The following is a 134,107-nucleotide window of genomic DNA, read 5'->3' as shown; positions in this document are numbered from 1 at the left end:
AGTAAAATCAACGAGAATAGATTTCTTAATTATTGGTCGTCGTATCACGGATTTAGTATTCGCGATCGCAACGCTCGAGTATGCCCTCTAGTGGGAGCCTGTAAATATCAGACATTAATTTATCACGTTTTCATTTAGTTCCATCAAAATCATTGGCAGAATCAGACGCCATTTTCTTCGTTTCTAATAAAAATAAAAATTTCCCGAAAGAAAAGCCGAATAACTTGAAAAAACTCTCCAGAATACTGGGATTTCTTTCAGACGCAGAACGCGCCGAATATTTGAAGAAAAATTTCTCAATAATTTTCAACTTCTATTATTAACAAACTTGCAACTGATAACTTCCAATTTCGCTATCGCAAACTGTTACAGACGTGTGTATTAAGGTAAAATGCATTTCTTCTGTCTTCAATTCATTACATATTAAAGTGAAGTCAACATTGCTTTCGTCGTTCCAATAAATAAATGTGAATTCAGATCGTACAGAACTGTAATAGTTATAGAATATTCTTCTTCGTTATAGAATAGTATATATTTCTATATTCATATAATTTGGAAAACAACAATAAAAAATTATCCAAATTACTTGAAATAGTGCTATTTGTGCTGATTCTTAATTAATTTTTATCGTTTCCTTGGTAAGTATTTTTTAGTTTTTAAAGAATAATTTCAACTAGAATTCAACTATTCTGTTATGAATCAGGTAAGTGTTATGATTTTTATAATAAAAAATTTGCTTGCAAATATTTTTTTTTTCTCATTTGATAATAGTTCTCTACAGAATGCTTTTTTACGTCTGATTAAGGACTATAAGAATAAAAAGAGAAACAATTCGCGATCGCAACGCTCGAGTACGCCGTCTAGCGGGAGCCTGTAAATATCGGACATTAATTTATCACGTTTTCATTTAGTTCCATCAAAGTCATTGACTGAATCAGACGCCATTTTTAGCAGCAAATAAGAAACAAAATTTCCCTAAGGAAAAGGCCGAAGAACTTGAAAAAAATCTCCAGAATATTAGTAAATCTTTCAGGAACAGAACACGCCAAACATTTGAAGAAAAATTCCTCAATAATTTTTAATTTCTATTATCAACAAACTTGCAACTGATGACTTCCGATTTCGGATACTGTTACAGATGTGTGTATTAAGGTAAAATGCATTTCTTCTGTCTTCAATTCATTACGAATTAAAGTGAAGTCAACATTGCTTTCGTCATTCCAGTGAATAAATATGAATTCAGAACATACAGAATTGTAATAGTTATAGCATATTCTTCTTCGTTATAGAATAGTATATATTTCTGTATCCATATAATTCGGAAAACAACAATAAAAAATTATCCAAGTTACTTGAAATAGTGCCATTTGTGCTGATTCTTAATTAATTTAAATCGTTTTCTTGGTAAGTTTTTTTTAATTTTGAAAGAATAAGTTCAACTAGAATTCAGCTATTCTGTTTTTAGCTACATATTCAAATTCATATCAATTATAAAATTTTGCTGTGTAGCAAGGGCGCCGGCAGGGGGGTGCAAGGAGGTGCACCTGCACCCCCCTGACTTTTTTTAAGCAATTAGAGATACAGAAAAACAATTATGTTATAAGATTTGTTTATTAAAAATACTTTTATTCAAAAACAAATAATTAAGTAATTATTGATACATAACAATTAAAAAATTGCTTAATCAAACAGGAATTGTAATCGTCTTGTTTGCTGATCAAATCTGTTTATAACTTTTTCAATGAATTCTGAGTCTTCTTTGATTCTTTTCTTATGCGCAAACTTGGCAGAGATCTAAGCTATATTTTTAAATTTCATTTCTTAAAATATAAATAACATTATATTTTCTATTAGTTATTTTGTTTAAGAAAGGTGTATAATACAAACTGACTTCTCACAACTGTAAAACTTCATCATCACAATAAATACCAATTTTAAGCGTGCACAAACACGTTAGTATACGAAACTACTGTTTGTAGTAATTTGTGTTTCAATGCCAGTGCCATCAATACAGTTTCTCGTGGCAAAATTTGCAAGTACAAGAAATTCGTACTTTCTGTTAAATTATCTTGTTAACAATGAAGAAATGTATCTTGGAAAAATAACAGATGAAAGTATATGTAATAACAAAACGAAATGTAATAAAAAATCATTTTAAAAAGAAATTGGAGGGGGGGGGGTAGTTTGTTAGAGGGTTGCACCCCCTTTTATATTATTCTGCCGGCGCCCTTGCTGTGTAGTATGTTATCTAAAAGTAATGAAGGTATAAACTATGTATCTATTATTTGAGAATAAAGTTTTCAAACAAGGAACTTATCATTTTGGAATTCTCCGGGAATCATAAATCAGGTAAGTGCAATGATTTTTACAATAAAAAAATTGCTTGCAAATATTTTTTTTTCATTTGATGATGGTTCTCTACAGAATGGTTTTTTACGTCTGACTAAGAACTATAAGAATAATAAAAAAAGAAACAATATGAAAGTTTTTATTTCAATGTTAAGAATTCTTAAAATCGTTTTTTTTATCCTAAGAATTCTTTATTTTCCGTTTTTTAGTTTATAATTTTTCGATAAAAATTGTTCTCAAAATACTTTTTTTGAAAAATTAAATGTTATAACATTATGTGTTTATGTATACTTCTTGTATATTCCAAAGTTTGAAATAATATGATTCAGAAAAGTATCGAATAAAAATTCAGTACTAACGTATTAACGTCACCGCCGCTACAGATTTGGCGATTTTTAAGTGCCGCCAATCTACACTTAAAATTTTTGCGACAATTCATAAAATAAAACACTGTATTTAAAATCAAAATAGTTCATCGGATTTCGGTGGAAAATGAGCCGATATAGAGTTTAGCATAGATTGAAAACAATCATATCGCCGAACTCTGATGAATAAGATTCCAAATGAAATAACATTTCTAAAACGTACGTTTACCAAGATAAAGTTTTATGTTGTGGGAATTGGTACATTTTCGTTTTTTCGGTAAAATATTTCCCTCCTGAAAAAATAAAATTGCATCTTGTTTTGTTTTTGGCAAATCCCAAGATTCGTAGCACTAAAAATGGCGAAAAAAAAGAATTGTTTTTTTTTTGTTTTGTTTCGTCAGCATTCTTTATTTTACGTTTCTTAGTTTCTAAATAATGATTTTTATTGAAACTTGAAATTTTTTGATAAAAATTGTTGTCAAAAAACGTTGTTTACAAAATTAAATTTCATAAAATTATGAGACTTATGTATACTTTTTGTTCATTTCAATTTTTAAAGTAATATGATTCTTAAAACTATAGAATGTAAAGTTTAAATGGGCCTTTCATGTTATATCATTAAATTTAGTAAAACTATTTCTCGGGCATTAGGTTTTAACTCTTATAAGAATATACATATTTTTTTCTGTTAATGTACAAATATTTTTCCGATGTGTTTTGGATGTTCCTTTTTGACCGATTTGTTTTCGGTTGTACAAGAAAGAAGATCAAGCATTTTTCTTTTTTAAATTTAATAAGCCACATTAAAGAAGGAACGTTGCAATGCTACACGCTACATTAACGACGTCTCCAGAGTAACTGAATGACGGTTCATATAGAAATCGCAGGTATGCGTCTCATACAACAACGCCCCCTGTAGTTCGTTGCGATCGCGAATATGGAAGTTTTTTTATTTCAATATGAGGAATTTTTAAAATCGTTTTTTTTTTGTCCTAAGAGTTCTTTATTTTAACGTTTTTTTAGTTTATAATTTTTTGATAAAAAATTTTTCTCAAAATACTTGTTTTGAAAAATTAAATGGTATAACATTATGTGTTTATGTATACTTCTTGTATATTCCAATGTTTGAAGTAATATGATTCAGAAAAGTATGGAATTAAAATTTGGTACTTACGTAATAACGCCACCGCAACTACAGATTTGGCGGTTTTTAAGTGCCACCAATCTACACCAAACTTTTTGCGACAAATCATGAAATAAAACAGTTTATTTAAAATCAAAGTAGTTTATCGGATTTCGGTGGACAATGGGCAAAATATTTCGCTCCTGAAAAAATAAAATTGCATTTTGTTCTATTTTTGGCAAATCCCAAAGACGCATTTTCGTAGCACTAAAAATGGTAACAGAAATCGAAAAACAAATCATTTTGGAATTCTTCTGATTTATAAAGCAGATAAGTGTTAATTTTTATGAAGTAAAAAATTTTACTTTTAAGTTTTTTTTTCTTATTTGATGATAGTTTTCTATAGAATGGTTTTCTGCGCCCGATTATGAATCAAAAAAGAAAAAACATGAAAGTTGTTTTTTTTAATGTAAGGAATTTTCAGAATTGGATTTTCCTTTTTTGCTTTGTATCGTAAGCATTCTTTATTTTACGTTTTTTAGTTTCTAAACAATGATTTTTATTGAAACTTGAAATTTTTTGATAAAAATTGTTGTAAACAAAACCTTTTTTACTAAATTAAATTTCATAAAATTATGAAGCTTATGTATACTTTTTGTTCATTTTAATTTTTGAACAAATATGATTCCTAAAATTATGGAATGTAAAGTTTAAATAAGCCTTTCATTTTATATCATTAGATTCAGAAAAACTATTTTTCGGGCATTAGGATTCAATTCTTATAAGAATATACATATTTTTTTCTGTCTATGTGCAAATATTTTTCCGATGTGTTTTGGATGTTCCTTCTCTAAACAAAAGAGATACCATTTTGTTTTCGTTTGCATGAGAAAGGATATTAAATATTTTTCTTTTATAAATTTAATTAGCCACGATAAAGAAAGAACGTTGTGTTGTAAATATTAGCAAAATAAAGGTGACAGCTATTTTAAATAGTATTTAATATGAACTTAGAAATAAAAAGAAAAGAACGATTAGAAAAAAAATAAACTCAGAATAAGAAAAAGAAGTTGCCAGATTCCGAAAGTGCAACTCTACAAGATAAACAAAAATATAGCGTGAGGCTCGCTGATAGCATGCTCGATTTATAACACGTTGCAATGATACACGCTACGTTAAACACGTCTCAAGAGAAAATGAATGACTGTTCATATAGAAATCGCAGGTATTAATCTCATACAACAACGCCCCCGATAGTTCGTTGCGATCGCGAATACTTTTTTGACTTTTATTATTTTTATGCTAGTGAGAACCAAAGCAATATGGAAATGAATGAGGGAAAACTGGATCCTACCACGTGATTTTCAAGCCAATAAAACTGTAGCGTTAAATGTTTAACGCAACTTTGTTGGAAGTCGCATAAGAAGTATAACTTCAATAGGGTGAAAACAGTAAAATTATAAATTATTTACAATGGATCTCTGAATATTCACAAAACCTAGCTGTGTAGATATTTCATTGATTTTTCTTTTCACATCATTTTGTGTACTAATGACTTGCTCTTTTTTGCCTTATTTAAGAAATATCTCAAACAAATATGAACAGTTAATTAATATTTCTGGCTGAATGATTTTTTGAAAGTAAGTAAAAAACAATTGAAAGTAAGGAAAAGCAATGATAAAATTAAAAATTATTTACAAAACTTCCTTATACACAACATTTTTTATCAATTTCTTTTTCACATTATTCGTTTTCACTTAAACGTCTTGACTCTTCAACGTTTCTTCGCCGCGCATTTCGCTGTCTCGTATTGATAGCACTACGATTATTTTCTCGGTAATTTTGTGCTGCTAAATTATGTTCAGCCCTATGTTGATATCACCTAAGATATTCATGGCGATCCATTTTTTATAAAAGATATAAGTCGTTTAATATGAACTCTGTTCAATATATTTCACCCATTCGCGATCGCAACGAACTATAGGGGGCGTTGTTGTATGAGACTAATACCTGTGATTTCAATATGAACAGACATTCAGTTACTCTAGAGACGTCGTTAATGTAGTACGTAGCCTTGCAACGTTCCTTCTTTATCGTGGCTAATTAAATTTAAAAAAGAAAAATGTTTAATATCCTAAAAAACGGAAAATAAAGAATTCCTAGGATAAAAAAAACGATTTTAAGAATTCTTTACATTGAAATCAAAACTTTCATATATAAAAACTTTCATATTCTTTTTTTTTATTATTCTTATAGTTCTTAATCAGACGTAAAAAACCATTCTGTAGAGAACCATCATCAAATGAAAAAAAAAAATATTTGCACGCAAATTTTTTATTGTAAAAATCATTGCACTTACCTGATTTATAATTCCCGGAGAATTCCAAAATGATAAGTTCCTTGTTTGAAAACTTTATTCTCAAATAATAGATACATAGTTTATCCCTTCATTACTTTTAGATAACATACTACACAGCAAAATTTTATAATTGATATGAATTTAAATATGTAGCTAAAAACAGAATAGCTGAATTCTTGTTGAACTTATTCTTTCAAAACTAAAAAATACTTACCAAGAAAACGTTTAAAATTAATTAAGAATCAGCACAAATGGCACTATTTCAAGTAACTTGGATAACTTTTTATTGTTGTTTTCCGAATTATATGGATACAGAAATATATACTATTCTATAACGAAGAAGAGTATGCTGTAACTATTACAATTCTGTATATTCTGAATTCATATTTATTCACTGGAATGACGAAAGCAATGTTGACTTCACTTTAATTCGTAATGAATTGAAGACAGAAGAAATGCATTTTACCTTAATACACACATCTGTAACAGTATCCGAAATCGGAAGTCATCAGTTACAAGTTTGTTGATAATAGAAATTAAAAATTATTGAGGAATTTTCTTCAAATATTTGGTGTGCTCTGTTCCTGAAAGATTTACCAATATTCTGGAGATTTTTTTCAAGTTCTTCGGCCTTTTCCTGAGGGAAATTTTGTTTCTTATTTGCTGCTAAAAAATGGCGTCTGATTCAGTCAATGATTTTGATGGAACTAAATGAAAACGTGATAAATTAATGTCTGATATTTACAGGCTCCCGCTAGACGGCGTACTCGAGCGTTGCGATCGCGAATTCAAAATAAAAATCGCAACAAGATTTAGCTAGCAAGTTTAGTTGTAACATTTCTGCAGACAGCATTATTAAAAATTATTACCTTTTCACACACACGTGTTCTCAATTTTGATTGCTGTTTTGCGCGTTACTAACAAAAAAGTCTTCTGTGATTGGCTATGTATTATCAATCCACTCTGTTCTTGTATTATATATATATATATATATATATATATATATATATATATATATATATATATATATATATATATATATATATATATATATATATATATAATACAAGAACAGAATATATATTTCAACTGTCATCATTTTTGTTGTGTAGATACTGAGAAAGGTCCTTGTTTATAGAAGCAAAACTACAGTATCAGAAACGTTTAATCCCGTCCTGCTCCCTGGAGGGGGAGTAATTTTATTGATCAACAAAGTACAAAATCAATTCCCAGTTTGAATAACAAAGGGAAGATGAGTATTTACAATGAGGAACATAAAGGGTGACTTGAATTCAAGATGTAGATAGCAAATCAGAAGAAAAGTTAACCCAAAAAAACATGGTATTCTGGACATAAGATGAAGGGTGCAAAACAGATGAAAAGATGACTCCATCAACAAAGTATCGAAAAATGTAAAAATGCAAAAAAATGTAAAAGGCAGATGTTTGATCAGATGAAAAGTTAACTCGGTGTACAAGGTCATTAATTTTATCAGATGGAGAGCTGACCCTGGAGGCAAGACAGCGCTAAAGTGGCTTTCGATTATTCGTTCTATGCCCTTTTGCATAGCTGGTATCCTCTAGTGCTTTTTGAGAGAGCTATAGGTCAGGTTTGCTGGAAAATTTGCTTTTCTTATGTTATCAAATAGAGGGCAGTGAATCAGTATATGCTCCAGGTCATCTGCAGTTATTGCAGGTTGCAGTTATTGCATAAGGGAGATATATTGTGAAATTTGGATTGGTGTGTACCCTGTGTGCCCTGGTTTGTGATAAATTGATTCAAGTAGAAATTTCCATAAATTTTACGGTAATTTATCTTCGGGATTAGAGGGTAGGCATGGTTTTGATCATCATCCCACATATTTTGCCAAAGATTTATATTTCGTTTGAACACCCTATTGGAAAAAATTCGCAAAACCAGTATCAAAAACCAGTAACAATGATACCAGTAACAATGATACTGATCTTTTTGGTTTCTGACAAAACTTCAATATATCCATTTCTTTATTTGTGCTTCATTGATGCTAATTTTTGCTTTATTTATCCCTTCTGAACATTCATTCAATAAACTGCGGAGTGGTATTTTTCCGTTGCATGAGATTTTTTAACAGATACTTTAGCATTTCTATTTCAAATCTATTCTCTCTCCAAGTCACAGATTTTTTTTTAAATTATATTTTTAGTCTATATACAACTTTAAAAACGTTGTATAAAACAGAGAGTTGCATAAATGCTGCGTCATACGCAGCCAGATGAGCTTCCCGATAATTATATAAGTAATAATATAAATTATTTTTACCGGAAAGTAATGTCATTTCCATGCTATTGATATTTGTTTTCAAGATTTTATTTTTAATCAATTAAGTATTCACCCTCGTTAGTAACAACCTTTTAATGCTGGATCGAAAATGAAACGAAATGGATTTAAAAAAATGAATTGGTTTTTAAGACTAACGAATATTTTATGCGTGGAAAGGACACTACTTCCTGGTCCACCTAATATAATAATATATATAATAATCCTGATCATATGCCCTAACTCCCCAATAGTTCGTCACAACATTTGCGCAAATCCCTGCTATAAGGAGTTGAATTAGGGCGACCCAGGCAAATATGCCCATACACCGAAGAATTTGATGTCTCGCCGTTACGAAAGAACCCGCAAAGTATTTGAGGTCAAGCAGAAGGTGGACTCTCAGGCACAAGGCCCCGAGTCGCTCTCGAAAAGGAGCACCACAAGTCGCGCAGGATGGCAAAGGAGGCAAGGAAGGGAAACACGCTGAGCGATGAGGCCGGGTAAAATCCCTGCTATAAATAAAAATTTTTTAACTTGTACATTTCGACTAAAAAATGCATTTTCAAAAACAAATTTGTTGTTTTAGAAGCAATTCTAATTTCGGATTTGAAATCCCGCATGCGTATCAGGAAAGGTCAAGTATTTGTATAGATGCAACAAAAAATTTCTTTCCCTGTGTTATAGTTGATTCTTACTGCACTATCTGTTCTAAAGCAACGTTGGTCCACCTAATATGGTGTCCCTGAAAGAGTGACCAACAAATCTGTCCTTCAAATACACGTTTTGACGAAAGGTCATTCTCCAGTCGGGAATTGGAAAAAAATTAATAAAATTGATTCTTCACTTTGATGTCTCTGTGTATTTTTTTTAAATTTATACCTTAATTTCTTAATATAAAAGTAAATTATTCTTACATATTTCCCTGTCTTCAAATAATTTGTGTACGACAAGGTTTTCGAGACTTAAGTAGATTAATGCTTTATTTTGAAAAAAAAATCTACTTGAAATAAAAAGTAAATACAACATTAGTTGTCGTAGAATTGATAGAAAATATTCATCTTTTACAACTTTATTGCAAAGATATACATTGTTGTATAATACTACCTTGAGCATATGAATTCTTTCTCATCTTGTTTTGAATTGTGGAAAGAAATTTGACTTTCAAGCTACACATTGATATAAGACTGGTGATATAAGACCATACATTCCTAAAGACTTTCGTTGGAGTATTTTTCAGACTTTTCATGGCTTATCTCATCCCGAAGGAAGAGTAACTTTAGACCTCACCAGGAAGAGATTCGTATGGAAATCCATGGCCAAAAACATGAAGTTTTGATGCAAGACTTGCCTCACATGCCAAGAATCTAAAGTTGGACGTCACACGAAATTTCCTCTAGGAGAATATGGACTTCCTAGTGCCAGATTTTCGCATGTTCATATAGACATCGTGGGTCCTCTACCACCGTCAAGAGATTACGGGTACATACTTATTGACCGTTTTTCTAGGTGACCTGAGGCATTTCCAATGCAAAATCAGACAGCTGACACAGTTGCAGAAACGTTCTTTACTGGTTGTATAGCTAAATTCCAGAGAATGGATAGCGTTCAGAGGTTGGATAGCGTTCCAGAGAATGTCACAACTGATCAAGGTCGTCAGTTCGAATCCGAACTTTTTTCTTCGTTGACTAAGTTTATAGGAAACACAGAAAAGCAGGACAGTAGCTTACAATACAGAGTGTAATGGAACTATCGGAAAGTTTCATAGAAGCTTGAAAAATGAAATTAAATGCCACCTGACTGAGCTCTGGATGGAAGTTTTACCAACACTGTCACTCATTCTACAATTGGTTAAATTGGTTAAATTCTACAACAGTGTCAACAGTTCGAAATCGTGGTGTCACTCGTCCATCTTCATCAGTAAAGTTCTGCACACTTGTAGCCACGTTTTTGCCAGAATAGACAGTGACCGACGTCCTTTGGAACAGCCCTATGAAGACCCATTTAAAGTAATTTCACGAATTAACAAACTTTTTGTTTTAGATCTTAAAGGAGAGAAATCTAGTGTTTCTACTGGCAGATTAAAACCAGCCTATTTTCCGATCTGATGAAGTTGCAAACTCTACCAATCAGTCTCTCATGGTAAAGCCAGAAGTAGCTACTAGGCCAGGAAGGAAAGTTAGAATTGTCCTGCCATTCCGAGCCTAAACGTCTTACAGACTGGAAGGGGAGTACTGTAGAGTTAATTAGATTGAAGGGAATACCGAACCTGAAATCTGTCATCGAGCACATCCTGATTTTTTTCTGCTCTCGGAAATTAGCTGTAACCGTCTGCAAGATACAGATGTCATTTTTGTTATCGCCCACTTTTCCCAGCATATATAAACTCTGTAAAACCACAAAGTATTTACCACTACTACTAATCGATTGGCCGAGTGTGGATGGCTCTAGGATTTTAAGAAGGTGAAAGTTTGGCCCACGAATTCACATGATTCATTGCTGTGTCGAGAAAAATTGATTTGCAATTATGTCTGATATTCACTAATTTCGATTTGAGATGCTGCAAATTAAGTAAACGTTTCTGCCTGCAATTGAGTTTTCAATTCCTGTTTCCCTACCGTTTGAGTTGACAGTTCAATCACTCTTTGAGCTACAATGGCTACATATCATCATCACGGACGTGGCTGAAAGTGGTTGACCGAAAGGCCCGTGCGGCGATACTTCAGTGAGCTGACGACGCATGGATTTCGCCACCAACATGTTTAAAAAGCTACAACAACAGGAAGGAGCAACTAGAGCAATATATTTCCAACACTCAAAAGAGTCTGAAAATTGCCATGGAGATTGGGGAAAAACCACCACTCATCGCGGAGCTTGTGCTTGCTGCCCTGAAGAAGGAAATGAAAGACCTGCTTCCTGAGGACATAATTAAGTTACCAGTGCATCCCACACCAGAGTCAAATAAGCCTGAAATGCCGACTACTCCATGACACAGCCATGGAAATTAACGATAAAGGCCAACAATAGGAACAGACGCTGGAAGTGTCGACCTCTGACCCAGAAAGCATTATCAAAACTATCGCAGAACCTCCTGCAAAAAAAGGAAAAGGAAGAGGAGAAAACAAATTAATGTAAAAAAAAACTGATGATAATTATTCATTTACGACTACTAATAGCTGCTCTTCATCACCACTAGATACCGTCACTTTCTTACAACTATCTGAAACCAAAGCAGATTCCGACGTATCTCCACCCAAGGAGGATTCCAATGAAGCTGCAGTCCCACTCACAACTCCAGTAAAAGTGCTACCAATCAAGTATATATAAGATCTAATCCGTGAACTTCCAGTTGGTTTCTATACAGGTTATATCTCCCATGTATTGGGAAATTAGACATCGAAACACAAAACGTAATACAGTTTAAGAGAAGAGTGGACGAGGCACCTTCTACATGTATGAAATGCTCCGCCAAACATCGATCATACGAGTGCCACAAGGATATCCACACACCGTCTAAGTGTTGCTACTGTGGAGAAACCCACATTGCTAACTACACGGGGTACAAATCCCGTACCTGCAGGAGGGGCCCTCATGCCATTCCATCCACAACAACTGGACTAGCTCACAGATTGGTAACAATAGTAAAAGAACTACAAGAACTCTTAAAAAATGAAGAAGTGCTCCGAGTATTGCAGAAGATCAAGGGGGAGACCACTCTTGTACAGTAACATTTCATTGCCTAAATTTGGACTTTTCATTATAAATCAGACCTCTAATTCGTATTACCATTACTACACTGCTTAATATAACAAATATAGAAAATAATTCAGTTCAATAAAATTAAAGTTGTTTACACTAGATGGCGTCACTAAGGTTTGGCAAAATTTCTGAAATATATTCCTGATTATACATTACGACTTATGTTTATATTTTTATCAACATGTTCAATTTTATTAAATGCTCAATATCAATTTCACTATTCATATATCTATGACAATTAATGTATATTTCTCTAATCAAGTTTGTTTATAATGACGAATGTATATTTCTCCAATTATGGTTGTATATAATGACTAATGTATTTCTCTAATCATGTTTGTATATAATGACTAATGTATATTGCTCCAATCATGCTTGTATATAATGACTAAATTCAAATTGATTGTAATTTTTAAAACTATAAGATGTTTTTAATTTATCAAGCAAAGAGCTTGACCTCTAGAATTAGCTACCACAATGTTGCTAAACAAAATGTCTTTAATCCAACTGTATATATATTTTCATGATGTATGGGATAGGGGCCGCTGCGTGGACCAGGTGCCCAGTTTTTCGTAAATAAGGAAAGAAAGACTACTACTACTCAGTGTGTTATACACTTTAGTATTTTAATTTATTTTAAGTTAGTCACTTAGTTTTGTGACTGTATCTTTTTCCGGAAAATAAGTCTTTTATTTTAATCTTCTGATTTTTATCATGTCGTCTTTTTTCTCCGCAAATGTGAGAACGTCTAACCGTACAATACGTTTTAAAATAGGCATAAAATGAAGGATTTGATCAATTCTTAGAACTCCGATGGATCTCAATTCTTTTTAGCAATAAAGTTGTTCGGTTGATGCCTTGATTCATTCATCGAAAATTGCAGATTTGTGCATCATTAGATTTTTTTAAATTTAATTTTATTACAGTTTAAACTGATAAAAGTAATGCTAAAATAACTCTTTTAATGAGAATTGCTCAAAAAAAAGAACTCGATAAAATAAAAAAAATAATAAGAAACTCCAGACAATTGATTTGCTACCTTTCAAACACTGCTGATTGCAGGATTGTTTGATTTACTATAATTTTGTCAGAAATGAATTAAGAATCTTAAATACTGTAAACTTTGCATCTCAAAATATATTTGGGTGACGTTTTTGCATTTTACATGGTAAGAGTGGACAAAATATCCAAAATCAGTTTGTTTGCGAAAATTAACTAAAGAAAGCAACCATATTTAGAATTATTTTTTATACTTCTTTGACAATTCAGTTAGGTCTAAAGGCATCTCAAACTTATCTGTGAATGATTGATTGCAGTAAATTATCACTCCATTCAAAATACATAAAATATACAGATTAAGAAAATAATATTACAGAACATATAAATTAAGAGGTTTTATTTAACAACTATTTTTACTCATTCTATTTCAAGAAGGAGTCATTCAACTCTCTTTTACGGCAATAAAATTTTGTTACAAAATACTCAAAAACATTTCATACAAATAATTTCTGACTGAAACATTAAAGCAGAAATATGATACCATCAGCATTCATTTTAAGTATCGTTGATGATTCGTGAAATAGTCCAAAAAGTAAACATTCACGAAAGTAAACAATCATAAAAGTAAACATTCCTGATTTTAACTAATCATAATTTACAATCATAAAAGCAAACATTCCTGATTTTAACTAATCATAATTTATGATAATAATACTCGCAAAAAATTTTATTTTAGTGATCATAATAATAATCATAATTTATGTCACTATAACCATTGCTGGCATAATGACAGCAACAGAGAAATATATGAAGTTTCCTACAACTGGTATTCAACTTCTGTTTCAATAATGAATTTAAGGTGACAAATAATTATGATTGTCACCAGTTTAATTAGTTAAAAACTACCATTAATATTCCTTGAGTTTAAAATTTATTATTTAAAAGTGAATGTGGGTAAGTTAGGGAAATAGAATTTTTAAATTAATTGGGAAAAACTTCTATTTAAGAATGAAATGGATTTAATTCGTTTAATTTAAGTCATCCGTTTTAACCATTCAGAGTGACTTCATTGACTCCGTTTTACAGAACTCGCCCATTTCTTAAAAATCCATTCATTTCACTTTTCTCCGTAAAATCTGGATATTGAAAGTAATTGAGTTTCTGAGAAGATAATAGAATAGCTTGATAGTGTTGTATTTTCATAACAGAAATGTATACCTTTAAGTATAAGTTTTACGTATTATTTTATAATTGCTTATTAATATGTCCTATATGAATTAATTTCAAATAAAAGAATGAAATATTACATCCCAAGTAATGAATTGTTTTTAGTCTGATTTAACATAGTTTTTGTTATAAAAGTTAACAAATAAAAGTAAAAGAGTTATTCCGAATGGTATGACAATAATAAAAATGGGTTCCAATTCTTCACATCCAAGAGCAATAGTCGAAAATATGAAAGTAAGTCCCACGATGAACTGACCCTGAAATATCAAAAACAGAAGCCATTTATTACATATTAAAAATAATTAATAAATTGAAATAATTGGTCAATAAAGAATATTTAAAACGTATCAACCTTGAGAAATTTAGGATGAAGATTTTAATCTGTCAGCAAATTAACAATTGCGATGCCATTTTCAGTCAAAAGCTCTAAGTGGTAGTTGCGAAATGATGGCGGACGGTAGAAAGTCATAATTAACTTGTCCTATCTTTTAACGCTGCTTTTGGAAATTCAGTCAGCAAGGGAAATAAAAAAGCCATAGCTAACGCACCTTACACTTGAAGAAATGCGAGGATTTTAAACTACATATGTAATCTTACTGTAAAGAATTATCTGGGCTTTGGAGAGTTATAAAGCTTTTTTTTTTAACTTTTTTTGGGCAACATTTTTCCACTTACATGAAAATTATCAAACTCTCTGCATACTCTGAGTTTATGCAAATTTTTATGAGACCAGGTAATTGGAGTTAGTTCTTAAATATTAAAAAATTAGACCACAAACGCTTTCAGTCAGAAAATGATTAAACTCATAGTATAGAGATAAGGTTGCTTGAAATACCCTGAACACGAATGAAACTCGTCAAGCATAAAGTCAAGCATAAAGTCAAGCATTAAAGTCAAGCATAATTGTGAATTTATAAATTTGAACTCTTTTGCTGGTCGCGAAGTGCTCGCAATTTCGATGAGCGATGACACTAAGTTCTGTTTGTTGCAATTAAGAAAAATGTATAGTCATCAGACATAGAACCCCAGATTTAATTTCATTACTTCTAGTCGAAATTTCTTTGATCTATAAATTTGGCGATATTATGGCGATAAATGATGCTTGTAACGGTCAGGAAACGATTGACACAGTTAGTTTCATCCAGCAGAGTGCACCAGTTAAAATACGAGCGTTCCACCTAATCATTTTGTGGTCTAAATTTTTATGGGTGATAATAAGTGTTTATCTGTATTAGGAACATCAGATTTGAGTGATCGAAACTTTAATTGCAAGATTTCATTGTTACACACCCGAAAGAGAGTTCATAAAAACGTATTTCAATCAAAAGTGGTTTTTAATGACCCACTTTCAATTAATATTTTGTAATTTAACTTTGAAAGTGTTTTCAAAAAGCATGTTATTTTAATAATCTATCCATATTGCAGATTACGATAATATAATTCATCTCATATTTTCATACTAACTTTCACATGCATATCTAAACAACACTTAGTAGGGGGACGTTCTAGAAACAAAAAGAATCACATTTGTTCAAAATAATATAGCGCAGAAAAATTTGATGAGAAATGTAAATGAGAGCGTGCATTCACGATCCTTGCTCATTGTACAGATAAATAACGTGGTATGATATTGTTGACTAACATAAAGATCCAGATTTCTTTGGGTGTCAGGAGAATAAAATTAATAAAGGTTTAAAAGGTGTTCTTTAGCAGCAATATATTACTTTACTCTTAGTTTAACGATGTTTACCTTTAATGTTTATTTAAAATCCTTCCTTAATAATTAGTACTAATAATTCTTTTATTATCCTTTCTTTGTATTGCTATTATCACAATTTTGATTTTGATTAATGTTCCTAACGAAAAGCTTTAAACTAAAAACCGTGATGATTTATTAAAATACTACGATACTTCCTCATTGCGCAATATCTTACGATAAATATATTTAAATCGATATCTGAACGAATTAGCTGTTTCACAATTTTTAAACGTTTTTATTTAATCTTTATGTAAAGCTCTGTCCGATCTGGGTATCCAATTAAAATAATAAATGCTAAATTATAAAGCATCAGTTTAGGAATGAGCTCTTCTGGCTTTTTCTGAATCATTTCTTTGACAGGAAACATTCAGCCAGTTTTTTTATAGCAACCAAAAATTAAATACAAATTAATGGATGAAGTTACTACGGTAAACGATCAAATTGATGAAGGAAACTAACTCTGCGACACCAAACCTGTTTTATTGCAAAAAATATCGAATCTTTTAATTGAGTAATTTTAAATTTTCATGGAAAACCAGAGCCCTTTGATCTATACATAAAAAAAACTCTTAAAAATTTTTATATGAGATCTCCCCTTAACTGATTAACAGCTATACTTACAACTTGAAGGAATGTCAAGTATTTCTTCCACCAAAGGAATTTTTTCATATGAGGTCCAAATGCTGCCAGCGTGTAGTAAGAATAAGTACAAACGTGTATAAATGCATTGATTGGCATTCCAAATGCTAAATACAATCCTACACAAAATGAATAAAAAGGTTATTTCATTTAACTTTGTTTTCTTTTTTATGACTGAAATTATTCCATAGTAATTAACCTTTAATATTTTTCACAATGTTCTGTACGCAAAATAAAAAATAGAATGACTTTTGATTGAGTTGTTGGATTTTAACGTACTGAAATTTGGTTTTAATGGTGGAAGACCTTAAATATGCTAATGAATCAGTGCTGATGATATTTTATAAAACGAAATCAGACACGTGCTTTCTATCACTAAACCAAACATTTTTTGTGTTGAATGAACGAGTTTGGATTCCTCAAAACAGGAAGGCCTCATTCCATTACACGACATCTATTAGTTAAGGGGACACTTCAGGTTCAAAATGATTTTTTTTAAATATCAACCAATTTTAATGAAAATTTCATAGATTGTGGAAAAAGCATTTAGAAAGATATTCCCAAAATTTGAAGCAAAAATATTAATTTGTTGAAAGGTTATAATTTTTTTAATAATTTATCCGCAAGTTAAATTACTAAATGTTCCAATATTTCAAAATGTTTCCTGCGCATGAGTTTTTATCGTAACTGTATGAAACTCATTTATATTACAGTTTGAATAAGTATAAATAAAATTGGATATGTTTGAACAACTTAGCACTTAATTTTAAACAAATAAAAAATCAAAATATCATAGTCTTTATATAATTTTTAAAAATTGAAATTTAAATAACAATTTAAAGTAATTTAAAAAATATTCAGTGAGTATTCAGCTTTTATTTATATCACATTGGTTACGGAACATTAGACCAATCATATATATGAGAAAAAAATAAAGATTTATTCAAAACTCATGCGCAAGGAACTTTTCGAAGTTTGAATATTATCGTAAAAAACAACATTGAGAAAAAACAGTTTAACTATAAAAACAGACAGTTTACATAATCTTGTTTACAAATCTTGAAATGCTTATAACTTTGCAAAAAATGAATGAAATTGAAAAATTTTTCTTTTAAATTGTAGCTAGATATAAGTATTATTTTTTGAAACAAAAATTGAAAAAAGTATAATTTGGTCGATTTTTGGGTTTTCCATCGTGAAGTGTCCCCTTAAATCAGGAAGACAGTGGTTGTAAGTTTAGATGTAAATATTACTTTTCGATTTCTCAGTGAAGTTAAATTTTCACATTTTTATTTTTCAGAGACAAATTGAATGATTCTCTCTTCAAGTTCTGGAATTTTTCATTTTAATAAGTAGCTTTGAATGATCCAAAGAATTGCATTTCAGCAATAGTAAATTAAATTTTTTTACTAATAGTAAATTAAATAATAAAACGATAAGTTATTGACATGTCATATATTTCTATACGTTTTTGGATGGACGACTTTCGCAATTGTGTACGAAAGTGTTTTGTTTCGCTTAAAGTTTTCACGACCTAAGTACTGAAATACTTAAATAGAGAATTACGATATCCAAACCTCAACCACATTCCTTACTAAACTGAACCAAATTTTCAAAATTACTGTCACTTCCGTAGTTTGAAGTGTGTTCATTTAAAGAAAGTGCTTTTTAGTGTCTGATGTTGTATCTGTCGTTCGCATTATTGAATCTCTTATTGAAGACCCTTTAAATTGTATGTTCAATTATAATATTAAATCAAAAACAATTAAGGCCTTCCATTTTGTGTTTTAAGTACTACGACAAATAAGGCAGCAATGTATGAGAGCATAATTTGATCGGATGAATGAATTTCGGGAGTTATCAATCTTCTTGATAAGAATAATTGAATTATTGCTTTTAAGTTTCTTAAAATAGAAAGAGTAATACACGTTATATTGTAGTAATAAATTATTTTTGTCCATATTGTAGTTGAGCGAGAAATTTAATTTTTTTGCATTATAGGAAAAATGCAAACGCAAAAATGAAATACAAATAATAATTATATGCAAAAGCAATAAAAACACACAGAGAACGAAAATAATTCGAAAATTCCAATTCCTTTTACTGTGATATTGTCGCTGGTTTTTGCTGTGTTCGTTCTGTTATACAAAGCGGCAGGCCGTACACCAGGTGTCTCCTTAAGGATTCCATTTTTCTTGCCTAATAGAAGGGGATTTTTTTCACGATGGAGTAGCTTACAACCTTTAGAGTTTGAATGGTAGTATAAAAGACGCATACCACAAATAATATTCTCCTTCCTTTTAATTGAAATTTCAAACTTTAATAATGAATGATAATTTTTATACTTTACGCAACGAATATACATGTCCTGCGTACCGCAATAAAGATTTGTGTCCAAACTGTATGTACGCGCTTAACTGGTGCAGCACATTATTTTCGGTTTTAAGGACACCTTTTTGTGATTTTGTCATATTCCAGAAATCGTTCGTCCTATTTAAAAATGTGGATTTGTGTGTCACGAAGCATCCAGGAATCGAAAAATGTACACACAAACAAATGCATAATATTTTAAATACATGAAAAGTGATCCTTACCACGATGTTTTAAATAAATTCCCAACCAACATAAAAAGACGACAGAACCATGATGAAAAACATGTAGGAATGAAATCTGTCGCCATTTTTTCCTCAAAACGAAAAACAACTACGAAATGAATAGAAAATTATAATCAATGATAGAGAAAAATATATATTTGTTGAACATAATTTTTTTAAACAGAATCAAATCAAAATAATAATATAAAGGAAATAATAATAAAAGAACGAATTTAATTTTCTCAAATAAGCTGTTGATGGGTTCAATCTAGCTGTTGAAAGAGAAAAACAGCCCAGAAAAAAAATTACAAAACGGTAAATAAGCTCCACTGTCATAATTTGACATCCCATTCTATACGGGTCGTTCTGTCTTAATTTTAAATGCAATTGAATAATTATTCAGATGAAATTAACCTTTTACTTACGGCTGGTACAGCATATGGACCACATGTGATGGTAAAACATGATACACCGTAAGCAAGGGGTTAAATAGTGTTCTTTAAATTTATGATAATGCGAGGATTACTTAAAAGCTTACGCAATAAAACTTTTTACATCATTGTAACTGCAATAATAATATATGTTATGCTTAAAGTAATGATTGAGAATCTGGTTAATAATAGCTGACGGTTATTAAGATTAACCGAATAATTTCATTGACTATAACATATAGACTACATCAATTAGTCTCTCAGGTGATTAACCTTGTGATAAATCAAAAAACTTATCAGAAGAGGGGAGCTTTTTTTCAATACAATGCAATTTTCAGAAAAAAAGCATTCGTTGGAAAAGCATTATTTGCATGCTATTATCATATCAAAATACAATAAACTAGGAGGCTTCGCCCGCTGCTCGCTGCGCTCGCCAGCATTCGGAACTGCTTTCGCAGTTCATTTCGGATTACTTTGCAATCCGATGCTCGCTTTACTCGCTCATTGGATACGTTCTCAACGTCTAGCTTTTGTATACATTTTTGAACACTGAAGTTCCTAAAACTTTTCACTGTAGAAAATTCTAAACCTGTGCATTTCAATATTACTTTGAAATTGCAAACAGTTCGCCTATTTTTCTTAATCGCACTATTCTAAATTTCAGTTGTTGAGAAAAGTGACTGTTGTAAGTTTTGTTTTAAAGTCTTTCCCACCAAAGGGCTAAAGCCATGTGTTGTAAAACAGTATGAAATAGTACTGAACGCCGGATGTAAGGCATCGGCTTCGATGAAGATAATTTTGTGAGAAATGTTTCGATAATTCGATAAGAATTCACCTGATTAGACATATGATTCTCACTACGTGCTCTTAAGCACCGAAGCCTATCGATTAAAACGCATTAGCGTTTTATATAATATAGATTAGCCATATGGTGCTCACTACGTGCTCTTGCGCGCCGAAGCCTATCAATTAAAAATGAAAACAGTTGCCAACGCGAGAAAAGAAATATCATCGGTTTTATTGATACATACGTATTAGCGTTTTATATAATATAGATAGATAGATGTGATGTTTACGTGTGAAGTATTTGAGTGTTCTAATCATGTAGTTAAAATTTATGGAAGCGTGAAAAGTTTTTTTCCCATGAACTTTGAAAAACCCTTGTAAATTAGTTATTTTTAACGAAAAATACTATTTACGAATTACAAATTAATATTTCATTTCATTAAATTCGAGCACAGCGGCCAAATCGAAACGGTCGTTTAGTTCATTTAATTTTTCATGTGGTGCTCTTTTTCAATAGTTACTTTTTAGTCTGTCTTTTTCGGTCCTTATTTTTCAGTGCTCTTTGTTTTCTTTTCTTTAATTTATTCATTTATTTATTTTGTTTATTATTGCTCAACTCAGCAGAATAAATTTCGAAACATCCATCATACAAATCTCTAAAAAAGTCTCAGAACCAAAGACTAAAAAAACTATTATAACATTTTTCTGATTTTATTTTATATAATGCAGATCTTCTATCCTTTTAAGTGCATAAGCAATATTTTTAACGACTCCTTTGCGAGTACATTTGTTTTTATTAAAGTTAGGTTTCTTTTTATCCAAACCTCAAAATATTGCTCTATTCATAAAATTTGTTTTTGTAATTTTTCAGTACAATCAGAATTTTATACTTGAATCAGTGTACGGAATTAAACACATTTATGCTAAATTTTTGAATAATAGAGGCGAATAATATCACACAAATACATATTCGAAAGTTGCAAATACTTCAGAACAATAAAAGCTCTTTAAAATGGGACAATGTAAAAAAGAGTGTATTTCAAAGGCAAAACGGATGGTCACTACTTACTGGCTTTCCACTACTCTAAGAAAGAAGGATAGGAGTAGTGAAACTCTAAGAATGTTCTACTTGGTGAAAAGTAACCGTTTTTGTTACACATTATCACCAAAATGTATGACTACAATAAGATATGATAGAAATAATATTTATGTTTACGATACGATATAAAACAAGAATCATTAATTCTGTATGCAAATATATATTTTTTGTTAAAATAAAATTAGTTTGCTAATCAAAGATACACACAGCACAGAGAAAATATTAATATGAATTCGAATAATGTAAGCCGTAGGGGACAAAAATTAAATATTATAAAATTATTGAATACAATTAACAGTCAGTTTTTCGAAAATCTTTTTATGTGAGCATAATTGTCTTTCATATATAATGAAAGAAATGCATTTATTTTTTTATAACAGTTTACTTGTTTCTGTGAAATAGTCAGTACCATACGAGGCAAAATCAAACTAGAAGCTTCTCTACTCGATTGTAAACCAGAAATATCGATCATCAGAAGGGTTCACAAACATACGCCAAAACTGGTGGAAAGAACTCAAGAATGGAGTAAATTTATCCGAATTTCGAGTAAAATTTCTCATATATTGTAGTTAAGATTTAACTACACCTTATTAAGTATGTATGAAAATACAATTCGTTATTATTTTAAAATAACACACGTGTTTTAGAGTTTTTTAACACCCTATTTGGATAGGTATTACACCCCAGTGCGTCATATATGTTCAGGTAAAAGAATAGAAACATGATTTAAACATACTCACTGTATCAAGAAAATCAACATATTTACTAAGATAGAACCACCAACCATACTTGAATATGTACTGAAAATAAAATAGAACTTTTTAAACATGCATTATTTAATTAAATTCAGATATTACGTTAATATTAGTAAAAAATATTTTTAAAACGAATTTAACTAAACACAACAGCAAATATACCGATCATTTCACTAAGCTTAGAAAGGGTTCTCAAAATTTACGCACGATTTCAAATAAAGAGAAAACATTTTTTTTTCAATTACAGATTATTTCTGTTTTTACTGAAACATGAGCAAACATGGAATAGGTGTATGTATGGAATCGAGCAAAAGACCTCCGCGACTTTGTTGCTCACTCTTTTATTGAAATTTTGCAATTTTTTTGATTAAATGTTGCTGAATTTCGTTGAAGAAGCAGCCTTGAATCTTCTCCTATTTCAATAGAGTGGATCGCTGACTTACACCTTTTACTACAAATAATCCCGTAAAATAACATCAAAAGGTGTTAAATCACGTGATCTGAGGAATCAATTCTAATCACCGAAACAAGAGAGTACATGTTTTTTTTACATACAAGGATTGTTTTACGGTCTTCCAACAATGAAAATGCTTTGATTTCAATTGCGATGATGTATTTTCACTAACACTGAACTATCAGCTGCCCATTTTCTTATTCTTTTCTTTTTTTTTTTTTTTTTTTGTTGCCAGCAATTAATTTGTTTCAACCATTGCGTAAATTTTGGGACACCCTTCATCTTAAGATTCAAATACCTCAAATACACTGCCTTCATGACATGCCTGTGATTCATTTTTTATATCATTTTCAGCGATATTTTTATAGTTGTTTTTAATGATCTAAGGGCCACTGAACTAACTATTTTCTTTTTATCAGCCTTACCGCACCTAGGAATTTGCATTTAATATATTATTCAATATATTCAAATACTGAGAGATCCAAATGCACTGTTTTTAAGTAACCGCCTTCATTACAGCTGTGTTTCATTTTTTTATTTCCTTTTTCAGTGACATTTTTGTAATTGTTTTTAGTGATCTAAGGGCCAATGCACTAACTATTTTCTTTTTATCAGCCTTGCTGCACCTAAGGATTTGCATTTAATATAGTATTTTTACTCTTATATATTTATACATTTTTTTCCTTATTTTTATATTAATACTTATTTATACTTATTAATATAGTGTTGTACTTTTACTAATTAATCTATAGTCCCGCAGTGGACTGATCGTTAAGACACGGTTCCCAGCAGATCACTGAAGTCAAGCATCACTGGCTGATGTCAGTGTGCGGGTGGGTGACCACTTGGATCTGTCTGCGTAGGAACCGAGGATGTGCGGTATTGATTCTCGTTAAACTGTGCTACCGTAAAGTGCTCGACTTCGCGCGCAGGTCGTCGGCCTACCGAAGCGGGGGTGCCATCCCCTCCGCAGAGGATCAAAATTGTGATGGCATGTCTTCGGATCATCCTCCGGGATGTTTCCCAGACCGTCGCCAATAGCCCATTCTGCAGCTCTAGTGCGACGTAAATTGACAACAACAAATAATTAATACATTAAACTTTCTCGTTGATTTTGTATTAATCGTGAGAACACTGATATCTGATCCAAAGAAAGTCTCAAAACAATATTATTCGGCTCCGTACTTTATTGGATCGATCCATAGTAGACAAGATCCCTAACTACGCAGTGAATGGGCACTTTGTTCATCTTGCCAGATACATAGAAACTTGTTTCGAATGGGTTATCAAAATAAATATTGATATTGTTACCTCAGAAGGTTATACTTGACGTGACAAAACGGACCCAAAAAATAATAATTATTATTATGAAAAACCTGCCTCAGCTGACAATACAAAAATGGTAGCTATCAAAAATGTTTTTTCTTTGAAATAGATTCGGACCCTGATTTAACGAATTCAAAAGGACCGAAAATACTATTTTCTAAATCAGGGATAATTCGTAATATCGAACGGCGAAATTAAAAATAAATTTGACTCAGCGTATGAAATATTCGATCTCTAATAAACAAATCTTACACTTTTTATTCAGGAACTTAAAGTACAACGAATGATTACGCCCTGAGTTATTTGAAATTTTAAAGTATTTCGTGAATTAGGTTTGCTTATTTGCTTGATTTCTTACTTTAAAAAGTTCTTTTTCGGCATCGTGAAAAGAAGAAAATACTCTTGATGCATTAGATAAGTTTTCTCTGTTTCCAAACCGTGCAAAAGCATCAGAAAAAGCAACAATTCTCACTGGAGATTCATAATCATCGACCCACTGTGTTAAGAGTCGCTATTCATTGTTTCCTATACATTTTACTTCAATCACTTCATAAAATTCGTTAAATAATGAAGTTCGGTAAATAGGGGTTCGCTAAACCGGGTCTCGACTGTAGTTCAAAAAAGAATTCTTTGAACCGAAAGAAAATACGTTTCTCACTCATTTTCTGTCTTTCGATAATTTATAAAAAATATTTGAATGTTAACCCAATTACCTTTATGTGATAATCAATATCATAAGAATCTCTAGACCAGCACATCATGTAGAGGCGAGGGTAAACATGTGTTCCAATCTGAAAACAAATGAACCGAATTAATGCAATGAAATAAACAAAAATTCAATTAGAACAACTCCCTTCGCCTTAAAATTTAGTAAGTTAAAAAGAAAATTATATGTTTGGAGCGCTTAAGAGCAGGCACCCGCTCTCAAAACTCACTGGACGTAACTAAACTTGGAAGAAAAAGATTTGAAAAATGAAAGGAAGCGTTGTTAATTGAAAAAAAAAACGACAAATAAATTAAAGCTGAAGCAATGAATGAATAATGAAAACAAAAAATCGCGGTAGGGTAAACCAACCAATGAAGAAACACACCCCAGTTAATGAACACTTGATAAATATTTTTAAAAATTAAGATTTTAAACCTTTTTACTTAGATTGATTGGTAACGGTAGCTTACTACTTAACAATAGGAAGTCATGTAACAATGCATTGGGTTGCCTGATCATATAGTCTTCTCTCTAAAAATTTTTGAATTTGTTAATATCTGTTCAGCACATTGTTTCTATGACAAAATTATAAGGTCATTGTTTGTAGTTATTCGTTTAAAGTGAAATTAATTGCATATAATAGTTCTATTTTTCTCATTGTGAAAAAAAGAATTCGAAATGGGGTTATTAAAGTTACGTTTTATTTATTTTCAGCATCATAGCACTAAGCAAGTACTGGGATTAGGGGATGTTTATTCACTGGATTACCAAACGATGCAAAACCAATGAATGAACAAGTGTTCCTTTACTGGGATTTTTCCAAGTTAATGAAAATTAAAGAAAAAAATTTATTTTCTAATACCTTTAGTCATATTACACACCAAAATTATGTTAAAAATACAAAAAACAACTTCTAACCAGTGAAGGAACAGGCATGTTCCTTCCCTGGGAATAGATTTCCCAATGAATGAACAGTAGGTGTAAAATATGATTTTCCATGGCTCTAAGCTAATTAATGGTTCTGCGATATAGAAGACACCCAAAATTCTGTTAAATGTTGCATGAATAATTCCTAAAATAATTTCATTTCAAAATGCTAATTTAATTGCTAAATTTATGGAAAGAATTATAATCATAATTTATTTGTAATTTATCTTTATAAATGGAGTGGTTAGTTCCATCATACGTTAGACACCTTAATTAACTATGTCTACCAATCGAAAACTAAAATATAATAATCAAAACTTTAAAATATTTCTTTGCTGGCTTTCGTACTAATAATTAGCTAAATTATTATCCTAATGCAGTCCTTAACGTCATGACGGAAACGGGTAGGAAACATCCATTTAAAGACAGCCATCCAGGTGAAACATGGGTGAAGCTTTTTTTAAGTCAACATCCACTGATAACTTAGTACAATGCGAAGATAATTTCAAAAGGCAAAACTCCTTTCTTAAACTGAGAATAATATTCGCGAGTGGCTTAAAGAACCTAAGAGGAATCTTAGGAGGGAAGTAGCCTTACCATCCTTTCAGAATGTGATCGCATCTACAATGCGAACGAAACAGGAAATGAGTACTGCCCTTAAACGGGAAAAATCTTTTGCCCCAAAGTTATAAGGATTTATGTTCTATAATTCCTAGGAATGAAAAGAAAGAATAACAGTCTGGGCCAACATTTCAGCTAGTAGAAAAAATGATCTCCATTGGTAGTTTTTTCTTACTGAAGAATTCCACGAGGTATTACGGAATCAGTTCCAGCTATATATTTCATTGGAAAAAGGGATTAATGAAGTGAAACGATGACAACATTTTACGAATATATTGCAAATGCTTCATTCTACCCATTGGCAAATTGAAAATGCCATCAAATTCCCTATTTTGCTTATTCTGGATAGGCATTAATCTCATATCAATTTGAAACTGAGCAAGTTTTATTTATCAAAACAAATTCCCTGGTTTAGTTTTCAACCTAATTCTGCTAGTGTGTTCCCGTCTTGTGATGTAGACGTATTTCGAGCATTGAAAACTTAAATGAAACTTCCGCTAGACCTTGAAAAAAAGGAGTCGTAAAACAATATGTAGAGTCAATTCTGCACCCATTTTCAATACGCTTTTGAGGCATCAACTGATGAAGTTGAAATGTTTTTATAAAATGTGGTATTTTTCCATTTGATGTTGAAAACGTCGACTTTAACAATGCATGCAAGAGAGACACAATGAACCAATGAGTAAGAAATTTCGATAAACGAGAACTTCGAGTAACGATTCACTATTTCTTCGGAAGTTTGAGAATGAAATATCGCAAGATATGTTGCAAGAAACATTGACGGAAGAGTCTAATCTCCTAAATATCCAATAGTCTTTGCTTTTCCAACTATGGAAGAATTTAATGCAAAAAGAACATTTGGTTAAGACAGACTTTGACACCGAAGCTGAAACAACTAACATTGATAATGAATGTATCTTAAAAACTGATTTTAAGATAAGTCCTGTGGAGGCATTGTTAGTTGCAAAAACAATTTATTCCATTAGTAATCAAAGTCTGAAAATGGTAAGTAGGGGTGAAGACCCACTAGATATATAGGTGAATGACAGATGGATTTTCCTCAAAATTCAAAACACCTTTTTCCCATCAATTATCCAGTGAGAAATTCAAGAAATAGTACTGAAAAATGGAGAAAATTCAAAAATACATTTGCATAGGCCAAATATAAGAATAAAAGAGGAAGATAAAATCAAAATAAAAAGAAATAAATTACCTTTTGCATTAACTTCAAAAAAAGGACAAAAATTTAAAGAGACTGAAAGAGCTGAAAAAAATTTAAAACAAGAAAATAGGATGAAGAGAATAAAAAAATATTTAAAAAGTTTAAAAAAAAGCTTCAAAAAATATGGGGAAAAAGATTTTTTTTAAAAAACGCTATAAAATAATAGTTATAAAATATTATCGGATTACACAATGAATAAACATTCATGATTTAGACTCGACTATTAAAGTGTAAGAAAGAAAATTAAGAAAATTTTTTATTCAGTTATTCAACCCCATTTTACTTTCCATTTCATGACTGAAAAAAAAGCAAAATTTTCCACGTTAACTGTGGTTAGATGTTATAATTCCAAGAAAAAATCCTTGTTCTTAGACATTTGTATGGCCAATGAATTCCTAAAGAGCATCAAAATTCTCAAAATTAAGTGTTCATTCATTGGAAAATTTAGTTTTCATTCACTGGTAAGAACTGTTCCTTCAGTTGATCATCTTACTACTTATTATATGAACCATCATAAGCTTAAAACAATATTATGTAAGTTCTCTAATTTTTTTTTACATAATTCGGCAGTTAATAACAAATATGTCGGCTCTGCCATTTAGCAAAAATCACAAATTTTGAAATTTTTATGATTTTTTTAAAAGCAAGCTAAGCTTAAGTGTTCCTTCACTGGTTAGTTTACCCTAGGTTAGGGATACCACGGCAGCCAAACGAGGCAGATAAGCCAGTCACGGTTTTTTCATGTTTTGTTTTTCGATTGGCAACTGTGCGTTTTCTTTCTTTCTCTTTAAATCTGTTTTGCATTCTTCATTCACATCTGGAGAGTTTTGAAAATGTCCGATTTTTGAGGGCTCGAAAAATGGGGATTTTTTTTAACCTTAATAATTTATTGAAGCTAATGAAGTTTTCAAGTTTACTTTTTAGCTTCAGTTTTTTGAAATTATTCATTTTGGACGAAAATTAGAGATTCAGTTTATCAAATCAGTATAGTGACAAAAATAAAGCTAAAATCTGCTGAGTTACTTTTAAACTTATCATCAGATTTTCACTGACTAAAATTCAATTTTCTTGATATAAGACAACCCTTTAGAAATTTGTTACTGAAAATTAAACACAAAAAACGTACTTTCACTGAAAGTAATAGAGAGTGCGTGAAAAAGAAATCATCTGTTATAATTTGTTCTACGAGAATTCATATTATTCAAATTAAAGTTCTCAAATGAAAATTGTGGCAACTTTCTCAGTTTTTTAAAATAGTATTCAAGGTCTTATGACACTATAGTAATAAGTATTACATTTTATACGAATGTTATCTTTTCACATCAAATTGTGACTTACAAAAAAAAAATTCTGTTCAACAAGAACTGATAGTGAAAGTAAACAAAGCGGCGTTCGATTTGGCGCAATACCGTTATCTGCTTGGAGCCGGAATAATGACAAAAAGCGCCTATCAGTCAAGCAAAAACTCTTATTTCTTAGAGGGTTGTTTGTTTCGCCGTTGTGTCTTTTTGCAGGTGTTTCATGAGCAATATGGAAAATGAAGTGATGAATTTAAATCCTCTTTAAAAACGGCAGAAGAAATCTTTCATAAGTAAAGCTGAGAGGGAAATAATATTGAACATTTATAAAGCAGAAGTGCATTCAAAACCAGATGTTCCAATCATTGATGTGGCTGACCATGCGGCTTCTGCATCGGGAGTTAGCACAGCTTCTGTTAACAGAATTATTAAAGAATATAAAAGGGATCGTATATTTCATTCACCGAAGAGGACTAAATCTTGTAAAACTTTTTTGGATGACATTGACGATTTCGAAAAAAATGCTGTAAGAAGAAGAGTTCATGATTTTTTCCACGGTAACGAAATTCCGACAATAAGCAAAGTTCTCAAAGCTATGAACGATGATTCTGATTTACCAAACTTTAAAAGAACGACATTTTATTCCCCGTCAAAAAAAATTAGGCTTCAAACATCAAAACCGAGGACCCACTCATTGAAAAAGAAGAAATAATTTTGTGGAGGAGAAGATATTTAAGAACAATTAACAGAATGAGATCAGAAGGAAGAAAAAATCATTATATGGATGAGACATGGTTAAATGCTGAAGATAGGCAAGACAAAGGGTGGAATAATACGTCCATTATCTCGTCAAAACAAGCACTTTTATCTGGTCTGTCTACAGGATTAAAATCACCTTCTAGCAAAGGTGAGAGATTTATTATTACGCACATTGGTAGCGATGCAGGATTTTTAAAAGAAGGACTTCTGCTTTTTAAATCGAACAAAAACAAGGATTACCATAAGGATATGAATGCAGCGTGTTTTGAAGAATGGTTCGAGAAAATTCTACCCTTTCTAGAGCTGAACTCTGTCATTGTGATGGACAATGCACCATATCACTTTCGTAAGGAAGAAAAAATTCCTAACACATCATCGATGAAGCAAGTAATTAAAGACTGGCTGAAATCTAAAAACATTATTAGTCATGAAGAAGGTATGCTAAAAACAGAACAACTGGAAATAGTGAAGGCTCATAAGCACAGATTTGACAAATTCGCGGTGGATGATCCTGCTAGACCTAATAATCTAATGATTTTAAGGCTTCACGCTGAATTGAATCCAATTGAGCTGATTTGGGCCCAAATGAAAGGTTCAGTGGCCAAAGAAAACAAAACTTTCAAGTTATTGGAAGTAGAAGGATTGTGCATGAGAAGTTTAAATGAAATTGGAGTTGAAAAGTGGAGATCGTTATCCTTTCAGGCGGTTATCCTTTTGGTAATCCTTTCCAAAGGCGGTTATCCTTTCAGACTCGAAGGTGGCGCTTTGCTCGATTGAATCTATGCATTGCCCTTCCCATTGCGACGTTCTAAAATGTCAGGATGCGATATGTAAATTCCACCAATTTGGTAAAACTGTAGCCCTACAATGGATTCCCGGGCACTGTGATATAGCAGGAAAGGAGAGCGCTCATGTTTTGGCAAAGAGAGGCGCAAGAATTCTCCAGGCTCTTAGCAGCCCAGTCCCCTTTTCAACTTTAAAAAGGATTGTTAGATCAAAAATCAATGGGGATTTCCATGACCAATTATCAGAAAGGGTAAAAACCAAAGTGTGGAGAGATCTTCGACAGAACACCATTCCAGACTGGCCTCGCCACAAAGCGGTGGCTCAATTTCGACTATATACCAGACATGACTGCCTAGCTGCGCACCTGTTTCCTGGCACCTGATCCCTATTGTTATCTATGCAAGAGCCAAGCTGTTTTGGATGACCGCCACATCCTGTGCTGCAGGGCCCCCCACGGGTCGTGGTCTACCGAGCGATATTGGGAAGTAAGAGCGCTCCTGAGGAAATGACTTTTTACTTTCTTGTTCTGTTCCTGTGTTTTCACTTTTTAACATGTCAATTCACCTCTGCAATTTGAAATAAATAAAATTTTTACTTTTTAATGATATAATTAATCGTTATTATCCATGATTAATTCATCGTTAATTCGGTAATTCTTAAAATTTTGTTCTTTTCATTCAAATTTAAATGATACGTAAAATTAAATACTTTTGACACTTCATTCTATTTTCAAAAACCTATTGAATTTGAGGTTTACAGACTGCTTTTCTTTATAGGTTAAGTGGTTATATTTTTCTTAACAAAAGATTTTGTGAGACATATAAAAAAGTCCCATGTTTCTTTTAGTGTAATTATTTTCGTAATACTTCCCTTAGAAAAATAAAGATAACTGTTTAAAAATACAAATAAATTCAGTTCTTTCAAATATATAGTTTAAATCAATCTTTGAAACATAAAACTATTTTAAATATTATTTAACTTTTAATAATTTTTTTTAAAAAAATTGTAATTATGAAAATAAAGAGTATTTTTGTAACATATTTTTTCAATTCTATACGACTTTTACGATGGAATTATAAAAGTTATGTTTTGCATAGATATTTATGCAAAATATAATAAAACTAATTTAATTTAAACTTAAAAAAGAGGAAATACATTAAAACTATTCTCAAAATAAAATTAGGTGTTCACTGAAACAATTGAAAACGTATTTTGATGTAAATATTTTAATTTTGCACTTTCTTATCTAATTTTATGGTATCAAAAATCGAATATTGTTTTCGTTTTTCTATAAAAGCGAATGCTCTGTCGATCAAACGAAATAGCCAATTCAGCGAAGAAACCGTGGCAAATGTTGGCGATCAAACAGCAACCCTTTGTTTACCTCCACTATTAATTCTCTTTGAATAGACTATAAGGGTCATTCTCACAAAAACAGTCATTTTCATGTCCCCAGTATATTTTATGTCTGTTTTACAGCTTACGAAGAAAAAAATTTCAGGGAAAGTGTCCTTCAGAATGCAACCTAACAAAAGAATAAAAATAAAATTATCAATTTTTATTTTTTATTTATTTTAGGTAATTAAAATATACCAATATGTCATTCCCTCTCTTGTCCCCACTGCTGATTTAAGAAAAGAAAAAAATTGTTTCTGAAAAAAAAATCTTTTTTTACAAATTCGTGTTTTTTATTTCAGAATACTGAAATATAGAATTCAGAAAATAAATTTTAAATTTAATTTCTGATAAAAATATTAACACAGCACTATTTTAAACTTTGTCCCCAGTGCTTCGCGTCAATCCCTCACAACAATGTTCTTATCACCTGCAATCTTCTTAGAATAAAAATATTTTAATAAAAACTTCAGAAGTTAACAACTGGCATCATAGAACAAAATTGCAGTATGTTTCCATCTTCAACTTAAAGAAGCTTTGGTGTGGAATAAATTTGAATGAATCAAACCAGGAAAATTTTTTTACATTTGTCATTCCCTCATGTCATTTTTTAGAGTAAAATAAAATACAATTTCATCGAGAAAGTGGATAAATATATGTTGCTTTCTTGCATGAATATAATTGTATGTGATTGACTTCAGAAATTAATTAGGCCTAACTGTTATTTTTAAATTTTATTGAATTCGTCATTCCCTCACTAGTGTATAAAGTGAGGGAATGACGCTGAAGTGAGGGAATGATTCAAGATGAGTATATTATCAAATTATTTTTTGTTCAATCGTACCAGCCAATTTTATTTCCCAAACCTGTAAAAACTATTAAATATATAAGACTAAATTATAATAAATATTAGATATACTTAGTATGTTATCATTTTCAAACTTTACGTAGATGTAACTTAGATAGAAACATGTATTAAGATAAAATATCATTCCCTCACTATTAGTGTCATTCCCTCACTTTTTAAATAGTGAAAATAATTAATTTACTTATTAATTAGTTTGAAAAATGAATTAAAAATTATAAATTAATTTATTAAAATAATTTATTAATTAAATTAATTAATTAATTATTAATTATTATTAATTAATTAATTATAAATTAATTATTTAAAAAATTAATTAATTTAAATCGTAAGTATGATTTATAGAATATATATACTTTTTTTATAATGCCATTACATATTTCTATTAATATAAAAAGTTTCAGAGCCTTTTATTCGCTTTACTTTTTTGGGATTTTATGAACTGAAAAATGACAGTTTTCGTGAGAATGATCCATATAGTATTGTCTCTATTTTATAGTATAGTACTCTATGTAAGTACTTTGCAAGTTTTCGGAATTGCCGTGTTCGATATACTACGTGAATCTCTCGAATTATAGTAAATTCCTGCTTACTTTGTATGTGATGAAAGCATTTATTAGAACGATGCACGCATTGTATGTGATCAATATCTTGTTCAGTTTGAATGGCTTCCGGCCTCTCATGAGTCGGGGACCCACGTATGTCACGAATACCACATAGCCACACACTATGGATATTATAGTGTAGAAGCTCCCAATCCTTTCAAGGTTATCTGGATCTATAGCGTTAAATAAAAAAGACTGTTATTACACTCACTGATACAGACAATGAATTAAAAAATAACTTTTGGTCTAATGATGGGATATTCACGTCCTAGGACTCTGTCGTGATGGTTCGAAAGGGGGTGATCTTTATATGCTAATTAATTAATTGCAAATGATATTTCAAGTTACGAAATCGGGCACAAAAAGTTACTTTCGATAAATAAACATTCGGATATCTGATCCAGAATGTGGGAAATAAGGAGTGCAAGTTTGAACCCCTTAATTTCAATATTTGCTTATTTTGTCATAACTCGAGAAATGCTTAAGCGAGTTGAAAGTTTCTTGTATTCAATTATAAATTAATATATCCAATGATAACTCCCTGCGAAAAGTAACTTTCAATAAATATTACTTTAATAATAGTGAATTAAAACTTTTGAAATGTAATCTATGCAATTTTTTACACATCATTTTAAAGAATGTTATAGTATATGACAAAATTTAGTGAAATCGGTCGAATAGTTCCTGAGAAATCGAATTTTAAAAAAGTTGTGTTTTTAATGTATTTATCCTTCATATATTTACTAAGCAAATAAAGTTCTTATATTATCAAGTTATACATCTATCTGCTTCAGTTTCTTAGAATTATTCACTTAATAATATAGTGTCACAAAATCGATGAAATTTCTTTTCTCGCATTGGCAACGGAAAGCTTAAACAAGCTGAGCTTCAAATTGGGCAGAATAAAATTTAAAAAGTAAACAGTTCCTGATCTATAGTTTTGTTTCAGTTACAAGTTGTGTTTTTCCAACGCAGATCAGCCGAAAATGGGCTGCTCATTGATTCAACCTAAATTTTTCCTTTAATTCTGGAATAGTACATCTATTTTTATCTACTTTGTTACTATACTTATTTTTCATTTTCTCATCCTTTTCATTAGTTTGTGGCGTAACTACCACTACAAAAGTTTAACATCATTCACTAGTATATAAAGCATGCTAACTTGATTCTATCATGAGGTACCTTTTGATAGATGACGGTTGGCATGGCCGAATAACTCCGCCCCCCACACTGGTGACCTTCGGACGTGATTTGCTCACGCAAGTAACGCCCACTTTGCACTCTCTTAAAGGTAACGCCTACTTCGATGGATGGTCCACCTTGCTATTTGTGAATGCATCATTCACCCTCCTGCTCTGTTGCTCAGTCTCGTCTCAAACACACACACAACGTCGGCAAGCATACACTCGACTGCTAAAGGCAACACAGGAGCGACCACGTCTGTGAAGTTAATACACCTCTCACATTCAGCACTCAAAAAATCCGGTGACTCTCTCCCGGTCTTTCACAAAAGTACAGCAACTAGTGAGATCTGTTCATCGAATTATATCCCTGATAAAATTCTGGTGGGGGAGTAGTGTGGCGTAACTACCACTACAAAAGTTTAACATCATTCACTAGTATATAAAGCATGCTAACTTGATTCTATCATGAGGTACCTTTTGATAGATGACGGTTGGCATGATCGATAACTCCGCCCCCCACAAGTTCTTTTACATTTTAAAATTAATGTTGGAATAAGGAACTTAAAAATTTTCTGTTTTCAAACATTAATTGCTTACATTGAAGTTATTTATTTATTTTACATAAGTTAAGTTTAAGAATTTTGAAATGTATCTGTCAATTTAGCAGCCTAATATAGGATTGCTTTTCATAATAAACTATCTTATAACAAACGAAATACCAACTTTGAACAGCCGACCCATTGCTTGGTTTACGTCTTTCAACGTTCCACTCCGTGGCCTTGTGTAGAACCCAACCTACAAGACGAGGTAACTCTCGAACCAAGCACTTGGGAACATCTTGACTTCGCACTGGAAATTTTGATTTAACTAACCCACAATTGTAGAAAACTATAAGAACCTCTTGCGGTTAGTCCATGACAATAGAATTCGAACCTATCTATCACTTGATATGAGAGAGCCGGAAATAGAATTTGCATTCATCAGCCGTCGCTGGGATTCGAACTTGAGTCATCTCTTTGGGAGTTCCTTTATTGATTGACAGACGTGCTTTTTCTGGAGAATGGAAGTCTAAAATAGAAGATAACCTCTGCCGGAGAGGGGGGGGGATAAACTTTCGGAAATCACGTTTAGTATCCCTGAATACATGCTATCAAAATGATTGAGACGTTTATTTTTTAAGTTTTTTGTTGATCTTCCTCACGACATTTGAATGTTTCACACACTGATGGAATACTACAAAAAGTCGCTCACTTGGCACGCAGTGAAAAGAATTCTTAACAATATATTATTTTTTTTTTTTAAATGTGGGGAAATACTTGCCTTCATTGAAGAAAAAATCTTTCAAACCTTGCAAACTGACCATTCTGACGTTGATGGATTATCATAAAAACTTTAATGCTGTAAAAACATTAAGTACAATATATTTATACAATTGAAATATTGAAATTTTAGAACAACAACAAATAAAGCTTTAAAAATAAATTTCCAAAGTTCCAACTTTCAAAAAAATGCTATTTCACCATCGTTTATTAAAATAAAAGATTATGCCGAAACTATAGACTCGTTAATCATGCTGTTTTGAGTACTAATTAACTAAAAAATATCGGTGTGGCTCCACCGTTACTTCATATATATATATATATATATATATATATATATATATATATATATATATATATATATATATATATATATATATATATATATATATATATATATATATATATATATATATATATATATATGTAACATAAAAAGCTTCAATTAATCTTTTTATGTTAGTTTCTTTGCTATAAAACAACTCCTACTTTATTCCTAATTAATTATTCTATTTGAAATACTTTCTCACACTTTTAAAAGCCACATCCTGTTCTTAAATCTATTTTTGGCTCAACTATGCATTTAATTAAGAGCAGGACATTTTTCCCTTTGCTCTTGTGTGGGAAACGTTCGATCTATCTCATAAACCAATAGCAACTACTAAGATTTCCCTCTTTCCCTAAATTAAGACATTTTACGGATTTTACTTTGCAAGATTTTCCCTAACATATAACCAAGGAGCGCAACTTTTCGTGGGCACTTTTACTCATTCTCATGACTGCTCTTGTCTAATAATTAATAAATAAATTTTGTACCCTCCTTCCCGACCTATGACCTGTTTTAATCCTTCCACTCGGCAACGACGTTATAAGTCGCCAGGATTGAACGGTCGGGAAGGGGTACAGTTCGTACGCTACATTAAAGATATTAAATATCTCATTTGAAAATAAATAAATCAACTTCGGAAGAGGGTACATCAAAAATATGGAATAACTTCAAATCATTTTTTCAAATGGACATTTGGTAAATAAGCAGTCAAATTCTTCTTCAACTTATGGCAATAATTAATTCATCCTGTATCTTCATCAAAAAAAAAAAAATAATCTCTTCAATCATCAAACGTTTAGTTTATTATAAATTATACCTACGCACAGTGGAACTAAACGATCATCCGTTTTCCATGTCTATGCTGCATATTTTGTCTACGTTCCTGAGAATACTAGAAAGCTGAGCTTCAATTCCTTCCTTGGACTAAAAAGAAAAACTGCATCGAATTCCTGTTAATTAAAATGTTTTATTGAAACTATCCCTTTGAGAAAGCGTTGATTTTGCCACTCTTAAGTGCTGAGCTGGATCTTATCGTCGATGAATAGTTGTTCTCACACCCACGATGGTCTACTTAAATATTCGACATTCAAAAGAAAAATAAGCTTCAATTTCTCCGTCACTATTGGTGTTAATTTACGATTCATCTTAACGAAGAAACAAATTTTTTCCCTAGCAGCTCACGTCTTTGGTTTTGGAATTGTGTTTACGGAATTTCAACGCATTCCCATCTCTGTTGTGGTTTTCAAAATATCTCGGACTAATTCGAACTTTTTCAGGTATCCTTTGAGTTAAAGTTTTTTACATTTCTCATAAATCAATTTCTTAAATGATTATGATTTTAATTTTTTCCCATATTTGATGTTTCAAAGTGAAACTGCTTTTTATATATTGATAGTATTTACTGTTGAAATTTTTATTTCTTTAAATTTTTATTTTCAGTTAATTGATTTATTTGATTGAAAAGTGTTTCAAGAAATTATTTTCATATTGTTTTATGTGTTACAGCTTCTATGATTTTTTGGTTAGTAGAAATTATATTTTTGTTTTACAGTGTTTAAGGTTAAGATGAAAATGCCATTTAAATTTTTTTTCTTTTCGTAATGCAACTGCAATAATTATTGTAATTCAATTTTAATATATGAATGCAATTTCGGTGTGGAAAAAGTTAAAAGCAAGAAATGTTAAAACTAATACAAATAGTTTGGAAAAATGAATAAAATACTTGTTGTTAGAATTTAAATTGAAGTACAACCAGACATTAATGCTTTAGTCCAACATTGGTAATTAGTTTAAAGCTCTGTTCTAGCTCAGTGATTTCCATAAACAAATCGTTTCTTTATTTCTGAACTTTAATTCCAGCATACAGATAGGAAAATGATCAAACACAAATTGAAAAATTTAGTAACCAAATACACTTCAAAAAAACGTTTAAAATAGAAATGAAAATATTTGAATTTTCTAACACACAATTGTGACAAATTAAATTACTAATTAAGATCTCTGCACAGAAATTACTTTAAAAAATGTCCAAACTAAAATTTTGAAAAAAAAAATATTTATGTCCAAAAAGAAAGATAGAAATGAAAAAAAAAAAAAAAAAAAGGTAATTTGCAAATAAACCAAACTTGCACTTCAGATTAAAAATAAGGAAAATAGCTAGGTCAGTCAAATTTTAAAAACTGATGTACCTTAATACCATATTAAATTTGAAAGCTTGTTTTGGATTTCAATTAGCGATAAATTGTGTTAAACGGGTTGTAATGTAAAATCTGAGAAGACTGATCATCTTTTCTGATTATAAAAGCAATTTGTCTATACATTTTTCCTGAAATCCGGGTTAATAATTGCAATAAAAATACCAAGAAAGAAAATAAAAGTACAAATAAATAAATATAAAGAAAGTAGAAAGAAAAGAAAGTAGAAAGAAAAATAAGAGAGAAAAGGAAAAGAAACAATTCTACAGAAGGCAAATTTTGGACATAAAAAAAAATAAATAAATAAAAAAAATAAAAAATTTCAAATAGCAGAATTGATAATGATCTTGTGTTTTCTAATATTCTTGAGACTAAATATGATAATGGTGCGTAACATTGTCAAAATTATGTTGACAGAATTGTGCAAATCCAAGAAAATTAATAAATTCCTAACTTCAGGTGATTTTGATAAAAAAATTTCAAATATTTTGCTATTAAAGTAATAAATATTAAAGGTAAATAACAAATAAAGTGAAATAAAGCCAATATTGAAATCTTGGACTTCAGAATAACAACCACTGTGTCATTTTTTTTTATTTTATTTTCAAACAAGGTAAACAATACTCAAGTCTAATTCCAGATTGAAATTTTTCTTGTAAAAATGTTTTTTGTGTTTTACATTTTAAATTACACATTTCTAACAAATGTTTATTATTTTTTATCATGACTGAAGAGTTAACTTAAATTGTATTATTATGAAGAATTCTTATAGTGAAAAAGCTGTGTTGTGATCTTTAAACAAAATACTTTTGAAATAGAAAAAGCTGTTAATTCAGAAAAAAAAAACTGTTGAAAATGAAAATTTTAAATTTGCTGATAAAGCTACTACAAGTTTTTAATTGTGTTAAAATTTTTACAATGAGAACATATGTAAATGTTTTATAATTTATATTACTTTTATATATTGTTACCATGACAAATTTGGTTATATTATTTGTACTTCTACCATAGGGAAGATTTTGCAAATAGATAATTTCAAAATTTTTGGTTTGTAACTAAGCACTTTTGGCGAGGGGGGATGTAACATAAAAAGCTTCAATTAATCTTTTTATGTTAGTTTCTTTGCTATAAAACAACTCCTACTTTATTCCTAATTAATTATTCTATTTGAAATACTTTCTCACACTTTTAAAAGCCACATCCTGTTCTTAAATCTATTTTTGGCTCAACTATGCATTTAATTAAGAGCAGGACATTTTTCCCTTTGCTCTTGTGTGGGAAACGTTCGATCTATCTCATAAACCAATAGCAACTACTAAGATTTCCCTCTTTCCCTAAATTAAGACATTTTACGGATTTTACTTTGCAAGATTTTCCCTAACATATAACCAAGGAGCGCAACTTTTCGTGGGCACTTTTACTCATTCTCATGACTGCTCTTGTCTAATAATTAATAAATAAATTTTGTACCCTCCTTCCCGACCTATGACCTGTTTTAATCCTTCCACTCGGCAACGACGTTATAAGTCGCCAGGATTGAACGGTCGGGAAGGGGTACAGTTCGTACGCTACATTAAAGATATTAAATATCTCATTTGAAAATAAATAAATCAACTTCGGAAGAGGGTACATCAAAAATATGGAATAACTTCAAATCATTTTTTCAAATGGACATTTGGTAAATAAGCAGTCAAATTCTTCTTCAACTTATGGCAATAATTAATTCATCCTGTATCTTCATCAAAAAAAAAAAAATAATCTCTTCAATCATCAAACGTTTAGTTTATTATAAATTATACCTACGCACAGTGGAACTAAACGATCATCCGTTTTCCATGTCTATGCTGCATATTTTGTCTACGTTCCTGAGAATACTAGAAAGCTGAGCTTCAATTCCTTCCTTGGACTAAAAAGAAAAACTGCATCGAATTCCTGTTAATTAAAATGTTTTATTGAAACTATCCCTTTGAGAAAGCGTTGATTTTGCCACTCTTAAGTGCTGAGCTGGATCTTATCGTCGATGAATAGTTGTTCTCACACCCACGATGGTCTACTTAAATATTCGACATTCAAAAGAAAAATAAGCTTCAATTTCTCCGTCACTATTGGTGTTAATTTACGATTCATCTTAACGAAGAAACAAATTTTTTCCCTAGCAGCTCACGTCTTTGGTTTTGGAATTGTGTTTACGGAATTTCAACGCATTCCCATCTCTGTTGTGGTTTTCAAAATATCTCGGACTAATTCGAACTTTTTCAGGTATCCTTTGAGTTAAAGTTTTTTACATTTCTCATAAATCAATTTCTTAAATGATTATGATTTTAATTTTTTCCCATATTTGATGTTTCAAAGTGAAACTGCTTTTTATATATTGATAGTATTTACTGTTGAAATTTTTATTTCTTTAAATTTTTATTTTCAGTTAATTGATTTATTTGATTGAAAAGTGTTTCAAGAAATTATTTTCATATTGTTTTATGTGTTACAGCTTCTATGATTTTTTGGTTAGTAGAAATTATATTTTTGTTTTACAGTGTTTAAGGTTAAGATGAAAATGCCATTTAAATTTTTTTTCTTTTCGTAATGCAACTGCAATAATTATTGTAATTCAATTTTAATATATGAATGCAATTTCGGTGTGGAAAAAGTTAAAAGCAAGAAATGTTAAAACTAATACAAATAGTTTGGAAAAATGAATAAAATACTTGTTGTTAGAATTTAAATTGAAGTACAACCAGACATTAATGCTTTAGTCCAACGTTGGTAATTAGTTTAAAGCTCTGTTCTAGCTCAGTGATTTCCATAAACAAATCGTTTCTTTATTTCTGAACTTTAATTCCAGCATACAGATAGGAAAATGATCAAACACAAATTGAAAAATTTAGTAACCAAATACACTTCAAAAAAACGTTTAAAATAGAAATGAAAATATTTGAATTTTCTAACACACAATTGTGACAAATTAAATTACTAATTAAGATCTCTGCACAGAAATTACTTTAAAAAATGTCCAAACTAAAATTTTGAAAAAAAAAATATTTATGTCCAAAAAGAAAGATAGAAATGAAAAAAAAAAAAAAAAAAAAGGTAATTTGCAAATAAACCAAACTTGCACTTCAGATTAAAAATAAGGAAAATAGCTAGGTCAGTCAAATTTTAAAAACTGATGTACCTTAATACCATATTAAATTTGAAAGCTTGTTTTGGATTTCAATTAGCGATAAATTGTGTTAAACGGGTTGTAATGTAAAATCTGAGAAGACTGATCATCTTTTCTGATTATAAAAGCAATTTGTCTATACATTTTTCCTGAAATCCGGGTTAATAATTGCAATAAAAATACCAAGAAAGAAAATAAAAGTACAAATAAATAAATATAAAGAAAGTAGAAAGAAAAGAAAGTAGAAAGAAAAATAAGAGAGAAAAGGAAAAGAAACAATTCTACAGAAGGCAAATTTTGGACATAAAAAAAAAATAAATAAATAAAAAAAATAAAAAATTTCAAATAGCAGAATTGATAATGATCTTGTGTTTTCTAATATTCTTGAGACTAAATATGATAATGGTGCGTAACATTGTCAAAATTATGTTGACAGAATTCTGCAAATCCAAGAAAATTAATAAATTCCTAACTTCAGGTGATTTTGATAAAAAAATTTCAAATATTTTGCTATTAAAGTAATAAATATTAAAGGTAAATAACAAATAAAGTGAAATAAAGCCAATATTGAAATCTTGGACTTCAGAATAACAACCACTGTGTCATTTTTTTTTATTTTATTTTCAAACAAGGTAAACAATACTCAAGTCTAATTCCAGATTGAAATTTTTCTTGTAAAAATGTTTTTTGTGTTTTACATTTTAAATTACACATTTCTAACAAATGTTTATTATTTTTTATCATGACTGAAGAGTTAACTTAAATTGTATTATTATGAAGAATTCTTATAGTGAAAAAGCTGTGTTGTGATCTTTAAACAAAATACTTTTGAAATAGAAAAAGCTGTTAATTCAGAAAAAAAAAACTGTTGAAAATGAAAATTTTAAATTTGCTGATAAAGCTACTACAAGTTTTTAATTGTGTTAAAATTTTTACAATGAGAACATATGTAAATGTTTTATAATTTATATTACTTTTATATATTGTTACCATGACAAATTTGGTTATATTATTTGTACTTCTACCATAGGGAAGATTTTGCAAATAGATAATTTCAAAATTTTTGGTTTGTAACTAAGCACTTTTGGCGAGGGGGGATGTAACATAAAAAGCTTCAATTAATCTTTTTATGTTAGTTTCTTTGCTATAAAACAACTCCTACTTTATTCCTAATTAATTATTCTATTTGAAATACTTTCTCACACTTTTAAAAGCCACATCCTGTTCTTAAATCTATTTTTGGCTCAACTATGCATTTAATTAAGAGCAGGACATTTTTCCCTTTGCTCTTGTGTGGGAAACGTTCGATCTATCTCATAAACCAATAGCAACTACTAAGATTTCCCTCTTTCCCTAAATTAAGACATTTTACGGATTTTACTTTGCAAGATTTTCCCTAACATATAACCAAGGAGCGCAACTTTTCGTGGGCACTTTTACTCATTCTCATGACTGCTCTTGTCTAATAATTAATAAATAAATTTTGTACCCTCCTTCCCGACCTATGACCTGTTTTAATCCTTCCACTCGGCAACGACGTTATATATATATATATATATATATATATATATATATATATATTCAAATCAAAATAAAATAACTAAATTCGTTAATAATGAAATGTTCTTTTTTAAGTAAAAGCATTTAGTTTATCTCAGCGTCAAAAACGGTGGTGATTACTTTACACCAAAGAGGTGTAGTGACACGCCTTACATACCTCTTGGAAATACTCAAAATAAAACTTATAATTACAGTAAGATAAGATACACCGCTGAAGTTTCGTATGTAATACGATATAAAGTAAGAATCATTTATTTAGAAAATACATTAATACACTAATTCTTAAAATTAAATTAGTTTGTAAAAGTCGCGTAGCAGAAAGAGGACATTAAAACGGAGTCTAACTATGTTTAACAGAACTGGAACTCATAGAAATTATACATTATAATATCATTTAAAACAGTTCTCAGAGATTTAAAAATTTAAATATAATTGTCCTGATCATGCAAATAAAAACTTGCATATTTTATGCATTGTTTTCGTTGATCAGCGTATAGAACAGTAACAAACTCTTGCTATCTCGATTGCAAACGAACTACTATCTATATTTTTCTTGGTATTTATTGAAATTGTGATATTCAAAGCTCGTTAACATTGGTGTATTCGGAGGTGGAAAAAAAATCTGTGAAAACGCGAGAGTTTGGTGCAAGATTACAATTCAATTATAAGTATTTAGATTAAATTATACCCTTTTTACATCGAATATCAATTAAGGTGTAAACCCGAAATAAAGTGTTCCTTCCCACAATTGTTTGGGTTATTCAACATCCTATACGAAGCGATGTTACACCAACGTTAAATCAAAATAAATTCCATTACAACCGATTCTGCTTGTGTCATTCTAGCGAAGATTTGTATAGGTTTGTTCTAGTAGTCATTCTTATGACTTATTTTGTTTCAATCACTAAACATTGAGTATTAAAAACACTAAAATTATGACTTTAAAATTCCAAAACATTTAGGTAACATTTTGATGGTTTTTGAAAATAATTTTTGTCAGACATATTCACGACAAATTTAATTTACGAGTTTATTAAAAATATAAATTTCTAATTAATACATCTGAATTACTTTTGATGTTAGGATCGCATTTTAATTTCATTCATATATGCAAAATTTTAATTTTCTATGAATATACCTTATGTTCATCAGTTAGATAAAACGATGTTTTGAGTTGCATAATCAAATACAAAAATGAAATTGAAAACGAATAAATATATTTTGGTTCTTGATCCTGAAAAAAAAAAAAGATTGAGTTGCATAATCAAATACAAAAATGAAATTGAAAACGAATAAATATATTTTGGTTCTTGATCCTGAAAAAAAAAGAAAGATAGATGCCATTCTAAAAATGATTCCACTAGCTCAGTTAGAATGAGAAAGTGATTTACATCACTTATTACCACATTCATGGAACTATTTTAGGCAAAAATGATGGGCAGTTTTAAATTTTTTTCTCACAAAGATTTTCTGTAAAAAATATTTTTCTGAATACATTTTGTTTTATTACTAAATAAAATAATGATCAAAAACCTTTGAATCATAAAGTACAAACCTATTGACATCACTTAAAAATATGTATATAATTTTAATTTTCGAAATTCGAAATCTCAATAAAATTCTCTTTATTAATAAAAAATTGGAAAAAGCACGGAATAACTCAGAATATAACTTATTCAGTCCATTTCGTTACGTTTCACTTTACATAAAACTTTTAAAAATTTATGGAAAAAGAATTTTGGTTTTGAAGAAACTTAAGAAATAAATTAATTTAAATCACTTTCACAAGTAATTTTAGAATGAATACTAATATAAACAATGCTTACCTTTGTAAGTGAAAGGGACACTAAATATTGGGAATGAGAATTATCACCGTGTCATTGAAATGAAGTAGTAATAATGGTTAAAATGATGAAACACGTGATCTTCTCTTCCATAATTACAAAATATTTCGTATTTACATTTCCTCAAGAATATTAGAAGTAAAAGGTTAACGGCATTCGATATTTTTTTCTCTAAGTTCATTATCCTCCCATTAACAACTACTTTTTTCCCTTACAAATACAATCACGAGGAAAAACATTTATATGTTCAAAAAGTTTCAATAATAACAAACTCTATTAACCTTTCAAATGAATATTAATCTAAACACGCGCCGATCACTGCAAACTGTAAAAGAAACTAAGAATGCACTGCAATTAATGGGACAAAATGGCGATACATTTTTCAGTTTGTGTTTTAACCATCCCCAAAACTGAACATTTAATTTATTATTTTATTAAACACGCTTAAGCTGCAAATACATAGAAAACATAAATTTTAATATTTTTACTTAATTAAATCAAATTATCTTTACAAATCGATCTCTTTTTTTTCTTTTCTTTTTTACCTTCTTACACTATTTCCTCCATATATTTCATTGGGCTATATTAATACATTATTTTGTGTTAACTGATGACGAGATCATATCTTTTCGTTCCATATATATATATATATATATATATATATATATATATATATATATATATATATATATATATATATATATATATATATATATATATATATATATATATATATATGTATATATATATATATATATATATGTATATATATATATGTATATATATATATATATATATATATATATATATATATATATATATATATATATATATATATATATATATATATATATATATATATATATATATATATATATATATATATATATATACAAGAGGGCTCCGCCCCCTACTCTCTACCACTCGCCAACCCCCGATAATTGCTACGCCATTGCATTTTTGTTTGCTTCGCGAACAAAATTTAAGTCGTTTTCCTGGAGATTAGCTGGCAATTTGGCTGCACCAACGTCACATAGAGAGAGCATGATAGGATTCTAAAATGTCAGACTTTACTATCGGACATTAGCCGGAGATTAATCTCCGTATCCGCAGCACGTGTGGCAGAGCCTAACTTAAATCATTGTTGATCCGGTAGATTATATTTGAGGGTGATGCCCCTTGATTCTCGCCAAGTTATGATAGCGGTTGATCGATGTTGAAACCCAATCGTGATTCTGATTGGCTTAGATTTTAGCGTTATTTTTAAATGTTCAACGGTATATATAATTTCAGAGGTTCGTTAGTTTCTACGTTGGATACGGGCTGGTAAGGTTACCTTTGCTTCTGGTCAATAAGATCGAAGGTAGGTGGGCAGTCATAAAAAGAGACAATGGAAAAGTATGTCATCGCCAGTCCGGTACGCGAATTGACAAAACATACCGTAGATTATAAACTAGGCGATTGCACGGGGAATTGGCGATAGATTACGCGTAAATGTGGTGGGAGAGCGAAATTACATTAACCTAAACAGTGAAATTCGATATTTTTTTTCTCCTCCTCGACTAGGCATGATGAATAAAAATAACTCATTAATTCATTTTAGTCGAGAATTAAAAAAGAGAATAACCTTTTTATTCTTAGGATCACGTTACAAATAAATTGTATTTATATTTTATTAAGCGCAATAATTTATATTTTATAAAACGATCTGGTCTTTTAATACAACCGATTTAATTTTTTAATTTTTTTTACAAGAATTGTGTTTGTGAAGAAATAAAAATAATTTATAAATGAACCAATCACAAAAAATAACGTTTTTCAAAGAAGTTTCTTTTATATAGAATTTAAAATATTTGTGTTCTCTTTTAGTAACATTTAATACCATGTTTTATTGGAACGCTATTTTGAAGAATTAATTCAATTTAACTTTTATTGTAAGTAAACATGACCTGTTTTAATTTAGTGATTTTCTCTGTTAAATCAATCTTGATAAAAGAATAATGTAAACTTTTTTATGAACATTTTTTTAGAAATTAACAGAGACATATTATTTATTAGAAAAAAAAATGGAGTATTCAAAAATGTTATCACGCTTTAAAGTAAAAATTTCTTGCAAATGAAAAAATCGATATTTTTAAAGTAATTGGAAATTCGCTAGTGAAAAAAGAAATATGTGAAATAATTTCAAGAAGGGAAAATTGTACAAATGAAGGGATTTTTCTTCAATGACCTATATCGCGTTTATTTTATTACTAGAAGCATTTATTATTGAAAAATATTTATTAAATAACTTTTTTTTCAATGGGATGTGATCTTAAACTTCGTGAAAAATTGATTCAATTCCTTAATATATATAAAAGTCTGTAAATACTTCATTTATTATGGAGATCATAGATACCTTGATACTCTTTCAGTATAAGAATAATGAATGCAATTAATAGAAAATGCACAATTTTAAAAATATATTTTTTTTACCTATATTGTGTACAGGTTATTCTGCAATGATCATACGTAGCATAAATTTATAGATTCCAAAATACTGTTATATGAATTAGATAATTAAAAACATAATTAAAAAAATAACAGAATTTAAAAATAACATATTTAAAAAAATTTTCAACCTTTATTAAAAACTTCCTGTTGTCAAGTATTAATAATAATTATAATTTTTAACAACTTTTTTAAACAAAAATTTTTAATTCTCACACTAAATACTATCCTTCATACGAAAATATCCAAAAATTTGTAAAAGAAAAACTATATTTTAAAATTGAGCCATTGGTAACAACAGAGGTCAGATGTATATACTGAATTTAAATAAATTATATATTACAGAACTCACATTTAGGATTTAGATTAATTTATTATCAGTTCATAAGAGTGTTTTTTAAGAAATAAATGTAGTCATTGTTTGATTTATAATTGTAAGTTCTGAGTGTTTAATGTTAAGTTATGTTTCGTTTGAAATAATTTTTGAACTATGCAAAGCAGGGCGACATTCATTTCAACTTAAAATATATCAACTTAATCTTCAATAACTATAGATAAATAAGAAACAAAATTAGATAAAATCTTTAAATGAAATACTTTTAGAAAAATACCTTCTAAATAAGGTTTAAATAAAACGCAATCACTTCGCCTGAGTGATTTTGTAAAGAATTCTAAACTTTTTAATTTTACAAGTTAGGTGAAAAGTAAACATCTTACAATAGTGGTGGAGAATTAAGGAAATTCTAAATTAAATGAACATTAAAACATTGAGTGCAAAAAATTTTCAATTCACTTAAAAGTTCACTGGAAAGTTCCCAAGATATGGTGAAATGCGCAAAAAGTAAAGTTAACACTAAGGGGTCCTAACATTGCATTGCTTTCCTGACCAAACTATTGGGATAATATTTCCAGATTGCGGCAACCCCTATATATTGGGGATCAAAAATCCGAATATCAGCAAAAACAAATTTCTCAAAGTAGGCTCGTTTTAGTGTCTGATTTCCGAACTTAAAATATATTGTCTGCTATAATTAAGCGGCATATTTGAATTCACCCACTCGATCCATTAAGATTGAGTCCTAGAACGCAAACATCTGATCATAATATCAAAAGTTAGTTTTAGATTTTTGTTTACTGCTCGCAGTACACTAAAACGTAATTTTTTTTCTTTTGAAATTTCGATTTTAATGCCATTACTTCGATCTCTTTCGGGTTGTGCTTACTTTATAAATTTAATCTCAACTATATTTTTCTCTTCACTTTTAAACTGTAAAGACTTTTTCTCCATTTGTAAATTATGAAAAAAATTATTAATCTGATTGCGTAAACAGTTAATTCATTAAAATTGGACATTCTCAATTAATTCCTTTCAATAATCATTTATATTATTAATAATTATTATTTACACAAAATTATAATGAGGGAAAGTTTGATTAGAAATTTAAAACTTTTTGCTGCTATAATTAGAGAATTTCTATCGACAAAATTCAAGTAATTTTTTTTCCGGAGCAAAATGCATTTTATTTTAAAGGGAACAATACTGACTTAATATTTATACGATAAAAAGACTCCCTAATCGCTAACACCGATGACATGACAGAAGAAATTTTAAATTTTTTCTTTTCCATAAAAAGTTTAAAACTTAAATTGTTGTTCTTTCATTATAAAGCAATCGTATAATATTCTCGTATCATCTAAAACTTTATAACGAATTTACTTATCTACCGTTTTGCAGTTATAAAATGAAATAATTATTAAATTATACTTGCATTTTAAAATGTAATACTCAATTGTTCAATGAATTTTACAATTATTATTATAAAACTGCGAATAATGAACATTTCAATTAAAATAATTAGTAGAAAATAGCTGCTAAAAATTTTCTTAAACATTTATAAATATTATACATTTATAAATTTCAGCTTTTCGCATTATTGCTAAATAATCTCTACGTCGAAAAATACTTAAAGATTTTCATAATAACAGAAAATTAAATAAAATATAAAAAAAATTGTAAATGGTTATCTAGCAGAACCATTAAATTTAATTAATGAATATAGAATTGGAAACCAAGTCTCTGCTAAACTATAAAAAAATTTTTTTTAATCTTTTAAGTAAACAAACTTTATTATAATAATCATTTCATTATTAAGGATTAAAGGTTATTGTGAAATTATTAATTCGAATTAGTGGATGAGTAGGAAAAGAATTTCACTACTCGAAATACATTTAATGAAAGTTATGAAACTATAGAATATGTAATAATGTGTAATTTTTCCATCTTAGTTCTATTACGACCTTTTAAAAAACGCTAATAAACACAATTTAGTCAACAGATACACACGATTAAGTCGGCGCTACAACAACAAAAAAAAGCTTTATATTTTATTTGATGCAGAAGAATCAAATGAAGACCCGTTAATTGAAATGTCGCACCCATATCTAACTTGTTGAATGTTATGCGATACCGAAAAGAAAACAAAATCATAAGCACACAGCTGTTTGGCGATTTGCGCCAATAGAAATTTTCGCCAACCCTTTGCAATCTACGGTATGTTTTGTCAATTCGCGTCCGGTACCACAGACGCCATTTTCGATTCGTATTTCGCCGAATTTATGTGGAGATGGAGAAAAAGTCCGCAAAAAGAAACAAATCAACCTGAATAACTTTCGTTCTAATAATCGGATTTTCACGAACTAAGTGTCAATCTTAATGGTTCCGGGGGGTGACCTCAGAAATGTTAATTAATTAGTACTGACTATTAATTAAGTTACGAAATCAGACACAAAATCATACTTTCTCTGAATATACATATATTTTTTTTTACATATTTGGAATCTAGACACTTAAATGAGGGGAGGAGCAGACAAAATTTTAAAAAAATTAGTTCGTAACTTGGGTCGCGATGAAGGTTTATATATTTGGCGATAGTTCAGAGAATCACCAAAAAAGTCGTCTGCACAAATGAGTATTTTAAGATTACCCATCGACTAATTCAAAAGTGGAATGCTTAATTTTATTAGGTTGTTAGGCAACCAAGCTCTGATAGTAAAAAAATTGAAACAATGTTTTGTGATTTCTCGGAGAGGTTTAATTAGTTGTTAATAGAAAATATCTCGAAGTTTCTAGGCAATAGACAATTCGTGAGCTAATTTTTGTCCAAAAAGCAAAAAAAAAAATCTTTTTAATCTCCTTTGAAATGAAAATTTGCATCGATTTATAAATTATTTATGATTTTCTAAGTTTTTGGAATTTAAATATATGAATTTTTTATCTGATATTATTTAGATAATGGTGTTTTTGCTAGATTTATTCCAGGATTTCATACTAAAATCAAATTAACGTAACTTATTATAGCTATGTACAAAATTTTCGAGATAATCATTTTCACAGCTTTAATCGAGTCTTCTAGGTACGAAAGTTTGAAGGAAAAAAATGCTTGAAAAATAAAATGTATATTGTATAGTAATTCTAATGCACATTCACAAGGTTTTCTATAATTTACGATATTTCTCTTTCCTATAACTCAAGGAATTTCTGACTGTTTAGTGGCATTTTAAAAACATTGAAATATATTATGTTTAAGAATAAGATGTTGAAATAACATGTTGTATATTGTATGATCCATTGTTTAAAAATTCGTTTCGTTCTGCTAGATATTTAGGTTACATGGTTTTCTTTGGATAAAGGTGATTAGCAAATAGCATCCTCATGTTTCGATACATTCTGAAACTTACGTTCGCAAATTCACCATGAGATGTCACACAGTATATTCTTCAATTACGATAAGTCAAATTTACCACCAAATACTGCTACTATGATTATTTTTGTTTTCTTATATATATCTGATACTTTCTTTCTAAACAGAGCTCGTAAGATCCTTAAGATACTGAAGTGGGGGCACACAAACTTAAAAGATAAAATATTTAATTTCATTAACTCAAAATATCTGGTGCCAAAATTTTAATTTTTAAGTTAAGTATAACTTTTACAATATTGATGCTATTACGTTTTTAAAGACCGCATGAATCCTGTTAGAATATTAAATGCATATGTTTACTTGAACGAGCGTAAAATTCTTATCAAAATAATGATCAAGACTCAAATGTAAAACAGTATAATTGACGATAAAAACTCAACTGGCTTCGAAACATATGAAGAGGGAAGTAAAAGTCGACATGTTTCGAGAGTTCAAATATAATCGCCCATTCTTAAGACTTGTCAGACTTGAATAACTTGTGACTTTTATTATTGGACGCTCAAAACATGTCTATTTTATTATCATCTATTAATTTTCTAAATCAATGAAGTTTTTATATTTTCGATTCAGTTTCTTGGGATTATTCATTTAGTTACACAACATATTAAATTATTTCACTCGATATTAAAATAAATTTTACATAAGTTATAGGCACAGGTTCTTAGATTGAAAAAAATAATAATTCACTACTTTGTAAAAAAATCAATGCAGTACAATTTTTTTTGATGCTACAAGCGTTAACAATTTAATTTAAGGACATAAAAAAATTCCATTGACAATTGAAATTTCAGAAATCGAATGTGAAAATGGAATGTCCCCTAGCACCAGGAATCAAAATTAAATAGTTACAAGGACAACTATTTCAAATAAGTTAGCGTTTCCTTGTTCAAGTTAGCGTTTTGTTCCACTTGAAGTTGTTTGAAAAGGTATTTTTTATCTATCGATTCCAAAGTTTATTCTACATATATTTTAGGGTATACTTTCGGAGTGCTTCGATTGAGTTCATTTTTACACCCGTATTTGCTTAAAATTAGTAAATAATTTGCTTGCAATAAGTCATTCAAACTACATGATTTAATGCATTCATAGTATAATAGTAAACGGGGCTCCATCGCATATCCTTAACCTTAATACCATTAAATAAATGGAATAGGCTTAGATAAATAATAAAAGTTCATTATTTCCTCGTTTTAATTTTCAAGGAATAATATGTTCCGATCAAACAGATTTCATTCTGGAAATGGCGAAATTATTGAGTAAGTCCCTTGAAGCAATATCATTATTTTCCTCTTTTGACGAAATATAGGAAAAATTAGTTTTCATAGTTTCTGTAAAAAGCATGTTAGCCTTCTTGCTACCTTTTTTTTTCCATTCAAATAAGTTCGGAAATTGCGTATTTTATAGCATTTTTTAAAAATCAGATGACTCTAAAATTGGCACGGCTTCGGAATCTTCTTACAAATCTCAATTTTTAGTATTTCCTGCTTAACAAAATAAGGTATTTTCCTGATTCTAAATTATACTACAATAATATCTTGGGAATCGTGCTAAAGTAAAAAATTGAGCAAAATAGTTTAGTATATTATCAGGAAAAAAATCTACTTGGTATCATAAAGAAAGAGTAAAAGATATAATGAAATAATTAGTGTATTACGCGTGGTCAGATAATTAAAAATTCACAACTAAGATGTTAGGACGACATTTTAAATACTGAGATAATTTAAGACGCTTAAAAATTTTGGCTACGTATTCGACAACTTTTTTATGTTCGGTATCTTTATACTCTTTGTAGTAACTTATAAAACATCAACACTATTTTAGATAATCTATGTTGAAGTCACAAGAAGCAAAAAAAAAGAAAAGACAATCAATAATTTATATTCTTTTTTTAACAGAAATAGTATGCTTAGTAAATAATCAGCTGCTTTGCATTAAATAATTTTAGATAGCGTAATGTTTTTAATTTCTTAACAAGGTTTTATTCTTAGCTAGCAGACAATAATTCTTTTTAAAAAAAAACTTGACTGTAATCTAAAAAGGAACTTTACTTTGAAGACCTAAATTAGAGTACTAAAAAAATTGATTAATATATTAATGAAAAAATAATAAACGTTAAAGGGTATAAAGAATGAGATTTTTAAAAATGTTAAAATTTAATTAAATAGTTGGTAAGATAGTTCTGCGATAAACATGCGAAGCACTTCCAGAATTTTCTTTTAAGAATAAGACGGTATAGGGTAAACCAACCCGTGAAGGAACAATTCATAGATACTAGGAGGCTTCGCCCCCTGCTCGCTGGCCCTCGCCAACCCCCGGAACTGCTTTCGTAGCTCATTGGATACGTACTTAACGTCTAGCTTTTGTATACTTTTTTGAACACTGAAGTTCCGAAAACTTTTCACTGCAGAAAATTCTAAACCTGTGCATTTCAATAATAATTTGAAATTGCAAACAGTTCACATATTTTTCTTAATCACACTATTCTAAATTTCAGTTGTTGAGAAAAGTAACCGTTGTAAGTTTTGTTTTAAAGTCTTTCCCACCAGAGGGCTAAAACCATGTGTTGTAAAACAATATGAAATAGTACTGAACGCCGGATGTGAAGCATCGGCTACTATGAAGATAATTTTGAGAGAATTTTTTTGATAATTCGGCGAGAATTCACCCGATTAGCCATATGATGTTCACTGCGTGCTCTTGCGCGCCGAAACCTATCAATTAAAAATGAAAACTGTTGCCAACGCGAGAAAAGAAATATCATCGGTTTTATTGATACATACGTGTTAGCGTTTTATATAATATAGATTTTTTAAAAATATGATTTTAAACGTTTTAATTTAGATTGATTGGTAACAATAGCTTACCACCTAACAATAGGAAGTCATCTAACAATGCATTGATTTATCTGGTCTTAGAGTCTTCTCAGGAAAAAGTTTTGAATTTGTTAGTATCTGTTCAACGCCTTGCTTCTTTGACAAAATTATACGGTCACTGTTTGTAGTTATCCGTTTAAAGTACAATTAATTGCATCTAATAATGCTATTTTTTCCTCATTGTGAAAAGCAGAATTCAAAATATGATTATTGAAGTTACGTTTTATTTATTTTAAGCATCATAACATAAGCAAGTACTGAGATTAGGGGATGTTTATTAACTGGATTACCAAACGATGAAAAACCAAAGAGCAAACAAGTGTCCCTTTACTGGGATTTTTTCAATTGAATGAAAATAAAAGAAAAATTTCAATTTTCTTGTACCTTTTGTCATATTATACATCAAAATTATATTAAAAATGCAAAAAAGGATACCTTAAACGGGAAAAATCTTTGGCCCTAAGCATTATAAAGATTTATATTCTAAAGTACCTAGGAAAGAAAAAGTACCTCCATTGGTAGTTTTTCCTTACTGAAGAATTCTTTGAGATATTACAGAATCAGTCCTTGCTGTATATTTCATTGGAAAAAGCGATTCATGAAATGAAACGATGCCACAGCAACATTTTACAAATACTATTGCAAACGTTTCTATCCATGGCTACTTAAAAATGCTATCAAATTCCCTATTTTGCTTGTTCTGGATAGGTATAAATCTCATATCAATTTGAAACTGAGCAAGTTTTGTTCATCAAAGAACAAATTTTCTGACCTAATTATCTACCAAATTCATGGAAATCTTCCGTTAGATCTTGAAAACAAAAGAATTGTTAAACAATACGGCGAAAAAATTTTACGTCCATTTTTAAATAAGATTTTGAGGCATCAACTGATGAAGTTAAATTGCTTTTATGAAAGGCGATATTTTTCCATTCGATGTAGAAAACGTAGACTGTAACAACTGCATGCAAAACAGACACCAAGAGTTAATGAGCAAGACAGCTTACCAACAAAACACATGATTCGAGAGTAACGATGCGCTATTTCTTCAGAAGCTTGAGAAGGAAATCTCACAATTCATGTTGCAAATTTTTTAAGGAACATTGAGAGAAAAGTTTAATCTCCCAAATATCCAATATCCTGTGCTTTTCTCAATATTGAAGAATTTATTTCAATAGAACATATGGTTAATCAAATTTTGGCACTGAAGCTGATACAACTAACATTGATAATGAAAGTATCTTGAAAACTGATTTTGAGATAAGTCCTCTTGAGGCATTGTTAGTTGCAAAAACAATTGATTCCGTAAGTAAATGGTAAGTACTGCTGAAGACCCACTAGATATAAGTCAATGAGAGATGGATTTTACTCAAACTTCGAAACTCCTTTTTCTCATTTATTATCCAGTAAGGAATTCTAGAAATGGTACTGGAAAATCAAAAGAAATTTCGAAGATACATTTACATTAGCCAAAAATTCGGAAAAAAGAGGAAGGTTAAATCAAAGGAAAACGAAATAAATTACTCATGACGAAGAGAAAAAAATACTCAAAAAGATTTTAAAAAAAGCTTAAAAAATAAGGGGGAAAGAGTAAACAAAAAAGTGATCTAATTATAATAATAATAAAAACATCATTGGATTACACAATGATAAACATTCATTATTTCAACGGACTATTAAACTGTGAGAGAAAAAATTAAAAACATTTTTTTTTTAAAAAATATGTATTCAAACATATTTTCCTTTCCTTTCCATAACTGAAAAAAAAAGTAACATTTTCCACTTTAACTTTGGTTATATGTAGTAATTCCAAAAAAAATCTTGTTTTTAGACATTTGTGTGACCTATGGATTCCTAACGAGCATCAAACATTCTTTAAATTAAGTGTTCATTCACAGGAAAATTTAGTGTTTATTCACTAGCAAGAACTGTTCCTTCACTTGGTTATCTTAATACTTATTATTTAAACCACCAAGAACTTAAAACAATATTATGTAAGTTATCTAAATTTTTATACATAATTTGCATTTAATAACAAATATGTCGACAGCCTCATTTAGCTAAAATTACAAATTTTGAAATTTTTATGATTTTTTTTAAAGGCGAGCTAAGCTTAAGTGTTCCTTCATTGGTCAGTTTACCCTATAAGATATTTGCGATGTTGAGAAATTAGCGATGGTGTGAAAGATGCTTAAAAATGTTGACTACTTATTTTTATTAATATTTATAAAATATATATTCAAGTAATTGATAAATATAATATTCCAAATCCATGCATACGTATGTATATTAATAAAATTGTATCAGTTATTAAAAAACAAAATCAAAAAATAAAGAATAATCACATTAAATAAGCACAATCTGGTGTATAATCATATTCTATCAGATGCTCGCTTTTATAAAACTAGACATTCGTTGAATAAAGTGTTTTTCATTCAAAAGTTTTATTCAAATTTCTTTACTATAATGCAAATAAATTATTAAACGAATAAAAAAGAAACATCGTATTTTATGGTTTGAAAAACATAAAAATAAAAAGATTAGCAAACGATTATTAGCGAAAAAAATAGGAATGAAATTTTACGCTACGCGCGAAGTCAAGTTCCTCCCACGTTTATCACATTTTAATATTAATCGCCCCATTTAATTATTTCTTTATTGTTGCCAAATTACTTTTTTAAAAATAATTAATTTTAATTTTCTCTGCTTCTAATAAGTAAAAACAGTTGAAACTTTAGATTTTTCAATTGAAAAATATGCAGATTAATATGGTATAAAAAAATTCATACCATATAATTCAAACTGATTTAATCCTCAATTTAATTAAATAATAAAAAATAATTAATAGTTATTAACAAATTATTTTTTCATGAAATTATCTTTGGTAAAATGAGTTTTATTAGTGGGTGCAATTTTTTCTGACTTGCTTTATTAGTTTTAAAAATATGACTAAAAACGTAACAAGTGAAATTAACATTAAGGGGTACGAACTTTGGATGGCTCTCCTGACCAAACTATGGGGTCCATATTTCCTAAATTTCGGCTACCCCCTATATTTTGAAGGTTAAGAATCCAAATATGCAAAAAAAATTTTGTTTATTCACAGAAAGTACGTTTTTGTGTCTGATTTCGTAACTTAATTAATAGTTATCACTAATTAATTACCATATTTGAGGTCACCCCCCAGGAACCATTAAGATTGACACTTAGTTCGTCAAAATCTGATGGTTAGAACGAAATTTATTCAGGGTGATATATTTTTATTTTATAGCGGACAGTACACCGATTCTATTCATGATAAATTTAGACAGTATCTAACTGCTATTGGAGAATTCAGTGCACCTAAATCTGAGGCTATTCAAGCTTAACGAAGAAGGGAGTTGTTTTTTTCCTTTTCTTTCTGTGCTTACTCCATTAATTTTTGCTTCGATTCAAAATGCATTTTATTGGGTATATTAATTTTGCTCGTATCGGACTGTACAGTCTGCAAAAAAAAAAAAAAAAAAAAAGATGTCACACTGAATAACTTTCGTTCTAATGATCGAATTTTCACGAACTATGTGTCAATCTTAATGGTTCTTGAGGGTGACCTCAAATATGCTAATTAATTAGTGCTAACTATTAATTAAGTTACGAAATCAGACACAAAAATGTACTTTCTCTGAATAAACATCAATTTTTTATACATATTTGGATTCTTTATCTTCAAAATATAGGGGGTAGCCTCAATCTGGGAAATTTGGTCCCCATAGTTTGATCAGTAAAGCGATTAAAATTTCGGACCACTTAATGTTAATTTCGCTTTTTGCGTTTTCAGTTATATTTTAAAACCTAATGAAGCAATTTTTAAAAAAAATTACACTCACTCATAAAGCTCATTTACCTAAAGATAATTTCATAAAAAAATAATTTTTAATAATCATTCATTATTTTTTATTATTTAATTAAATTGAGGACGAAAAAATTTGAATTAAAAGGTATGGATATTTTTATACCATATTAATCTACGCATTCTTCAATTAAAAAATCCGAAATTTCATCTGCTTTTATTTATTAGAAAATGAGAAAAATTAAAATTAATTATTTCGAAAAAAGTAATTTGGCGACAATGAGGAAATAATTAAATGGGGCGATTAATATTAAAATGTGATGAACTTACGTGGAACTTATCTTAACGCGAGTAGCGTAAAATTTCATTCATATTTTTTTGCTAACAATCGTTTGCTAATCTTCTTATTTTTTTCAAACTTTAAAGTACGATGTTTCTTTTCTAGTTCTCTAAAAATCTCTTTGCGATTTAGTAAGGAAATTTGAATAAAACATTTTATTGAATAAAAAACATTTTATTCAACGAATGTCGATTTTTATATGTATAATCATATTCTAGCATGCTTCTGCTGGAAAATGATTATACAACAGATTGCGCTTATTTAATTTGATTATTTTTTATTTTTTCGTTTTTTTTCTCAATAACTGATACAATTTCAAAAAAAAATACGTATGAATAGATTTGGAATAAAATATTCATCAATTTCTTGAATATATATTTTATATATATTAATAAAAATACGTAGTCAAAATTTTTAAGCATCTCTTACAACATCGCAAATTTCTCAACATCTTACAGGGTAAACTGACCAGTGAAGGAACACTTAAGCTTAGCTTGCCTTTAAAAAAATCGTAAAAATTTCAAAATTTGTAATTTTAGCTAAATGATGGTGTCGACATATTTGTAATTAAATTTAAATTATGAAAAAAAAATTCAGATGACTTACTTTATATTGTTTTAAGCTTTTGGTGTTTTAAATAATAAGTAGTAAGATAATCAAGTGAAGGAACAGTTCTTAGCAGTAAATAAACACTAAATTTTCCAGTGAATGAGCACTTAATTTTGAAAATGTTTGCTGCTCGTTAGGAATCTATAGGCCATACAAATGTCCAAAAACAAGGATTTTTCTTGGAATTATAACATCTAATCGCAGTTAGCGGGGAAAATGTTACTTTTATTCAGTTATGGAATGGAAAGTAAAATATGTTTGAATACATAATTAAAAAATATGTTTTTCAATTTTTTTCTCAGAGTTTAATAGTCCGTTCTAAATTACGAATGTTTATCCTTGTGTAATCCGAAGATGTTTTTATTATTATTATAATTATATTACTTTTTTGTTTACTCTTTCCCCCATATTTTTTGAAGCTTTTCATTTTTTTTTTTTTTTTTGTCTTTTTAAGTATTTTTTTTCTCTTCGTCATATTTTCTGCTTCAACTTTTTTTCCAACTCTTTCAATCTCTTTAAATTTTCGTTCTTTTACTGAACTTAATGCAAAAAAGTAATTTCTTTCTTTTTCTTTTGATTTAACCTTCCTCTTTTTTCCAAATTTTTGGCCAATGTAAATGTATCTTCGAAATTTCTTTTGATTTTCCAGTACCATTTCTAGAAATCCTCACTGGGTAATAAATTAGGAAAACGTGTTTCGAAGTTTGAGTAAAATCCATCTCTCCTTGACATATATAGTAGTACTTTCGCTTTTACAACTAACAATGCCTCATCAGATTCAAAAAATTTTCTATTCAAGCTTTTATTATTATTTTCAGTTGTTATATTTAGTCAGTTAACATAGTTTATTAAAGTGTCTAAGGTATGATGTAATAACTAATCATTACATTTATAAAGATAAATAATAAATTATTATATTAATTCTTTAAATAAATTTAGCAATTAAATTTGCAATTTGAAATGAAATTGCTATAGGAACTATTCATACTACATTTAACTGAATTTTAGGTGTCCTCCATATCGCTGAACTACTAATTATATATGTAAAATCATATTTCACTCATACTGTTCATTCACTGAGAAATCTATTTCCAGTGAAGGAACGTGCCTGTTCCTTCACTGGGAATAGTTTTTTTTGTGCATTTTTAACATAATTTTGATGTTAAATATGATTAAAATTACAAGAAAATTTTAAAAATTTCATTTATTCTCATTAGTTTGAAAAACTCTCAGTAAAGGAACACTTGTTCATTTATTGGGTTTTCATCGTTTGGTAATCCAACTCATAAACACCCCTAATCTCAGTACTTGCTTATGTTATGATTTTTAAAATAAATTAAACGTAACTTCAATAACCATATTTTGATTTCTGTTTTTCACAATGAGGAAAAAAAAACATTATTATATGCAATTGATTGTACTTTAAACGGATAACTACAAACCCTGACCTCTTAATTTTGACAAAGAAACATGGGTTTGAACAGATACTAACAAATTCTAAACTTCTCTAGAGAGGACTCTAAGACCAGGTAACTCAATGCATTGTTAGATGACTTCCTATTATTAGGTAGTAAGCTACGGTCACCTAAATTAAAACTTTTAAAAACTTATTTTTTAAAAATATCGAAGTAATGTTCCTTCACTGGTTGGTTTACCTTATATCGTATTAATCTTAAAAGAAATTTCTGTGTATAAGTGTTTCGCAGAACTATTTTACCAACTATGTAATTAAATTTGAACATTTTTAAAAATTTTATTCTTTTCCCTTTTACGGTTATTATTTCTTTTAATTTATTATTCAATTTTTTAAGTACTTTAATTTAGGTCTTCTTTAAAGTAAAATTCCTTTTTAAGTTATAGTCAAGTTTTTTTTAAAAGAATTATTGTCTGTTAGCTAAGAATAAAACCTTGTTAAGAAATTAAAAACATTCCGCTGTTTAAAATCATTTAATGCAGAACAGCTGATTATTTACTAAGCATACTATTTTTTTTTTTTTGCGCTTCTTGTGACTTTAACATAGATTATCTAAAACAGTGTTGTTGTTTTAGAAGTCACTACAAAGAGTTTAGAGATACCGAATATAAAATGTTGTCGAATACGTAGCCAAAATTTTTAAGCCTCTTTTAATATCTCAGTATTTTAAATGTCGTCCTAACATCTTAGTCGTGAAATTAAATTTTTAATTATCTGACCACGTGGGATTCACTAATTATTTCATTATATCTTTAACTATTTCTTAATGTTACTAAGTAGATTTTTTTCTGATAATATGCTAAACTATTCTATTTAATTTTTTACTTTAGCACGATTCCCTAGATATTATTGTAGTATAATTTATAATCAGGAAAATACCTAATTTTGTTAAGCAGGAAATGCTAAAAATTGTAATTTGTACGAAGATTCCGAAGCAGCGCCATTTTGGAGTCATCTGAATTTTAGAAAATGCTATAAAAAATACGCAATTTCCGAACTTATTTTAATAAAAAAAATAATTAAAAAACGTGGCAAGAAGGCTAACATACTTTTTACAGAAACTGTGAAAACCAATTTCTCATATATTTCGTCAAAAGAGGATAAGAATGATATTGCTCCAAGAGACCTACTCATTAATTTCGCTATTTCCAGAATGAAATTCATTTGATCGAAACATATTATTCCTTGAAAACTAAAATTAGAACAAAATTAACTTTTATTATTTATCTAAGCTTATTCCAAGCTTATTTATTTAATGATAGCCGTATTAAGGTTAAGGATATGCGATGGAAACCCCGTTTACTATTATACTATAAATGCATTATATCATGTAGCTTGAATAATTTATTTTAAGCAAATTATTTAATAATTTTAAGCAAATAAGGGTGTAAAAATAAACTCGATCGAAATACTCCAAAAATATACTCTAAAATATTTGTAGAATAAACTTTGGAAACGATTTATAAAATAACCTTTTCAAACAACTTCAAGTGGAACAAAACGCTAACTTGAACTAGGAAACGCTAACTTGTTTGAAATAGTTGTCCTTGTAACTATTTAATTTCGATTCCTGGTGCTAGGGGACTTTCCATTTACACATTCGACTGCTGAAATTTCAATTGTCAACGGAATTTTTATGTCCTTTTAAAAATCAAATTGTTAACGCTTGCAGCAACAAAACAAATTGTACTGCATTGATCTTTTTACAAAGTAGTGAATTATTATTTTTTTCAATCTAAGAGCCTGTGCCTATAACTTATGTAAAATTTATTTTCATATCGAGTGAAATAATTTAATATGTTGTGTAACTAAATGAATAATCCCAAGAAACTAAATCGAAAATATAAAAACTTCATTGATTTAAAAAATTAATAGATGATAATAAAAATAGATATATTTTGAGCGTCCAATAATAAAAGTCACAAGTTATTCAAGCCTGACAAGTCTTGAGAATGGATGATTATATTTGAATGCTCGAAACTTGTCGACTTTTACCTCCCTCTTCATATGTTTTAACGCCAGTTGAGTTTTTATCCTCAATTATACTGTTTTACATTTGGGTCTTGATCATTATTTTGATAAGGATTTTATACTCGTTAAAGTAAATATATGCATTTTAATATTTTAACAGGATTTATGTGGTCTTTAAAAACGTAATAGCATCAATACTGTAAAAGTTATATTTAACTTAAAAATTTAAATTTTGAGACCGGATATTTTGAGTTAATGAAATCAAATATTTTATCTTTTAAGTTTTTGTGCCTCCATTTCAGTATCTTAAGGATCATACGAGCTCTGTTTAGAAAGAGAGTATCAGATATATATAAGAAAACAAAAATAATCATAGTAGCAGTATTTGGTGGTAAATGTAACTTATCGTAATTGAAGAATATGCTGTGTGACATCTCATGGTGAATTTGCGAATGTAAGTTTCAGAATGTATCGAAACATGAGGATGCTATTTGCTAATCACCTTTATCCAAAGAAAACCATGTAACCTAAATATCTAGCAGAATGAAGCGATTTTTTAAACAATGAATCATACAATATGCAACATGTTATTTCAACATCTTATTCTTAAACATAACATATTTCAATGTTTTTAAAATGCCACTAAACATTCAGAAATTCCTTGAGTTATAGAAGGAAGAAATATCGTAAATTATAGAAAACCTTGTGAATGCGGATTAGAATTACTATACAATCTAAATTTTATTTTTCAAGCACTTTTTTTTTCTTCAAACTTTCTTGCCTAAAAGACTCGATTAAAACTGTAAAAATGATTATCCCGAAAAATTTGTACATAGCTATAATAAGTTACGTTAATTTGATTTTAGTATGAAATCCTTGATTAAATATAGCAAAAACAGTATAATCTAAATAATATCAGATAAAAAGTTCATATATTTAAATTCCCAAAACTTAGAAAATCATAAATAATTTATAAATCGATGCAAATTTTCATTTCAAAGGAGATTAAAATAAGAAATTTTGCTTTTTCGGATAGAAATCAGCATAAAAATTGTCTATTGCCTAGAAACTTCGAGATATTTTTTATTAACAACTAATTAAACCACTCCGAGCAATCACGGAGCATTATTTCAATTTTTTTACAGTCAAAGCTTGGTTGCCTAGCAACCTAATAAAATTAAGTATTCCTCTCTTGAATTAGTCAATGGGTTATTTTAAAATATTCATTTGCGGTGGTGACTTCTTTTGGTGACTTTCTGAACTATCGCCAAGTATCTAAACCTGTATTGCGACCCAATTTGTTTTAAATTTTGTCTACCCCCCTAATTCAAGTGTCTAGATTCCAAATATGTAAAAAAAATTATGTTTATTCAGAGAAAGCGCGTTTTTGTGTCTGAATTCGTAACTTAATTAATAGTTAATTTGAGGTCACCCAGGAACCACTAAGACTTAGTTCGTGAAAATCGGTTCCTTGGGGTATTAATCCGTTTTTCCTTCGAGGAGAATTTCATTCCCCCTTCCTTACCCGTCGAATATCGAAGGCCCTGTTATTATAGTTTAGAAAGCGATTACAAGCTGTTAGCGAAGAATTCTGAATGCTCTGCGTGTGTACGATTCTTTATCGCCTTACGAAATCATTGCCAACAAAACCAATTATTTTTATTTTTTGAATCCGGAATGAAAACTTTAGCAGAAGAGTTCCGATTTCTGTGTGGATGCTAGTTTCTGTTTAGTTAAAGTGATTCTTCGCTTACCTGAACAAGTACCAATCTTCATTTCTATAATTATTTTTTTTTCTTTTCCCTTTACTTCAATCGCTTTATTTTGTTATTCACAGATATATTTTATAACAAAAGAATTCACTAAAATAAAAAGTTTGTTTTTCATTAAAGCTTCATATGTAATTAAAATTAAATAAATTTGTGTCTTAGATTTAATTTGTGTTATAAAATTTTTAGCAAAATAAATTCACCCCATGTTTTAAAATGCTTTAAGACAGGGAAAAAATTATACATCACATTTACCCATTATAGCTTTCTGATTATGTCATTTTAATAAAGATAAGAAGGATATGAAAAGAATAGTGTAATAATGTAATTCCTAGGAGAGGAGAATTTATTAAATAAAAATGAAAAAAAAAATTTGGAATAACATACATTAATAAAAAATTTTATTTTAAATTTATATATATGTGTGTGTCCAATCATAAATTCAGGAGTTTGACAAAATAATTGAGACACTTCGATACTAACACATTTTTTAATATTTGAAAAATAAATACTTAGAGAATCAGTTCATAAATTTAAAAATTATTAAATGGTACGATTTCTCCTACATATCAATGTAGTTTAGCGCTTTTTGAAGTTTGAGGTACCGACAATGAACTACAAATGGAAAAAAATGTTTTTCAACAACTGTGCCAAAAAATGTGACAGTAAATTTGTAACTCATAACTATTATTTTGGATATTATATGCAATAATTGGACAAAACTTCGTACACCTTGGTTAAATATTTATGGAGATGTATGAAAATTTTTATAAAAAAAGAGTTTTTTATTTTTTTTTGCTATAGTTTGAATATTAAAAAAAATTAAACAAAGCGCTTGAATCAATTTCGAACTGATAACGAAATTATTGCTTAAAAATTAAAAAAATAATTAAAACTGCTCCAGATAAGAGTAATTGAAGTAGTTGCTTCATACAGCGCATGTGCGAAAAAAAATTTAAAAAAAAAAATTATCTTAATTTTACAGTGAATCGTATTTGACAACTAATAAGTTAAGTTGAATATCTTAAAAATGAAAAAAGTTTCAAGCAATTTTCTAAGAAGTTTTCTTACGCTTTTGAGAGAAAGTTCAATATTATGAGGTGATTTTCCACAAATTTCATTTTGTACTATTAAACAAGATTTATTAACAAATGATAATACCCTACAAATGATGGTCTGGACAACAAAGTGTGATGGAATTAGGAAATAAAACATGTGAAAGAAAGGATACTTTTATCGGCATAATCTCCAACCGGTGTCATTTATAAATCTTGTTTACTAGTACAAAAGGAAATTTGTGGAAAATCCTTTATTATTTTGAGGTTTCTTTTAAAAAGAAAAAAAAAACTCCTTAGAAAATTCCTTAAGATATTCAAATCGGACTTAAGTTGTTGTCAAATAACATTCACTGCAAAATTAAGAAAATTTTTAAAATTATTTATTTATTTCATTTAGTTATTTTTTTGCGTACATGCGCAGTATAAAAAAACGTTAATTACACGTATTTGGAGCAGTTTTTAACAAAAATTTTTCTAAAATTCTTATGTCAATAATTTTTTAATCAATTTAAAATGGATTCAAACGTTTTTTGTTTTATTTTTTTGAATTTTTTTAAAGTTATTAAAAAAAACGCAAGACAAGAAAATAAGTTTTTTTTTTAAATTTTTTTTTTTACAAAAATGTTCATATTTTCAAAAATATTTTTTAAGCTACGTTTACGAAGTTTAGTTCAATTATTGTATAAAAGAACCAAAATAATAAGTTATAAATTTATTACTACATTTATTTGTCATAGAGGGTTCAAAAGCATTTTTTCCGTTTGTCATTCATTCTCGGTGCCTCAACCCTCAAAGAGCTTTAAATTTCATTGATATGTATAAGAAATCGCAGGATCTAAATTTATTATTTGATTCTCTATGTATTTTCTGAGAAATATCAAAAAATGTGTTAGTATCGAAATCTTTCGATTATTTTAGCAACTCCTGTAGTATTCTTTTAATCAAAATTCCAACATTTATCTTTATTTTGAATGAAAAAATCGAACATTATGATTTTAATAATTTGGAAGTATACTTTTTCAATAATCATTTTGTTTAAAATAATTAAACACTACTGTAGACACGTGAGGGGGCTATTGTGGATAAGTCATAAAAATAATTATTTAATCTATCGTTAATTATTAAAAGTAAATAAAATTAAAATACCATTCAATTTTCAACTTGGTTATTCGATTTATTAATATTCTGTACCACCGCTATATTTTTAATAAGATACAGCGACCGCTGTGTCTATAAATGATAGCAAAGTGATAAATTATAGCATTTTGTCACTTAATTTGAAAATAAACAAAAGAACCAATAATAATTCAGCCAGTCTTTTGTGTTTGAAATAGTAGTTTGAAACAGCCCAGGTGTGGAAATCAAAAAAATTTCTATACAAATTCAGCAAAAGCTGCATTTGAATGGGGGGAAAAATTAAACATTGTTGGCAATTAATAACATATTTTTCCGGAATTTATATAAAAGGAAGCATTTGGATAAGGAAGGATTTTAAATAATTTAGATAATTTTCACAGCAGGTTTAGTTCAATTTTTGGAGCAACAAACCCTAACATCTTTATTTTTGTCAAAAACCTTAATTTAATACAAAGTGATACCTATATTAGAATAAACACTGCCGAGGCTAGTGGACCTCGACAAATAACAAAAAAAGAGCTGTTTATTAACGAAAAAATTGCCGAGTTTAAAAACGGAAAAATAGGATATTTTGATTTTTTAAATGTAGTGTCATATAAAACAAAAACAATTTAAAGAAAAATTTGAACAACAATAGTTCAAATATATTAAAGTTAAAAAAAAATTTTGAAGAAAAATTTGAACAAAAGTAGTTAAAATATATTAAAGTAATAAACGAAGTTTCTATTGATTCTACTTGAATTGAAGCATTTGCCTTAAAAACAAAATAGATATTTTTTTAATAAATATTAATTATTTTAATTTTTTGAAGAAGATAAAGTTTTCACAATTTTTTAATACCATTCTGTGAATCATTTTAAAATCAGTAAATTATTTAATTTCTATAATGCCATTGCTATTTCATATTATAATTGTAACTTGAAAACTTATATATATTTTGTATTTTTTTATATTTTTAAAATATTATTTATTTGTTTTTTGTTTCTCCAAAAAGTAAGAATAGTTATATAAAAAAAACAACTTTGTCAAAATACTCACAAATACGTCAATATGTTTGTTTTCACGTTTTTACTAATATTTGTATATATTATTTGTTTTTACATGTCTGTATTTATTTTGTATATATTTTTGTTATCTCTTCAATCTCTCTTTTTTTTCCTTAATAAATGTTATTTGGATATTATTGAGTATTCATTTTCAAAATTATCAAAGCACTACACATTAGTTTTCAGAATCAGAATTTTCATCAAAAATACCTAACAGTCATTAAATATAATTTTTATTTAATATCACTTAAATTTTTGACTGAAAATAATTTTATTTTCTTATTTATTAATCTAGTTAATTGTCTTAAAATACATTTTACTTGTATACACATTGATTTTAAATTATATTTTTCTCAATTTAAATTTTATATATATATATATATATATATATATATATATATATATATATATATATATATATATAAAATTTAAATTTTCATTTCAATATCTCCACCTACGGATCTATTATTGTACAAATAATATTTTTTTGACTAATTATATTTTAAAATATAAGTACTTTCTAACTTTTGCAATGTTTTCTTTATTTCGAAAATGTTAGATCACATCGAATCAGTCTTTAAATTTACATAGCTAATGTTATGCTTTTTACGAGAACTTTACTAACCAGTTCTTCTTTTCCAGTGCCTTTTTAGTGCATTTCTCCTTCCTCTCTTGTGACTTTTTTATGTTAGTTTTGTGATTCATTTGTGTTAATCAGTATTCAAATTTGACAAGACTGTGCAACAAACAAGACTACTTCGATTAATCCATTTTCACTGACACACGTTACTTTTATAAAACACCGGTGCATAGCCATGAGTTAAAAAGGTAGCAACTGTTTTCAAAATTAGCAGCATATCGAATCAAGTTTTTTTAGTGACTTTACAAAAGTTTCATTTTGAGATAGCAAAAATCCATGCAAAGAATAAAAGATGTAAAGAGAAATATAGGAAATATTTGATTAAATTAAGTAAATAGCTTCTTACTGTTTTAGCGGTTACATGATTTTAAAAAAAAAAGTACCAAGAAAATTTAAGGTTCATAATATGTATTTTTGCTCCATTTTGCTACTTTATTTTGTAGAAAATTGAAAACAAAGGAGAGAGAGAAATTTTTATTTCTCTTATTATTTTTTTCTTTATGTGCATTTGTGAATTTTGGCCACAAAACATATTATTGCCTCAAACTAAACTCATGGACACGAATTTTTCTATAGTCAGAGTACAAATTTACTTTGAGAATAATGACTAAATATTTAAATATGCTATTTCCTTAAAGTTATTATTATTAATATTATTTATTTATTTATTATTATTATTTTTTTTTTTTAAACTTGTATAATATTTTTAAATTGTATATTGTAATTTATATTAAAATCTAATTTGTGACTACGTAAAAAGTTAACAAAAACGTTTGTTTCATTCCAATAAAGTTTCTACCATTTCAAAACTAAATGGTAGAAAACATATAATTTATATTTGGATATAAAATATGGATTTTGCGCATTCATTCAATTCTTGAATTTGTTCTAAATTAAAGTTTAGCTTTCCCAAAAGCGAATTTATAATATTTTGTAATCACAAAATCAATTCTTGTATATTATTTAAAGTTAGAAGTAATTTCTATCTGAGCTCATGTTTCCAAAGTGAATCGTCGGATGAATTCATCAAAATTTTAAAGCAAACATCGCATCATTACTTCGTACAGTTTTGTATTTTAGTATTAAAAGCCTTTTTTTATTTTTGTGCTTTTCATTTCTCAAAATTTTGCTTATTTTACTTAATCTTTTTTTTTTCTAAAAGAACTTGTAATAATTTTCTTCTTTTTTTTTCTTTAACATATCTTTAAGTTAAACGATGTTTATTTAAAAAACAGGACTATTACATTTCATGATTTATCGATCCTTCCTTTCATTTTACACTTAAGCTTACCTGTTGCATTTTAAATTAAATTCAACTAAAATTCACAATTAAAATTTTTACCCTTTTTCGTTACATTTTGGTAGGTACTTATTAAGACATTTTCTTCTTTAAAAATGGTTACAGTCAGAATTGCTGTAGACGGATTGCTATTGTAGCTGCTATTGATACATTCATGATTCATCATATTCATTATTTAAATAAATAATAATAACATTCTGGGAATAATAAAATGTAAAATTAAGTGAAATATTTTTTATTTAATATCGCTTTAAATTAATATTTATTTTTTAAAACTTGCTTCTTTTAAATTTAATACAGTATGACTTACACAAAAATATTTTGCATAATTTATTGGCTAAAAATATTGAGAGTGATTTTATGAAAGTAAAGGCTTTATTTTGGCGTACTTACGCCCGTAAGTAAACTGAACTTCGCCAGTAAGTAAGGTTACAACAAGTATTCAAAACCCCCCCTGCGCTCCACTTCCCTGAAGTATTGTCCAGGTGTGTAAGTGTGGAAGAGGCCGAAGGTCATTATTCATATCATACTTTCCCCCTTTTGCGCAATTTATGTTCGTTCATCATGGCTGCAGCTTCTTAGAGGGGTGGGGGCTGAAATCCAGGTGCATCTAAAAACGGATTAATACCCCAAGACACCGTGAAAATCCGATCATTAGAACGAAATTTATTCAGGGTGATATTTTTTTTATTTTTTTTTTGCGGACTGTACACAAATTCTGTTCATGATAAATTTAGACAGTATCTAACTGCTATTGGAGAATTCAGTGCGCCTAAATCTGAGGCTATTCAAGCTTAACGAAGAAGTGAACTGTTTTTTTTTTTTTTTTTTCCTTTTCTTTCTGTGCTTACTTCATTAATTTTTCCATTGATTCAAAATGCATTTTATTGGGTACATTAATTTTGCTCATATCGGGTTCATTGCAATTTTATAAAGTTTCGGCCGATGTTTTGTTGAAATTCTCCAATGCTTTATTGAAATATCTTTATATTTTGGCAACCATTCCTGTTACCACGTTGTTCCGTTCAAACAAGAATGGCGCCAAACATAAACCGCTAATTTCGCCAAGGGGCATCCTCAAGTATATTTTTACCCTTAACTCAAATCATTGTTGATGTTATAGGATGCCGGACGCTTCCTTTATGGTGCTTCATCCCCCCCCCCCAGTAATTTAAATTTTAACTGAAAATAATTAAAACCTAATGAGAAAATATGGAAAACAAATTAAAACATGTAATATTAATGAGTTGATGCTGAGTAATATTTCAAAAGTGAAATTCATTGCAAGTAATTGCCCAATTAACTTCAATACTGTCAACTGACAAAATATTTTAGTTTCAATCAGACAAAAAGCAAATTATATATAATAAAAACATACGTAACTGAAATTCGAAAAATTAAATTAAGCAATTTAAAATTTTTGTCATATTGAATACTAATAAAAAAAACAAATGTAAAATGAAATAATTATTATGTTATCAATGATCGATAAACATTTTTGTCAGAATTGTTATGAAAAAAAATAGTGCGAGGAGTCCCTCCGCGCGCGTAAGAAGTGAAACTTTGAAATGAAAATAGGCAGGGGTAGAAATTGATTTTTAGTGAAATCATATTGTTTCGTTAAGGCAAACTTTATTAACAATGCTTTCAATTCACAATTGATAGCATCTTTTAATTATCATTTTCGAGTGGAGAAATATCCAAATCTATAACATTTACAATGAAATTATGATAACTAAAGTAAGATACGAAATGTTTGAGTTCTATTTTTTCAATATTTCTTGCAAAAACTGCATCAATGGTAGTTACCCCTTTGGTTGTTGGATCATTCCTACCATTTATCATTTCCTATCCAAATTTGTCTTTAAGGAAAGTTAATAATGTTTCAGCTTCAGGTAGCGAGAAATTCACATTAAAATCTCCTGCAAGGATCACAGGCCGCTCACAATAATAAATTTCTTCACCAGTAACGTCTGCCAAAGCTTGTGAACCTGCAGTGGATAGTGGCAAAAAAGATTTTGCAATAAATAATTTAATATCCCTCATGGCTGCATTTGGTGAAATATAAATGGCAATTAGAAAAGAGAAAACCTAGCAATCAATTGATATTCACAAGAGACGTACCTTGACATAACCTTAAAAACGACGCATTGTCCGAGGGATTGTTTGCACTCATTTTTTACATTTGTTATCCACTGAGTTTCAAAATAAAAAATACTACCCTATTAAATTATATGTGTATCTAATCAAACTAAAATATTTATAGAAAAGCAATACTTTTATGACTTTTATTATTTTTATGCTAGTGAGAACCAAAACACTATGGAAATGAATGAGGGAAAACTGGATCCTACCACGTGATTTTCCGGCCAATAAAAATGTAGCGTTAAGTGTTTAACGCAACCTTGTTGGAAGTCGCATAAGAAGTATAACTTCAATAGAGTGAAAACAGTAAAATTATAAATTATTTACAATGGATCTCTGAATATTCAAAAAACCTAGCTGTGTACAGTCCGCAAAAAAAAAAAAACGAATCACCCTGAATAACTTTCGTTCTAATGATCGGATTTTCACGAACTAAGTGTCAATCTTAATGGTTCTTGGGGGTGACCTCAAATATGCTAATTAATTAGTGCTAACTATTAATTAAGTTACGAAATCAGACACAAAAACGTACTTTCTCTGAATAAACATATATTTTTTTTTACATATTTGGAATCTAGACACTTGAATTAGGGGGGGTAGACAAAATTTCAAAAAAATTGGGTGGTAAATTGGGTAGCAATAAAGGTTTATATATTTGGCGATAGTCCAGAAAACCGCCAAAAAAAGTCGCCTGCACAAATGAATATTTTAAGATAACCCATTTACTAATTCAAAAGAAGAATGCTTAATTTTACTAGGTTGATAGGCAACCATACTATGACTGTAAAGAAATTGAAATAATGTTTCGTGATTGCTCAGAGAGGTTTAATTCATTGTTAATAGAAAATCTCTCGAAGTTTCTAGGCAATAGACAATTTTTAAGCTGATTTCTGTCTAAAAAGCAAAAAAAAAATTTAATGTCCTTTGAAAAGAAAATTTGAATCGATTTATAAATTATTTATGTTTTTCTAAGTTGTTAGAGTTTAAATACATGAACTTTTTATCTGATATTGTTTAGATTATGTTGTTTTTGCTAAATTTATTCGAGTATTTCATACTAAAATCAAATTGACAAAACTTATTACAGCTATATACAAAATTTTAGGGATAATCATTTTTACAGCTTTAACACCTTGGGGACAGTGATTCATGAAAGCATTCGTACAAAATCAGAATCAGGATGTAAATAAATAAAAAATGGTAGCTTAAATGCCGGCGTTGCTAATTTCACGGACTTACGCTGCCTTGAATTTAATTATTGTTAGTTTAATCATATATATAATCAATGCTAGTTCAAAGTATAACTAAATAATTTTATTTTGAACTAAGTAATGGTGAATTAAATAAATCAAACAATTATAACCCCTCCCACAAATAAACTGCTAAAGAATTACTTTGTTTACCAGTTTTATCTTTTTACCCTGGTAGATACTATTTTATGCTGTCACGTATTTGTGACAGTCAGTGTAAAAGGGTTAATCGAGTCTTCTAGGCAAGAAAGTTTGAAGATGAAAAAAAATGCTTGAAAAATAAAATGTAGATTATATAGTAATTCTAATGCACATTCACAAGGTTTTCTGTAGTTTACGATATTTCTTTTTTCTATAACTCAAGGAATTGCTGAATGTTTAACGCATTTTAAAGACATTGAAATATGTTATGTTTATGAATAAGATATTGAAATAATATGTTGCATATTGTATGATTCGTTGTTTATAAAATCGCTTCATTCTGCTAGATATTTAGGTTACATGGTTTTCTTTGGATAAAGATGATCAGCAAATTGCATCCTCGTGTTTCGATGCATTCTGAAACTTACGTTCGCAAATTCACCATACAATGTCGCACACCATATTCTTCAATTACGATAAGCTACATTTACCACCAAATACTGCTACTATGATTATTTATGTTTTCTTATTTATATCTGATACTCTCTTTTTAAACAGAGCTAGTAAGATCCTTAAGATACTGAAAAACTTAAAAGATAAAATATTTAATTTTATTAACTCAAAATTTGAATTTTTAAGTTAAATATAACTTTTACAATATTGATGCTCTTACGTTTTTAAAGACCACATGAATCCTGTTAAATATTAAAATGCATATGTTTACTTTAACGAGTGAAAATCCTTATCAAAATAATGATCAAGACCCAAATGTAAAACAGTATAATTGACGATAGAAACTCAACTGACTTCGAAACGTATGAAGAGGGAAGTAAAAGTCGACATGCCTTGAGCGTTCAAATATAATCGCCCATTCTCAAGACTTGTCAGGCTTGAATAAGTTGTGACTTTCATTATTGGACGCTCAAAACATGTCTACTTTTATTATCATCTATTATTTTTTTAAATCAATGAAATTTTTATACTTTCGATTCAGTTTCTTGGGATTATCCATTTAGTTACACAACATATTAAATTATTTCACTCGATATTAAAATAAGTTTTGGAAAGGTATTTTTTATGTATATCGACGCCAAAGTTTATTCTATATATATTTTAGGGTATACTTTCGGAGTATTTTGATCGAGTTTATTTTTACGCCGTTATTTGCTTAAATTATTAAATAATTTGCTTAAAATAAATTATTCAAGCTACATGATTTAATGCATTTATATTATAATAGTAAACGGGGCTTCCATCGCATATTCTTAACCTTAATACCGCTATCATTAAATAAATGGAATAAGCTTAGTTAAATAATAAAAGCTAATTTTTTCCTCGTTTTAATTTTCAGGGAATAATATGTTTCGATCAAACAGATTTCATTCTGGAAATAGCGAAATTATTGAGTAGGTCTCTTGGAGCAATATCATTCTTATCCTCTTTTGAGGAAATATGGGAAAAATTAGTTTTCACAGTTTCTGTAAAAAGTATGTTCGCCTTCTTGCCACGTTTTTTATTTATTTTTATTAAAATGAGTTCGGAAATTGCGTATTTCTTATAGCATTTTTTTAAAATCAGATGACTCTAAAATTGGCACGGCTTCGGAATCTTCTTACAAATTTCAATTTTTAGTATTTCCTGCTTAACAAAATAAGGCATTTTCCTGATAACAAATTATACTACAATAATATCTTGGAAATCGTGGTAAAGTAAAAAATTAAACAAAATAGTTTAATATATTATCAGGAAAAAAATCTACTTGGTATCATAAAGAAAGAGTAAAATATATAATGAAATAATAAGTGAATCACTCGTGGTCAGATAATTAAAAATTTAATTTCACAACTAAGATGTTAGAACGACATTTAAGATACTGAGATATTTTAAGACACTTAAAAATTTTGGCTACGAATACGACAGCTTTTTATGTTCGGTATCTTTATACTATTTGTAGTGACTTAAAATACATCAACGCTATTTTAGATAATCTATGTTGAAGTCACGAGAAACAAAAGAAAGACAATGAATAATTTATACTTTTTTTTCAAAAAAAAATTGTATGCTTAGTAAATAATCAGCTGTTTTGCATTAAATAATTTTAAACAGCGGAATGTTTTTAATTTCTTTACAAGATTTTATTCTTAGCCAGCAGACAATAATTCTTTTCAAGAAAACTTGACTATAATTTAGAAAGGAACTTTACTTTAAAGAAAACCTAAATTAAAGAACTGAAAAAATTGATTAGTATATTAATGAAGAAATAATAAACGTAAAAGGGTAAAGAATAAGGTTCTTAAAAATGTCAAAATTTACTTAAATAATAGGTAAAATAGTTCTGCGAAACACTTGTGAAACACTTCCGAAAATTTCTTTTAAGATTAAGACGATATAGGGTAAACCAACCAGTGATGGAACACACCCCAGTGAATGAACATTTCATAGATATTTTTTAGAAATAAGACTTTAAAAGTTTTAATTTAGATTGATTGGTAACAGTAGCATACTACCTAACAATAAGAAGTCATCTAACAATGCATTGAGTTACCTGGTCTTAGAGTCATCTCTGGAAAAAGTTTTGAATTTGTTAGTATCTGGTCAACGCCTTGTTTCTTTGACACAATTATAAGGTCAGTGGTGGTAGTTATCCGTTTAAAGTACAATTAATTGCGTATAATAATGATTTTTTTCTCATTGTGAAAAATAGAATTCAAAATATGGTTATTGAAGTTACGTTGTATTTATTTCAAGCATCATAACATAAGCAAGTACTGAGATTAGGGGGTGCTTATTAACTGGATTACTAAACGATGAAAAACCAATGAATAAACAAGTGTTCCTTTATTGGGATTTTTTCAAGTTAATGAAAATAAAAGACAAGTTTTAATTTTCCCGTACTTTTAGTCATATTATACATCAAAATTATGTTAAAAGTACAAAAAACAACTTCTAACCTGTGAAGGAACAGGCATGTTTCTTCACTGGGAATAGATTTCCCAGTGAATGAACAGTATGTGCGAAATATGATTTTACAAGGATAATTAGTAGTTCTGTGATATAGAGGACATCTTAAATTCAGTTAAATGTTGTATGAATAGTTCCTATAACAATTTCATTTCAAAATGCAAATTTAATTGCTAAATTTATTTAAAGAATTATAATAATAATTTGTTAATTATTTATCGTTATAAATGTAGTGATTAGTTATTACATCATACCTTAGACACCTTAATAAGCTATGTTCACTGACTAAATATAATAATAAAAGCTTGAATAGAAAATTTCTTTGCAGGCCTTTGTGCTAATAATTAGCTAAGTTATTATCTTATTGCGGTCTTTAACGTCCAGACAGGAACTGGTAGGAAAAATCCATTTAAAGACAATCATCCAGGTGAAAAATGGGTGAAGTTTTTTTTAAGCCGACATCCACCGATAACTCAGCGCAATGCGAAGATAATTTCAAGAGGCAAAACTTCCATTAGAGAATAATATTCGAAATACTGGTTTTAAGAACTTTAGATGAAGTAGCCCTGGCATCCATTTAGAAAGTGATTACATTTACAATGCAAACGAAACAAGAGTTGAATACTGCCCTTAAACGGGAAAAGTCCTTGTCTCTGAAAATTATAAGGATTTATATTCTTAAGTACCTAGGAAAGAAAAAGTGCCTCGATTGGTAATTTTTCCTTACTGAAGAATTCTTTGAGATATTACAGAATCAGTCCCTGCTATATATTTCATTCAAAAAAGCGATTCATGAAATGAAACAATGACCGCAGCAACATTTTACAAATATATTGCAAATGTTTCTACCCATGCCTAATTAAAAATGCTATCAAATTCCCTATTTTGCTCGTTTTGGATAGGAATAAATCTCATATTAATTTGAAACTGAGCAAGTTATGTTCATCAAAACAAATTTTCTAGTTTAGTTTTCTACCCAATTCAGGGAAATCTCCCGTTAGATCTTAAAAGAATTGTAAAGCAGTATGTCGAGAAAATTTCACATCCACTTTTAAATAAGATTCTGAGGCATCAACTGATGAAATTAAAATGCTTTCATGAAATGCGATATTTTTCCATTCGATGTAAAAAACGTTGACTTTAACAAATGCATGCAAAACAGACACCAAGAGTTAATGAGCAAGACAACTTATCAACAAAATACATGCTTCGAGAGTTACGATGCACTATTTCTTCAGAAGCTTGAGAAGGAAATCTCACAAGTTATGTTGCAAATTTTTAAAGGAACATTGACGACAGAAAAGTTTAATCTCCCAAATATCCAATAGCCTGTGCTTTTCTCAATATTGAAGAATTTATTTCAAAAAGAACATTTGGTTAATCAAATTTTGGCACTGAAGCTGATACAACGAACATTGATAATGAAAATATCTTGAAAACTGATTTTGATATAAGTCCTCTTGAGGCATTGTTAGTTGCAAAAACAATTGGTTCCATAAGTAAATGGTAAGTACTGCTAAAGACCCACTAGATATAAGTCAATGAGAGATGGATTTGACTCAAACTTCGAAACACCTTTTTCTCATTTATTATCCAGTGAGGAATTCTGGAAATGGTATTAGAAAAACAAAAGAAAGATACATTTACATTGGCCAAAAATTTGGAAAAAAGAGGAGGGTTAAATCAAAAGAAAAAAATTACTTTTTTGCATTAACTTCAGACTAGGAACGAAAATTTAAAGAGATTGAAAGAGCTGAAAAAAAAGTTAAAGCAGAAAATATGACGAAGAGAAAAAAAATACTTAAAAAGATTAAAAAATAGCTTAAAAAATGTAACCACCAAACCCACCAAAATAAACCACCAAAAATAATAAACCACCAAAAGAATAAACAAAAAAGTGATCTAATTATAATAATAATAAAAGCATCATCGGATTACGCAATGATAAACATTCATAATTTAGAACGAACTATTAAACTGTGAGGAAAAAAAATGAAAGACATTTTTTTTTAAAATTATGTATTCAAACATATTTTACTTTCCATTCCATGACGGAAAAAAAAGTAACATTTGCTGCGTTAACTGTGGTTATATGTTGTAATTCCGAGAAAAATCTTGTTTTTAGACATTTGTGTGGCCAATGGATTCCTAACGAGCATCAAACATTTTCTAAATTAAGTAAGTGTTCATTCACTGGAAAATTTAGTGTTTATTCACTGGTAAGAACTGTTCCTTCACTTGGTTATCTTACTACTTATTGGTTATCTTACTATTTATTATTTAAACCACCAAAAGCTTAAAACAATATTATGTAAATTATCTAATTTTTTTTACATAATTTGTATTTAATAGCAAATATGTCGACACCATCATTTAGCTAAAATTACAAATTTTGAAATTTTTATGATTTTTTCTTAAAGGCAAGCTAAGCTTAAGTGTTCTTTTATTCGTTAATTTACTCTATAAGATGTTGAGAAATTTGCGATGTTGTGAGAGATACTTAAAAAAGTTGACTACGTATTTTTATTAATATTTATAAAATATATATTCAAGAAATTGATAAACATATTATTCCAAATCTATGCATACGTATGCATATTATTGAAATTGTATCAGTTATTGAAAAACAAAATAAAAAAAATAAAAAATAATTACATTAAATAAGCACAATCTGGTGTATAATCATATTCTATCAGAAGATCATATCATATCCTATTTTATAAAACTAGACATTCCTTGAATAAAGTGTTTTTTATTCAAAATGTTTTATTCAAATTTCTTTAATAAATTGCAAATAAATTATTAAGCGACTAAAAAGGAAACATTGTATTTTATAGTTAGAAATCAATAAAAATTAAAAGATTAGCAAACGATTATTAGCGAAAAAAATATGAATGAAATTTTACACTACGCGCGCGAAGTCAAGTTCCTCGCAAGTTTATCACATTTTAATATTAATCGCCCCATTTAATCATTTCTTTATTGTCGCCAAATTATTTTTTTTAAAAATAATTAATTTTAATTTTTCTCAGCTTCTAATAAATAAAAACAGTTGAAACTTTAGATTTTTCAATTGAAAAATATGTAGATTAATATGGTATAAAAAAATTCATACCTTATAATTCAAAATTTTTTCATCCTCTCTTTAATTAAATAATAAAAAATAATTAATAATCATTAAAAATTATTTTTTTCATGAAATTATCTTTGGGTAAATGAGTTTTATAAGTGGGTGCAATTTTATTTAAATTGCTTTATTAGTTTTGAAAATATGACAAAAAACGTAAAAAGTTAAATTAACATTAAGGGGAACGAACTTTGGATCGCTCTCCTGACCAAACTATGGGGACCATTTTTCCCAGATTGCGGCTACCCCCTATATTTTGAAGGTTAAGAATCCAAATATGTGAAAAAAAATGTATGTTTATTCAGAGAAAGTGCGTTTTTGTGTCTGATTTCGTAACTTAATTAATAGTTAGCACTAATTAATTAGCATATTTGAGGTCACCCCTAGGAACCATTAAGATTGACACTTAGTTCGTGAAAATCCAATCATTAGAACGAAAGTTATTCAGGGTGATTCGTTTTTTTTTTGCGGACTGTACATATTTCATTGCTTTTTCTTTTCACATCATTTTATGTACTAATGACTTGCTCTTTTTTGCATTGTTTAAGAAATATCTCAAACAAATATGAAATGTTAATTAATATTTCTGGCTGAACGATTTTTTGAAAGTAAGTAAAAAACAATTGAAAGTAAGGAAAAGCAATGATAAAATTAAAAATTATTTACAAAACTTCCTTATACACAACATTTTTTATCAATTTCTTTTTCACATTATTCGTTTTCACTTAAACGTCTTGACTCTTCAACGTTTCTTCGCCGCGCATTTCGCTGTCTCGTATTGATAGCACTACGATTATTTTCTCGGTAATTTTGTGCTGCTAAATTATGTTCAGCCCTATGTTGATATCACCTAAGATATTCATGGCGATCCATTTTTTATAAAAGATATAAGTCGTTTAATATGAACTCTGTTCAATATATTTCACCCATTCAAGATTTAGCTAGCAAGTTTAGTTGCAACATTTCTGCAGACAGCATTATTAAAAATTATTACCTTTTCACACACACGCGTTGTCAATTTTGATTGCTGTTTTGTGCGTTACTAACCAGAAATCTTCTGTGATTGGCTATGTGTTATCATTCCACTCTGTTCTTGTATTATATAAAGATATATATAAGGATATATAAATATATATATAAGGATATATATATATATATATATATATATATATATATATATATATATATATATATATATATATATATATATATATATATATATATATATATATATATATATATATTTCAACTGTCATTATTTTTGTTGTTTAGGTACTGATAAAGGTCCTCGTAGTCCTTGTTTATCGAAGCAAAACTACAGTATCAGAAACGTTTAACCCCGTACTGCCCCCTGGCAGGGGAGTAATTTTATTGATCAACAAAGTATGCAAAATCAATTCCCAGTTTGAATAACAAAGGGAATATTAGTATTTACAATGAGGAACTTAAAGGGTGACTTAAATTCAAGATGTAGATAGCAAATCAGATGAAAAGTTAACCCAAAAAAACATGGTATCCTGAACAGAAGATGAAGGTTGCAAAACAGATGAAAAGATGGCTCCATCAACAAAGTATCGAAAAATGTAAAAATGCAAAAAAAATGTAAAAAGCAGATGTTTGAACTGATGAAAAGTTAACTCAGTGTACAAAGTCATTAATTTTAACAGATGGAGAGCTGACCCAGTCCACATATCAAAACGAGTTTAAATGTGAAAGTAAGTACAGATGGAATGTTAATTCCATACACAAAGTGTCTTATATTTTAATTATAAAAGTCAGGGTAGGTGGAAAGGGAACTTTCCACCTTTACAGCAAATCGAAAAGTTTGATAAAATTTGGATAAGTCTTTGAAATTCAGTGCGTGATGTCAATATTCTGAGAAAACACAGTTTTGACATTTTCGTTATTATGACGTGTCTGGAAGCAAGCCAGCGCTAAAGTGGCTTTCGATTATTCGTTCTATGCCCTTTTGCATAGCTGGTATCCTCCAGTGTTGTTTAAGAGAGCTATAGGTCAGGTTTGGCGGAAAATTTGCTTTTCTTATGTTATCATATAGAGGGCAGTGAATCAGTATATGCTCCAGGTCATCTGTAACTTTGCAGTTATTGCATAGGGGAGATTTATTGTGAAATTTTGATTGGTATGTACCCTGGGTGCCATGGTTTGTGATAAATTGATTCAAGTAGAAATTTCCATAAATTTTACGATAATTTATCTTCGGTATTAGATGGTAGGCATGGTTTTGATCATCATCCCACATATTTTGCCAAAGATTCTTATTTCGTTCGAACATCGATAACTTTACTGATCTTTTTGGTTTCTGACAAAACTACATTATATCCATTTCTATATTTGTGCTTCATTGATGCTAATTTTTGCTTTATTTATCCCTTCTGAACATTCAATCGCTAAACTGCGGGGTGGTATTTTCTGTTGCATGAGAATTTTTAACAGATACTTTAGCATTTCTATTTCAAATCTATTCTCTCTCCAAGTCACAGATTTTTTTAAAATTAGATTTTTAGTCTATATAAAACTTTAAAAACGTTGCATAAAGCAGGGAGTTGCATAAATGTTGCGTCATACGCAGCCAGATGAGCTTCCCGATAATGATATAAGTAATAATATAAATTATTTTTACCGGAAAGTAATGTAATTTCCGTGCTATTGATATTTGTTTTCAAGATTTTATTTTTAATCAGTTAAGTATTCACCCTCGTTAGTAACAACCTTTTAATGCCGGATCGAAAATGAATTGAAATGGATTGAAAAAAAATGAATTGGTTTTTAAGACTAACGAATATTTTATGCGCGGAAAGGACACTACTTCCTGGTCCACCTAATATAATAATATATATAATAATCCTGACCATATGCCTTAACTCCCCAAAAGTTCGTCACAACATTTACGCAAATCCCTGCTATAAGGAGTTGAATTCGGGCGACTCAGGCAAATATGCCCATACGCCGAGGAATTTGACGACTCGACGTTACGAAAGAACCCGCAAAGTATTTGAGGTCAAGCAGAAGGTGGATTCTCAGGCACAAGGCCCCGAGTCACGCTCCAAAAAGAGCACCTCAAGTCGTGCTGGATGGCAAAGGAGGCAAGGAAGGGAAACACGCTGCGCGATGAGGCTGGGTAAAATCCCTGCTGTAAATAAAAAAAAATTTAACTTGTACATTTCGACTAAAAAATGCCATTTTTAAAAACAAATTTGTAGTTTTAGAAGCAATTCTAATTTCGGATTTGAAATTCCCGCGTGAATCATGTGAATCAGGAAAGATCAAGTATTTGTATAGATGCAACGAAAAATTTCTTCCCCTGTGTTATAATTGATTCTTACTGCACTATCTGTCCTAAAGCAACGTTGGTCCACCTAATATGGTGTCCCTGAAAGAGTGACCAACAAATATGCCCTTCAAATACACGTATTGACGAAAGGTCATTCTCCAGTCGGGCGTTGGAAAAAAATTTATAAAATTGATTCTTCACTTTGATGTGTCTGTGTATTTTTTTAAAATTTATATCTTAATTTCTTAATATAAAAGTAAATTTTTCTTACATATTTCCCTGTCTTCAAATAATTTGTGTACGACAAGGTTTTCGGGATTAAAGTATTATTTGCATTTACTCAATAATTGCGTAATCTATAAGGAAATTATTTATATGCAATTTGCCTTATTTTTATCCACTTCTCAATTTTTTAAAAAAATTAGATTTAAAGCAGTTTGACAAATTTTTCAATGCTTTATTTTTGAAAAAAAATCTACTTGAAATAAAAAGTAAATACAGCATTAGTTGTCGTAAAATTCATAGAAAATATTCATCTTTTATAACTTTATTGCAAAGATATACATTGTTGTATAATACTACCTTAAGCATATGAATTCTTTTTCATCTTGTTTTGTGTCTCGAAGTTATTCTTAAAGAACAAGATTTGCACTTTAAAATTATGAGTTAAATTTATTTAATTTAATAAATATACTGGCATTAAATTTTTTTCACAATATGAGCTTAGTAAAACAAAAAGTGTATGTTTATAATTAATACACGTATCCTTAATATTTTACATGTTCTCGAGTAATTAATTTAACCAATGATTTTTCCTAAAATGTTTACAAAGCTTAAGATCACTTAATGTTACAAAGCTTAAGATCACTTAAGGACTATATAATACATTAAATAATCTATCAAGATCTCTTACATGAAAATTTAATTGTTAATCAAAACTCAATCGAAATTCATTTCTTTGGAGAACGCATAATAAAACACATGTATGCATGAGACATACATACATCGAACATACATGTGTGGGAGATTCCTATAAGTGAGCGAAAAAAAGGACCACCCTGAAAAATGTTTCATCGAATTTCCTAAACTCGTTCTTAATGGTCCCAGGTCCTGTCTCAAGTATGCTAATTAACTAGTACAGGCGATATTTTAAGTTACGAAATCAGGCACAGAAATATACTTGCTCTGAACAAACAAACCTTTTTTTCTTATGCATTCGGATTCCCAGTTCTCTAAATAGGGTGGGCAAATCACTACCTGGAAAAGAGGATCCTAATAGTTTGAGCAAAGAAAGCGGTCAAAGCAAGTTTGCAACTCTTAATTTTAATGTTACATTTCACATCGCGACAACTTTTTAAGCAAATCAAAAAAATTTGCGCAAAATTTGAAAATTTTTATGCCTACCGAACATTTTACGTAAAAAATATTTTTTTTAATTATTTTTAGTTTTTATTAATTTATTTAATATTCGTGGAAAGAAATTTGACTTTCAAGCTACACAATGATATATGACTGGTGATATAAGACCATACATTCCTAAAGACTTTCGTTGGAGTATTTTTCAGACTTTTCATGGCTTATCTCAATCTGAAGGAAGAGTAACTTCAGACCTCACCAGGAAGAGATTCGTATGGAAATCCATATCCAAAGACATGAAGCTTTGGTGCAAGACTTGCCTCTCATGCCAAAAATCTAAAGTTGGACGTCACACGAAATTTCCTCTCGGAGAATATGGACTTCCTAGCGCCAGATTTTCGCATGTTCATATAGACATCGTGGGTCTTCTACCACCATCAAGAGATTACAGGTACATACTTACATGTATTGACCGTTTTTCTAGGTGACCTGAGGCATTTCCAAGGCAGAATCAGACAGCTGACACAGTTGCAGAAACGTTCTTTGCTGGTTGGATAGCTAGATTCCAGAGAATGGATAGCGTTCAGAGGCTGTATAGCGTTCCAGAGAATGTCACAACTGATCAAGGTCGTCAGTTCGAATCTGAACCTTTTTCTTCGTTGACTAAGTTTATAGGAAACACAGAAAACCAGGACAGTAGCTTACAATCCAAAGTGTAATGGAACTATCGAAAGGTTTCATAGAAGCCTGAAAAATGCAATTAAGTGCCATCCAACTGAGCTCTGGAAGTTTTACCAACAGTGTCACTCATTCCACAATTGGTTAAATTGGTTAAATTCTACAACAGTGTCAACAGTTCGAAATCGTGGTGCCACACGTCCAATCTTCATCAGTAAAGATCTGCAGACTTGTAGCCACGTTTTTGTCAGAATAGACAGTGGCCGACGTCCTTTGGAACAGCCCTATAAAGGCCCATTTAAAGTAATTTCACGAATTAACAAACTTTTTGTTTTATATCTTAAAGGAGAGAAATCTAGTGTTTCTACCGGCAGATTAAAACCAGCCTATTTTCTATCTGATGAAGTTGCAGACTCTACCAATCAGTGTCTCATGGTAAGGCCAGAAGTAGCCACTAGGTTTTGATTTGAGATGCTGCAAATTAAGTAAACGTTTCTGCCTGCAATTGAGTTTTCAATTCCTGTTTCCCTACCGTTTGAGTTGACCATTGCAGCTCAATCACGCTTTGAGCTACAATGGCTACGTATCATCATCACGGACGTGGCTGAAAGTGGTTGACCGAAAGGTCCGTGCGGCGATACTTCAGTGAGCTGACGACGCATGGATTTCGCCACCAACATGTTTAAAAAGCTACAACAACAGGAAGGAGCAACTAGAGCAATATATTTCCAACACTCAAAAGAGTCTGAAAATTGCCATGGAAATTGGTGAGGAACCACCACTCATCGCGGAGCTTGTGCTTGCTGCCCTGAAGCAGAAAAAGAAAGACCTGTTTCCTGAGGACATAATTAAACTACCAGTGCATCCCACGCCAGAGTCAAATAAGCCTGAAATGCCGACTACATCAGCTGATGACACAGCCATGGAAATTAACGATAAAGGCCAACGATAGGAACAGACGCTGGAAGTGTCGACCTATGACCCAGAAAGCATTACCAAAAATATCACAGAACCTCCTGCAAAAAAAGGAAAAAGAGGAGGAGAAAACAAATTAATGTAAAAAAACTGATGATAATTATTTAATTACGACTACTAATAGCTGCTCTTCATCACCACTAGATACCGCCACTTTCTGACAACTATCTGAAACCAAAGCAGATTCCGACATATCTCCACCCAAGGAGGATTCCAATGAAGCTGCAGTCCCTCCCACAACTCCAGTAAAAGTGCTACCAATCAAGTATATAAAAGCTCTAATCCGTGAACTTCCAGTTGGTTTCTATACAGGTTATATCTCCCATGTATTGGGAAATTAGACATCGAAACACAAAACGTAATACAGTTTAAGAGAAGAGTTGACGAGGCACCTTCTACACGTATGAAATGCGCCTCCAAACATCGATCATACGAGTGCCACAAGGATATCCACTCACAGCCTAAGTGTTGCTACTGTGGAGAAACCCACACTGCTAACTACACGGGGTACAAATCCCGTCCCTGCAGGAGGGATCCTCGTGCCATTCCATCCACAACAACTGGACTAGCTCACAGATTGGTAACAATAGTAAAAGAACTACAAGAACTCTTAAAAAATGAAGAAGTGCAGAAGATCATGGGTGAGACCACTCTTGTACAGTAACATTTTATTGCCTAAATTTGGACTTTTCGTTATAAATCAGAACTCTAATTCGTATTACCATTACTACGCTGCTTAATATAACAAATATAGAAAATAATTCAGTTCAATAAAATTAAAGTTGTTTACACTAGATGGCGTCACTAAGGTTTGGCAAAATTTCTGAAATATATTCCTGATTATACATTACGACTTATGTTTATATTTTTATCAACATGTTCAATTTTATTAAATGCTCAATATCAATTTCACTATTCATATATCTATGACAATTAATGTATATTTCTCTAATCAAGTTTGTTTATAATGACGAATGTATATTTCTCCAATTATGGTTGTTTATAATGACTAATGTATTTCTCTAATCATGTTTGTATATAATGACTAATGTATATTGCTCCAATCATGCTTGTATATAATGACTAAATTCAAATTGATTGTAATTTTTAAAACTATAAAATGTTTTTAATTTATCAAGCAAAGAGCTTGACCTCTAGAATTAGCTACCACAATGTTGCTAAACAAAATGTCTTTAATCCAACTGTATATATATTTTCATGATGTATGGGATAGGGGCCGCTGCGTGGACCAGGTGCCCAGTTTTTCGTAAATAAGGAAAGAAAGACTACTACTACTCAGTGTGTTATACACTTTAGTATTTTAATTTATTTTAAGTTAGTCACTTAGTTTTGTGACTGTATCTTTTTCCGGAAAATAAATCTTTTATTTTAATCTTCTGATTTTTATCATGTCGTCTTTTTTCCCCGCAAATGTGAGAACGTCTTACCGTACAATACGTTTTAAAATAGGCATCAAATGAAGGATTAATTAGATTAAGAGATGGCACTTGATCAATTCTTAGAACTCCGATGGATCTCAATTCTTTTTAGCAATAAAGTTGTTCGATTGATGCCTTGATTCATTCATCTAAAATTGCAGATTTGTGCATCATTAGATTTTTTTAAATTTAATTTTATTACAGTTTAAACTGATAAAAGTAATGCTAAAATAACTCTTTTAATGAGAATTTCTCAAAAAAAAAGAATTCGATAAAATAAAAAAAATAAGAAGAAACTCCAGACAATTGATTTGCTACCTTTCAAACACTGCTGATTGCAGGATTGTTTGATTTACTATAATTTTGTCAGAAATGAATTAAGAATCTTAAATACTGTAAACTTTGTATCTCAAAATATATTTGGGTGACGTTTTTGCATTTTACATGGTAAGAGTGGACAAAATATCCAAAATCAGTTTGTTTGCGAAAATTAACTAAAGAAAGCAACCATATTTAGAATTTTTTTTCCTACCTCTTTGACAATTGAGTTAGGTCTAAAGGCATCTCAAACTTATCTGTGAATGATTGATTGCAGTAAATTATCACTCCATTCAAAATACATAAAATATACAGATTAAGAAAATAATATTACAGAACATATAAATTAAGAGGTTTTATTTAACAACTATTTTTACTCATTCTATTTCAAGAAGGAGTCATTCAACTCTCTTTTACGGCAATAAAATTTTGTTACAAAATACTCAAAAACATTTCATACAAATAATTTCTAACTGAAACATTAAAGCAGAAATATGATACCATCAGCATTCATTTTAAGTATCGTTGATGATTCGTGTAATAGTCCAAAAAGTAAACATTCACGAAAGTAAACAATCATAAAAGTAAACATTCCTGATTTTAACTAATCATAATTTACAATCATAAAAGTAAGCATTCCTGATTTTAACTAATCATAATTTATGATAATATTACTCGTAAAAAATTTTATTTTTGTGATCATAATAATAATCATAATTTATGTCACTATAACCATTGCTGGCATAATGACAGCAAGAGAGAAATATATGAAGTTTCCTACAACTGGTATTCAACTTCAGTTTCAATAATGAATTTAAGGTGACAAATAATTATGATTGTCGTCAGTTTAATTAGTAAAAAACTACCATTAATATTCCTTGAGTTTAAAATTTATTATTTAAAAGTGAATGTGGGTAAGTTAGGGAAATAGAATTTTTAAATTAATTGGGAAAAACTTCTATTTAAGAATGAAATGGATTGAATTCGTTTAATTTAAGTCATCCGTTTTAACCATTCAGAGTGACTTCACTGACTCCGTTTTACAGAACTCGCCCATTTCTTAAAAATCCATTCATTTCACTTTTCTCCGTAAAATCTGGATATTGAAAGTAATTGAGTTTCTGAGAAGATAATAGAATAGCTTGATAGTGTTGTATTTTCATAAAAGAAATGTATACCTTTAAGTATAAGTTTTACGTATTATTTTATAATTGCTTATTAATATGTCCTATATGAATTAATTTCAAATAAAAGAATGAAATATTACATCCCAAGTAATGAATTGTTTTTAGTCTGATTTTACATAGTTTTTGTTATAAAAGTTAACAAATAAAAGTAAAAGAGTTATTCCGAATGGTATGACAATAATAAAAATGGGTTCCAATTCTTCACATCCAAGAGCAATAGTCGAAAATATGAAAGTAAGTCCCACGATGAACTGACCCTGAAATATCAAAAACAGAAGCCATTTATTACATATTTAAAATAATTAATAAATTTAAATAATTGGTCAATAAAGAATATTTAAAACGTATCAACCTTTTTCCAAAATGGGAAATTTAGGATGAAGATTTTAATCTGTCAGCAAATTACAATTGCGATGCCATTTTCAGTCAAAAGCTCTAAGTGGTAGTTGCGAAATGATGGCGGACGGTAAAAAGTTATAACTAACTTGTCCTATCTTTTAACGCTGTTTTTGGAAATCCAGTCAGCAAGGGAAATAAAAAAGCCATAGCTAACCACCTTACACTTGAAGAAATGCGAGGATTTTAAACTACATATGTAATCTTACTGTAAAGAATTATCTGGGCTTTGGAGAGTTATAAAGCTTTTTTTTTTAACTTTTTTTGGGCAACATTTTTCCACTTACATGAAAATTATCAATATCTCTGCATACTCTGAGTTTATGCAAATTTTTATGAGCCCAGGTAATTGGAGTTAGTTCTTAAATATTAAAAAATTAGACCACAAACGCTTTTCACTCTTGGAAAACTGTGACTATTCTCCATATTGGCGTTATACGCCAATTTTCAAAATAAGCACGTAGACAACGCTAGCTTTAAATAGGCTAAACTTGACCAAACAATCTTGAGTAACAGTTACAAACTCACAGCAGTTTCAAAAATAGCATATAATTCGCATTTCATATTACGACGGAGCCTTCGAAAAACAGCCTTAAACAAGCGTTCTCAGATTAAGCACACAAAGACGGTTAATACCGAAACTTGATTTTAAAAACAGTTAGGGAAGAGGGCAATGGTAGTAATTTCGTTAGATTGCCCGATATATTTTGCTCGAATCATGTCGAAATCAATCGTGTTAAAATAAGACAGGCACAGTTGAAGTCTGAGTTCTCTACCTACTTGAAAAGTTATCGAAGTTTGAATAGAAGATTATTCTTATTCGTTGATAATGGGACGGCATAGGTTCTGAATGTAGAAGTCAGAAAATGATTAAACTCATAGTATAGAGATAAGGTTGCTTGAAATACCCTGAACACGAATGAAACTCGTCAAGCATAAAGTCAAGCATAAAGTCAAGCATTAAAGTCAAGCATAATTGTGAATTTATAAATTTGAAATCTTTTGCTGGTCGCGAAGTGCTCGCAATTTCGATGAGCGATGACACTAAGTTCTGTTTGTTGCAATTAAGAAACATGTATAGTCATCAGACATAGAACCCCAGATTTAATTTCATTACTTCTAGTCGAAATTTCCTTGATCAATAAATTTGGCGATATTATGGCGATAAATGATGCTTGTAACGGTCAGGAAACGATTGACACAGTTAGTTTTATCCAGCCGAGTGCACCAGTTAAAACATGAGCGTTCCACCTAATCATTTTGTGGTCTAAATTTTTATAGGTGATAATAAGTGTTTATCTGTATTAGGAACAACAGATTTGAGTGATCGAAACTTTAATTGCAAGATTCCTTCGTCACGCACCCGAAAGAGAGTTCATAAAAACGTATTTCAATCAAAAGTGGTTTTTAATGACCCACTTTCAATTAATATTTCGTAATTTAACTTTGAAAGTGTTTTCAGAAAGCATGCTATATTAATAATCTATCCATAATGCAGATTACGATAATATAATTCATCTCATATTTTCATACTAACTTTTACATGCATATCTAAACACCACTTTGTAGCGGGACGTTCTAGAAACAAAAAGAATCACATTTGTTCAAAATAATATAGTGCAGAAAAATTTGATGAGAAATGTAAATGAGAACGTGCATTCACGATCCTTGCTCATTGGACAGATAAATCGCGTGGTATGATCTTGTTGACTAACATAAAGATCCAGATTTCTTTGGATGTCAGGAGAATAAATTTAATAAAGGTTTAAAAGGTGTTCCTTAACAGCAATATATTACTGTACTCTTAGTTTAACGATGTTTACCTTTAATGTTTATTTAAAATCCTTCCTTAATATTTAGTACTTATAATTCTTTTATTATCCTTTCTTTGCATTGCTATTATTACATTTTTGATTTTGATTAATGTTCCTAACGAAAAGCTTTAAACTAAAAACCGTGATGATTTATTAAAATACTACGATACTTCCTCATTGCGCAATATCTTACGATAAATATATTTAAATCGATATCTGAACGAATTAGCTGTTTCACAATTTATAAACGTTTTTATTTAATCTTTATGTAAAGCTCTGTCCGATATGAGGATCCAATTAAAACAATAAATACTAAATTATAAAGCATCAGTATATGAATGAGCTCTTCTGGCTTTTTCTGAATCATTTCTTTGACAGGAAACATTCAGCCAGTTTTTTTATAGCAACCAAAAATTAAATACAAATTAATGGATGAAGTTACTTCGGTAAACGATCAAATTGATGAAGGAAACTAACTCTGCGAAACCAAACCTGTTTTATTGCAAAAAATATCGAATCTTTTAATTGAGTAATTTTAAATTTTCATGGAAAACCAGAGCCCTCTGATCTATGCATTAAAAAAACTCTTAAAAATTTTTATATGAGATCTCCCCTTAACTGTCTATCAGCTATACTTACAACTTGAAGGAATGTCAAGTATTTCTTCCACCAAAGGAACTTTTGCATACGAGGTCCAAATGCTGCCAGCGTGTAGTAAGAATAAGTGCAAACGTGAATAAATGCATTGAGTGGCATTCCAAATGCTAAATACAATCCTACACAAAATGGACAAAAAGGTTATTTCATTTAACTTTGTTTTCTTTTTTATGACTGAAATTATTCCATAGTAATTAACCTTTAATATTTTTTACAATGTTCAGCACGTAAAATAAAAAACAGAATGCCCAAATGACTTTTGATTGAGTTGTTGGATTTTAACGTACTGATATTTGGTTTTAATGGTGGAAAACCTTAATTATGCTAATGAATCAGTGCTGATGATATTTTATGAAGCGAAATCAGACACGTGCTTTCTATCACTAAACCAAACATTTTTTGTTGAATGAACGAGTTTGAATTCCTCAAAACAGGAAGGCCTCATTCCATTATACGACATCTATTAGTTAAATCAGGAAGACAGTGGTTGTAAGTTTAGGTGTAAATTTTACTTATCGATTTCTCAGTGAAGTTAAATTTTCACATTTTTATTTTTCAGTGACAAATTGAATGATTCTCTCCTCAAGTTCTGGAATTTTTCATTTTAATAAGTAGCTTTAAATGATCCAAAGATTTGCATTACAGCAATAGTAAATTAAATTGTTTTACTAATAGTAAATTAAATAATAAAACGATAAGTTATTGACATCCCATTTATTTCTGCACATCCTTCGATGGACGACTTTCGCAATTATGTACGAAAGTGTTTTGTTTCGCTTAAAGTTTTCCCGACCTAAGTACTGAAATACTTAAATAGAGAATTATGATATCCAAACCTCAACCACATTCCTTACTAAACTGAACCAAATTTTCAAAATTACTGTCACTTCCTTAGTTTGAAGTGTGTTCATTTAAAGAAAGTACTTTTTAGTGTCTGATTTTGTATCTGTCGTTCGCATCATTGAATCCCTTATTGAAGACCCTTTAAATTGTATGTTCAATTATAATATTAAATCAAAAACAATTAAGGCTTTCCATTTTGTGTTTTAAGTGTTACGACAAATAAGGCAGCAATGTATGAGAGCATAATTTGATCGGATGAATGAATTTCGAGAGTTATCAAACTTCTTGATAAGAGTTATTGAATTATTGCTTTTAAGTTTCTTAAAATAGAAAGAGTAATACACGTTATATTGTAGTAATAAATTATTTTTGTCCATACTGTTAGTAATGTTTTAAGTAGTTGAGCGAGAAATTTAATTTTTTTGCATTATAGGAAAAATGCAAACACAAAAATGAAATACAAATAATAATTATATGCAAAAGCAATTAAAACACACAGAGAACGAAAATAATTCGAAAATTCCAATTCCTTTTACTGTGATATTGTCGCTGGTTTTTGCTCTGTTCGCTCTGTTATACAAAGCGGCAGGCCGTACACCAGGTGTCTCCTTAAGGATTCCATTTTTCTTGCCTAATAGAAGGGGATTTTTTTCTCGATGGAGTAGCTTACAACCTTTAAAGTTTGAATGGTAGTATAAAAGACGCATACCGTAAATAATATTCTCCTTTCTTTTAATTGAAATTTCGAACTTTAATAATGAATGATAATTTTTATACTTTACGCAACGAATATACACGTCCTGCGTACCGCAATAAAGATTTGTGTCCAAGCTGTATGTACGCGCTTAACTGGTGCAGCACATTATTTTCGGTTTTAAGGACACCTTTTTGTGATTTTGTCATATTCCAGAAATTGTTCGTCCTATTTAAAAATGTGAATTTGTGTGTCACGAAGCATCCAGGAATCGAAAAATGTACACACAAACAAATGCATAATATTTTAAATACATGAAAAGTGATCCTTACCACGATGTTTTAAATAAATTCCCAACCAACATAAAAAGACGACAGAACCATGATGAAAAACATGTAGGAATGAAATCTGTCGCCATTTTTTCCTCAAAACGAAAAACAACTACGAAATGAATAGAAAATTATAATCAATAATAGAGAAAAATATATATTTGTTGAACATAATTTTTTTAAACAGAATCAAATCAAAATAATAATATAAAGGAAATAATAGTAAAAGAACGAATTTAATTTTCTCAAATAAGCTGTTGATGGGTTCAGACTAACTGTTGAAAGAGAAAAACAGCCCAGAAAAAAATTACAAAACGGTAAATAAGCTCCACTGTCATAATTAATTGAATTTGACATCCCATTCTATACGGGTCGTTCAGTCCTATTTTAAATGCAATTGAATAATTATTCAAATGAAATTAACCTTTTATTTGCGGCTGGTACAGCATATGGACCACATGTGATGGTAAAACATGATACACCGTAAGCAAGGGGTTAAATAGTGTTCTTTAAATTTATGATAATGAGAGGATTACTTAAAAGCTTACGCAATAAAACTTTTTACATCATTGTAACTGCAATAATAATATATGTTATGCTTAAAGTAATGATTGAGAATCTGGTTAATAATAGCTGACGGTTATTAAGATTAACCGAATAATTTCATTGACTATAGCATATAGACTACATCAATTAGTCTCTCAGGTGATTAACCTAGTGATAAATCAAAAAACTTATCAGAAGAGGTGAGCTTTTTTTCAATACAATGCAATTTTTAGAAAAAAAGCATTCGTTGGAAAAGCATTATTTGCATGCTATTATCATATCAAAATACAATAAACTAGGAGGCTTCGCCCGCTGCTCGCTGCGCTTGCCAGCATTCGGAACTGCTTTCGCAGTTCATTTCGGATTGCTTTGCAATCCGATGCTCGCTTTACTCGCTCATTGGATACGTTCTCAACGTCTAGCTTTTGTATACTTTTTTGAACACTGAAGTTCCTAAAACTTTTCACTGTAGAAAATTCTAAACCTGTTCATTTCAATATTAATTTGAAATTGCAAACAGTTCACCTATTTTTCTTAATCGCATTATTCTAAATTTCAGTTGTTGAGAAAAGTGACTGTTGTAAGTTTTGTTTTAAAGTCCTTCCCACCAAAGGGCTAAAACCATGTGTTGTAAGACAGTATGAAATAGTACTGAACGCCGGAAGTAAAGCATCGGCTTCGATGAAGATAATTATGTGAGAAATGTTTCGATAATTCGATGAGAATTCACCTGATTAGACATATGATTCTCACTACGTGCTCTTGCGCGCCAAAGCCTATCAATTAAAAATGAAAACAGTTGCCAACGCGTGAAAAGAAATATCATCGGTTTTATTGATACATACGTATTAGCGTTTTATATAATATAGATAGACAGATGTGATGTTTACGTGTGCTTAAGTATTTAACTGTTCTAATCATGTAGTTAAAATTTATTGAAGCGTGAAAAGTTTTTTTCCCATGAACTTTGAAAAACCCTTGTAAATTAGTTATTTTCAACGAAAAATACTATTTACGAATTACAAATTAATATTTCATTTCATTAAATTCGAGCACAGCGGCCTAATCGAAACGGTCGTTTAGTTCATTTAATTGTTCATGTGGTGCTCTTTTTCAATAGTTATTTTTAGTCCGTCTTTTTCGGTCCTTATTTTTCGGTGCTCTTTGTTTTCTTTTCTTTAATTTATTCATTTATTTATTTTGTTTATCATTGCTCAACTCAGCAGAATATATTTCGAAACATCCATCATACAAATCTCTAAAAAAGTCTCAGAACCAAAGACTAAAAAAACTATTATAATATTTTTATGATTTAATTTAATATTATGCAGATCTCCCATCCTTTTAGGTGCATAAGCAATATTTTTAACGACTCCTTTGCGAGTACATTTGTTTTTATTAAAGTTAGGTTTTTTTTTATCCAAACCTCAAAATGTTGCTCTATTCATAAAATTTGTTTTTGTAATTTTTCAGTACAATCAGAATTTTATACTTGAATCAGTGTACGGAATTAAACACATTTATGCTAAATTTTTGAATAATAAAGGCGAATAATATCACACAAATACATATTCGAAAGTTGCAAATACTTCAAAACAATAAAAGCTCTTTAAAATGGGACAATGTAAAAAAAAGTGTATTTCAAAGGCAAAACGGATGGTCACTACTTAGTGGCTTTCCACTACTCTAAGAAAGAAGGATAGGAGTAGTGAAACTCTAAGAATGTTCTACTTGGTGAAAAGTAACCATTTTTGTTACACATTATCACTAAAATTTATAATTACAATAAGATATGATAGAAATAATATTAATGTTTACAATACGATATAAAAGAAGAATCATTAATTCTGGATGCAAATATATAATATTTGTTAAAACAAAATTAGTTTGTTAACCAAAGATAAACACAGCACAGAGAGAATATTAATATGAATTCGAACAATGTTTAACAAAGCCGTAGGGGGACAAAAATTAAATATTATAAAATTATTGAATACAGTTAACAGTCAGTTTTTCGTAAACCTTTTTATGTGAGCATAATTGTCTTTCATATACAACGAAAAAAATGCATTTATTTTTTATAACAGTTTACTTACTTGTTCCTGTGAAATAGTCAGCATCATACGAGGAAAAATCAAACTGAAATCTTCTCTAATTCGATTGTAAACCACGAATATAGATCATCTGAAGGGTTCACAAACATACGCCAAAACTGATGGAAAAAACTCAAGAATGGAGAAAATTTATCCGAATTTCGAGTAAAGTTTATCATATATTGGAGTTAAGATTTAACTACACCTTATTAAGTATGTATGAAAATACAATTCGTTATTATTTTGAAATAACACACGTGTTTTAGAGTTTTTTAACACCCTATTTGGATAGGTATTACACCCCAGAGCGTCATATGTTCAGGTAAAAGAATAGAAACATGATTTAAACATACTCACTGTATCAAGAAAATCAACATATTTACTAAGATAGAACCACCAACCATACTTGAATATGTACTGAAAATAAAATAGAACTTTTTAAACATGCATTATTTAATTAAATTCAGATATTACGTTAATATTAGTAAAAAATATTTTTAAAAAGAATTTAACCAAACGCAACAGTAAATATACCTACCATTTCACTTAGCTTACAAAGGGTATCTCAAAATTTACTCACGATTTGAAATAAATAGAAAACATTTTTTTTTTCAATTACAGATTATTTCTTTTTTTACTGAAAAATGAGCAAACATGGAATAGGTGTACGTATAGAATCGAGCAAAAGACCTCCGCGGCTTTGTTGCTCACTCTTTTATTGAAATTTTGCAATTTTTTTGATTAAATGCTGCTGAATTTCGTTGAAGAAGCAGTCTTGAATCTCCTCCTCTTTCAATGCACGGGTAATTCGCTGACTTACACCTTTTACTACAAATAATCCCATAAAATAACATCAAAAGGTGTTAAATCACGTGATCTAAGGAATCAATTCTAATCACCGAATCAAGAGAGTTCATGTTTTCTTACATGTAAGAACTGTTTCACGGTCTTCCAACAATGAAAATGCTTTGATTTCAATTGCAATGATGTATTTTCACTAACACTGAACTATCAGCTGCCCATTTTCTTATTATCTTTTTTTTTTGGTGGCCAGCAATTAATTTGTTTCAACCATTGCGTAAATTTTCCCTTCATCTTAAGATTCAAATACCTCAAATACACTGCCTTCATGACATACCTGTGATTCATTTTTTATTTCCTTTTCAGTGATATTTTTATAGTTGTTTTTAATGATCTAGCCACTGAACTAACTATTTCCTTTTTATCAGCCTTGCTGCACCTAGGAATTTGCATTTAATATATTATTTTTACTCTTATATATTTCTTCATTATTTTCCTTATTTCAATGTTAATACTTATTTATACTTATTAATGTAGTGTTGTACTTTTACGAATTCATATATTAAACTTTCTCGCTGATGTTGTATTATTCGTCAGAACACCGTTATCTGATCGAAAGAACGTCTCAAAACAATATTACTCGGCTCCGTACATTATTGGATCGATTCATAGTAAACAAGATTCTACCCTAATTACGCAGTGAATGGGCACTTTGTTCATCCTGCCAGATATATAGAAACTTGTTTCGAAAGGGTTATCAAAATAAATATCGATACTGTTACCTCAGAAGGTTATACTTGACGTGACAAAACGGACCCAAAAAATAATAATTATTTTTTAAAAGAACTTTCTTCAGTTGACAATACAGAAAGGGTAGCTATCAAAAATGTTTTATCTTTGAAATAGAGTCGGACCCTGATTTAACGAATTCATAAGGACCGAAAATACTATTCGCTAAATCAGGGATAATTCGTAATATCGGAAGGCAAAATTAAAAATAAAATTTGACTCATCTTATAAAAAATTCGATCTCTAATAAGCAAATCTTACACTTTTTATTCAGAAACTTAAAGTACAACGAATGATTACACCCTGATTCATTTGAATTTTTAAAGTATTTCGTGAATAAGGTTTGCTTATTTGCTTGATTTCTTACTTTAAAAAGTTCTTTTTCGGCATCATGAAGAGAAGAAAATACTCTTGATGCATTAGGTAAGTTTTCTCTGTTTCCAAACCGTGCAAAAGCATCAGAAAAAGCAACAATTCTCACTGGAGATTTATTGTCATCGACCCACTGTGTAAAGAGTCGCTATTCATTGTTTCCTATACATTTTACTTCATGCACTTCATGAAATTCGTTAAATCATGAAGTTCGGTAAATAGGGGTTCGCTAAACCGGGGCTCGACTGTAGTTCAAAAAAGAATTCTTTGGACCGGAAGAAAATACATTTCTCACTCATTTTCTGTCTTTCGATAATTTATAAAAAATATTTGAATGTTAACCCAATTACCTTTATGTGATAATCAATATCATAGGAATCTCTAGACCAGCACATCATGTAGAGGCGAGGGTAAACATGTGTTCCAATCTGAAAACAAATGAACCGAATTAATGCAATGAAATAAACAAAAATTCAGTTAGAACAACTCCCTTCGCCTTAAAATTTAGTAAGTTAAAAAGAAAATTATATGTTTGGAGCGCTTAAGAGCAGGCACCCGCTCTCAAAACTCACTAGACGTAAATAAACTTGGAAGAAAAAGATTTGAAAAATGAAAGTAAGCGTTGTTAATTGAAAAAAAAACGACAAATAAATTAAAGCTGAAGCAATGAATGAATAATGAAAACAAAAAATCGCTGTAGGGTAAACCAACCAATGAAGGAACACAACCCAGTGAATGAACACTTGATAAATATTTCTTAAAATTAAGATTTTAAACCTTTTTACTTAGATTGATTGGTAACAGTAGCTTGCTACCTAACAATAGGAAGTCATGTCAGTTAGTATCTGTTCAGCACCTTGTTTCTGTGACAAAATTATAAGGTCATTGTTTGTAGTTATTCGTTTAAAGTGAAATTAATTGCATATAATAGTTCTATTTTTCTCACTGTGAAAAAAAGAATTCGAAATAGGGTTATTAAAGTTACGTTTTATTTATTTTAAGCATCATAGCACTAAGCAAGATTAGGGGGTGTTTATTCACTGGATTACCAAACGATGAAAAACAAATGAATGAACAAGTGTTCCTTTACTAGGATTTTTCCAAGTTAATGAAAATTAAAGAAAAAATTTAATTTTCTTGTACCTTTAGTCATATTACACATCAAAATTATGTTAAAAATACAAAAAACAACTTCTAACCAGTGAAGGAACATGCCTGTTCCTTAACTGGGAATAGATTTCCCAATGAATGAACAGTAGGTGGGAAATATGATTTTACATGGCTCTAAGCTAATTAGTAGTTCTGCGATATAGAAGATACCTGAAATTCTGTTAAATGTTGCATGAATAATTCCTAAAATAATTTCATTTCAAAATGTTAATTTAATTGCTAAATTTATGGAAAGAATTATAATCATAATTTATTTATAATTTATCTTTATAAATGGAGTGGTTAGTTCCATCATACGTTAGACACCTTAATAAACTATGCTTACCAATCAAAAACTGAAATATAATAATCAAAGCCTAAATAAAACATTTCTTTGCTGGCCATTGTACTAAAAATTAGCTAAATTATTATCCTAATGCAGTCTTTAACGTCATGACGGAAACGGGTAGGAAACATTCATTTAAAGACAGCCATCCAGATGAAACATGGGTGAAGCTTTTTTTAAGTCAACATCCACTGATAACTCAGTGCAATGCGAAGATAATTTCAAAAGGCAAAACTCCTTTCTTAAACTGAGAATAATATTCGAGAGTGGTTAAAAGAACCTAAGAGGAATCTTAAGGAGGGAAGTAGCCTTGCCATCCTTTCAGAATGTGATCGCATCTAAACTGCTGTTTGTAGAAAATGCAACACCATGAAAGAATCATCAGAATCAAATGAAATTTAATGCAGAAACGACTTGTACTGATACAAATAAATGATGAAATTTTCAAAACAAAAGAAACAAATTAAGCGTCCGAAATCAGTATTTGGTGCAGCCACCACGCGCTGCAATAAGTGCTGCTATACGACGTGGCATGGAGTCAAACAGATGTTGAATATCTGCTTGAGGAAGAGAATTCCATATCGCTTGTATGCGCAACCAAAGTTCGTCTTTGGAAACTGCAGGACGCGGATCACGAGTGAGACGCCGACCAACCATATCCCACACGTGCTCAATAGGCGACATATCCGGCGAATAAGCAGGCCAAGGAAGAAGTTGCATGCGTTGTGCTGAACAGAAGTCTCTAACAGTCCGCGCAACATGTGGGCGTGCATTATCCTGCTGAAAGATAGCTCCAGGGATGCCTTGAAGGAAAGGAACGACTTCGGGCTGTAGCACTTCACGGACGTATCTGTTGCTATTGAGATTACCCTCAATTCGTATCAAATTGGATCGTCCATGATACGAAATCGCACCCCAGACCATAACTCCGGGTGTTCGACCACTATGTCGTTCAATAATACACTCAGGAAGGCAGCGTTGACCGGCATAACGTCTAACACGAACACGGCCATCATGGGTCCACAAATTGAAGCGTGATTCATCTGAAAAGACAACTTGGTGCCAATCAGCTCGCCAGTCTCTGTGCTCAAGAGCCCACTGCCGACGCAGCCGTCGATGATCCGCCGTGAGGGGAATCATGTATAATGGCACCCTTGCACGCAATCCACGGCGCAGCAGACGACGACGAATTGACGAAGCCGACAATTGTACACCTGTAGCAGTAGACCAATGTGCTGCCAGCTGCCTGGAGGAAGCTGTGCGATCATTCACCGCCATGCGGAGCAGGTGTCGATCATCGCGCTCTGACGTCACCTTCTGTCGTCCAGTGCCTGTTTTTCGAGTTGTTCGGTGCTCGTCGGTCCACTGCTTCCAAACTCGCATCACTGTGGAACTGTTCCGCTGCATACGAGCTGCTATTGCGCGATAGGAAAATCCTCCTTCTCGAAGGCCGATTATCCTCCCTAGTTCAAACTCCGTAAGTTGCTTGAATTTCTTATTCTTCCGTCGTGGAGGCATACTCAGGTCTCACTAAACGTTTGCCACTAACAAATAATCATAGACTATTTTCAACGTCCCGCTACAGCACTTTATTTATACGCTTTCAGCATCAATTCAGAGGGCGCTGCGCGCGCCACGCACGCGCGATGGCTCTGAAACTTTATTAATTTGCATAATATCCTATAATTGACATTTGCTGCGAATTTCATTTGATTCTGATGATTCCTTCATGGTGTTGCATTTTCTACAAACAGCAGTTTACAATGCGAACGAAACAGGAAATTAGTACTGCCCTTAAACGGGAAAAATCTTTTGCCCCCAAAATTATAAGGATTTATATTCTATAGTTCCTAGGAATGAAAAGAAAGAACAACAGTCTTGGCCAACATTTCAGCTAGTAGAAAAATTACCTCCATTGGTAGTTTTTTCTTACTGAAGAATTCCACGAGGTACTACAGAATCAGTTCCTGCTATATATTTCATTGAAAAAAGGGATTAATGAAGTGAAACGATGACAACATTTTACGAATATATTGCAAATGCTTCTTTCTACCCATTGGCAAATTGAAAATGCCATCAAATTCCCTATTTTGCTTCTTCTGGATGGGCATCAATCTCACATCAATTTGAAACTGAGCAAGTTTTATTTATCAAAACAAATTCTCTGGTTTAGCTTTCAACCTAATTCTACTAGTGTGTTCCCGTCTTGTGAAGTAGACGTATTTCGAGCTTTGAAAACTTAAATGAAACTTCCGCTTGATCTTGAAAAAAAGGAGTCGTAAAACAATATGTAGAGGCAATATTGCACCCATTTTCAAGACGCTTTTTCGGCATCAACTGATGAAGTTGAAATGTTTTTATAAAATGTGGTATTTTTCCATTTGATGTTGAAAACGTTGACTTTAACAAATGCATGCAAGAGAGACACAATGAACTAATGAGTAAGAAATTTCGATAAACGATAACTTCGAGTAACGATTCATTATTTCTTCGGAAGCTTGAGAATGAAATATCACAAGATATGTTGCAAATTTTTAAAGGAACATTGACAGAAGAGTCTAATCTTCTAAATATCCAATAGCCTTTGCTTTTCTAAATGTGGAAGAATTTAATGCAAAAAGAACATTTGGTTAAGTCAGACTTTGACACCGAAGCTGAAACAACTAACATTGATAATGAATGTATCTTAAAAACTGATTTTAACATAAGTCCTGTTGAGGCATCGTTAGTTGCAAAAACAATTCATTCCATTAGTAATCAAAGTCTGTAAATTTTAAGTAGGGGTGAAGACCCACTAGATATATAAGTGAATGACAGATGGATTTTCCTCAAAATTCAAAACACCTTTTCCCATCAATTATCCAGTGAGAAATTCGAGAAATAGTACTAAAAAATCAAGAAAATTCAAAAATACATTTACATTGGCCAAATATAAGAATAAAAGAGGAAGATCAAATCAAAATAAAGAGAAATAAATTGCCTTTTGCATTAACTTCAGAAAAAGGACGAAAATTTAATGAGACTGAAAGAGCTGAAAAAAAATTAAAACAAGAAAATGGGATGAAGAGAAGAAAAAAATACTTAACAAGTTTAAAAAAAAGCTTCAAAAAATATGGGGGAAAAGATTTTTTTTAAAAAACGCGATAAAATAATAGTAATAAAATATCATCGGATTACACAATGAATAAACATTCATGATTCAGACTCGACTATTAAAGTGTAAGAAAGAAAATTAAGAACATTTTTTATTCAGTTATTCAATCCCATTTTACTTTCCATTTCATGACTGAAAAAAAAGCAAAATTTTCCACGTTAACTGTGGTTAGATGTTATAATTCCAAGAAAAAATCCTTGTTCTTAGACATTTGTATGGCCAATGAATTCCTAAAGAGCATCAAAATTCTCAAAATTAAGTGTTTATTCACTGGTAAGAACTGTTCCTTCAGTTGATCATCTTACTACTTATTATATGAACCACCAAAAGCTTAAAACAATATTATGTAAGTTCTCTAATTTTTTTTTACATAATTCGGCAGTTAATAACAAATATGTCGGCTCTGCCATTTAGCAAAAATCACAAATTTTTAAATTTTTATGATTTTTTTAAAAGAAGCTAAGCTTAAGTGTTCCTTCACTGGTTAGTTTACCCTAGGTTAGGGATACCACGGCAGCCAAACGAGGCAGATAAGCCAGTCACGGTTTTTTCATGTTTTGTTTTTCGATTGGCAACTGTGCGTTTTCTTTCTTTCTCTTTAAATCTGTTTTGCATTCTTCATTCACATCTGGAGAGTTTTGAGAATGTCCGATTTTTGAGGGCTCGAAAAATGGGGATTTTCTTTAACCTTAATAATTTATTGAAAATAATGAAATTTTCAAGTTTACTTTTTCGCTTCAGTTTTTTGAAATTATTCATTTTGGACGAAAATTAGAGATTCAGTTTATCAAATCAAGTATAGTGACAAAAATAAAGTTAAAACCTGAGTTACTTTTAAACTTATCATCGGATTTTCACTGACTAAAATTCAATTTTCTTGATATAAGACAACCCTTTTGAAATTTGTTACTGAAAATTAAACACAAAAAACGTATTTTCACTGAATCTAATAGAGAGTGCGTGAAAAAGAAATCATCTGTTATAATTTGTTCTACGAGAATTCATATTATTCAAATTAAAGTACTCAAATGAAAATTGTGGCAACTTTCTCAGTTTTTTAAAATAGTATTCAAGGACTTATTACACTATAATAAGTATTACATTTTATACGAATGTTCATCAAATTCACATCAAATTGTGACTTACAAAAAAAAAAAAATTCTGTTCAACAAGAATTGATAGTGAAAGTAAACAAAGCGGCGTGCTACTTGGCGCAATACCGTTGTCTGCTTGGAGCCGGAATAATGACAAATAGCGCCTATCAGTCAAGCAAAAACTCTTATTTCTTAGAGGGTTGTTTGTTTCGCCGTGGTGTCTTTTTGCAGGTGTTTCATGAGCAATATGGAAAATAAAGTGATGAATTTAAATCCTCTTTAAAAACGGCAGAATAAATCTTACATAAGTAAAGCTGAGAGGGAAATAATATTGAACATTTATAAAGCAGAAGTGCATTCAAAACCAGATGTTCCAATCATTGATGTGGCTGACCATGCGGCTTCTGCATCGGGAGTTAGCACAGCGTCTGTTAACAGAATTATTAAAGAATATAAAAGGGAAGGTATATTTCATTCACCGAAGAGGACTAAATCTTGTAAAACTTTTTTGGATGACATTGACGATTTCGAAAAAAATGCTGTAAGAAGAAGAGTTCATGATTTTTTCCACGGTAACGAAATTCCGACAATAAGCAAAGTTCTCAAAGCTATGAACGATGATTCTGATTTACCAAACTTTAAAAGAACGACATTTTATTCCCCGTCAAAAAAAATTAGGCTTCAAACATCAAAACCGAGGACGGAACAGCTCACTCATTGAAAAAGAAGAAATAATTTTGTGGAGGAGAAGATATTTAAGAACAATTAACAGAATGAGATCAGAAGGAAGAAAAATTTATTATATGGATGAGACATGGTTAAATGCTGGAGATAGGCAAGACAAAGTGTGGAATAATCCGTCCATTATCTCGTCAAAACAAGCATTTTTATCTGGTCTGTCTACAGGATTAAAATCACCTTCTAGCAAAGGTGAGAGATTTATTATTACGCACATTGGTAGCGATGCAGGATTTTTAAAAGAGGGACTTCTACTTTTTAAATCGAACAAAAACAAGGATTACCATAAGGATATGAATGCAGCGTGTTTTGAAGAATGGTTCGAGAAAATTCTACCCTTTCTAGAGCTGAACTCTGTCATTGTGATGGACAATGCACCATATCACTTTCGTAATGAAGAAAAAATTCCTATCACGTCATCGATGAAGCAAGTAATTAAAGACTGGCTGAAATCTAAAAACATTGTTAGTCATGAAGAAGGTATGCTAAAAACAGAACAGCTGGAAATAGTGAAGGCTCATAAGCACAGATTTGACAAATTCGCGGTGGATGATCCCGCTAGACCTAATAATCTAATGATTTTAAGGCTTCCCCTATCACGCTGAATTGAATCCAATTGAGCTGATTAGGGCCCAAATGAAAGGTTCGGTGGCCAAAGAAAACAAAACTTTCAAGTTATTGGAAGTGAAAGGATTGTGCATGAGAAGTTTAAATGAAATTGGTGTTGAAAAGTGGAAAAATTGCATTGAGCATACTCAGAAAATCGAAAAAGAGATGTGGGATTTGGACGAAGCCATCGAAAACACTGTTCTCTAGTAATTCTCTAGTAATAAATATCAATTTCAACGACGAGAATTCTACAAGTTCTGAGAGTGAATCCTGAGATAAGTGCCTAGTTTCATTTTTACTTTTTAAAACCACTCTGGCAGAGAGTTTTTACAGATGACTCTTTCGATCCGGATCAACCAAATGCTGGAGCTTGTGGAACCAAATGCTGGATGCTTGATATCTTTTGTAATATCTTCTCCTTTGGTGCCCCAGTGGGTGCCAATAGATCTGCTTTTGACGGGGAAGTTGTTGCTATCCGTATTGCTCTCGAACAGCTTTTTTGTTTTATTGAGTCTTTTTCAAAGGCGGTTATCCTTTCAGACTCGAAAGTGGCGTTTTGCTTGATTGAATCTATGCATTGCCCTTCCCATTGCGACGTTCTAAAATGTCAGGATGCGATATGTAAATTCCACCAATTTGGTAAAACTGTAGCCCTACAATGGATTCCCGGGCACTGTGATATAGCAGGAAATGAGAGGGCTCATGTTTTGGCAAAGAGAGGCACAAGAATTCTCCAGGCTCTTAGCAGCCCAGTCCCCTTTTCAACTTTAAAAAGAATTGTCAGATCAAAAATCAATGGGGATTTCCATGACCAATTATCAGAAAGGGTAAAAACTAAAGTGTGGAGAGATCTTCGACAGAACACCATTCCAGACTGGCCTCGCCACAAAGCGGTGGCTCAGTTTCGACTATATACCGGACATGACTGCCTAGCCGCGCACCTGTTTCGTTTAGGGCTGGCAACTGATCCCTATTGTTATCTATGTAAGAGCCAAGCTGTTTTGGATGACCGCCACATCCTGTGCTGCAGGGCCCCCCACGGGTCGTGGTCTACCGAGCGATATTGGGAAGTAAGAGCGCTCCTGAGGAAATGACCTTTTACTTTCTTGTTCTGTTTTTGCTTTTTAACATGCCAATTCACTTCTGCCATTTGAAATAAATAAAAATTTTACTTTTTAATAATATAATTAATTGTTATTATCAATGATTAATTCATCGTTAAGATAGTAATTCTTGAAAATTTGTTTTTTTCGTTCAAATTCAAATGTTACGCAAAATTAAATAGTTTTCACACTTTATTCTATTTTCAAAAACCTATTGAGTTCGAGGTTTACAAACTGCTTTTTTTTATAGGTTAAGTGGTTATATTTTTCTTAACAAAAGATTTTGTGAGACATATAAAAAAGTCCCAGGTTTCTTTTAGTGTAATTATTTTCGTAATACTTCCCTTAGAAAAATAAAGATAACTGTTTAAAAATACAAATAAATTCAGTTCTTTCAAATATATATTTTAAATCAATCTTTGAAACATAAAACTATTTTAAATATTATTTAACTTTTAATAAATTTAAAAAAAAAATTGTAATTATGAAAATAAAGAGTATTTTTTTAACATATTTTTTCAATTCTATACGACTTTTACGATGGAATTATAAAAGTTATGTTTTGCATAGATATTTATGCAAAATATAATAAAACTAATTTAATTTAAACTTAAAAAAGAGGAAATACATTAAAACTATTCTCAAAATAAAATTAGGTGTTCACTGAAACAATTGAAAACGTATTTTCATGTAAATATTTTAATTTTGCACTTTCTTATCTAATTTTATGGTATCAAAAATCGAATATTGTTTTCGTTTTTCTATAAAAGCGAATGCTCTGTCGATCAAACGAAATAGCCAATTCAGCGAAGCAAACGTTGGCGATCAAACAGCAACCCTTTGTTTACCTCCACTATTAATTTTCGTTGAACAGACTATATAGTATTGTCTCTATTTTATAGTATAGTACTCTATGTAAGTACTTTGCAAGTTTTCGGAATTTCCGTGTTCGATATACTACGTAAATCTCTCGAATTATAATAAATTCCTGCTTACTTTGTATGCGATGAAAGCATTTATTAGAACGATGCACGCATTGTATGTGATCAATATCTTGTTCAGTTTGAATGGCTTCCGGCCTCTCATGAGTCGGGGACCCACGTATGTCACGAATACCACATAGCCACACACTATGGATATTATAGTGTAGAAGCTCCCAATCCTTTCGAGGTTATCTGGATCTATAGCGTTAAATAAAAAGACTGTTATTCAACTCACTGATACAGACAATGAATAAAAAAATAACTTTTGGTCTAATGATGGGATATCCACGTCCTAGGACTCTGTCGTAATGGTTCGAAAGGGGGTGATCTTTATATGCTAATTAATTAATTGCAAATGATATTTTAAGTTACGAAATCAGGTACAAAAGGTTACTTTCGCTAAATAAACATTCGGATTTCTGATCCAGAATCTGGGAAATAGGGTCCAAAGAGGAGTGCAAGTTTGAACCCCTTAATTTCAATATTTGCGTATTTTGTCATAACTCGAGAAATGTTTAAGCGAGTTGAAAGTTTCTTGTATTCAATTATAAATTAACTTATCCAATGATAACTCCCTGCGAAAAGTAACTTTCAATAAATATCTAGTATTTTTTATTACTTTAATAATAGTGAATTAAAACTTTTGAAATGTAATCTATGCAATTTTTTACACATCATTTTAAAGAATGTTATAGTATATGACAAAATTTAGTGAAATCGGTCGAATAGTTCCTGAGAAATCGAATTTTAAAAAAGTTGTGTTTTTAATGTATTTATCCTTCATATATTTACTAAGCAAATAAAGTTCTTATATTATCAAGTTATACATCTATCTGCTTCAGTTTCTTAGAATTATTCACTTAATAATATAGTGTCACAAAATCGATGAAATTTCTTTTCTCGCATTGGCAACGGAAAGCTTAAACAAACTGAGCTTCAAATTGGGCAGAATAAAAGGTAAAAAGTAAACAGTTGATGATCTATAGTTTTGCTTCAGTTTCAAGTTGTGTTTTTCCAACGCAGATTACCCAAAAATACGCTGCTTATTGATTCAACCTAAATTTTTCTTTTAAATCTGGAATAATACCTCTATTTTTATCTACTTTGTTACTATACTTATTTTTCATTTTCTCATCCTTTTCATTACTTCTTTTACATTTTAAAATTAATGTTGGAATAAGTGACTTAAAAATTTTCTGTTTTCAAACATTAATTGCTTACATTGAAAAATTCTATAAGTTATTTATTTATTTTACATAAGTTAAGTCTAAATAATTTTGAAATGTATCTGTCAATTTAGCATCCTATTATAGGGTTGTTTTTCATAATAAACTATATTATGACAAACGAAATACCAACTTTGAACAGCCGACCCATTGCTTGGTTTACGTCTTTCAACGTTCGACTCCGTGACCTTGTGTAGAACCCAACCTACAAGACGCGGTAACTCTCGAACCAAGCACTTGGGAACATACTTGACTTCGCACTGGAGATTTTGATTTAACTAACCCACAATTGTTGGAAACTATGAGAACCTCTTGCGGTTAGCCCAAGACAATAGAATTCGAACCCATCTATCACTTGATATTAGAGCCGGAAGTAGATTTTGCATTCACCAGAATAACCTCTACAATAGAAGATAACCTCTGCAGGGGGGGGGATAAACTTTCGGAAATCATGTTTAGTATCCTTGAATACATCTTTTCAAAATGATTGAGACGTTTATTCTTTAAATTTTTTGTTGATCTTTCTCACGACATTTGAATGCTTCACACACTGATGGTATGCTACAAAAAGTCGCTCGCTTGGCACGCAGTGAAAAGAACTCTTAACAATATATTATTTCTATTTTTAAAAAAAAAATGTGGGGAAATACTTGCCTTCATTAAAGAAAAAATCTTTCAAACCTTGAAAACTGACCATTCTGGCGTTGATGGATTATCATAAAAACTTTAATACTGTAAAAACATTAAGTGCAATATATTTATACAATTGAAATGTTGAAATTTTAGAACAACAACAAATAAAGCTTTAAAAATAAATTTTCAAAGTTCCAACTTTCAAAAAATTGGTTACTATCCTTAATTCATACCCTTCAAATCCAAGGCTCCAAAACCCTCTAAACCAAATCATAAACCTCTTCATACTTCATCTTAAATTTTAGGTTAGTTTTGGATTTTTCATTTTTTTCCTGTTTTCAATAAACATTTGATAATAGACTGTCATTTGTCATTTACTATACTTTTAAAAAAAATCGAAAATGACAAGTAAATCGTTTAACATTAAAAAATTCCATGGTTTTTTCTTTTAAGCTGATAAAGCTATAAATTATAGAGTTAATCATTTTGATCGAACTCATTAATACTATACATTTGCCGATTTTTAAATTTATTTTTAAATGGATTTTCAATGTTGTTTAAACTAATGAAAACCAGTTTGAAAGAGGCTAAAAAATTGTCGAAGAGTAAATTACACAAATATAATTTAGACAGAAAAATTCCCAACAGAATCTAAAATATTTCACACGTTGACCAATAAATGGTTAATTCCTAATTTATCTGCAATTTAAACTCTACAACGATAACCTATTTTAGAGCTTTTTTTTTTACAGTTTTATTTTAATTTTTAATAAATTTTTATTTTTTCTTCTTATAAAAAGTTTTGTTACTTATATTTTCCGAACATGTTTATTCGAGTGTTTTTTTTCATAAATAGCAGCACTAAAACGCAATTTGCTTCATTATTTTTTTACCAAATATAATTTTTTTTGTATTTATTTTATATGATCTAAGTTATAAGTACTGTTTTATATCTTTTTCTTCCTAATGAATTTTTGTTAACTGTTAGATTAGTATATCTGTTTTTAAGGGATTTTAACTTATATCCCACTTCGGAAAGTTTGTCTTCTGCTTTCTTTTAGCAATATAGACGGCAGCAGAATTTTTATATATATATATATATATATATATATATATATATATATATATATATATATATATATATATATATATATATATATATATATATATATATATATATATATATATATATATATATATATATATATATATATATATATATATATATATATATATATATATATATATATATATATATATATATATATATATATATATATATATATATATATATATATACATGTAATACAAAAATTAAATAGTTTTGTATTAATAAAAGCATTAAAACTTCATTCGTTTTCATAAAATTTCTTTGGTAAAGGATAAGGGTAAAAATTCTATTTTGGGACTTCAAGGCTAAAAACATGCCAATGAATAATAATTAGATTTATATTTCAAAAGAGAAGTTATTTTAAGATCTTTCACTTCCATATAAGGAAGGATTAAATGATTTTCTATGAGTAATAAATAATTTGATGAGGCGTAAGAATACATGGAAATGCAATATGACTGGCCTCTTCACACATTTTAATTATAGTATAAAATTGAGGAGCAATGGTTTTTGCGTACTTTTGGTGTATAATGTTTACCAACTAAACTCCGTCGGATCTGACTGAAAATCAGTCTCTTTCCCTTATCGGCTGGAGAGGTGTGAAACTGCTATTTCACCTTCGTTTAGTAAAATAAAGATTAAACTGATTATGAATTAAATAAAAAGAAATGTAAGTAAACAAAATTTTGAAATAGTGCATTTATCAAAACTTAGGAAAAATCACAACCCACAATTGTTAGAATTAAATCATGAATAGTATCCAAAAGAACAAATTTTTAACTTTCTTCAAGGGAAGAAGTAATCCCTAAATTTTTTAGAGATCCGAATCGCGTGTGGAGATGTTTGGCGAGGAAACTTGAACTTTTTTTTTCTCAACGCAGCGAAAAAAAAAATTTTTTTTATAAACTATTTTTGTATATGTCCAATCTGGATCTCTCAATTTCAATGTGCTTCATGAAATTCTGTTTTCCCCCATTTCAACGGGGAATACAGAATTTCATCTAGTAAATAACCCCATTAACCATACAGAATCTTAAATTCTGATTCAATGACACTTGTTGTCCAGTTCGTTTCGCATAAAAATTTTGTATATTTTTGTGTGGAAAAATTTTTGAAAAGTTTAATAGAAAAGTTATAAATTTATGTTTAATTTTTCTTTTTGTTTAGTTCACTAAACAGATAAATTTTATTATTGTGTTTTATTGTTGTTGCTGTAAATAATTTTTTTTCACATGTTGAAAAAAGGTTATTTGTAAGAAAGAGGACAGTCATACCAGCATAAAGTTTATATATTCAGAGTATTCTAAAATTTGTTTGGCAAACCAAAAAACTTTTTTTTTGGGGGGGGGGATGTAATACAAAAATTAAATACTTTTGTATTAATAAAAGCATTAAAACTTCATTCGTTTTCAAAAATATCTTTGGTAAAGGATAAGGGTAGAAATTCTATTTTGGGACTTCAGGGCTAAAAACATGCCAATGAATAATAATTAGATTTATATTTCAAAAGAGAAGTCATTTTAAGATCTTTCACTTCCATATAAGGAAGGATTAAACGATTTTCTATGAGTAATACATAATTTGATGAGGCGTAAGAATACACAAGGAAGGCAATATGACTGGCCTCTTCACACAGTTTAATTGTCGTATAAAACAGAGGAGCAATGATTTTTGCGTGCTTTTTGGTATTTCATGCTTACAAATTAAACTCCGTCGGATCTGACTGAAAATCTGTCTCTCCGTCTGAAGAGGGATGAAAATGCTATTCCACCATCGTTTATTAAAATGAAAGATTATGCCGAAACTGGACTCGTTAATCATGCTGTTTTGACTACTAATTAACTAAAAAATATCGGTGTGGCTCCACCGTTATTTCATATATATATATATTTATATATATATATATATATATATATATATATATATATATATATATATATATATATATATATATATATATATATATATATATATACATATATATATATATATATATATATATATATATATATATATATATATATATATATATATATATATATATATATATATATATATATATATATATATATATATATATATATATATATATATATATATATATATATATATATATATATATATATATATATATATATATATATAGCATTAGTATTTCCGATCGTAATTTTCAAATCAAAATTAAATAACTAAATTCGCTAATAATGAAATGTTCTTTTTTAAGTAAAAACATTTAGTTTATCTCAGCGTCAAAAACGGAGGTGATTACTTTACACCAAAGAGGTGTAGTGACACGCCTTACATACCTCTTGGATTTACTGTAACGATGAGCTTTTACACTGCTTGGTGTAAAGTAGCAGCCACCATTTTTGTAATTCAGTAATACTCAAAATAAAATTTATAATTACAGTAAGATAAGATACACCTCTGAAGTTACTTATGTAATACGATATAAAGTAAGAATTATTTATTTAGAAAATACATTAATACACTAATTCTTAAAATTAAATTAATTTGTAAAAGTCGCGTAGCAGATAGAGAACATTAAAACGGTAACTATGTTTAACAGAACTGGAACTGATAGAAATTATACATTAGAACATCATTTAAAACAGTTCACAGAGATTTAAAAATTTAAACATAATTATCCTTATCATGCAAATAAAAACATGCATATTTTATGCATTGTTTTTGTTGATTAGCGTATAGAACAGTAACAAACTCTTGCTATCTCGATTGCAAACAAACTACTAGCGATATTTTTCTTGGTATTTATTGAAATTGTGATATTCAAAGCTCGCCAGCATTGGTGTATTCGGAGGTGGAAAAGAAAATCTGTGAAAACGCGATAGTTAGGTGCAAGATTACAATTCAAGTTTAAGTATTCAGATTAAATTATACCCTTTTTACATCTAATTTCAATTACGGTGTAAACCGAAATAAAGTGTTCCTTCCCACAATTGTTTGGGTTATTCAACATCCTATACGGAGAGATGTTACACCAACGTTAAATCAAAATAAATACAATTACAACCGATTCTGCTTGTGTCATTCTAGCAAAGATTTGTAAAGGTGTGTTCTAGTAGTCATTCTTATGACTTATTTTGTTTCAATCAGTAAACATTGAGTAAAAAAAACACTAAAATTATGACTTAAAAATTCCAAAACATTGAGGCAACATTTTGATGGTTTTTGAAAATAATTTTTGTCAGACATATTCACGACAAATTTAGTTTAAGAGTTTATTAAAAATATAAATTTTTAATTAATGCATCTGAATTACTTTTGATGTTAGGATCGCATTTTAATTTCATTCATGTATGCAAAATTTTAATTTTCTATGAATATACCTTATGTTCCTCAGTTAGATAAAACAATGTTTTGAGTTGCATAATCAAATACAAAAATGAAATTGAAAGCGAATAGACATATTTTGGTTCTTGATCCTGAAAAAAAAGGAAGGTAGAGGCCATTTCAAAAATGGTTCCAATAGCTCAGTTAGAATGAGAAAGTGATTTGCGTCACCTATTGCCACATTATTGGAACTATTTTAGGCAAAAATGATGCGCAGTTTTGAATTTTTTTCTCTAAAAGACTTTCTGCAAATAATATTTTTCTGAATTCATTATGTTTTATTATTTAATAAAATAATGATCAAAAACCTTTGAATCATAAAGTACAAACCTATTGACATCACTTAAAACTACGTATATAATTTTAATTCTCGAAATTCGAAATCTCAATAAAATTCTCTTTATTAATAAAAAATTGGAAAAAGCACGGAATAACTCAGAATATAACTTATTCTGTCCATTTTGTTACGTTTCACTTTACATAAAGCTTTTAAAAATTTATGGAAAAATAATTTTGGTTTTGAAGAAACCTAAGAAATAAATTCATTTAAATCTCTTTCAAAAGTAATTTTAGAGTGAATACTAATATCAACAATGCTTACCTATGTAAGTGAGAGGGACGCTAAATATTGGGAATAAGAACTATCACCGTGTCATTGAAATGAAGTAGTAGTAATGATTGAAATGATGAAACACGTGATCTTCTCTTCCATAATTACAAAATATTTCGTATTTACATTTCCTCAAGAATATTAGAAGTAAAAAGTTAACGGCATTCGATATTTTTTTCTCTAAGTTCATTATCCTCCCATTAAGAACTACTTTTTTCCCTTACAAATACAATCACGAGGAAAAACATTTATATGTTCAAAAAGTTTCAATAATAACAAACTCTATTAACCTTTCAAGAGAATATTAATCTAAACACGCACCGTTCACTGCTAACTGTAAAAGAAACTAGGAATGCACTGCAATTAACGGGACAAAATGGCGATACATTTTTCGGTTTGTGTTTTAACCATTCCCAAAACTGAACATTTAATTTATTATTTTATTAAACACGCTTAAGCTGCAAATACATAGAAAACATAAATTTTAATATTTTTACTTAATTAAATTAAATTATCTTTACAAATCGATCTCTTTTTTTTTTTTTTTTTTTTTTTTTGCTACTTCTTACACTATTTCCTCGATATATTTCATTGGGCTTGGGCTATATTAATACATTATTTTGCGAATACATTTGTGTTAACTGATGACGAGATCATATCTTTTCGTTCCATATATATATATATATATATATATATATATATATATATATATATATATATATATATATATATATATATATATATATATATATATATATATATATATATATATATATATATATATATATATATATATATATATATATATATATATATATATATATATATATATATGGGTCATTCTCACGAAAACTGTCATTTTTCAGTTCATAAAATCCCAAAAAAGTAAAGTGAATAAAAAGCTCTGAAACTTTTTATATTAATAGAAATATGTAATGGCATTATAAAGAAAGTATATATCCTATAAATTATACTTAATATTTAAATTAATTAATTTTTTAAATAATTAATTTATAATTAATTAATTTATAATAATTAATAATTAATTAATTTAATAAGTAAATTAATCAAATAAATAAATTAATTAATTTAATAAATTAATTTATTAATTTTTAAATTTATTTTTCAAATTAATTAATAAGTAAATTAATTATTTTCACTATTTAAAAAGTGAGGGAATGATATTTTATTTTAATACATGTTTTTATCTAAGTTACATCTACCTAAAGTTTGAAAATTATAACATACTAAGTATATTAATTTAGTCTAATATATTTAACAGTTTTTACAGGTTTGGGAAATAAAATTGGCTGGCACGATTGAACAAAAAAAAATTTGATAATATACTTATCTTGAATCATTCCCTCACTTTATACACTAGTGAGGGAATGACGAATTCAATAAAATTTAAAAATAACATTTAGGCCTAATTAATTTCTGAAGTCAATCGCATACAATTATATTCATACAAGAAAGCAACATATAATTATCCACTTTCTCGATGAAGTTGTATTTTATTTTACTCTAGAAAATGACATGAGGGAATGACGAATGTAAAAAATTTTACCTGGTTTGATTCATTCAAATTTATTCCACAGCAAAGCTTCTTTAAGTTGAAGATAGAAACATACTGCAATTTTGTTCTATGATGCCAGTTGTTAACTTCTGAAGTTTTTATTAAAATATTTTTATTCTAAGAAGATTGCAGGTGATAAGAACATTGTTGTGAGGGAATGACGCGAAACACTGGGGACAAAGTTTAAAATAGTGCTGTGTTGATATTTTTATCAGAAATTAAATTTAAAATTGATTTCCTGAATTCTATATTTCAGTATTCTGAAATAAAAAACACGAAATTGTAAAAAAAAAAAAATTATTTCAGAAACAATTTTTTTCCTTTTTTAAATCAACAGTGGGGACAAGTGAGGGAATGACATATTGGTATATTTTAATTACCTAAAATAAATAAAAAATAAAAATTGATAATTTTATTTTTATTCTTTTGTTAGCTTGCATTCTGAAGGACACTTTCCCTGAATTTTTTTTCTTCGTAAGCTGTAAAACAAACATAAAATATACTGGGGACATGAAAATGGCTGTTTTTGTGAGAATGACCCATATATATATATATATATATATATATATATATATATATATATATATATATATATATATATATATATATATATATATATATATATATATACAAGAGGGCTCCGCCCCCTACTCTCTACCACTCGCCAACCCCCGATAATTGCTACACAATTACATTTTTGTTTGCTTCGCGAACAAAATTTAAGTCGTTTTCCTGGAGATTAGCTGGCTATTTGGCTGCACCAACGTCACATAGAGAGAGCATGATAGGATTGTAAAATGTCAGACATTACTATAGGACATTAGCCGGAGATTAATCTCCGTATCCGCAGCACGTGTGGCAGAGCCTAACTCAAATCATTGTTGATCCGGTAGATTATATTTGAGGGTGCCCCTTGATTCTCGCCAAGTTATGATAGCGGTTGATCGCCAAGCTGATCCATGTTGAAACCCAATCGTATTTCTGATTGGTTTAGATTTTAGCGTTATTTTTAAATGTTCAACGGTATATATAATTGCTGAGGTTCGTTAGTTCTACGTTGGATACGGGCTGGTAAGGTTACCTTTGCTTCTGGTCAATAAGATCGAAGGTAGGTGGGCAGTCATAAAAAGGGACAATAGAAAAATATGTCATCGCCAGTCCGGTACCACAGACGCCAATTTCGATTCGTATTTCGCCGAATTTATGTGGCGATGGAGATACAGTCCACAAAAAACAAACAAATCACCCTGAATAACTTTCGTTCTAATAATCGGATTTTCACGAACTAAGTGTCAATCTTAATGGTTCCGGGGGGTGACCTCAGAAATGTTAATTAATTAGTACTGACTATTAATTAAGTTACGAAATCAGACACAAAATTATACTTTCTCTGAATATACATATATTTTTTTTTACATATTTGGAATCTAGACACTTAAATGAGGGGGGGAGTGGACAAAATTTTAAAAAAATTAGGTCGTAACTTGGGTCGCGATAAAGGTTTATAAATTTGGCGATAGTTCAGAGAACATCCAAAAAAGTCGTCTGCACAAATGAGTATTTTAAGATAACCCATCGACTAATTCAAAAGTGGAATGCTTAATTTTATTAGGTTGTTAGGCAACCAAGCTCTGACAGTAAAAACATTGAAATAATGTTTTGTGATTTCTCGTAGAGGTTTAATTAATTGTTAATAGAAAATATCTCGAAGTTTCTAAGCAATAGACAATTTTTGAGCAGATTTTTGTCCAAAAAGCAAAAAAAAAAAAAAATTCTTTTTAATATCCTTTGAAATGAAAATTTGCATCGATTTATAAATTATTTATGATTTTCTAAGTTTTTGGAATTTAAATATATGAACTTTTTATCTGATATTATTTAGATAATGGTGTTTTTGTTATTTTATTCCAGGATTTCATACTAAAATCAAATTAACGTAACTTATTATGGCTATGTACAAAATTTGCGGGATAATCATTTTTACAGCTTTAATCGAGTCTTCTAGGCAAGAAAGTTTGAAGGGAAAAAAATGCTTGAAAAATAAAATGTATATTGTATAGTAATTCTAATGCGCATTCACAAGGTTTTCTATAATTTACGATATTTCTTTTTTCTATAACTCAAGGAATTTCTGAATGTTTAGTGGTATTTTAAAAACATTGAAATATGTTATGTTTAAGAATAAGATGTTGAAATAACATGTTGTATATTGTATGAATCATTGTTTAAAAATCGCTTCATTCTGCTAGATATTTAGGTTACATGGTTTTCTTTGGATAAAGGTGATTAGCAAATAGCATCCTCATGTTTCGATACATTCTGAAACTTACGTTCGCAAATTCACCATAAGATGTCACACAGCATATTCTTCAATTATGATAAGTTAAATTTACCACCAAATACTGCTACTATTATTATTTTTGTTTTCTTATATATATCTGATACTTTCTTTCTAAACAGAGCTCGTAAGATCCTTAAGATACTGAAGTGGGGGCACACAAACTTAAAAGATAAAATATTTAATTTCATTAACTCAAAATATCTGGTGCCAAAATTTTAATTTTTAAGTTAAGTAAAACTTTTACAATATTGATGCTATTACGTTTTTAAAGACCACATGAATCCTGTTAGAATATTAAACTGCATATGTTTACTTGAACGAGTGTAAAATCCTTATTAAAATAATGATCAAGACCCAAATGTAAAACAGTATAATTGACGATAAAATCTCAACTGGCTTCGAAACATATGAAGAGGGAAGTAAAAGTCGACATGTTTCGAGCGTTCAAACATAATCGCCCATTCTTAAGACTTGTCAGGCTTGAATAACTTGTGACTTTTATTATTGGACGCTCAAAGCATGCTATTTTTATTATCATCTATTAATTTTTTAAATCAATGAAGTTTTTATATTTTCGATTCAGTTTCTTGGGATTATTCATTTAGTTACACAACATATTAAATTATTTCACTCGATATCAAAATAAATTTTACATAAGTTATAGGCACAGGTTCTTAGATTGAAAAAAAATAATAATTCATTACTTTGTAAAAAAAATCAATGCAGTACAATTTTTTTTTGATGCTGCAAGCGTTAACAATTTAATTTAAGGACATAAAAAAATTCCGTTGACAATTGAACTTTCAGAAGTCGAATGTGAAAATGGAATGTCCCCTAGCACCAGGAATCGAAATTAAATAGTTACAAGGACAACTATTTCTAACAAGTTAGCGTTTCCTTGTTCACGTTAGCGTTTTGTTCTACTCGAAGTTGTTTGAAAAGGTTTTTTTTTTATATATATATGGACTCCAAAGTTTATTCTACATATATTTTAGGGTATATTTTCGGAGTGTTTCGATTGAGTTTATTTTTACACCCTTATTTGCTTAAAATTATTAAATAATTTGCTTGAAATAAATTATTCAAACTACATGATTTAATGCATTTATAGTATAATAGTAAACGGGGCTCCATCGCATATCCTTAACCTTAATACCATTAAATAAATGGAATAGGCTTAGAAAAATAATAAAAGTTAATTATTTCCTCGTTTTAATTTTCAAGGAATAATATGTTCCGATCAAACAGATTTCATTCTGGAAATGGCGAAATTATTGAGTAAGTCTCTTGAAGCAATATCATTATTTTCCTCTTTTGACGAAATATAGGAAAAATTAGTTTTCATAGTTTCTGTAAAAAGCATGTTAGCCTTCTTGCTACCTTTATTTTTCTTTTCAAATAAGTTCGGAAATTGCGTATTTTTATAGCATTTTTTAAAAATCAGCTGACTCCAAAATTGGCAATCTTCTTACAAATCTCAATTTTTAGTATTTCCTGCTTAACAAAATAAGGCATTTTCCTGATTCTAAATTGTACTACAATAATATCTTGGGAATAATGCTAAAGTAAAAAATTAAGCAAAATAGTTTAGTATATTATCAGGAAAAAAATCTACTTCGTATCATAAAGAAAGAGTAAAAGATATAATGAAATAATTAGTGAATCACACGTGGTCAGATAATTAAAAATTTCATTTCACAACTAAGATGTTAGGACGACATTTAAAATACTGAGATAATTTAAGACGCTTTAAAATTTTGGCTACGTAATCGACAACTTTTTATGTTCGGTATCTTTATACTCTTTGTAGTGGCTTATAAAACATCAACACTATTTTAGATAATCTATGTTGAAGTCACAAGAAACAAAAAAAAGAAAAAAAGAAAAGACAATCAATAATTTATATTCTTTTTTTAAAAGAAATAGTATGCTTAGTAAATAATCAGCTGCTTTGCATTAAATAATTTTAAACAGCGGAATGTTTTTAATTTCTTAACAAGGTTTTATTCTTAGCTAGCAGACAATAATTCTTTTTAAAAAAAACGTGACTATAATCTAAAAAGGAACTTTACTTTAAAGAAAACCTAAATTAGAGTACTAAAAAAATTGATTAATATATTAATGAAAAAATAATAAACGTAAAAGGGTAAAGAATGAGATTTTTAAAAATGTTAAAATTTAATTAAATAGTTGGTAAGATAGTTCTGCGATAAACTTGCGAAACACTTCCGGAATTTTCTTTTCAGAATAAGACGATATAGGGTAAACCAACCCGTGAAGGAACAATTCATAGATACTAGGAGGCTTCGCCCCCTGCTCGCTGGCCCTCGCCAACCCCCGGAACTGCTTTCGTAGTTCATTTCGGATTGCTTCGCAATCCGATGCTCGCTTTGCTCGCTCATTGGATACGTACTTAACATCTAGCTTTTGTATACTTTTTTTAACACTGAAGTTCCGAAAACTTTTCACTGTAGAAAATTCTAAACCTGTGCATTTCAATATTAATTTGAAATTGCAAACAGTTCACATATTTTTCTTAATCACACTATTCTAAATTTCAGTTGTTGAGAAAAGTAACTGTTGTAAGTTTTGTTTTAAAGTCTTTCCCACCAGAGGGCTAAAACCATGTGTTGTAAAACAGTATGAAATAGTACTGAACGCCGGATGTAAAGCATCGGCTACTATGAAGATAATTTTGAGAGAATTGTTTTGATAATTCGGCGAGAATTCACCCGATTAGATATATGATGCTCACTATGTGCTCTTGCGCGCCGAAGCGTATCAATTAAAACGTATTAGCGTTTTATATAATATAGATTGGCCATATGATGTTCACTGCGTGCTCTTGCGCGCCGAAACCTATCAATTAAAAATGAAAACAGTTGCCAACGCGAGAAAAGAAATATCATCGGTTTTATTGATACATACGAATTAGCGTTTTATATAATAAAGATTTTTTAAAAATAAGATTTTAAACGTTTTAATTTAGATTGATTGGTAACAATAGCTTACCACCTAACAATAGGAAGTCATCTAACAATGCATTGAGTTACCTGTTCTTAGAGTCTTCTCAGGAAAAAGTTTTGAATTTGTTAGTATCTGTTCAACGCCTTGCTTCTTTGACAAAATTATACGGTCAGTGTTTGTAGTTATCCGTTTAAAGTACAATTAATTGCATCTAATAATGCTTTTTTTCTTCTCGTTGTGAAAAACAGAATTCAAAATATGATTATTGAAGTTACGTTTTATTTATTTTAAGCATCATAACATAAGCAAGTACTGAGATTAGGGGATGTTTATTAACTGGATTACCAAACGATGAAAAATCAAAGAATAAACAAGTGTCCCTTTACTGGGATTTTTTCAATTGAATGAAAATAAAAGAAAAATTTCAATTTTCTTGTACCTTTTGTCATATTATACATCAAATGGGGGAAATTAAACGGGAAAAGTCTTTGGCCCTAAGCATTATAAGGATTTATATTCTAAAGTACCTAGGAAAGAAAAAATACCTCCATTGGTAGTTTTTCCTTACTGAAGAATTCTTTGAGATATTACAGAATCAGTCCTTGCTATATATTTCATGGGAAAAAGCGATTCATGAAATGAAACGATGCCATAGCAACATTTTACAAATACTATTGCAAATGTTTCTATCAATGGCTACTTAAAAATGCTATCAAATTCCCTATTTTGCTTGTTCTGGATAGGTATAAATCTCATATCAATTTGAAACTGAGCAAGTTTTGTTCATCAAAGAACAAATTTTCTGACCTAATTATCTACCAAATTCATGGAAATCTTCCGTTAGATCTTGAAAACAAAATAATTGTTAAACAATATGTCGAGAAAATTTTACGTCCATTTTTAAATAAGATTTTGAGGCATCAACTGATGAAGCTAAAATGCTTTTATGAAATGCGATATTTTTCCATTCGATGTAGATAACGCTGACTTTAACAAATGCATGCATAACAGACACCAAGAGTTACTGAGCAAGACAGCTTATCAACAAAACACATGATTCGGGAGTTACGATGTACTATTTCTTCAGAAGCTTGAGAAGGAAATCTCACAAGTTATGTTGGAAATTTTTAAAGGAACATTGAGAGAAAAGTTTAATCTCCCAAATATCCAATAGCCTGTGCTTTTCTCAATATTGAAGAATTTATTTCAATAGAACATATGGTTAATCAAATTTTGGCACTGAAGCTGATACAACTAACATTGATAATGAAAGTATCTTGAAAACTGATTTTGATATAAGTCCTCTTGAGGCATTGTTAGTTGGAAAAACAATTGATTCCGTAAGTAAATGGTAAGTACTGCTGAAGACCCACTAGATATAAGTCAATGAGAGATGAATTTTACTCAAACTTCGAAACTCCTTTTTCTCATTTATTATCCAGTAAGGAATTCTAGAAATGGTACAGGAAAATCAAAAGAAATTTCGAAGAGACATTTACATTAGCCAGATTGAAGGAGCTGAAAAAAAAGTTAAAGCAGAAAATATGACGAAGAGAAAAAAATAATTAAAAAGACAAACAAAAAGCTTCAAAAAATAAGGAGGAAAGAGTAAACAAAAAAGTGATCTAATTATAATAATAATAAAAACATCATTGGATTACACAATGATAAACATTCATTATTTCAACGGACTATTAAACTGTGAGAAAAAAAATGAAAAACATTTTTTTTTAAATTAAATATTCAAACATATTTTACTTTCCTTTCCATAACTGAAAAAAAGTAACATTTTCCACTTCAACTGTGGTTATATGTTGTAATTCCAAGAAAAATCTTGTTTTTAGACATTTGTGTGACCTATGGATTCCTAACGGGCATCAAACATTCTTTAAATTAAGTGTTCATTCACTGGAAAATTTAGTGTTTATTCACTGGCAAGAACTGTTCCTTCACTTGGTTATCGTAATACTTATTATTTAAACCAGCAAGAGCTTAAAACAATATTATGTAAGTTATCTAAATTTTTATACATAATTCGCATTTAATAATAAATATGTCGACAGCCTCATTTAGCTAAAATTACAAATTTTGAAATTTTTATGATTTTTTTTTAAAGGCAAGCTAAGCTTAAGTGTTCCTTCATTGGTCAGTTTACCCTATAAGATATTTGCTATGTTGAGAAATTTGCGATGCCGTGAGAGATGCTTAAAAATTTTGACTATGTATTTTTATTAATATTTATAAAATATATATTCAAGTAATTGATAAATATAATATTCCAAATTAATGCATACGTATGTATATTAATGAAATTGTATTAGTTATTGAAAAACAAAATCAAAAAATAAATAATAATCACATTAAATAAGCACAATCTGGTGTATAATCATATGCTATCAGATGCTTGCTTTTATAAAACTAGACATTCGTTGAATAAAGTGCTTTTCATTCAAAAGTTTTATTCAAATTTCTTTACTATATTGCAAATAAATTATTAAACGACTAAAAAAGAAACATCGTATTTTATAGTTTGAAAAAAATAAAAATGAAAAGATTAGCAAACGATTATTAGCGAAAAAAATAGGAAGGAAATTTTACGCTACGCGCGCGAAGTTAAGTTCCTCGCAAGTTTATCACATTTTAATATTAATCGCCCCATTTAATTATGTCTTTATTGTTGCCAAATTATTTTTTTAAAAATAATTAATTTTAATTTTTCTCCGCTTCTAATAAATAAAAACAGTTGAAACTTTAGATTCTTCAATTGAAAAATATGTAGATTAATATGGTATAAAAAAATTCATACCTTATAATTCAAAATGTTTTCCTCCTCAATTTAATTAAATAATAAAAAATAATTAATAGTTATTAAAAATTATTTTTTTCATGAAATTATCTTTGGTTAAATGAATTTTATTAGTGGGTGCAATTTTTTCTGACTTGCTTTATTAGTTTTAAAAATATGACTAAAAACGTAACAAGTGAAATTAACATTAAGGGGTACGAACTTTGGATGGCTCTCCTGACCAAACTATGGGGACCATATTTCCTAAATTTCGGCTACCCTCTATATTTTGAAGGTTAAGAATTCAAATATGCAAAAAAATTATGTTTATTCAGAGAAAGTACGTTTTTGTGTCTGATTTCGTAACTTAATTAATAGTTAGCACTAATTAATTAGCATATTTGAGGTCACCCCCAGGAACCATTAAGATTGACACTTAGTTCGTCAAAATCTGATTGTCAGAACGAAATTTATTCAGGGTGATATATTTTTATTTTATCGCGGACAGTACACAGATTCTATTCATGATAAATTTAGACAGTATCTAACTGCTATTGGAGAATTCAGTGCACCTAAATCTGAGGCTATTCAAGCTTAACGAAGAAGGGAGTTGTTTTTTTCCTTTTCTTTCTGTGCTTACTCCATTAATTTTTGCTTCGATTCAAAATGCATTTTATTGGGTATATTAATTTTGCTCATATCGGACTGTACAATCTGCAAAAAAAAAAAAAGATGTCATCCTGAATAACTTGATGGAATTTTCTGAATAACCTGAATAATGATCGAATTTTCACGAACTATGTGTCAATCTTAATGGTTCTTGAGGGTGACCTCAAATATGCTAATTAATTAGTGCTAACTATTAATTAAGTTACGAAATCAGACACAAAAACGTACTTTCTCTGAATAAACATACATTTTTTTTACATATTTGGATTCCTTATCTTCAAAATATAGGGGGTTGCCTCAATCTGGGAAATTTGGTCCCCATAGTTTGATCAGTAGAGCGATTAAAATTTCGGACCACTTAATGTTAATTTCGCTTTTTGCGTTTTCAGTCATATTTTAAAACCTAATGAAGCAATTTTAAAAAAAATTACACTCACTCATAAAACTCATTAACCTAAAGATAATTTCATAAAAGAATAATTTTTAATAATTATTCATTATTTTTTATTATTTAATTAAATTGAGGACGAAAAAATTTGAATTATTAGGTATGGATATTTTTATACCATATTAATCTACGCATTCTTCAATTGAGAAATCGGAAATTTCATCTGCTTTTATTTATTAGAAGATGAGAAAAATTAAAATTAATTATTTCGAAAAAAGTAATTTGGCGACAATGAGGAAATAAATAAATGGGGCGATTAATATTAAAATGTGATGAACTTACGTGGAACTTATCTTAACGCGAGTAGCGTAAAATTTCATTCATATTTTTCTGCTAACAATCGTTTGCTAATCTTTTTATTTTTTTCAAACTTTAAAGTGCGATGTTTCTTTTCTAGTTCTCTAAAAATCTCTTTGCAATTTAGTAAGGAAATTTGAATAAAACATTTTATTGAATAAGAAACATTTTCTTCAACGAATGTCGAGTTTTATATGTATAATCATATTCTAGCATGCTTCTGCTAGAATATGATTATACAACAGATTGCGCTTATTTAATGTGATTATTTTTTATTTTTTAGTTTTTTTTCTCAATAACTGATACAATTTCAATAATATACATACGTATGAATAGATTTGGAATAAAATATTCATCAATTTCTTGAATATATATTTTATATATATTAATAAAAATACGTAGTCAAAATTTTTAAGCATCTCTTACAACATCGCAAATTTCTCAACATCTTACAGGGTAAACTGACCAGTGAAGGAACACTTAAGCTTAGCTTGCCTTTAAAAAAAATCGTAAAAATTTCAAAATTTTTAATTTTAGCTAAATGATGGTGTCGAAATATTTGTTATTAAATTCAAATTATGTAAAAAGAAATTTAGATGTCTTACATAATATTGTTTTAAGCTTTTGGTGTTTTAAATAATTAGTAGTAAGATAACCAAGTGAAGGAACAGTTCTTACCAGTGAATAAACACTAAATTTTCCAGTGAATGAACACTTAATTTTGAGAATGTTTGATGCTCGTTAGGAATCTATAGGCCACACAGATGTCTAAAAACAAGGATTTTTTCTTGGAATTATAACATCTAACCACAGTTAACGTGGAAAATGTTACTCTTATTCAGTTATGGAATGGAAAGTAAAATATGTTTGAATACATAATTAAAAAATATGCTTTTCATTTTTTTTCTCACAGTTTAATAGTCCGTTCTAAATAATGAATGTTTATCATTGTGTAATCCGAAGATGTTCTTATTATTATTATAATTAGATTACTTTTTTGTTTACTCTTTTCCCCATATTTTTTAAAGCTTTTTATTTATTTATTTTTTTTGTCTTTTTAAGTATTTTTCTTCTTTTCGTCATATTTTCTGCTTTAACTTTTTTTTCAACTCTTTAAATTTTCGTTATTTTACTGAACTTAATGCAAAAAAGTAATTTATTTCTTTTTCTTTTGATTTAACCTTCCTCTTTTTTCCAAATTTTTGGCCAATGTAAATGTATCTTCGAAATTTCTTTTGATTTTCCAGTAAGAAATCCTCACTGGATAATAAATTAGGAAAACGTGTTTCGAAGTTTGAATAAAATCCATCTCTCATTGACATATATAGTAGTACTTTTGCTTTTACAACTAACAATGCCTCAAGAGGACTTATCTCAAAATCAGTTTTCAAGATACTTTCATTATTAATGTTAGTTGTATCAGCTTCGGTGCCAAAATTTGATTAACCAAATGTTCTTTTTGAAATAAATTCTTCCATATCGAGAAGAACACAAGCTATTGGATATTTGGGGGATATATTTGCAATATATTTGTAAAATGTTGCTGCGGTCATCGTTTCATTTCATGAATCGCTTTTTCCAATGAAATATATAGCAGGGACTGATTCTGTAATATCTCAAAGAATTCTTCAGTCAGGAAAAACTACCAATGGAGGTAATTTTTCTTTTCTAGGTGCTTTAGAATATAAATCCTTATAATTTTTAGGGAAAAAGATTTTTCCCGTTTAAGGGCAGTATTCAACTCTTGTTTCGTTCGCATTGTAAATACAATCACTTTCTAAAAGGATACCACGGCTACTTCCCTCCTAAAGATTCTTCTAAAGTTCTTAAAACCAGTATTTCGAATATAATACTCAAAGGGAAGTTTTGCCTTTTGAAATTATCTTGATTTCGGTTATTGGTTGATTTCGCTTTAAAAAAAACAATAATTTTTCAAAATTTGGCACAAAAGCCTGCAAAAAAAATTTCTATTCAAGCTTTTATTATTATATTTAGTTGTTATATTTAGTCAGTAAGCATAGTTTATTAAGGTGTCTAAGGTATGATGTAATAACTAATCATTACATTTATAAAGATAAATAATAAATTAATTATTATTATAATTCTTTAAATAAATTTAGCAATTAAATTTGCAATTTGAAATGAAATTGCTATAGGAACTATTCATACTACATTTAACTGAATTTTAGGTGTCCTCCACATCGCAGAACTACTAATTATCCATGTAAAATCATATTTCACTCATACTGTTCATTCACTGAGAAATCTATTTCCAGTGAAGGAACGTGCCTGTTCCTTCACTGGGAATAGGGTTTTTTTGTGCATTTTTAACATAATTTTGATGTGAAATATGATTAAAATTACAAGAAAATTTTAAAAATTTCATTTATTCTCATTACTTTGAAAAAATCCCAGTAAAGGAACACTTGTTCATTTATTGGATTTTCATCGTTTGGTAATCCAGCTCATAAACACCCCTAATCTCAGTACTTGCTTATGTTATGATTCTTAAAATAAATAAAACGTAACTTCAATAACCATATTTTGAATTCTGTTTTTCACAATGAGGAAAAAAAGCATTATTATATGCAATTAATTGTACTTTAAACGTGTAACTACAAACACTGACCTTATAATTTTGACAAAGAAACAAGGCATTGAACAGATACTAACAAATTCAAAACTTCTCCAGAGAAGACTCTAAGACCAGGTAACTCAATGCATTGTTACATGACTTCCTATTGTTAGGTAGTAATCTACGGTCACCAATCAATCTAAATTAAAATTTTTAAAATCTTATTTTTAAAAAATATCTAAGGAATGTTCCTTCACTGGTTGGTTTACCTTATATCGTCTAAATCTTAAAAGAAATTTCTGTGTATAAGTGTTTCGCAAGTGTTTCGCAAAACTATTTTACCAACTATGTAATTAAATTTTAACATTTTTAAAATTTTATTCTTTACACTTTTACGGTTATTATTTCTTTTAATATATTATTCAATTTTTAAGTACTTTAATTTAGGTCTTCTTCAAAGTAAAATTCCTTTTTAAATTATAGTCAAGTTTTTTTTAAAAGAATTATTGTCTGCTACCTAAGAATAAAACTTTGTTAAGAAATTAAAAACATTCCGCTGTTTAAAATCATTTAATGCAAAACAGCTGATTATTTACTAAGCATACTATTTTCTTCGAAAAAAGAATATAAATTTCTGATACTGTTTTTTTTTCTCTCTGTTTTTTGTGACTTCAACATAGATTATCTAAAACAGTGTTGTTGTTTTAGAAGTCACTACAAAGAGTTTAAGGATACAGAAAATAAAAAGTTGTCGAATACGTAGCCAAAATTTTTAAGCGTCTTAAAATATCTCAGTATTTTAAATGTCGTCCTAACATCTTAGTTGTGAAATGAAATTTTTAATTATCTGACCACGTGTGATTCACTAATTATTTCATTATATCTTTTACTCTTTCTTTATGATACGAAGTAGATTTTTTTCCTGATAATATACTAAACTATTCTATTTAATTTTTTACTTTAGCACGATTCCCTAGATATTATTGTAGTATAATTTATAATCAGGAAAATACCTTATTTTGTTAAGCAGGAAATGCTAAAAATTAAAATTTGTAAGAAGATTCCGAAGCAGCGCCATTTTTGGAGTCATCTGAATTTTAAAAAATGTTATAAAAAATACGCAATTTCCGAACTTATTTTAATAAAAAAAATAATTAAAGAAAACGTGGCAAGAAGGCTAACATACTTTTTACAGAAACTGTGAAAACCAATTTTTCCTATATTTCGTCAAAAGAGGATAAGAATGATATTGCTCCAAGAGACCTACTCAATAATTTCGCTATTTCCAGAATGAAATCTAATTGATCGAAACAGATTATTCCTTGAAAACTAAAACTAGAACAAAATTAACTTTTATTATTTATCTAAGCTTATTCCAAGCTTATTTATTTAATGATAGCCGTATTAGGTTAAGGATATGCGATGGAAGCCCCGTTTACTATTATACTATAAATGCATTCAATCATGTAGCTTGAATAATTTATTTTAAGCAAATTATTTAATAATTTTAAGCAAATAAGGGTGTAAAAATAAACTCGATCGAAATACTCCGAAAATACACCCTAAAATATATGTAGAATAAACTTTGGAATAGATATATAAAAAAAACCTTTTCAAAAAGCTTCGATTAGGACGGAAACGCTAACTTGTTTGAAATATAGTTGTCCTTGTAACTATTTAATTTCGATACCTGGTGCTAGGGGACATTCCATTTTCACATTCGACTTTTGAATGTTCAATTGTAAACGGAATTTTTTTATATCCTTAAATTAAAATGTTAAGGCTTGCAGCAAAAAAAAATTGCACTGCATTGATTTTTTTGCAAAGTAGTGAATTATTATTTTTTTCAATCTAAAGAGTTTTGTCTATAACTTATGTAAAATTTATTTTAATATCGAGTGAAATAATTTAATATGTTGTGTAACTAAATGAATAATCCCAAGAAACTGAATCGAAAATACAAAAACTTCATTGATTTAAAAATAAATAGATGATAATAAAAATAGACATGTTTTGAGCTTCCAATAATAAAAGTCACAAGTTATTCAAGCCTGGCAAGTCTTGAGAATGGGTGATTATATTTGAATGCTCGAAACTTGTCGACTTTTACCTCCCTCTTCATATGTTTTGAAGCCAGTTGAGTTTTTATCGTCAATTATACTGTTTTGCATTTGGGTCTTGATCATTATTTTGATAAGGATTTTACACTCGTTAAAGTAAATATATGCATTTTAATATTTTAACAGGATTCATGTGGACTTTAAAAACGTAAGAGCAGCAATATTGCAAAAGTTGTATTTAACTTAAAAACTAAAATTTTGAGACCAGATATTCTGAGTTAACGAAATTAAATATTTAATTCTTAAGTTTTTGGGCTCCCATTTCAGTACCTTAAGGATCTTACAAGCTCTGTTTAAAAAGAGAGTATCAGATAGATATAAGAAAACAAAAATTATCATAGTAGCAGTATTTGATGGTAAATGTAGCTTATCGCAATTGAAGAATATGCTGTGCGACATTTTACAGTGAATTTGCGAACGTAAGTTTCAGAATGTATCGAAACATGAGGAGGCTATTTGTTAATCATCGTTATCCAAAGAAAACCATGTAACCTAAATATCTAGCAGAATAAAACGATTTTTTAAACAATGAATCATACAATATGCTACATATTATTTCAATATTTTTTTCTTAAACATAACATATTTCAATGTTTTTAAAATTCCGCTAAACATTCAGCAATTCCTTTAGTTATAGAAAAAAGAAATATCGTAAATTATAGAAAACCTTGTGAATGTGCATTAAAATTACTATACAATATACATTTTATATTTCAAGCACTTTTTTTTTCTTTAAACTTACTTGCCTAGAAGACTCGATTAAAGCTGTAAAAATGATTATCCCGAAAATTTTGTACATAGCTATAATAAGTCACGTTAATTTGATTTTAGTATGAAATCCTGGAATAAATATAGCAAAAACACCATTATCTAAATAATATCAGATAAAAAGTTCATATATTTAAATTCTAAAAACTTAGAAAATCATAAATAATTTATAAATCGATGCAAATTTTCATTTCAAATGAGATTAAAATAAGAAATTTTGCTTTTTTGGATAGAAATCAGCTTAAAAATTGTCTATTGCCTAGAAACTTCGAGGTATTTTTTATTAACAACTAATTAAACCACTCCGTGCAATCACAGAACATTATTTCAATTTTTTTACAGTCAAAGCTTGGTTGCCTAGCAACCTAATAAAATTAAGTATTCCTCTCTTGAATTAGTCAATGGGTTATTTTAAAATATTCATTTGCGGTGGTGACTTCTTTTGGTGACTTTCTGAACTATCGCCAAATATCTAAGCCTGTATTGAGACCCAATTATTTTTAAATTTTGTCTACCCCCCTAATTCAAGTGTCTAGATTCCAAATATGTAAGCAAACTTTATTAATAATGCTTACAATTCACAATTGATAGCATCTTTTAATTATCATTTTCGAGTGGAGAAACATCCAAATCTATAACATTTACAATGGGATTATGATAACTAAAGTAAGATACGAAATGTTTGAGTTCTATTTTTTCAATATTTCTTGCAAAAACTGCATCAATGGTAGTAACCCCTTTGGTTGTTGGATCATTCCTACCATTTATCATTTCCTATCCAAATTTGTCTTTAAGGAAGGTTAATAATGTTTCAACTTCAGGTAGCGAGAAATTCACATTAAAATCTCCTGCAAGGATCACAGGCCGCTCACAATAGTAAATTTCTTCACCAGTAACGTCTGCCAGACCTTGTGAACCTGCAGTGGATAGTGGCAATAAAGATTTTGCATTAAATAATTTAATATCCCTCATGGCTGCATTTGGTGAAATATAAATAGCAATTAGAAAAGAGAATACCTAACAATCAATTGATATTCACATGAGACGTACCTTGACATAACCTTAAATCCGACGCATTGTCCGTGGGATTGTTTTCACTCATTTTTTACAATTGTTATCCACTAAGTTTGAAAATAAAAAATACTACCCTATTAAATTATATGTGTATCTAATCAAACTAAAATATTTATAGAAGAACAATTCGCGATCGCAACGCTCGAGTACGCCGTCTAGCGGGAGCCTGTAAATATCGGACATTAATTTATCACGTTTTCATTTAGTTCCATCAAAGTCATTGACTGAATCAGACGCCATTTTTTAGCAGCAAATAAGAAACAAAATTTCCCTAAGGAAAAGGCCGAAGAACTTGAAAAAAATCTCCAGAATATTAGTAAATCTTTCAGGAACAGAACACGCCAAACATTTGAAGAAAAATTCCTCAATAATTTTTAATTTCTATTATCAACAAACTTGCAACTGATGACTTCCGATTTCGGATACTGTTACAGATGTGTGTATTAAGGTAAAATGCATTTCTTCTGTCTTCAATTCATTACGAATTAAAGTGAAGTCAACATTGCTTTCGTCATTCCAGTGAATAAATATGAATTCAGAACATACAGAATTGTAATAGTTATAGCATATTCTTCTTCGTTATAGAATAGTATATATTTATGTATCTATATAATTCGGAAAACAACAATAAAAAATTATCCAAGTTACTTGAAATAGTGCCATTTGTGCTGATTCTTAATTAATTTAAATCGTTTTCTAGGTAAGTTTTTTTTAATTTTGAAAGAATAAGTTCAACTAGAATTCAGCTATTCTGTTTTTAGCTACATATTCAAATTCATATCAATTATAAAATTTTGCTGTGTAGTATGTTATCTAAAAGTAATGAAGGTATAAACTATGTATCTATTATTTGAGAATAAAGTTTTCAAACAAGGAACTTATCATTTTGGAATTCTCCGGGAATCATAAATCAGGTAAGTGCAATGATTTTTACAATAAAAAATTTGCTTGTAAATATTTTTTTTTCATTTGATGATGGTTCTCTACAGAATGGTTTTTTACGTCTGATTAAGAACTATAAGAATAATAAAAAAAGAAACAATATGAAAGTTTTTATTTCAATGTTAATAATTCTTAAAATCGTTTTTTTTATCCTAAGAATTCTTTATTTTCCGTTTTTTAGTTTATAATTTTTTGATAAAAATTGTTCTCAAAATACTTTTGAAAAATTAAATGGTATAACATTATGTGTTTATGTATACTTCTTGTATATTCCAATGTTTGAAATAATATGATTCAGAAAAGTATGGAATAAAAATTCGGTACTTACGATGTATTAACGCCACCGCCGCTACAGATTAGGCGGATTTTAAGTGCCGCCAATCTACACTTAAAATTTTTGCGACAGTTCATAAAATAAACCACTTTATTTAAAATCAAAATAGTTAATTGGATTTCGGTGGAAAATGAGCCGATATAGAGTTTAGCATAGATTCAAAACAATCATATCACCATATGAACTCTGATGAATAAGATTCCAAATGAAATAACATTTCCAAAACGTACGTTTGCCAAGATAAAGTTTTATGTTGTGGGAATTGGTACATTTTCGATTTTTCGGTCAAATATTTCCCTCCTGAAAAAATAAAACTGCATCTTGTTTTGTTTTTGGCAAATCCCAAAGACGAATATTCGTAGCACTAAAAATGGTGACAAAAAAGAATTGTTGTTTTTGTTTCGTCAGCATTCTTTATTTTACGTTTCTTAGTTTCTAAATAATGATTTTTTATTGAAACTTGAAATTTTTTGATAAAATTGTTGTCAAAAAACGTTGTTTACAAAATTAAATTTCATAAAATTATGAGGCTTATGTATACTTTTTGTTCATTTTAATTTTTGAACTAATATGATTCTTAAAACTATAGAATGTAAAGTTTAAATGGGCCTTTCATGTTATATCATTAAATTTAGTAATACTATTTCTCGGGCATTAGGTTTTAACTCTTATAAGAATATACATATTTTTTTCTGTTAATGTACAAATATTTTTCCGATGTGTTTTGGATATTCCTTCTCTAATAAAAAGAGATACCATTTTGTTTTCGGTTGTACAAGAAAGAAGATCAAGCATTTTTCTTTTTTAAAGTTAATAAGCCACATTAAAGAAGGAACGTTGCAATGCTACACGCTACATTAACGACGTCTCCAGAGTAACTGAATGACGGTTCATATGGAAATCGCAGGTAAGCGTCTCATACAACAACGCCCCCTATAGTTCGTTGCGATCGCGAATACTTTTATGACTTTTATTATTTTTATGCTAGTGAGAGCCAAAACAATATGGAAATGAATGAGGGAAAACTGGATCCTACCACGTGATTTTCCGGCCAATAAAAATGTAGCGTTAAATGTTTAACGCAACCTTGTTGGAAGTCGCATAAGAAGTATAACTTCAATAGGGTGAAAACAGTAAAATTATAAATTATTTACAATGGATCTCTGAATATTCAAAAAACCTAGCTGTGTACATATTTCATTGATTTTTCTTTTCACATCATTTTGTGTACTAATGACTTGCACTTTTTTGCATTATTTAAGAAATATCTCAAACAAATATGAACAGTTAATTAATATTTCTGGCTGAATGATTTTTTGAAAGTAAGTAAAAAACAATTGAAAGTAAGGAAAAGCAATGATAAAATTAAAAATTATTTACAAAACTTCCTTATACACAACATTTTTTATCAATTTCTTTTTCACATTATTCGTTTTCACTTAAACGTCTTGACTCTTCAACGTTTCTTCGCCGCGCATTTCGCTGTCGCGTATCGATAGCACTACGATTAT

The 134,107-nt window shown here is 29.4% G+C and overlaps 2 protein-coding genes across 4 annotated transcripts; both read right to left on the bottom strand.

Moving 5' to 3' along the window:
- Positions 1-14,473: 14,473 nt before the first annotated feature.
- Positions 14,474-113,779, bottom strand: LOC107442150 (very long chain fatty acid elongase 4). 3 transcript variants are annotated; one of them, XM_087153551.1, is made up of 8 exons: positions 113,692-113,779; positions 36,005-36,082; positions 33,489-33,673; positions 25,030-25,107; positions 22,522-22,581; positions 19,466-19,574; positions 16,854-16,990; positions 14,474-14,730 (listed from the first exon to the last, which is right to left on the bottom strand). In XM_087153551.1, exons 2-8 carry the CDS (start codon positions 36,045-36,047, stop codon positions 14,575-14,577), a joined length of 768 nt encoding a protein of 255 aa, XP_087009677.1. In that variant the 5' UTR covers positions 36,048-36,082; positions 113,692-113,779; the 3' UTR covers positions 14,474-14,574. The 3 variants fall into 3 exon arrangements, with proteins under 3 accessions (XP_087009677.1, XP_087009678.1, XP_087009679.1); XM_087153552.1 differs by lacking the exon at positions 113,692-113,779 and adding an exon at positions 45,073-45,160; XM_087153553.1 differs by lacking the exon at positions 33,489-33,673 and having other exon boundaries at positions 113,692-113,765.
- Positions 87,412-106,986, bottom strand: LOC147803184 (very long chain fatty acid elongase 4-like). Its single transcript, XM_087153555.1, has 6 exons — positions 106,780-106,986; positions 97,941-98,018; positions 95,986-96,045; positions 92,993-93,101; positions 91,106-91,242; positions 87,412-88,513 (listed from the first exon to the last, which is right to left on the bottom strand). The coding sequence occupies exons 1-6, from the start codon at positions 106,867-106,869 to the stop codon at positions 88,358-88,360; spliced, it is 630 nt and encodes a 209-aa protein (XP_087009681.1). The 5' UTR covers positions 106,870-106,986; the 3' UTR covers positions 87,412-88,357.
- Positions 113,780-134,107: the final 20,328 nt, after the last annotated feature.

This window comes from Parasteatoda tepidariorum, chromosome 10 (assembly GCF_982258835.1).
Source record: "Parasteatoda tepidariorum strain Cologne lab strain chromosome 10, Ptep-v5.0, whole genome shotgun sequence".
In the NCBI taxonomy this organism is placed as follows: Eukaryota; Metazoa; Arthropoda; class Arachnida; order Araneae; family Theridiidae; genus Parasteatoda; species Parasteatoda tepidariorum.
Note: the sequence above shows the minus strand (reverse complement) of the source record. Positions and strands in the feature narration are given on the sequence as shown.

What these genes read in the sequence shown, in the direction of transcription:
- LOC107442150 (XM_087153551.1), bottom strand. Translation starts at nt 36,047, where the DNA reads ATGGTCAGTTTGCAAGGTTTGAAAGATTTTTTCTTCAATGAAG. An exon ending in ATATTGATTATCACATAAAG is followed by an intron (nt 22,582 to 25,029) that starts GTAATTGGGTTA and finishes TTTTATTTTCAG; the next exon opens with TACATATTCAAGTATGGTTG. An exon ending in ACTTGACATTCCTTCAAGTT is followed by an intron (nt 14,731 to 16,853) that starts GTAAGTATAGCT and finishes TTGATATTTCAG; the next exon opens with GGTCAGTTCATCGTGGGACT.
- LOC147803184 (XM_087153555.1), bottom strand. Translation starts at nt 106,869, where the DNA reads ATGAGAGGCCGGAAGCCATTCAAACTGAACAAGATATTGATCACATAC. An exon ending in ATGCTTTCATCGCATACAAA is followed by an intron (nt 98,019 to 106,779) that starts GTAAGCAGGAAT and finishes ATTTGTTTTCAG; the next exon opens with ATTGGAACACATGTTTACCC. An exon ending in ATGTTGATTTTCTTGATACA is followed by an intron (nt 93,102 to 95,985) that starts GTGAGTATGTTT and finishes TTCATTTCGTAG; the next exon opens with TTGTTTTTCGTTTTGAGGAA.